This window comes from Pagrus major, chromosome 7 (assembly GCF_040436345.1).
Source record: "Pagrus major chromosome 7, Pma_NU_1.0".
Classification (NCBI taxonomy): domain Eukaryota; kingdom Metazoa; phylum Chordata; class Actinopteri; order Spariformes; family Sparidae; genus Pagrus; species Pagrus major.
Window position 1 is genome coordinate 21,662,176 of NC_133221.1, and position 144,179 is coordinate 21,806,354.

General features: G+C 40.1%; 5 protein-coding genes across 5 annotated transcripts; 1 reads left to right on the forward strand and 4 right to left on the reverse strand.

Annotated features, from left to right (window-relative positions):
* Nucleotides 1-6,731: 6,731 nt before the first annotated feature.
* On the forward strand, nucleotides 6,732-7,828 carry her3 (hairy-related 3). The gene is made up of 4 exons (XM_073469793.1): nucleotides 6,732-6,785; nucleotides 6,902-6,997; nucleotides 7,138-7,219; nucleotides 7,350-7,828. Exons 1-4 carry the CDS (start codon nucleotides 6,732-6,734, stop codon nucleotides 7,826-7,828), a joined length of 711 nt encoding a protein of 236 aa, XP_073325894.1.
* Nucleotides 7,829-14,250: 6,422 nt separating this feature from the next.
* gpr153 (G protein-coupled receptor 153) lies at nucleotides 14,251-31,903 on the reverse strand. Its single transcript, XM_073471075.1, has 5 exons — nucleotides 31,530-31,903; nucleotides 27,211-27,640; nucleotides 21,472-21,661; nucleotides 17,421-17,605; nucleotides 14,251-15,272 (listed from the first exon to the last, which is right to left on the reverse strand). The coding sequence occupies exons 1-5, from the start codon at nucleotides 31,901-31,903 to the stop codon at nucleotides 14,427-14,429; spliced, it is 2,025 nt and encodes a 674-aa protein (XP_073327176.1). The 3' UTR covers nucleotides 14,251-14,426.
* Nucleotides 31,904-57,949: 26,046 nt separating this feature from the next.
* acot7 (acyl-CoA thioesterase 7) lies at nucleotides 57,950-118,052 on the reverse strand. The gene is made up of 9 exons (XM_073470726.1): nucleotides 117,926-118,052; nucleotides 112,057-112,174; nucleotides 109,328-109,484; nucleotides 98,051-98,142; nucleotides 97,058-97,172; nucleotides 96,207-96,293; nucleotides 81,731-81,847; nucleotides 72,191-72,375; nucleotides 57,950-58,445 (listed from the first exon to the last, which is right to left on the reverse strand). The coding sequence occupies exons 1-9, from the start codon at nucleotides 117,973-117,975 to the stop codon at nucleotides 58,350-58,352; spliced, it is 1,017 nt and encodes a 338-aa protein (XP_073326827.1). The 5' UTR covers nucleotides 117,976-118,052; the 3' UTR covers nucleotides 57,950-58,349.
* Nucleotides 118,053-119,247: 1,195 nt separating this feature from the next.
* LOC141000446 (transcription factor HES-2-like) lies at nucleotides 119,248-120,172 on the reverse strand. The gene is made up of 4 exons (XM_073471192.1): nucleotides 120,083-120,172; nucleotides 119,884-119,979; nucleotides 119,685-119,772; nucleotides 119,248-119,576 (listed from the first exon to the last, which is right to left on the reverse strand). Exons 1-4 carry the CDS (start codon nucleotides 120,170-120,172, stop codon nucleotides 119,248-119,250), a joined length of 603 nt encoding a protein of 200 aa, XP_073327293.1.
* An 11,461-nt stretch (nucleotides 120,173-131,633) lies between these two features.
* LOC141000451 (transcription factor HES-2-like) lies at nucleotides 131,634-132,476 on the reverse strand. The gene is made up of 3 exons (XM_073471197.1): nucleotides 132,360-132,476; nucleotides 132,070-132,253; nucleotides 131,634-131,965 (listed from the first exon to the last, which is right to left on the reverse strand). The coding sequence occupies exons 1-3, from the start codon at nucleotides 132,447-132,449 to the stop codon at nucleotides 131,634-131,636; spliced, it is 606 nt and encodes a 201-aa protein (XP_073327298.1). The 5' UTR covers nucleotides 132,450-132,476.
* Between the last annotated feature and the right edge of the window lie 11,703 nt (nucleotides 132,477-144,179).

Below are 144,179 nucleotides of genomic sequence, written 5' to 3' on the forward strand. Positions count from 1 at the left end.
GTAACCGAAATAAAATTATTCATTCATTCAAATTATTAATATACATGTACAGCAGTTATACTATATGACAGTAAGAGTGATTCAATAAAGAAACATATAACGGAATGTGTGTTTTTATTTATTCATCCGTTTTTTTGAGGTTGCTGTAACACCAATGTCACCACATGATGGAACCACTTCACAGTGATGCTGTCTGCAGGCTACACTACAGTTCCATCACATACTTGTATGACTTAATCCTCCTCTGTCAGTATGTAGCTTTTATGTTCACCAACATAAAAGCCAGATAATAAACACACAGTTTTATTTACCCCTCCTTCTTCTTTAAGCCATATTCATTGCCTAAATAAATTAGACTGAAACGTATAGCCTAATTGAAACTGGATGATGTGAATTAAAGCTTAAATAAGGGGAAAATCAGCTCAAATGAAGTCTCTGTTTGAAGAAGTACGAAGTGATGTTTAACTAACTTTTCAAGGTTTTATGCAGTTATCTGTGGGTTTTTCTCATTCCAGTGTTCTTCTGATACTTCTCAGAAAAATGTTCTTGTAAATTAAAAAATGATCTCTCGGCCAGATGTTGTGGACATACACCTCTGTGGTGATGGGTACCATTTGCTGTCAGCAAACTTAATTAAAAAATAGTTTACAGTACAGTGAAAACAGACATCTCTAGAGCAGGTTGCCCCAGTGGGAATCAAACCACCAACCCTATCTGCCCACCTGAACTTAACAATGTCCCAACTCACTGGGAAAACACAACAGCAACTATAATCTTCTTGTTCAGTCTTGGAACTTCATTAATTCTGTAATCAATTACATCTTCATAGAGAAACACAACCCTAATGCCAGTACTGACAATGATATGACAACATGTTTCATTTGGAGACATTACTTTTTTTTTTGTTTGTTTTTAAAGATGAAGCCCAGCGTACCTTTTGGTTGCTTTGACAGGTTGACTTCGTACTGACAAAATGAGTGATGAGTCAACAACGCTGACCTGAGTACTGACGGTCGACCATTTTCTGTCTTCATTTGAAAGTCAAAGTTTCACGCCGTGACGCACAGCAAGGCCGGGGTGCCCCACAAAGTGAAACGGAAAGCGCCTTACCGCAGGGGGTATGTGACAATTCCAGAGGGTAAATTGCCATTTTGTTGTGGCTATTCAGTTTCCTGGCAAGGAGAAGGGGAGGATGGACCGTGAAACTAGGAACGAATTGGTAAATAGTGCCACTTAGCATGGCATATGGCGCGTTTGGAAAGCTGAACGCTGACACCAACAAATTGACGATTTCATACCAATTTCAGAGTTACATTCGCCACACACGTTGCCACACAGAATTTTAGCGTGATCATTCATATGTGAGAAGTTCGAGACTTCCGCAGCATGGGACGATTAAAATAACTCCAACTGTTTAGAGTTACAGGGTGATAAGCACTTTAATCTTGAATTAGTCTAAATATTTTTAAAAAGCAGTAGTTGCTCCTGCAATAGCAAGGGCTAACATGCCTTGATTAATTTTATTTTACAGATTTGTTTATTATTATTATTTTGTTCAAGTCGAGTAAAGCAGCATTTCTGCTGAGGGGACACATATTTCTGTTTCACAAAATATGGAGCGAGGAAAATTGGAGGAACGCCCCACGGCTTTTCACTTGTACCTTTCAATTTTCCACTTTGGTCAGATAAAGAGAAAACCCTGGGAAAACTTGGCCAGCATTTGGTCCTTCCTTTTGCGCCTGGAGCAAAAACAAAACGCACTTTAAGTAAAGGCCATTTGCGTTTGGTTGGCCATATGGGATTTGCCTTAAAATGTTCTTCTTTTGAATCAGAGTGCAGGTCCCTCGCCGGTCACTAAGACTGATGTTGACAGATCTGCTCTCATATTTCCCCGAACTTTAAAAAGTCTCCATTAGTCCGATGTCCGCATGTAATGATCAGTTATTAGATTAGAATCAAGCGCAATGTATTTGAAACACGTCTAAAACACTGCTGGTCCTGTCTTTGAGAATATAGATGTAATTATTAACAGAGAGAATAGTTAATGACTCAATGAATTCATGTTTAAGTGGACATCTACTCACTGTCAATACAGTTGGGTCTCTTTCAGCGATAACAATTAGTTGGAGTTAATTTTTAGTCCACGTGCTATTGTGTAACACTGTGGGTTTAATCTACAGAGGCTGACGTTGCGCGTAAAGACATGCATCTCACCAGTAGAACTTTATCTGCACTTCACATGTAAACAACAAGACATAGCAAATCATTTCCTCCAAGGTTTATTTTTATATGCTTTTAATCTCGAATCAAACGCTTCATTTCCACGTTGGTCATATGCCTGGTAACTGTTGTTTTACGCACGGCTAAATACTGTGCCTTAAAGGATGCTTGGTTATTCTCATTCAAATCTTGCTCAAGTGGTTCAGAGTAAATGGCAGATGTTTTGCAATTCAAGGCGCATCAATACCCATGCGCTTTAGTGTTTAACAATGGCTCTCCTCTTTTGTTAGGCACTTGTGTCTTTGAGCTCAGAGCTCGACAAAGGCTTCATCCTCCAGCGAGTTATAAAGTTACTTTCCAGTCAGTTCATTTCGGCCCTTGAGAAAACCTTAAGCGATGTTAATGTGCACCTCTCGTCTTTTCATGCGGTAACCCCGGCACACACAGGCATACAGCGGCCATTGTATCCCCAAACCAAAGTAAGAAGTCTTTAAATAACCCGAGGACCAGTCTATAGAAATTCATGATGCGATTTCTATTTGATGTTTGATCAGAGCTTCGTCAACAGGTCCGTCGCGTGGCTTTTCAGAAAATCCTGTTTATATTTCTAATATTTTTCCAGTGCACCTGTCCATGTACCTGCTCTTTTTACTGTGACCTTGTTACTCACAATGAGCGTTTTGGTCACACCATTGCTGCCTCAGGTCCATCTGAATAGAAGGCGGTTCATCGATTTGCTCCGCTCATGGTGCGCCAAATTATGGCCCTGTGTTTGCATATTTTAACAGCGCTCTGCTGTGGCATGCAGACATGCTATAATCTGATAATGCATGCATTTGGCTACAATATATACTGACGAAATTAATTAAAACATTGGTCATTTTTTTAAATATTGCTCTGCAAAATACAATGACCTGCATCCTATAATGCCTATTTAATTATTATTTAGTATTTAAGTGTAGGTGATAACATCGGAATGCATATGGTTATTTTTTTATATTCTAGCCAGTCATTGCAATAATGGAGTTTTTAATGTTGCTCAAACACAGTATTCTTTGTTATCTATTGTCATTCGTAAACATACTTGGTATTAACATATTGTATTCTTCAGAAGTAGCCTAAATGAAAGATGTAGATAACCTGCACTTCAGCTTCTATTATAGGCTACCCACCGTTTGGGTATAGGCCTAACCATTGGCTTGCAAATGTCTCAGTTTCCTTCTAAGAAGAAAATAGTTTATTGCAGTAATTGCATAATTGCTTCACTAATTGTTGTTAACAAGTTCCCCAATAGTCCAATTATTACAGCAGCATTGTCAGGTCCCCGCCGGCAGGCATCCATGACAAAGGTCCGCAAGGGTTAATGAATGACCTGGGGCTGAAAAGTGAAAGTGGAGCGAGAGCCCGAGCCCTTTTATAAACATACACTTAACTTGTCATTTAATGGCACTTGCATTATTATGTCCACTCGGGAAACAAGTTTCTCGTTGCGCTATTCTTATGGATAGATGATGACATAACGACTTTTGTGAGGAGTGAGGAGGTATTGGAAGGAAACAGTGTTTCAAACCTGGCTGCATTCCCTCACTGCAGACCAGTTGTTATTTAAAAAAAAACCCACATAAAAAACACCAACCCCTCCTTTCATTTTGCAAATCTGAGTTCCCGTTTTTGACCCCAGACAGGAAACACTAATTGAAATTATACCGAATAATCAGCGGTGAAATCTCTACACCGTGGCGCAGAATAACAAGACAGGCGACAGTTGTGATGCCACGGCTCCATGCTGAAATCAACGCTCCACGGTCTTGTGTTAAAACCAAGCGTGAAAAAGCAGATAATGTGGCGTCCAGGGAGGACAAAAGCTCACTTACATCGGAGCACCTCGGCCAAATTTCATACCAATTAAATGCTTCAGTATATAACACCACAATTGCGGTCGGCAAGTTTTCGGTACATTTTACGCAATTAGTGTCCTCTGACACAAACCTGACATGCCTATGCTTCTATTGTCTCTTTGAATTATCAGCTGCCACGTGAAACTGTGATTTAGTTGCGAAAGGCCAATTCATCTCGTTTTAACAGCGGGAAAATGCATCGATTGTAGACCTATGATATGCAGTTAATAAACGAAATTACCGTGCTCAGTAGGTTTCAGCATACAGATAGTGCAGTTTGAGCTACAGTATTTAAAAACAAAATCTGTTAGCGCCTTTGTGGCAATCAACATAGATTTGCTAATTTAAAAAATTTGATAAAAGTTCACATGAAGCAGCAGATTGTACAGAAAGTCTGGTTTATCTTGTCAAAACGGAATGAAGAGAAGAGTGGTTCACTTTAGAAGTGGAGGGACTCTTTTGATGCCCACACGTTTGTGGTCACAAAGCAGACGTAAAGAAAAGATCAATGGCGCACTATCCACTATAAACTGGCCTCTTTTGACGCGCGCTCTCCACAGACTGAATACAGATGCCCCTCCTTTACCCGGACCCTCAGTCGCTTTAACACACGCATTGTATACTGGATCAGGCAAGAAGACCTGGGCAGTTTAAGAAAGCTTTTCTCAGTGTTGTCGCGTGTCTTTCAAAACGCTCCATCTTTACCAACTTTCTTTAGTTCTGGATATTCTCAAGTAACCCCAAATATCTAAATAACTAAATACAATGGACACCTTCACCTTTATAACGACACTCCCAAGGCCTAGCATTCCAAATCTGAATATTATTTTATATTTATTTACTTTATTTTATTTTAACCTTTTTTTTAACCAGGATGGGTCCCACTGAGATTAAAAATCTCTTTTTCAAGGGAGCTCTGACCAAGACAGGCAGCAGCACAAAAAAATATAGACTTACTAAAGAACAGTTGTGGAAGAAGTACTCAGATCTTTCTATTTAGTAAAAGTAGCAGTACGATAGTGTATCTGTTACAAGTTAGAGTCCTGCATTCAAAAATTTACTTCAGTTAATGTATGTAAGTATTAGCATCAAAATATAGTTCAAGTATACCAAAAGTGCTAATATGGTGCATTTCTGAATAATATCTGTTTGAACACTATAATTTGTGACACGTCATTGTGTAAGCAGTGTTGCATTTGATAAAGTGGGGGTGAATTTCAACTACTATATATTCTGTCAAGTAGTTTAATCCATAACAATCCATCATAATTTATTGGTTGATTGGTATTTTGTATTGCCACATAACTAAATTTGTCAAATCAATGTAGTGGAGTAACAAATGCAATATTGGCGTCCAAAATATAGTGGAGTAAAAGTGTAAAGTAGCATAAAATAGAAAGTACAAGTACCTCAACATTTTAGTATATGTAGTATAATATTTGAGTAAATGCATTTAGTTACTTTCCACCACTGCTGCAAACCATACCTATAGCTTTAATTCCCCCCATTTAGTATTTTCAGATGGTCTGTGAGCACAAGATGCGCAGTGGACTGCAGTGCGCCTATAGTCAATACATTGTTTCAGCTGGTCTGACTTTCCCAAGCCTTCGCCCTTTTCAGGGAGCAGTGTGGAAAATCGGGAGGCGAGGGACCGAGGACAAGGGGCGGCCCGCGATTCTCCTCGGTGCCTCACCGCGCCTGGTATGAAGACAAAAACTGGTGACGCACAATAGCCAAAGAATCCTAAAGTGTTAACAGTTTTTTAAAATCTGGTATTCTTTTCGTGCGTTACATGTTTGTTTGTTGATGTGTATAAACATACGCGTAGCTGCACCTTATGCCTAAAAAAAGTAGGCTAGCTGTTGGTCTGACTATTTGCAGGTGTAACACTTTTACAACAAGTGGCCACCAGAAAATCGAAATGTTGTGGGGACACGCAGGGAATTACCACGGTGCTGCCTTCGAACTGGTGGCGTGAAACTCACATATAAAAGATTGAATACAGGAGTGAATAGTGCCCACACCATCCTCACTAAGCAGAACCATTATGATTAGCCATTATGTGTATCATTTTTACGCTTCTCTTTAGTTTTTTGCCCCACACGTTGTTTCTTGGGTATCTGTACTTAATACAACCATTACGCAGTAGGCCATGTATTGTACCTGATTTATGGCCTGTGTATGTCTTGTGCTGTAGATAGATTTTCATAACGTATTTAACAGATATACATATATAAACTCTGTCTGATTATTCCTCTGCATTCTGAAGGCCCTGCATATCTTAACAGTAAGTTGATGAAAACAGATTCAGACAAAACTTACAGTTGAGCGGATTTGTAATAAAAATCGAATATGGGTAGAAATGACAAAACATTCAACCATTTTAAATATATTTATAAACAGCATAACATTTTTCAGTGGCGCGTCTAAGCATTTGGCTGTTTTGGCTGTCAAACAACGCCAGTGTTGCTCACTTGAGCGCAAGAGACAGGCGGGACTGTCTGCATTGAGATGTTAAGTGGGTGTCTCTATATAAATCCACTCAGGGTGACCTCCTTCATTCGTGCGCCAGAGAGGGAAAGAGATTAACTTCAAGGAAACCAGACAAACAGAATGGTGGCATCGACAGACTGCGCAGAAAAGTCCAAACCCGTCGCTGGAAACAAGGTATATAGAGTAACTTATTAGGAGGAACTGGATGTAACCATAGGAGATTTAAAAACAACAAATAAATGACTCGTTTGTTTGATGCAGTGTTAATTTTACCCGCCTTTTCTTTACAGGTGTCTAAACCACTCATGGAAAAGAAACGAAGAGCTCGCATAAACAAATGTTTGGACCAGTTGAAATCACTTCTGGAGAGCTACTACAGCACTAGTGTAAGTATGCGGGCACCTTCTTTAAAACTTAAAACACGATTTATTTATTTTTTTACCTCAGGACAGATTTAATGCAATTGATGCTTAAGTGATAATCATTTGCTTGAGTAATAATTATTTGATGTTATTTCTTTCCTCAGATTCGAAAGCGCAAACTGGAAAAGGCCGATATCTTGGAGCTCACTGTGAAACATCTAAGGAACCTCCAAAAGATTCAGAGCTGTGAGTCATAATCTCACATCTTATAATAGACCAAGCCGTATATAAAAATACTCGGCTGATTAAACGTGAATTTATGGATGCTTCAAGTCTGCGTGTTTCTCACCTTATGATGTCTTTCCATTGCTTTCAGGCACTGCCACTGCTTCCGAGTTTCCTGATTACCAAACTGGCTTCCGCAGTTGCCTGGCAAACGTCAACCAATACCTCATGATGGCAGACAACTTGAACGGGAGCGACCGCTGGATGTTATCGCAACTTTCCAGTAAACTCTGCCGCTCCAGGGGACGGGAGGAAGTCTTCAGCACCATGGACAGCGGCCTGGGCCAAGCTGAGACACAGGAGGAGGTGCGGAGACTTCTTCCATCTGCAGCTGGCCCTGAGGAGAGAAAATCAGCTAAATCTAAATCTGTGAAACGCGACAGCGCAGTCACATCTCCTTCTTTACCGAGTGAAGACGCACGACAGCCATCTGGACACAAACAGGCTTCCCTTGTTGTGGCGCCCACACAAAACACTCATGAAAAAAGTCCAAGTCACAAGAAGTTTCACTCTGTCAGTCACAGGAATGAAGTTGCAAACACTCAGCAGCACATGTGGCGGCCTTGGTAGAGGCACAGTTGTCATAGCTTGATTAAATGTTTATAATTGCACTGTATAGATTTACACAATATGCTATAAATTGTATATGTTTTATTTTCTTAATAAAATTGGTGAAAGAACGAATACGTTGTCTCTTTTATTAAGCTGCATATACATCTTAACCTTCAACTTACGTGGAAAGGGTCGTTTCTTACAACATGTGATTTATAGCAATTGGTGGTTGATCTTAATGATTTTTCGACATAATTTCGGTAAAAAGAGGGAGATGGTGGGTGAAAACATGATTGATTGTTGGGTAGCTGCGATGTAGGCCTGAGAAGCTATCTTGATTTCGTGCTTATATCTGTCAAAGTGAAAGAAAATGACATGAGAAGACTTCTGAGTCTGGCATTTTGGTATTATGTACGCCCAGCAGGTGCGGGCATGGAAAGAAAATCTGTCTATATATCTATATAATTTTGTGTTAAAGATTTGGTTAGTTGATTACATAAACTCTATAATTTGTGGGGTTGACATAGGGAAAAGAAAAAGATCCAGGAGAGTGGGGGTTGACTATAGTTTCCTCCATTCTTCTCTGGTTTCACGCATAAGTACCGCAACAGTAGCGGGCAAATCAGATGCTTGTCGGACAGCACAACAATTTTCTGCTATAAGCTACTGATTACACGCCATGCTCTGTTCTCTGTCTTCTCTGGTAGGTATTGGAGACGGTGAGGCTATAATTTCAGAAAAGTTGTGAAAGTAAACATTTCTGCTCAAGGTTGAAATTGAATTTCTGTCAGTTTAATAGATACCAGCTTTTCTGAAACATCATTTAGATTTGCTCCACACCTACAGTGTCAGAAGTAACCCTTTTCATTATGTCCCCGAGGACTGTTTATTACTCCCTGGAGTGCAAGACCCAATTCTTAAAATAACTTTAATCTCCATTAATCCTTCCTCTGCTTTTTTAAATTAAACAAAATACATATATTCACCCACAGCAAACTAATCTCCAATGTCTCATCTGAAAATGGCTAACTTACTGAAAATGACATGACAAATTGGAGTAGGAGGGTCAGCTTTCTTGTACTTTTTAGTAAACAGAATACAGTATAACATGCAACTTGCATGCAACAAAAGTAATTGCAATTGTATAGGCCATATGCCCAAGACAGCAAACCTGTGTGTCATTCAGCTCCTTTACAGTGCCCCATAGTTTTCTTCCGCTGCTTTGGCAGGGATGTCATAAAGTGTCTCTAAGGAGCAGCGCAGGAAAGGATGGCACCTTACAGCGAGGAGAATCGCTGAAACGCCCACAGCTCTTTCAGGGTGGTACATGCTGAAAAGACACTGCTGCCCCATGGAAGAGGGGTGATCCTGCGCAACACAAAACAGTACACACTGCCTGGTTCAACGTTTTTTACCCTCAAAAATAACAACTAAACTCAGCTCCAGACACCCTTCTGGCAAGTATTTGTTATTCCAGCTTTTTGTTTCATTTGCCCAGCTCATAAATCCCGTCTATAAATCTTCTAAACACTCTCTCCCCACAAAGTCAGAGCTGCTCTTTGATGAGACCAACAGAAGCCCACGGCACAAGAAAAGTTTGTTTTATCCAAGAAAGGAAATGCCACGTGACTTCCACACTGAATGCCCTTAAACTTTTTCTGAGAATTTCTATGAACTCTTCTCGGCATTGTTTAAGTAACCTAGTTTGGTTTGGCACTATAATAGCGACGTATATTAGAGCTGAGAACCGAAGGGAGAGAGAGAATGCGTTATTAGCATTAGACTGGACCCAGTCAAGCGCTCTTAAGAGAGCAGACGTAGATGAAGTGCGCTGCAGAGCCCTCCGGTCCCTGCTCATTTTGCTGGTAAATATGTCCTTGCTAGGACAGGTTGAGCACAAGTGTCGAGTATTGCCTGCCGCATGCAGTGTTATCACTTGATGGCTTGTGCAATTGAAACATACAGTATGTGACTCACACAAATTAAGCGTGAAGCTTATACAATAGAGCTGGCTTTGGTTGCAGGCTGTGTACAGCTAGACCTACAGCACACCGTGGAATTACCTTTTGGCACGTCAAAAGAGCCGTGTCCATGCTCACTGTTGCGAGCAACTCAGGCATCGGACAGCTCCGACCTCTCCACAAAGCTGGGACCAGGGGCTGCAGAGCAGAATCAGCTGATTAGAAACCTGCATCAGATAAAAAAAAATAAAAATAAAAAAAGTGCTCTTAGTTTAAACGTGACCATTTCTTTTAGGCAGAACTGAATATGTTTTATTTAGTTTTGAGAGTAATTTGCCTCGCATAACTAAAAGAAGAATAGACCACCTAATTGCATTTGTTTATTTAAAGTATATGGTTTAATGAGCCTATTGTCATTCAAGGCTGCGCACACCTTTAAGTAGTTGTGTATGACAGTTAGCAGTATTCTCAGTTACACAGACAACAATGTTAGTTCAGGAGTGACAGTGAAAAGGCAATGCAGCTCCTGTCAGGATGAAAATGTTTCACTTTAGCAGAGGATGGTTTCGATCCATCGACCTCTGGGTTATGGGCCCAGCACGCTTCCGCTGCGCCACTCTGCTACGTATATGACTCACTTAAAATACAGAATTCACACTTGAACACGGCCCCGTAAAGTTAGACGTGTCATGTGTCCTATTTTCATCGAGTCACATCAGCATAAAAGACCATCTCTTCGGCAAGACACACATGGAGACGGGTCGAGCGTTGTTGCTTCGTGTTTTTTAAGCAATAAAAAAGGTACAATAATCCTTAGAGATGTTTGTTATGGGATGAAGACAAATTCATTCAAACGAAGTTAACCTAGGGCGAAGTAGACGCCGTTGTCTTAAGCACAAGCAGTTCTTACCGGTGTATCTCATATGCCAAAACTAGCGTATGTATGACATGTGGCTAACTGGCTAAACGCACACTTCTTTAGCATGTTAGCTAATACACCTGGGCGAGTTAACGTTACCAACATCACAGCGTCACCTGAATAAATGCACTGAATAATGACGCTGACCTTAATTGAACTTAATAAAGATAAACATAACATAATACAAAACAGTGTACCTCAGTGTAGAAGGGAAGTAGCGAAATTAAACTCAGTAACAAGCTAGCTACTTACTGTTTTTTTTTACTAGCTACGTACTTGTGAAAGGATGAAACAGGTGAGACATGTTTGTCACCATAGCAACCGCCTCGTTGACGGCTACTGACAGACTTTTCCTTTGTGAAATCATGATGGGAAACATTTCAGTCTAAAGTTTTACCATAAACTTTTAACATAATGTTTAAAGCTACCCTCCACACACGCATTAACACATCCTTAAAACTTGTTTAATATGCTTCTAACTTGTTTTTTGCAGAAAAGGTATAATTTCCACATTACCAAATTAAAATTGCACCTATTCCTTCTACCTCATTTAAATGTCTACAATATATGAATATGGAAATATTTTTAAGTTTACCTGCTGAACACAAGATGTCTCCTTTCTTCACTGCAAAGTCCATCCTCTTCCATTCATTCAAGTTTCCACGATACTTGTCGGCTATACATGTATGCTGAATATAGAATGGTGTAGTCTGTAGTCGTAAAAGCCAGAAATCAGTTAGCAGGAACACACAGACTCATCTACTCACTAGTCCCTCTTAACAGGTGGACTTAAATTACAAACTATTTTAACTCTAGCTTTACAACTTGCAGATGTATCAATTCATAAGTGTGTAGTAAGACGCTTAGTGGTAACAAAACCTGTAAGTCTAATCAATTTGTGTTTGTCACAGAGTGTATTATCGGCGATATTCAAAAATCCAATTCAAAAATCTCATAGGCTTTTTGTCGAGGGAACCAGGGAGATGCTAACTTCCGGGTTAGCCTACAAAAATACGGCATCCCTACACTACTATTGGTTGGCTCCAAGACTATTTGTGATGTCACAAATCGCGGCCATATGCCTATCTCTTAAATTCAGATTTTCAGGGAGCACAGAGAAAACTTTCAGCAATGAATGTGGAAACGGCCTTCTAGTCTTAAGCTCAAATAGTCAACTGTAGGAACAAGAAGAAAAACAGATATGTCAATCAATCATCAATATCATCAAAATTTTGTTTCGACCAATATTTAGATGTGTTTCTTGCCATATCCTACTGAAAGCTGGCATTAAACCTTGGTCTTCTTCTGGGGACCTGCCTGGGCGTCACTTTCATGTGGCCACAAGTAGAAGAAGAAACTTCACTGTGCCCATTATGGTGAGCTCAAACTCCTCAGAAAAAAAATCAGCATAAAGCAAAGAGAGACTTTAAAATGGATGCATACTGCTGCTCCACAACAAACATATAACGTAACAAATAAGGTGAATCTGCCCCAAAATTCCAAAAACACACTCTGAAGCATCATCTTGTGAATTTAATCAGTCATATCTTTTTAACAAAGTCATCATCTGAACAAGAAAATCAAAACATTTAACATCATTCATATTTGAGTCATAAATCTTTGAATATGTTACAAAATTATATTTTAATATTGTAAACACAACAAAATGCAAAACTCTATGACATAGCAAAGTTTGACAGGGGAATGTGATGTTCTGCCTCCAACTAAAGATACATTTCAGCTAATTTGTCCAATTGAATAGGCTGCACTTTTCAGAGGTACACTAATACATGAGAATTCAAACTAAACATTTAAATGACCGCAGATGAGTGAAAACATGTGCAACTTTATTACTTGGATGGTAACAGCAAAACGGTTCCACAACTAATAAGGCTGTCAAAGGGGATATTTCCATTTCATATTGTCCTTATAGTCTTAATAATGTCTTTTACAGGTTACACCTAATTAGTGCAAGTACATTCATGTTAGTAGTGACCATGAGAGGTCAAAGCCCAAAGTTGGTTCTGCTATTATTTGTGAGTAGAAGAGTTTTCACTTCTTTTAGTCAGATAATTGTCACATGAGAAGTTACTTGATAATTTAAGAGTGTACTTTGTAAAGTTAGCTCTATTGTTAATTCACTCTATCGTCCATTTTGAGTGAGTGTGCTGAATGACAATTATTGGACATTTATAGGGCATTTCACTGATAATTTAGTAACAATATTTGTGTTCTTGAACTTTTACACTTTGCTATAATGTGAAATAATCACATTCTCTCTCCAAATATATATTTATAAAAAAATTAATGCATCTAATTTAAACTTCCCACAGTATCCCTTACTGAGGCTCCGGAAATGCTAACAATTTAATTGACATTAGGCTACTTCATGGGACTTTGATACATCAGGTACAAAAAAGTCACTTCACACTTGAAGAACCTCACAGAATAGGACCATTAGCAGTCTAGGTGCATATTATGAGAAAATAAACAGGAGGAATTATATTACATTTTCATTCAAATCACAATGTTCCTAATTCATGCGATTGTTTTGTGGGTTTAGTTGTTACACCAGCATTTAAGTTATGCTACGTATAGTTAGTCTGTGATTATTCTACCTTTGGACCAGTTAACATCTTTTAGAAAAATCTTTTTAAAAAAACAAACGTTATTGGTGCTTCTAACACGTTACTGACACAGATTAAAGGATGAGGTCAGGCTGACGTGATCATTTGATGAGGATAAAGCACCATTACCTGCTGTACTGGTCTGATGTTCTGTTCGTAAATATCCAGTGTGGTAAGCAACTGTTGTGCCTGATGATGCCCAAGTTAACACAAACATTGGAATAATAAAAACTGGGAGAAAACGTTCTCAGCAAAGGTCTCATTAAACAGAAAAGTACACCAAACCCATAAATCCATTATCCTTCATATATACATGAGATGTCAATCTTTAAAACTGACTTCACATTTTCATTAAGAATTTAGGGGTCTTCACGTTATATCTCAATATCTCACACAGTAACTGTAAAACTAGGCATTAAAGAGTTTGGGATTACCACTCTCAGTTTACTTCAACATGGGGTGCTTGATAAAAGTGTTTCACGTGTTGTGAATAACAATGTTAATAGAAAAGTTGTACATCATGATCAAAATAAAATAAATATGTATAATGTGTCAATCTCAAGGTAAAAGGGGCAGTATTCAGGAAAGTTTGGTTTGAAAGCAAATGTGTCCATACAACAAAACACACAGTCATTACAGGCCAAATAATAACTTCAAGTTCTTAAGTGCAAAAGAAAGAAAGAAACACCACCCTAACAACTACCTCCTCCAATTCTTTGAGCATTTCATTAGAAACAACATCAAACAGCAAAAACAAGGTGTGGGAATGTTCACCCTATTTAAAAACAGGTTATCTGTGCCGGTGCTGGAAAAAAAAGTATCAGTGGATATTCTGTGATGTGAAAGCTGAATAACAGGACCACCCAACCCTTTCACCAGCCAACATATGAAATCAAAGTTAGGCCCATTCAGAAATTATGTCCAAAGCTCCCAAAGCCATTTAACATAGCAGGTATTGGTGGTATTTATATTAAAACAGAAAATTGGCACATGTAAAAAGGCCAAATAATCCAGTAGGTCACTTTCCCATAACCAAGAAAATTCCAGTGATTTTCATGTTCATAATAACTTCAGTCATAATGTTGATATTAACTAGGAAAAGCTTGCTTTTAGGTTGTGGAGCCGACAGAATCAGAGTGAAACGTGATGTATCCCGAGGACGATACCGAAGGCGTGCTTACAAAACTGTTTGTGCTTCCTTTACTCTCGCCTTTATTCAGGTGCTTCTGAGATCCCCAGTTAGCTCCAGCTCCAGCACCAGGCCCGGCTCCACCGCCTGTCCTTGGCCTAGAGTGCCCTGGAGTCTGCTGGCTGCGCCCAGGTGAGCCACCTTCACACTGATGTTTGCCATCTCGCGGGCGCTCCCGGCAGCCTTTACCAGAGCCACAAGCCCCGGGGCTCTTCTTTCCAACAGGTCTGTCTGGGTTGGGGGAACCCTCAGGCGAGTTGCCCCGACTACTGCTCCTTTTGTGTTCTGAGAGCCGCCTGAGCGCCTGAGGCTCACGCTCAAAGTCTGTGAGAGGGAAGTGAGGAAGGATGACTGTCTGCTGTTCATACACATTGGGGATAAGTGAGATGGTGGATGTGCGCCGCGGGCTCTTCCTGGGGCTCGGCAGCGGCGTCTCATCTATAAAGTTTATCACCTCATCGCGGCTGAAACACCGCAGTTCGTCCTCGTAGCGCTCCCCGCCACAGACCACACGTGGCAGGTGCTTGAGGGAGTGCATACTATCCTCAGAGCGTCGCCGCTTGCGGTGCGGGTGATGGTGATGGTGGCTCTCCTCGTGGTAGGAGACCAGGCTGCTCCTGCGCCTCTCGTGGCGCGGTAAGGTGGAGCTGTAGTGGGCACTCACTATCATGTCCTCGGTGGAGCCCCATCGGTGAAGGTACGAGGGGATCCGGTCGCTGGTCCACATGTCGGTTTCGTCGTGGGAGTATCTTCTTGTAGGGGGCACCTGGACGCAACACACAGACCAAACCCTTCAGTCTATCGGCCATTTTGACATTCATTCACCTAGAACTCTACAACAACAATCAGTAGGCATTGTGCCACTGCATATTATATAAATAACACGTAAGGCTATAACATTATAGATTTTAATACACCTACATTATCAATTAGAAAGGGTATTACATGTAGGATTCTCCAAGGTTATATAACACTGTTTTGAAGTGGTCCCAATCAACTGCTCTGCTTAAATATTTTGGCTGATGACATAAAGCTCAGTGAATACATTTTTCAGTGTTTGCAATACAGAAAACAGGCTAGTTTCAGAAGTCATTCTACTTTTGATACACTGATTTCAGCCATTATTTCTGTGTAAAATCCTACATGTCCCAAATATAAGTTGTTTGTCCAACAAGTTGAGTGCAATTTTAACTTATTTTTTAATATAATCCCTCAGACATGAAGGTTTTAACACTCTAACATGCATCAATAAGGTTGTGACTGATCTACTGTTCACCTCCGTTATTTGGAGATGAAAAATGCAAAGGTTAATAGTTCCCTACATGTTATACTCACATGCCATTCTGTTCTGACAACTATGCAAGAGAGAGAGGGTTTGTCACAGTGACGTCAAGAGCCACAAGATTGATATCAGCCTGCCCCCCTGTGGTGGGTTTTAGTAAATGCAGAGAAATGAGACAGCAGACGATACAGTAGCATTGAGTGGGTTAGGTGGGAGAGCTGAACAGCAGAGGGCAGCACAGGCATTAGAATGAGTTAGGATGCAGGACAGACTTGGCAGGATGTAGAGAGAGAGAGAGAGAGACCAACACACAACAGCCAATAAAGCCAAAGAGGCTTTATTCTGCAATCAAACCACTTGAGAAGTGCCGTAGCATTTCTCAAATGGAGGTGCTACTTGATAATGATTTGAAGGGTTTTGTTGATTCATGGTCTAACTGGGCCTTCACCCTTGGAGCAGCAACAAAAGTAGTGTGACCGTATCACAGTTCAGCCAGTCTTCCTGTAACTGAAATCAAAAATGCACCTTATTTGTTTTACCACCACACATATACAGCAAGGAGTAACACAGCTAACTATTACTAAATATATATCTACATATTACAATCAACTGAATCCACTGTCATGCGAAGAGGTGTGTCGGACACAAAAACAATGGGTGGAGTAATGGTTTGGTCTCATGAAGTGATAGCTACTGTATACATCTCTGTTTCAAGGCTTCTTAAAATGTCAAATTGAATAGAGATCCAATCCTGTAGGAGCACTGGTCTTCAGATGTCCATTATAATATCATACTTTTGGGTTATTTTTAATCAAGTAAAAGTAAACGTTTTGGGCTGCAGGCTGTCCTGAGAAAACTGAAGCCCTTGTTAGGTTGTTTCTGACAAAGATGACACAGTGTTAAGATGTTTTTTAAATGTTAATATTGTGTTGGTTGCATCAGTTGATTCTAAAGATACATATCCTCACCACAGTCTTCCAGGCCAAGACCAGTAAGATTTTTATCATCATCACTGATTTAATCAATGAATTTCATCAATATTGATTTGATATCTGATTCTAGGTCAGAATTTGTAGTTTACGGGGGTTTTTTGAATTGCCCTAGAAGGCTGCATGTTAGAACACATTTTGGTGTTAATGCAGGCTGAAAAGGAGCATTTCAGAGCTCTGCATCTGTCTGTGATGGATGCTGGATACAATGGACACAATGCTTTTGGGTAGAACATGAGCAGATGTTTATAGTGCTTTCCTGAAACCTTGAGGGATTCCTGAAAGGTAGAAGGTAAGTCAGTTACTTAACTCTTACCCTCTTACAAAATAAAAATGTAGTGAACTGCATGACTAGGACACAATAGATAATAATAAATGAAGCACATCTAATATGTTGATGGGACTGCCGATGGTCATATTTACCGAACATTAGTCAGCAGGAGTATATTTTTGATTCATGTCATGAGGACAGGATCTCTCGGAGAGATAGCTGCACAAAATGTCTGATGATTCCAGAAAATTCAAGCAAGATATTGTCAGGGCCCACAAGGCCATTTCACCATGCACATAAGCAATGAAGTGTCATTTGATAATAGTTCAATTGATCAAGTAAAAGAAATGAAGAAAATCAATGAAAATATACCTGCAAATACTGCATTTTATCTTCCTGTTGTTCCCTCAATGGATACCCTTGCGGAACCCCCCTTTCTAAGGTTGAGAACTCATACTTGGCATTACGGTCTATCGTCACGATTTCAGGCGCCGAGCTATAGTCATATGGTCTGTCATATATTAAGTCAGCATGAATTCCTCCATCTTGGCTGTTTTCTGCAAAGTGCAGAAAAGCACGAGCGTCAGGATTAGAGAGCAACGAACTCAATACACAAGACAGACAGACAGACAGACGAATAGATAAGAGAGACAAGTTCAATCGTTCTCTGATTTGTTGACTTTTCCTACGGGTCTGCTTAGGAATATGAGGTTTAGATCAAATAATGTTTTGCTTAAAAAATGTCCAATAATTCAATTTCTATTTTTAGTAAAGGCATCAAAAAGGCCCCAGATTGGTTCTGAATTCAAAAACCTTGCCAAATGGTTGCATAGAGAATCTTTGAAGGAACAGGGCTTACATTCTGAACAAAATCTAAAAAAAACCAATGTGTATGAGTGTGTAAATACCCATCTATCTATTTTTGCAGTTACTGCATTCATGTTCATTTAAGATCAATTGGAGATGGGTGCAAAATGCTGATCTTGAGGAAAATGTTGGCCAAAAAGATGAAAGATGAAAAGTAGCTATTTTGCACAGGCAGCTTGGCATGCAAGTCAGAGGCTTTGGAATAAACAGGAAACAATCCTTATACATACAACTGTGATGAGTTATACATGGCAAGCCCTCTGGAAAAAAGCAGAGAACTGGCAGTGTTAATTGTCACACAGAATATGGACTGCCCTGTGTTGTTTTATGGCTCCTGCTGGACAATGAGCAGTTATCAGGGAGGGTGTCAGGAGGGAGAGGATCAGAAGGTTTGGAGGGTTAGAAACAGGAGAGAAGGGGTTCAGATCGGGTGGAGTTTAAACAGTGCCAATAGAAGAAAAAGACAGATGGTTCATACTGTCATCAGTTTGCATGAATTGCATAAATTTGGTCATGGACTCAGTCCACAAGCCTTTCTGTGATTATCATGTGACCTAATTTTGGGACCAAATTTTGTTGAAGTGTCTGTGATTCTTTGGTGAAATGTTTCATTTTCAGCCCTCTTGGAGTACATTAACATTAGTGTGATGGAAGACGAAAGTCTTGGACCACTTTCTTTCATTTGTATCTATTAGTCAGATATTTACTGAATGCAGTTTGATTAAGAATCTGCCTTTAAATAATTTTTGCTTTAAGTCACTATAATCTGACCAGTAGGTGCGAGTCCACAAATAAAAATAAATTAAAACAAAAAAAAAAGAGAGAAAACAAAAATAAACAAATGTATAAAAATAACTCATTTTGTATCTATTTCAGTTGCATTTTCTCAGAAAAAAATTGTGTGTATCCCTTTGTGACTTGAGGGAAATATGACCATCATAATGACATGAAAGTGCTTTTCAGCTTTACTGCAATCGTTCCAGTTTCACTCTGGATCCAAACAAATAAATGGGGAACCATTTATTTTGCTGTTCTCTCATGCCAGGGAATTGTAGAGGAAGATTGCCCAGATTAAATGCATCGGAGTGAAAAAAGAAAACAGTGCTGCAAGGTAAATATGTCCTTTGTCCAGCAATATTTCTTCTTTTTTTTCCTTTTTTTTTTTTTTTTTACATCAATCTCATAGCAGGGTACAGTAAAGCATTTTATAAAGCATACACCACGAACAAAAACACAGAAAAATATATTTTAGTATAGAAAGTTATGTTACACAGACACTTGTCACTTCAGTTACATTTCCTGACAACAAAGGTCACATGATAGGTCACATGATAACATTTGACCACTGATTTCAGACCTCAAACTACAACAAAATATAATGTTAGAAATAATGGCCATTCAAAAGAAACCAACTAACATATCATTCTTTATTCAACCAACATGTACAAACACTATAATCTTGATTGCTATTATAAAAAGGTATTAACCCCTCTGTAACCATTTCATCATATGTAAAAAATGTTCCATAAAATACAAATTATGCTAGCTTTATGATTATTTATTTCGATTTTTATTTTGCTATTATAATTATACATTATTTTGAGCCAGAAAGGTGTCCATAGTCCCCCCAAAAGGGATAAATACAGTAAATAAATCACTTCATGTATCACTTTAATGTACAGATTCATAGCAATTTTGTAGTATATCAATATATTTTGGTTATCCTGTATCATACATTGAAGCCAGTTCAGATCAAAGATTGGGGACAAGCCAAGATTATTGACACTAACACAGAGTGTAGCATCACTATTTCTAGTGTCTTTACTTTGTAGCTCGACTGGTCTGACAGAAAATAGCAACGACAGACAGTAGCTGCACAGTTTAATATTTGGAACACCAAGCAAGGCAGCCACAGAGGTCGAGGGTGTGAAGCTGCAGTAATCATGGGTGCTCCAGAATCAAGGAGCAATTTAAACCTGCATCATGAGGTAGAAATCTTCCTTCAATTTCTCCTTTCTCTTGTAGGGGCGTCACGATTCTCCAAATCCATGATTCAGTTTGACTTTTGATTTAAAGGTCATTCCCGATTTTGATTCATTTTCAATTTAAACATATATTTCTGCACTGATGGCTCTGTTTTTTGTTAAACTATCGCATCTGGATTTGTAAAGCTCAACAAATCATTGCTTTTAACGCCCTGACAACTGACATTTACGTTTTCAAATTCTTCTTTAAAAAGATAGGGGTAGGCCCATGACTTTACCCTGGTGACATTTTGCGTATTAGGTTTCGGCAAGGTCACATAATATTCAACAACAATAAAGATTCCATGGATAAAAAAATGTAAAAAGAAAAAATTACCACCCTTCTGGGATTAACAATAAACAACAAAATATAAAACTTCAGTTTTTTACAAAGTTCGGTTTCTCAGATCTGTTCTGAGTAAACCCCCTTCCCAAACAAAACTATAAAGGATGTCTGAAAAAGAAAGTAAACCCCCATCTTCAAGGCGGTTGAAATTACCTTCAGTCAGTTGATCGTCTTCATGCACACACGACAATTGACTAGACGTGCATCTGCAGGCTACCAGAAAGCTAGCTGTGTCGTCTTTTTCGTTGGATGTGCACAAGAAGGCGGTGATGGAGAGAAAAAAATCCTGTGAGAATCGCTGATGCTGCTTTCGATCTCGAAATTGAAAGCTCATTTTTATCGATTTCCTAGATCGTGACACCCCTAATCTCTTATCTAATGATAAACCTGTGACTCTTGAGAACGCTAGCTGACAGTTACTTAGTCAACTGTCAGCTAGCGTTCTCAAGAATCACAAGCTTTTCTGTGATTTGACAGCATCAGTTATCTTCACACACACTAAGAAAAGCTATTTCAACAGTGCAGCACCATTTCTCTACAACATTAGGAAAAAAATGCTTTTCTTGTCACAAATCTTTGATGTTAACTGGCTCATATGGAGGTCTGATCATTTATTATCTTGTCCACTGGATTCTCAGTTATAATGTAATAAGAAAGTGGTATTGTGAATTGCACAAATGCAATGCAAATAAATGAATTGCTGAGGATTATAAATCACAGAGATGACACCATGCTATTACAAGGACAGAGGAGATCTCCATCAAACATCAGGTCATAAACTGAAGATTTTTTTAGCTAGATACTAACCTCTGTTCCCTTCCTGCAATATTGCTGCCCTCAATTTCCCCAGTACAACTACTCCCTAGGCCAAGAGACAAATCTATTTTGGTTGATAAATCACATTTGTCACTGTGATTCCTGTGGCCAAAGACAGTTCAGAACACTTCTCAACACAAACGAGTTTGTGTGTCCAAACCAGTCTTTAACTGTCATTTGGATTTTGTAAACTCAGGCAAATTATCTGCAATTTCACTTCAGAGTGTCTCTGCAAAAGTAAACCAAATTATCTTTGGAAGCACACTGAGCTGTCTTAGGACATAGGAATAATCATCCTTATTGTCATTATCAGGTGAAGAGGAGGGAAAAAAGAGGTAGGACAGGAGGGAGACGCATGACTGTTGCTTACCCTCGTCCACGTCGTCGTTGGACATGATGGCGACGCACTTCTCCCACACCATGCGGATGTCAGCCCGATAGCGGTCGCAAGCCCAGAGGAACATGGGCAGCAGGATGGACTGGGCGATGGAGCACCACAGCACACACAGCACCATCCAGTTGTAGGAGCGGTCAAACTTCAGACTGGCAAAGCTCACCACCTTGGCAGAGTCAGCAAAGGGTTGGAGAAGATATAATCAAATTTTGTACTGTGTGGCGACATAAATCTTGTCAATTTGCCAAAAGACAAAATTGAAATTGATATTTTTATTTAATTCTTTTTGTATTTCATGTAAATAGGTGTATTTATCCATAAAACCAAAATTTCAGACGTTCCAGACAATAAAGTACTATGATACAGTCATGACTTGAGAGGACTTATCCCACAGGATCACCAGAAAGTGTCATGGATTAGGTTAAAGGAGACATTGATTTAGCCCAGCTGCTCTGTTGTTGTTAGTGGTATTGGTTCAGATGTGTGTGTGAGCTGACCAATCAGAGGAGACTGGGTATTCAGGAGGGCGGGCCTTAAAGAGACAGGAGCTAAAACAGAGCATTTCAGGCTGAGTGGGAATACAGTGCTGCAGCAATAGACAGAATGAGAAAACCAAACCTTATATTTTTTTGAGCATTAGAGCATGTAAACAAATTCTAGCAGTAACCCAAAATAAAATTATGAACGTGAAAATGAGCGAAATATGTCATGCAACCGGTTGAAACAACAGTTCAGAGTCCAAACCACATTATAGAAAATTTCTGTAAATAAATGTAATATTATGGACAAAACATGGTGTAACTACCTACTCCTGCTACTTTTAGAATATGAAACATCAACTAACAGAATCAGAAAACATGCAAAACTACATACAAATACTGCTGTGGAAATGATTTTGGTTCAGATTAACATGACAGCACCTGCGTTACAGAACGTTTTCTGAAACTTGTGTAGTTTTTGGCCTCAATTCAGTGAAAGACCTGACATGAGACATGTCCCTGTTAAAACTTTTAACAGATATTTGCTGTATCTGTGTCCACTGAGAGTACAAAATACTGAAAGTCATCCCTCAGATCCAGTCCTATGCAGTATGTTAGTAATTAACCAAATCTACAAGAGGCTTAAAACATGTTGTGACATACAGCATACAGTACACATATGAAGTGGTGCTGTAACTAATGATCATTTTCTTCAAACTGGACTAGTAGTGAAAAAACAACAGATGAAAGTAGTTGCATTTAATTATCTTATTCATTCATTTCATCTCTGCATTCATCCACTGAACTGCTCCTCAGTGTAGGGAAAGGCGACCTTGTTTCGGGCACGACCCCTTTTAGCATCAGAGATAATGTGGGTTCTGTACCTCAGTGAAGTAACAGAGAGCATTATCTGATCATTAAAGTCGACAGGATCAGCGTCTAATCCTCATCTCTAATGCATCGGGGCCAAGACACTGATCAGATTGATTAACTCAAACTCATTATCACCTCCTCTGGTCACACCTTGAACTCGAGCAGCGGCCACACACAGCAGCATCACTTCGAGACTTAATGAAGTTATGAAGTCTCAACCTGATATTGATCTTAGTGTGTCTACTGTGCTGACCCGATCTGAAAAACTACCAGGAAAAAGACAGGACAGTGGAGACAACAAAAGACTCTTGTTTTGTCTTTCTATCAGAACACATGCACTTCTGATTTTAACACACTTTCATCCAGAGAGCTGAATAATTGAATGCAGACCCAGCATAACACTTAAAACACTCACTCTGACATCAGAAAATGTCATGATGTTCCCCAGTGTGGAAAAACTAGCTTATTTTTTTGTTATAGCTAATGTATTTTCCACTGGCGTGCACTTATTTTGTTTTCTGAAAAGCTCATAAGTGGTGAGTTCTTATCAGTGGACCGCAGTGTGTTTTAAACTCTAAATATGAGCTGAAAACAACCGATGAAAGTGATCAAATGACTTTCACAAACTTTACTACGAGACTATTTGCAGAGGTAATGATGCAACCACTAGTATTACTAGCAGTTATATAATAAGTGTTGGTGTTGCATAATTGTAATTTCTTAAGTAAACAGATATCCGATGATAACACTTTGGAGTTGTAACGTTGTGAGTAAGTAGTACATCAACTCACCGGCCAGCTCTTGAGAATGTGATCAAATAATTCTATTTTTGTTTTGTTTTTTTGCTTTCCCACAGTGGTGATTCTATTATGGTCTGTTCATATATCTTCACCTCAGTATTTCTCTGTGTAACACCATACGTGTCTGTGTGTGTTTCAACTTTCCATGCATTTAAATAGCTCATTACAAGAGGTAATAAAGACAGCAAGCAGACGTTTTGTTGTTTCTACCACAGCACTGGAAATATGAGCTTTCATTGGTGCTATGCTCCCTACTCTGTCATGCACACACATACAGAAACCTAATAGGAAGTTGTTGTAAAAGTGATACCTCACTCTCTTTTCTTATCCACTACAAGAGGGCAGTTTCACCTCCGATCCTGAACTCAAACATCTCTGTATGGAGGCGTGATGTTGACAAGTAAAAATGTGACACACACACTAATTAAGCAGCACACAGTTACGACAGAGGCATTATACAAAGACATGGTGGCATCTCTACTATTCATGTTTCTTTATACACTGATATTCACTATTCACTAATTCATAAAAAGCATTTTCCCGTGTGTTCTGTCTCTCTTTGAATAACAAACAGCAGCTGTGGTGCCTAAAGACCTGTGAGCTCATCAGTGTTGCGTAATTGCGCTTCCCAGCAAGGATCCATTCAGTCTCCATACCTTTATTCACATTCCCCTTTTGGTGCAAACTCTTATGTGCTACCATCTCCACAAACTTTCAGTAAGGACCTTACTTGATATAGGGCAAGAGCTGATTTGAGTAAAATCAGTATTTTATTGAGGAACATTGATAAGAGTATGAAGCATTGAGGTGTCTGGTGGAAGCAAATACGTCCAAATTAATCTATTTGTCAGCTTATTAAATTAAAAGAGAGACCATTTTTGAGAGAGCAGAGAGTAGATTTGTATAATTCTACAGAAACATGACTTTAAGGCGTAATTTAAGATCACTTTAAAAGCCAAGACCTGCAAGTTGTTATGAGGTCCCCACTGAGTTTGTTTCTTGGAGAGAATTCATGTATTAAGAGCATTGGAAAGATTACTCTAGCCTGAGGCTTTAAAGTAACCTGACGTACCAGATGGTTTGTTAAACAGAACCATCTGGGAAGGAGCCGCCACTTTCAAAAAGCACTTGGCAGGCGATTGGACGAACCATCAGTATATCACAGACAAACTTTAACCAGTCAGTCTGTTGGTAAATCAAACTCTCACCAAAGCTCGTTGAGAGAAGAGAGAAAACATCTTTCCAACTGAGAAAAGCCTTCAGATTTTAATTTCTCCTGCACTGCTATTCTCATCCTCACAATAAAACAGTAAAACATGTTATTAATAACTCAAACTAACACATTTCCATTGAGGTTTGTGATCTGTCCACACAATATTTCTTTTATTTGTTTAATGTTGATTTATTTATAATCTTTTATTCGTTTTACAGTTCTTACTTATCTGTTCTTAATTCCTCTGATGTGATGTCTTCTTATTATCCTTTATTGATCGTATTCTTCTTCTCTCTTTATTTTCATTGCTTTCTTATTTTTTGCCTGATTTTGCCTGTTTTATTACTTTTATTCCTTTTACTTGTAATTACTCATATTGACATTTTATGTTTTGCCCTCTTGTTTTAACTTCTCTTTAGACAAGGCCTCCCTGTTTGGCTTGACTGTTGGGTATTTATTCTGTAATATTGTCCTGAGTTTCCTGCTTTTGCTTGTCTATCAAAGCACTTTGTAACCTCTGCTATTATTATTGTTATATCAGGATGTGTGGTGATTTGGCTAAATCTTAGCTGGAGTTGAACCAAACAGTGAGAACACAGCATATTGATCCTTTGATAATGCGATATAGTTTCCTTGCTTAGTGTTTCATATTTCAGCATTAAAGGCTCGTGCAGATAGTGATGCTTTTGAGCCAAAAGTTTCTGTTTGGCTTGCCTCAGGTGCACAACACTTAATTAAAAAAGGTTTGTCTAATGTGACAATGACTCCTAACAGATGGCTTGTGCAGATGATAACAGAACTGAGACAATGTATTATATATGAACTGACACTGAGGCACTTTGAGACACATAATGTTCTTCCACTTACAACTCAAACCTCATTTCACAAAACTTCTACTATTAAAATATCCACTTTTAAAGCAATGAAATACAGTACCTCAGCCATGTGGGTTAAACGTGAGCAGAGGTTACTTGCTTTAGAAATAATAAAAACTACCAAAGGACATTTTGCCTATAGAGAAAACTCCATCCATGACTTGCTTTTAAGATGACAGGGGGGCTGCTTTGGCTGCATCAAAAGCAATAATCCTTGAGCTTTCTACAGGCTCTCAAGTCCTCATAGAAAACCAATGAATTGACTTGTTTAAAAATGTATGAGAACCTGAGGGTGGAATTTGCAAACCAAATGGCAACACATTGAAACAGAGCTCACTCATTGATAATGCACTTTAAGGATCAGGTTTCCTGGGAAGTAGAAGGAAGTTGCGCTCTGTTTTCGAAGTCTGGATTTCCTTAAAAGACAACAGAGGGAAGATGATTCCAGTACTTGAATGTAACCTGGAACTCCATCTAACCTGGAGCTTTTTCTAGTGTTGGCTAACATATTCATGTTGATATTATCTTAGACAGCATACAATCAGTACCCCTTACCCCTGCTCCAGTAGTCACACACTATAGACTGTATATATAGACACACACTGTCCATATTGTACACACTTAGCCTGACCTACTTAGAGGCCCAGATGAGCAGAAACATTTAGGTTGATGTAAATAATAAAACAGTATGGGATGGTTACAGGAGCTGCAGTGGATAAACTCCACCCTCCAAACCCTTATTTTCATCTTAATTTTTAATTTTTCCCCCGACCAACCCTGTCCACTGTTTCACTCTCCAGTGCTGTCTCAATTAACCTCCCTTACCCTTACAAGTATGAGTGATGACGAGGTCACAAAAAACCTCACCTCACTGTATGTTAGAGTGTCTTGTTTTCAAAGAGGGCGGCAGCATTTTGCTACCACATCATCTGAGAAACACAATTTTCATTTTAGTATTTTCAATCTACTCACAAGTTCTTACTGTGAGTAATATATAGACATAAATAGACTTTTTTTTTAAAAATGCTTCTTATTGTTCACGATTACCAACGCTGGGAGTTTTCTTATCTGGAACAATTATTTATTATAACTCTATTTCCATTATTTTATATTGGCATATATGATCATTCTTAATTTTGTTTTGTCAAATGAAACAAGCGAGGAGATATATTTTTGCAGCTGACATGCAGATCAGAAGATTCTTTGAGAGTTCTGGAAATACCTTCCAACCAGCAGGCAGTGTTGTTTAACGACCTTCTGGGTTTTTTAAAAGATCACAAGGGATTAGTGGTTTAGAAAGACAGATGCTTAGCTCTGTGAATCAAATGTCATGATAAGTAATGAGAGGCAAAATCTGTTAGCCCATGGTAATACACAAATTCAATTGGAATTTTTGCTTTAACAACCAGGTCTTTTAACTGGTTGGTTCTCCGACCAGATCCATCACAAACTGCAATCATGTTCAGGCAACTCACCAGTATGGGGAAGCCAGTCAGGAAGTCATAGATGAAGACGATCCCACTGATCAGGTAGGTGATCTGCAGTGACGTCTTGAGAGGCTCCGATCCATCAATGGACGATCTGCGCTTCCCCTGGGCGTCCTCCACCACTATGGTGGGGACGTTGAACTTGTTCTTGTCTGCATTGTGGCCTGCCTGAATGGAGAAGGTCTGGAAGAGAGCGATGCCGATGCAGATCACGCCCATGGCCACGCTGCCGCCGATCAGCAGCAGAAAGCACACGCCGAAGCCCAGACCGATCTCAGTCACAATGAATCGGCAGTCAGAGGTGTAGAAGCGGTCGATAGTGTCGTGCCAGCCCACTGCTGGAAGCGTGGACAGGATGAAGGAGACCATCCAGATACCCATCACTGTGTGCACCGCCTGCTTCTTGGTGTTACTCAACCTGGAAGCATAACCACAGATTTTAGCAAAAAGTTAAACTGCTGTCAGGTCTACAAGTGAAATGGGCTTTGGGTTTTTTTCTGCTGTGTATGTCCTGCAACTTAGTCTTGAACTGGGCGACTGGTTTTCTTTGTCCGTTAAAATAGTTGGCAATTAATTTTCTTTTTATCGACTAATTGATTTATCAACTAATCATTTCAGCTCTATTACAATGTACAGTTATATTTTGTACAGAGAACACTGATACTGAAGAAATATGTGTGACTGACAAAGTCAGTGTAAAGAACCTTTGTAAAACTACAGCTTTGGTAAAATACTGTAAAATGCCACAAAATGGCAGGTCTGCACCTGGGACATCTAAGCTGAAAAAAGGCACTATCTCACACCACCATCACCTAGATAAACTGGAGATGAATGGATGGAAATCAATGCTTTGCTGATGGCAAAAGATTGCTTTTCACGTCCCTCGGTCTATTTGTCATCTAGGTCTATTTCAAGGCGGAGGGATTTCTATTTCCTCTCACCTCCAAGTAATTGTTACAGTCGAGCAATTTGCTGAATGTGTTTGTGTCCTCTGGCGGTGTGGCACTTCTCAAGGTTTGCACACGTACGGCTAAAAATACGGCAGGCAGTTAGTGGTGTTCTCAAACTTGACGAAAGACTGTGCTATCCTGCCAAAACATTCGCACCTAAAGCACTGCTGAGCTGTTCATGGCATCAGCAACAAATCATACACAGAGGCCAATCCTTTTTAAGCTTGTAGAATACCTAGGTAGGGTTCATTATGTGGCTTTTAAAACTTTACTCTAAAACTCTACTGTCTCAGACAGTATTCGCAAAAATGTACCTCTCCTCCTTCATTTGTGTTGGAAAGGAATACAGTAAATTCTCAGGTAAGCGTCACTCGTCCTGGAGCAGTTTTGGCAGGAAAACCTGTCTCCCTCTAGAGAGCCAGAGCACATGTCGGCTATCCTCCTCTTCCTCTCATTAAAATCCCCTGGAAGAGCACTGAGAATGTAACCCCTCACATACAAAACATGTCAAAAATATAGTTAATGTAGTAATGTGTTAGCTTACATGCACTGACACAATATGAGTGGCACAGAGGGGGCAGCAGTAGCCTCTGTCTTTGCACTATGGCTTTGTGCAAAGACAAGTAGGTCTTGTTGTCACTGTGAGTAATTATGCTAGCCTTTCCTGAATGTGCCTGGGGTACATATGATGGGGAGGGTTACGTCACAAAGCTGCTTGAATCTATTACCAGAGAGAGAGCGTTGCGAGAGGCAGAGCAGCTAAGAGATAGCGAGCGCAGGGTGATGAGAACAGCTGCCGAAGTACAAGGTTGGAATTCATAATTCAGGCCTTCGGTGTGTGTTAATGTCAGAGACAAGGCAGTCGTGCTACCTCAGCAGGGCGAACGTGGAGCGATTTAAATGAAAGATGAACAGCAATTACACGGTGCATCGCCTGAGCTATCACTCTGCCATATCGTTGTTAAAAGTGACTTGGAAAAAAGAAGAAGGAGACGCTGAGTGGAAAGTCAATGTTTCCAGGCAGGAGAGAACATAGTCAGATGAGCGAGGGAGCAGACGAGGGAGATAAAAGTGTAAAGCCTGATATCTATGTGAGGACATCAGCCAATAATGACAGCTGCACGAGCAATATAGATAGCAAGATTGAGCATAGATTTAAAAGGAAGTTTGCATATCTTATTTGAACGTCTGCTTATCTGCAGAATTGGCCAAGCTGACTGCAGGCTGAGCATCTGCAGGCCTGATGCCACAGGAAGTACAATCTCTTTGTTTTTCAGCAGGGGAGGAAGAGCGATGCAACACAATACTGATCTTCACCACATGAACCACAGCACCAGTTTCTGCACCATTTCAATCACCCAAAAAGTAACTTGCATGTATTGTGCAAATTGTGCAGATTTCATATGTAGACATGCATTAAGCTTCAAATGATTGATCTGTACGTGATGACCAGAAAATATCTAGAAATCAGAAAGCCAAGACTGCAGAGGTGAGATTCGAGGTGAGGTCACCTTAAACTGCAAATTACAAACTAGCATATTAGCCGTTATATGTGATTTACATGCTTTTAGGCTTGTTACTGTCCAACCGTCATGGTGTTTTTCCATTGCAGATAAAATACCAAGCTTAAAGGGGCCCTATGTAATAATTTACGTGTATTATAATCACTTTTTTATTGGCAATAGGTGAGCTGTTTGTAACGTGACGTGAAAAATAAGACCTTCCCATCTCTCTCGGTTGCCTATACAAGGCTGTGGACGATTTGTTTAAGTTGTTAAATGCTGCTCTGCTGTGGATTTTTTCGTGAAGGACTTGGGTCAGATTTTCTGCGACAGTCCAAAGCATGAGAATTTTCACCTGTAATCAAGTGCCTCGTTTAAGTGCCTCTCTCTTCTTCACTGACAGAGAGCAACAGAAGCGAACATTGGGTTGGAGATGGAGTCTGCCAACAAAAACTAACAACCAGCTTCCAGCACAACACAGAGGTTCCACAGGGCCCCTTTAAATCAAAGACATCCTTCAACAAATCCCTGGTTTTGAAATGAGAAATGAGTTTAACATTGTAGAAATCATAGCAATCCAAACACGTTTCCTCCTTTCTGATAATGACGTGAGATAAATCCCAACATAACCGTATGTCTTCTTAAAAAGTGTAATTTTCAAATCAAACAGTAGCCAAAAGCCCTGGATCTCATGAGAACAAAAAGATGGTTGCTTGTTACCAATCATCACAACAGGTAATGTTAAAGCAGCAGTTGTACATCCCAGAATACAGACAGAAATAGCATCAAAATCTTGTTTCAAAAGGAAGCAGCAATGTTGCTCAGAACATCTGATTGCGTGTGAACAGCAGATGTCTAACAAGACCAAAATGGTGTTACTGCAGCAGGGCGCTAACTGGTAATGTGAGGTGAACCTGATCTTTATTATTCAGAGTTACTTCGTAATATCACTTGTTGTGAGAAGCCAAATGAAGCTGGAAGCTAGAGCTGGCAGATGCTCAGTCTAGAGGGTTTTACACGGTGTTACCCCAAATAACTGCAACCAGCAGATGTGTTGGCAGCAGAGGGAGATTTCACCTGATGCAGAGCATTCCCAAAAACTGATGTAAACAGGTTGTCAATTTACACCAATCTGAATACCGTCCCCATCCAATCTGAGGGATGTGCTCAGAGACGGAGCGAGGTGCCAGAAAATTTGCAGCTTGAATGCCAGAATGCTGTGTTTCGAGGTGGCTCTGGCGGATGTTGCGTTTATGGAATCTGCAGGATGGTAGAATTTAAAATGTCTTTTAATCAAATTCAATTCTGCTGCTTAGAATATTAGAAAAGTGGATGGTTGGATGTTAAAAAGGCAAAGTACTCAGTATCTACATTAGTAAAATACAGATTCATGTTCTGACATAATTACAGAAAATACTGTATGTTGAAATGACACATCTTTAACCATTCCCCTTTAATTATAAATAAACATATTTTCTCACTTGCCTCGGGTGGTATGTAGTCATGGACATAATCCAAGAACACACTGTCAATATTTTTTATGGGGACTATTTATTCTGTAGAAAGTACCTCCATAAAAACCGTTTTGCAGTGAGGTCCAGGACATTTTTTCTGGAAAATAAATTCACTTTACCTCTATTGAATGGGGAAGGCAGAAATCTCAGACACATATATCTCATGACCAGAGTATAAGCAAAGTTATCTGTAGTGGTATGATACCTTGCTGGGTACGACAAGTCATAAGTTTGTAATTTGACAAAAACTACTCTTTGGAAATGGTGCAGCCTGAATTGACAACATTATCTGAACAGGCATAAACAGAAACAGTTTTTGATAACTGAGTCGGGTGTCTTACCTGTAGTTTACAGGCCAGCGTACCATCCACATGCGGTGATAAGAGAGCGAGGTGACGGAGAAGCAGGTGACCAACGTGAGAGTGTAGAAGGTGGAGACGAACACCTTGCACAGACCCTCGTTCCACTCGTAGTTGGAGTGCTGCCGGCGAAGCGTTATCACACAGTACATGGTGATGGGGATGGCCATGTTGAGGATGTGCGTGCCCGCCAGCGTGCAGATGAGGAACTCCAGCGGCTTCCACTTTTTCTGCTTGGCGCTGACGCTAAGGATGCTCCAAGTGTTGGCCAGGATGGATACCCCCGAGCAGACCAGCCAAGCCAGCGTGTTGGCGTTGATGACGTCATCCTTCATGGTGGTCACCTCATCCACCATGTTGGAGCGGGGAAGGGCGGAGCCTGGGGGGCCGCAAGGAACTGTTGGCAAGAGCAGGTACACACGAGGAGAAGGAAGAGGTGGTGATGGGCAGGAGGGGATGCAGGGCATCAGGCGAGGCAGGCATCCTATCTGGGTGGGCGTGCACTCTCCATGGGATGGCCACAGCAGGGAAAGGACATGGAAGTGGTGCGACGCAGTGGGATGTTAGAGGGGAGGATGGAGGAGCCGAGCCGGTTCCTTTACAAGCCCGAGGCTGGAGAGGGGGTGAGAGAAAAGAGGGATTCAGAGACAGTTAAAGACAGTCCAATTCAAAATAATCCTTCATCATACATAATCCCTCATTCCAGTGAACTAATAGGGTTATGTTAATCACAACAGTTGAACTATTACCATTAATAATGAAAGCAATCCATTTCATGTGGTTAAGACACAACAGTAATCACTCAGCAGGGCTTATTTCAAAAATGCTGCAAGCGATAGGACAGAGAAAAGCATAAAGCCACAATATGCAGCTGTTGTTTTCAAGTCACATCAAAATGTTGTAGGAGATGGAGAAAATAACAGAATTAACTCAAATCGCATTAAGTAGAGTGCATACCTCCGCCCAAGGCACTTGGTGGAGGTAATAAAAATCCAATCCTATTTCATCATCCTGAAATATATGCCCTTTTGCAAAGCTTCCAGTTAATGCTGAATTATTCAGTTAATTAATCCTGCAGTCAATTAGAAACAAATAATGCTAATAGTTTAAACAATGAATTAGTTCAAGTCATTTATGCAAAAAAAAAAAATGCAAAACATCGACTGGTTCCAGCTTCTGAAATGTGAAGATTTGCTGCTTTTAAATCACTTTAAATTGAATATCTTCTGGGTTAGGTCAGAAAAAACAGCTATTTGAGGAAAATTGTGATGATCATTTGACAAATTGTAGACTAAATAATTAATCTTCATGATAAATAAGGTATTGATTCAAGTCTATGGCATTTCTTAAGGCAACAGTTTCTAGTGTTGGATGTTCAGGGCTTCATTATATTAGGGGTTGTTCTTGTTATTTTGTCCCACTCCTGTAACATCCTCAAAAACAGTGACATTACAAAACTGAATCTTTTGCAATCCTGTTACAAGGAGCAAGAAGACATAGCTGGCTACAGTTTTAGTCCGTGTTTAAGGGCCACTTCCAGCATATCACAGCTCCTGCTCGAGAATCATCAGAAGAGGATGACTTTGGTCTCCCCACTGTGGAGTGAAAAATGCTTGGCACAGCTGGAGCGTGTTGTCACATTTATTTCCTGTCTTTTGGCTTGTCCAAACACCGATGTGCTGCAGGCAAGACCCCTGAGAGGGGACACTGGAAATGACAAGAACCACGTCATCGTCACCCTGCTCTCTCTTCCACTGATCTAATCCTCCTCCCTCCATGTCTTTCCTCTGGTGGCACCCTAAACATCTGTCAGCCAATCAGATTCAGTCATGCTAATGCAGGATGTTAAGAAGCAGCATATATATGCCCCTTGGGACCTGTGTAGCCATATGGATAAGGAAATGTTCTCAGGGCTTAAGAAGCTGTGACAAGGCATTAGACTCCTGGCTTTACAACTGCAGCTGATCAGGGGAGAGCTGCGCCAATTAGGTTCAAAGTAGCAATTAAAATTTAAAGTCTGTGTGTGGCACAGTTCATTTGGAGTGAAGTAATGGAACTACATCACCACACTTACTACTGGAAACGAGGTCACAGTGACATCCGACAGCCAGCAGTGTCTCATTCTTGGAAATCAGAGAATAATAAATAGAATAGAGGGCAACTAAAGCCTGGAGTGAGTCTTATATTCAGCTTTATCTTAAATAACAATAACTTTTAACCCTATGAAAACGGACCTCACACGGGCAGCCCTAAACATAAATAGAGTTGGTTGTTTTGAGCAGCGTATTTAGCAGTTTTTATGATAGTGTATTTCTAAGTTGTGAGCATATTAAGCCAATGAAGATACTCCAAGATATATGACCACAATAAGCAAAAATACCAATGTAGTGTCATGGTTTGGGTTATTGATTTAATTATTTCCTGTTTTATTTTGGTAGATTCATTATTGTGCGTCATGTTTTGCTTTCCACTTCCTGTCATTGTCTGTTTTCCCGCCATTTTTGATAGCTCAGTTTCACCTGTCTCTTACCTTCTTTGTGTATTTAAGTCTTTCACTCTCTCTTTGTCACTCTTTGTCTGTTTTGTTCCCAGGGTCTCTGTGTTGCTCTGGTTTATACTTCTTTTGGTTTTTGTAACTGTTGTTATGGTTTATTGACCGACACAACCTTTTAGCTTAGGTTGTACAGATTTTAGGGATATAGTCGAAGTTAGAGAAAATAGACATGGATTTGTTATGATCACCCCTCTGCAACATCAGGTTACCAGCTCTGCCTTATACAAAAAATGACTCATGGTCCATGTGATTTTTGTTTACAGGTTGTTCAACTGTAATATTGTGGTGTGAATCTAAACACAGCAAACCAAATAACAAAGCAACGGTTTCACTAACATCGCACTATGAGACGATCAATGAAAACACACTGGGTTAAAAAGTGTCATCACACCTTCAAAAACCATAAAAACACAACACATTAAAACAGGCTGGGATATGAAAAGAATGATTCATAGCTTTGATCCAGGAATCCCCAGGTGGTTGGGATGGACTAAGCTGCAGTCTGTCTGTTTACTGTAGACCGAAACCTCGCCTGAGTCAAACAATAAACACAGAAACAGTGCCACCACAGCCTGAACCAAATCTCTCCAAAATACACCTCAACTGAGGAAAACACAACTAATCTGTTTTTGTAGTACCAAGAAGAATACATACACTACTTTTAAGTGTGGCCACAGTGAGAACCATTTTCAATTACAACTAAACAGAGGAGTCTCTCAGCCGGTCAGAATACCAGTTCAAGACTTTTTCAGGTCTTTGACCCGGAGTGGATAATGAGCTCCCTCAAAGCCTTCGGTATCATTTGATAAAACATGTTTTCACCTTCTCGTATATTGCTTAACCACACAGCTGCTGCCAATATCTCTGCACCTGTATTTTCTCTGTCAATTACAGTCCTGCTCACCATTATTGGCACCCCTTCATTTTTTGCATAACCTCTACAGTATCGTCAGAAATAAATGGAAATGTACCAAATTTATATCATCAGGATCTTTTAATTGGAGGTCCAAAGTAATTTAACAAAGAAAATTGTTTTTTTAACTTACATATTGTAATTTCAAAGAAGAAACAGAAAAAACAGCATGTGCAGCAATAATGGCACCCCTCTTTAATATCTGGTTGCACACCCTTTGGCAGTGATGACAGCCTCCAAATGTTTCTTATACGCTTCTATAAGCTTCTTGCACTTCTCAGCTGGTATTTTCTCCCACTCTGTCTTTGCAAATTGTTCAAGCTCTTGAACGTTTGCAGGTTTCTTTTCCCCAATGGCAGATTTCAGCTCATACCAAAGATTTTCGATCGGATTGAGATCAGGACTCATGGCTGGCCATTTTTAAAACAGTCCATTTTTTCCTTTTCAACCATTCCTGCGTGCTTTGGGATGTGTGCTTTGGGTCTTTGCCTTGCTGGAGGACCCATGATCTTCGACTCAAACCAAGTTTTCTTACACTGGGTAGGACATTTCGCTCTAAAATCTCTTGATAATTCTCTGATTTCATGATTCCTGTGATACGGTCAAGGCCTCCAGTACCAGATGCAGCAAAGCAGCCCCACAGCATTATGGATCCTCCACCATGCTTAACTGTTGGTAGGGTGTTCTTTTCCTTGTAGGCTTCATTGCGTCGTCTATAAAAAAAACTGTTGGTGTGCATTGCCAAAAAGCTCTATTTTTGTTTCATCTGTCCACAGAACATTTTCCCAGAAGGATTGTGGTTTGTCCAGGTACTCTTTGGCAAAGATTAGTTGTTCCTTTTTATGTCTTTTCCTCAGCAGTGATGTCTTCCTTGGCCTTCGCCCATGAAGCCCTGTTTGGTTTAGTGTGCGGCGTATGGTACTTGTTGAAACCATGACTCCAGACTGTTCCAGGTTGGCCTTCAGGTCTTTGGATGTTTGACGTGGTGTTTTTTCCACAATTCGCACCAACTTTCGAAGACTTCTCTCATCAATTTTTCTCTTCCCCCCACGCCCAGGGAGGTTCTTGACAGTTCCATGCTTGGCAAACTTCTTAATAACATTACGCACTGTTGAAACAGGGACACCAAGGTCTTTGGAGATGGCCTTATACCCTTTGGAGGTCTTGTGTTTGCCAATTATCGCACTCACTCAGACAGCTCCTTTGTCTTCACCATTGTGACAAAGGAACAGGGGATAACAGATGGCTTTTTAAAACAGGGAAGTCATCATTCATTGGCTAATTCATGTCACATGGGCACAGACAATTTATCACAGATGATTCTCATTTGTGATTTACCACAGGTGAGTCACAATGTGTTTCCATACTGATTTACAACAAAGGGTGCCAATACCAGTGACACAGCAAGCTTTAAGTTTTTCTATTTTTTCCTCCCATTGTTAATTGTTTTATATTGTTGTTTATCATTTGCTCTTTTGTATCAAACACGAGTTCTCTATAGAAAAAAAATGTTTCACTTGATTCATTTTTTTCAGAAAATATTCCACATTATGTACTTAAACTTCATGGGTGCCAATAATGGTGAGCAGGACTGTACATCCCCCCCTCCTCTCCATCTTCCCCACAGCAGGAATATGCTTTACTGTGTCACCTTGACCCTTTTCTTTTAATGCATGTACTATATATCTCTGTCCATGTGCGTGTTTGGCGAGGAGCATGAAATGAATTCACTCAGCATTGTTCACCAGTCTCTGAGCTGCTGATCAACAAAGTGAATGTAAGCACCCCTTTCAACACTTTTTCCATTAAACCTCTTTACATGTCGGCGTAACTATGAAGTGTAGACACCAGGGAAACATAATGGTTGCTGGTATATATAGTCATCACATTACTAGCTGTTTACTAACTAACTGTTTGGGCTTTGTAGAAACTTTCACCTTATTGTTTTAGTCTTCCAGGCCAGAAATGTAGGGTTAGGGTTAGAACAGCTGATTTAAGCCTAACCAAAGAGCAAAAGTTCATGACCATCTGACCATTTAGCAAGATCAAATCTTTTTAAAACAATTACATAGGGGTGGGGTTTCAAGGTTTGTCAAGCCACAGAGACAGCTAATTATTTGTTTTCTAAAATATGCTAAATTAAATTCTCAAGCAGACAGAAATTAAGAAATAAGAGAGCAGGCCTAAGCCCTATTCACCCCGCAGCCCCCGCATCTCTCCCTTTAACTCTTTTAACTATTGTTCCCAATATTAAATATTATCTGTTTTCTGCATGGCATATGTATGTTAGCAGCCAGAAACTATCTTTATTATATTGCATACTGCATATACAGTGTAGAGATCAATCCTTCAGATTTTTATGGATCACAAATGGTGGGGTTTAACATCAAACTTGGATTTTAGGCTGCCTTTCTTACAATCACAAAATGAACTAGAAAGAAGAAAACAACATTTTAGTCACAGTGAAGGAATTGGCCTCTCGGCTTATTTTGAGTCATGTTCAATAAAAAAAAGTTGCATTCGTTATTCTGGAATTGCTCAGAAAATGTCACATAATACCTCTTGCAGCCACTGAGACACTACAGAGAAGACCACTTAACGAACAGTGTGCTCCAAGTCATGTTTCAACTTAGACACAACATACAAAACAATTCCCCTTTCTATCTGTCCAGCTGTGTTTGTAATTTGCCGACGCAGCCAGAGAGCAGCAGAAAATACACTCTAAGCCCTTCTGCTTGGGTGACTCATGAGGCTCCAGAGGGACAATGGCAGCTTTCAATTAATACAAGAAATTGCAATAAAGTCTAACAAGGTTATTCCAGGATGTTTACGAGTAACTGCAGTTTTCCTACCTCTGGGAACAGCTAGGGGTACTGTGGAGATTTAAAACAATACATGGAAGGTATTTTTAGCTGGTGATGATGTCAACTTTAATCCAATTTTGGCCTCTTTTTTATTTTGATCATTTCAGCCTTTAACTCACTCTCTACCTCAGTTTGAGCTACTTAGCATTCACGGCTTGTTCACATATTCAGAAATAAGACGTGTTGAGGGGTATGATGTGTTACCTTATATGATGCAAAACTCCAGTGAGAATTCACAGATGACTTCGAGATGTCTGTGAGCCTATTAATACCAGTGTTGATGCAGAGCATGAGCACGACTTGCCAGCACCTTACCACTGCCACCTTACCAAATTTGTCATTCTGACTGAAATTCAATTTAGCCAGCCAAGTCTCCTCGAGCAGCACTGAACCAGACCAAAACCAAAAAGAAAAGTCGATTATCACTGTGCTGTGCTACACTGCCTTCAAGATGGCTCTTGCACAGAGCATATTCAGAGATCAGAAATGGAAAATGTAGACACAGTTAATTATGTCTACAATGTGGGTAAAGTCTGCAATACAACCTGAAGGACAACACCAGCTTGGACTACAAATTACACACAGAGGATCATATTTTATGGCGCAAACATCCAATTTTGTTTGAGTGTCAAATCTAAACTTCACCACGTTCCTCTCTTGTGCAAGTCGGATGAGAAAAAAAAGCAAGAAAAGCTGGTTAATGAAATAGAAACCTATGACACGTAATAATCAACACACTAATACCTATGAAACCCGCCCTATCACCAGACATTAAATGGGAATTCCAATATCTTTAAACCTGGGCCCCATATGTGTAAATGATTTAAACTTACCAAAAGTTTTGGAATTAGTCCAGTAGATCACCTCAGTTGGCAGCCATGACAAGGCTGCAATGGCAACAATGTAACAATGCAACTCTGATTGTCAGTTATGTCCACTTATGGCGCTCGTATTTGCCACCGACAGGCTGAGTGTGTTAATTTAAGTATCTGGCAACACGGAAACAATTCCTACAGAGAGAAACCTTTTTTGTTAAATATTAAGATCAATTTTGTAACCAGAAACACAAGTCTCATTCAAAGACAAGCCTCATTCTGAAATTTTGCGAGATGTGCGTTGTTGCAGAAAGATGACAGTCGAAACATGAGTCAGAGTCTATGTAGAGGAACTGCCAGCAAGAATTTGTTCCCAAAGTCATGGCTGATTACTTAACTGATTTTAACACTCCACAACTGTAACCGCCCATCTCAATCAATCTCATTGAGATTTCAGAGCAAGACTTTTCCTCGAACAAATCGTATTATTTACCAAAACAAGTCTATCTCTGTAGGAATTGTTTCCGTAATGTTGTCAGACACAGTCAGAGATGCCTCAGAGGATTACGTTGCAGCCATTGAGGCGATCTACTGGACCTACTCAGAAACATTTGGTAAGTTTGAATCATTTACACACCAAAACATGTAAATAAGGCCCAGGTTTAAAAATACCAGAATCCCCCTTTAAAGAAAACCCTAGATTACATTCAGTGACATTTTAAAAATCTTGCTTTCTACAAGATCTGGGCATGGAAACTAAGGTAATACTAAGTTTAGGAAAAGATCATGGATAACTCTAATAAAGCCAATAAAAAGGCAAATGTTAATTTTAAGTGGAACTCCTTACATAACCACCCACCACAATCCCCCTTACAACTTAAAGGGCACACTATTTCACACATCGGCACTGAACACTGGCAATGGACGTAAATCATGAGGTGCAGAATCATCCAGTATGAGGGTAATTCCTCGGAAATGAGCTGAATTAAACATGCATAATGGACTGAACCACTGAAAACTATTCTCCCTGTATAAGTGAGGATGAAAGTGTAAAGTCGGCGGAAGGCTCCATAAAATATTCAGAAAGACTCAGAAAATAAAAAAGGTCAAGAGGGAGATATATATCCGTTGGATTTGGCTGCACAAATATATCTTTGACAAATACAGCATGTATGAGTCCGGTTCATTCTAGTACCTCTCATCCAAATGTTAGATCTTACTCTTAGGATCTTCACATCACCTGTACTAACACTGGAAATGTCCTTTACTATCATAATGATGTGAAACCTGAAAACTGTCTTTAATACAAGCCACAACATCAGTTACAGCAGCTTTTAGTGTGAGAAAGTGCACAGACACTAGCAGCAACAACTCAGGAGACTTTGTTCAGACTCTGACATTATCAAACCACACGCACTAAAATCTTTGCAATTTGCTCATTCCTAACTCATTATAGAAAAATGTTCTGCTGTTTAACCATTTACTGAAGGATTCTGGATCACAATCATCTGCTCATTTGCATTTTCTCTCCATATTTCTCTTCACTTTCTCTTAACGTGAGCATACCATGAGCCGACTTTAAAGGGAAATAAATTGTGTACTGTTACCTGCCATGAACAGGAAATGCAACAACTTGTTAGACACAAAATCTGTGTGGAAATCCAGTTAAATTAACTACTTTTCATGAAAACAATGATGCTTAATTATAGAAATCACATACTATACTGCAAATTGTCTGGACACTATTATATACTTTTACATTTAGTAAGTAAAACACTGTTTTAAGAAAGTACTATCGGCTGTGATAGTAGTGATGGATGAGTAGTACAAAGAGTATACTCGTAGTATTGGTCAAAGTAGTGGCTGTCGTAGGAGTATTAGTGGTAGTAACAAGAATAGCAGTGGTAGTAGTTGTAGCACTGGTTTTATTTAAACACTTGACTGACGGGCTTGCTAACCATAGTGGAACTAACAGCTCGATCACACACAATCCCCTGGGCCTTCGAGCCAAATCTGTCCTCTACACAGGGGAAATCAGCGCTGACAATAACACACCCGCTGTAAAGACTTTCTCTCTCTAACATCGAGATACTGAATATTAACAGGGTGGCATTGATTTATTGAGGTGGTTCGTACAAGGAAGATCTGGAGACAGAAACATGTCACGGTAGCTTCAAATGTGTTTTTAGAATTACATATTTTTCACTTTGCCTAGCTTACATTAACTGTTTACAACCAGACGTGAAGAATCACTTTAGAGCAAGAGAACGGTAAATAACTGATATTTTGACTGGATAAAATATGGTGGATTTCTTATACTTTTGCCATCAAACAATGACACCAACAGAGCTAAAGACTTTGCTCCAAATAATCTGGTTACAGGCTCATAAAATCAACTTAGCTTAAAATACTAAATTATAGAAATACTGCCTTTGGGTGTAACAAGCTGTCGTGGCAAAGGTCGAGCACAGTCTTCCAAGTTGCTTGAGTAGTGTACTGCCAATGTTTTAGCACATTTTAGTGAGATAGTTGTAAAATAGAATTAGCAACAGTTTTCCTCAGAAAGCTGCAGAAAATATTAGAAATCACCAAAAGGATTCCTGATAGGCTTCCTGTATGTACTAGAATCAGAAACGTTATAAGAGAGGAGACAAACAACTTAAAGCATTTTGAATACATGACGGTTGTCTGACACATATCCCGCCACTTCCCAAGTGTCAATTGTCTGCTTTATCACAGCCGAACCGGGAAACATCCGCCAATTGTGTTGTTGCACTCAGCTGAGATTCATAACAGTCACAAATGATTGGTGCTCCTGAAGAAGGAGCTCTAATAAGCATTGAAAAGAAGAATAATGTACAGAATGTAGCGTGTAGGATGGGGATATTCAAACATTAGACATTAAAGTCTTTGACTGAGCTGTAAAAGAAGTTGGTACAAGCATAGTTGAAGAATAACCTGTGTGAAAAAAGCCATTTAGGGCAAAGTCACCAAACTTTTTTTTTTCTTTTTTTTTAATCAGATTTGACTACAGTTGTAGTCCCATTGACCACTGAAAGGGAAGTTATGGTTCTCATTCTCTCCCTGTTCATTAAGTCTGGAGCCCGGTCTTGTTAGCTCAGAATAACTTCCCAGCGGCGTTGCCAAGATGGTTGTTTATTTGATTTTTGATGTGCTTTTCAATACAGATTACTCTGCATTTCTTTTTTCATCTCTAAACACAGTTTAAGCCATTCACTACCATAATGTATCCGTCTGTGTAAAGGCTGACAGTCTCTACAGAAGCATTTAGAGAAATGCCATTAGCATTGTGGTGCTGCAAAGGGAACTGTGCTTTTCATCTCCTGGATGACAAACATATCACTTTGCACATTAGTCACATTTTGGACTGCTAGAAAAATGGGACCAAACACTTTTTTTATTCTTCATCTCAAACTATAAATCAGCTGAGATACAGAGAGGAAGAGACAAGTGTGCCTACACAGAATCTGGCAGGCATAAAGACGGATTTATCTGTTAAAACAAAGGCCAAAATGGATGACTGTGTGTCTGCATGAGATCAGACCAGTAATTAATAAGAAACCTGTTCCAAGGAACATGATCATTTATTAAGGCTCTATCTAACCACGCTCATCAGCACAATGTCGGTCAGTGTGTTGGGCGTGGTACAGAGTGAAAGCTTGGCGTACATGTGTGGCACTGACCCACATCTCTCAGCTTCAAATCGGCAGGAGCTGGAGTAGACAGAGGGAGTGGACCTCTCTTATAAGCCCCTGCTGACAGGTGTGATGTATGGGGTCTTATTGCCCGACGAGCCACTCGCTCCTGGAGCTGTCAGAGCGGAAAATACTCTGCCCCTGGAGGCTGCACAGCTTTCCCCCCGAGCACAGCCCCGGTGTTTAATATTACATCTCTCATGCTTACGTATGACAGGTGCTTTACTTTGAAAGTCAAGTCAGCAGGTATGCTTTTTGCAGCAGCACTTCACATTAACACAGTTACAAACACTCATGCAAGTAAGCTGCCCAGTACAAGTACAGTCCTCCGCAGCTTTGAGGGTTAAGTGCCTTGTACAGGAAATGTCAGAGGCAGTCATTCATTTCCCTGTCCTGCTTAAAAGCACTTATACTATAATACATCTAAAATGTCTAAAAGGTACTGCACTGCTGTCTGACTTATAGTTATATAAATTCTGTTTCTTGTCTGTGAACATCCTGTTACATTTTGTTTAGTTATGCTGGATGAGATCTAATATCATTGTCTGTTTATGTCTCTTATTCATGATATTCAGCAACTACAGGGGATTTAAAAACCTGATCCATAGATTATAAAAGGTAATTTTGTAGTTGCAAGCACACATGCCTATGATACTCTTACGCCAAATTATTGATCAGGTGATCATCATTGACCCCTACAATCAAAAGATCCTGATTGCCTCAGTCCTGCCTGTGTCCCTCTCTTCAGCCACATCCCCCCTTCATCAGGTCCCTGCATTTCTATGATGCTTTGTAGTCATAGCCTTTCCCCCTCCATCCACCAGATGACTGCAGATGTTCCCACCTGACCTGCTACTTCAGTTTGGACATTTGCTATACAAGTCCATTTATCATTATTTTACTAATAAATCCACTGAGCTGTTCCTGCCTGCCTGCTTGTCTGCATTTGGGTCTTTGCCCTTGCTGCCTCGTACAAACCCTGTGACATTAACAACATGACTGGGCGAAAACTGCAGCTGAATGAACCTCAGCCACCCGTTACAAAGTGCCACTTTTGTCAAATGTCCCACCAGAAAAATCTTTTAGTAGCAGGGAGGCTACATTCATGCTTAATACTTATTGAGTATCATCAGTTCTCTTATAGGGTAATGTATTGGTTTAATTAAATATTCACAGTGATGCCTTTGGTATTTAACAGAGATGCATCGATTGCAGTTTTCTTGCCCGATTCTGATTTCTGATTTCTGAAAAGTCTGACCTGTCGCTTCCAATTCTATATAACCCTATAACTATAATCGACAGCATTCACAAACATTTGTATGTTCAGAATAAAACACTGTCTATTAAATAGGCCTAACTCTCACATTTTCTCCAAAACTGCACCAGGTTACAGGACCTCCTCTCACTCTCACTCAAACAAGTTTCAAAATAAAGCGTTCTGTTACTGGACAGAGCATTTTCGTACAAATAACATCCAACTGAAAAATAATCGCAGTATATCCCACTTTATCTTACATGTTGTAAGCTATTTTATTTAGTGGCCTGTTACTGAAATGGTTTAAAGTGAATTTAAGTTCCCCCTGAAAAAAATGTGTGCAGTGTATACTGGTATCAAGGACTCTTATTGTGAAAGGTAAACACGGAGGGAGTCTGCCTAATGTGCTGCAGTCAAAAGTTTCTTGCTCTGGTTCAGAAAATGGGGCCTCTGTGTTGTTTTTTTATTTCCATAACCTTCGACTACAGTGTTTTACTTCCCAAAAGAAACCCAGTGCAACAGATCACAACACAACATGTCATCAAGTCGAGTAATGTCCCTGTCTCTGGGTTTTAAAAAAAATTCACAGGCCTGGTGGACTGGTGAAATGCCATTAACAAATATCCTGACCATCTAAGTTATACTTCTTTTATGTAAAGATAAAAACAATTAGTTTGCGGGCTTTCCATTTGCCCTCTGTGTGGACCAAAGGATCATTCAGCCAGGGAGATGATTTGCCAGAAGCACTTTAAGAGGGGGTCGTTGAAGGTTATTAAAATGTTTGGAGACATGGCCTCCTAGTGAGAGGAAATGGGGATTATGTAAAGAATAAATAAGAGAATGTTGCAGTAGTTAAAGCAAGAGTAGGAAATGTACTTTAGACTAAAATAAAAATAAAAATGGTCTTTGATGGCAAAGGAAATAATAATTTAGACGACTAGATTCAGATAATTAGAATTATAACACATATTCATATTCTACCAATTGATACATTCTTACAGGACAATGACTATTTCACATTTTTATACTTTTACACACAACAATATAGTAGTAGAAACCCTTGAAACCTTTTTTTCATCTTTTTTTTAATATATTATCTTTGATGCTGCCAGTTTACACGTGGTGCAAGTGGTGAGCTCTCCTTCACCCTATGAGGGATTACAATGGCCCACTGAGGCCAAAACACTATCAATCTTACTCATCTCCCGTGAGTGCTCATTATCTAGTTATCAATGAGACTCCAGGAGATGCTCCTCCTTGCATGACAAATGATAAGCAGGACCGGCTTTAACCTACTGTCCTGCAGAGAGAGGCTCCGCTGACAACAGAGGTGATTAACCTCTTTAAGACCCAGGAGGTTAATATTTGTGAGCTCCCTGGTTTATATGTTTTAACAAGAAATGTTCCTGAAAGGATGGAAAACTAGATGACAGCTCCGTATGGCTTTTACTGGGTGGGGTTACTTTGTCACAAACACAGATAATGGAGCCATGGAAGGAAAAAATAAAAATAAACTAAGTACTTCTTTCCTCCTATTGCCTGTTTTTCGTTCCCATTTGTGATTGGCTGAGAGTAATTTCCAGGATCGCCTACCTACTGTATTACCTCACTCACTTAACTGTCTGCCTGTTTTATCATATGTGCTTCCATTCAAAATGCAAATACAAAGCCCGAAATGGGCCAATGCTTAATTAAGATATATCAAGATTCCTGTTACCTCTGTCGTTCCTCCCTCTGTGTGTTCACGCTGGGCTCTATACCCAAAGGAGGAAGCACAGCAGAGTATCACAAACCTTATAAAGCAGCCAGCACTGCAACCTGCTCAACTTTTTAACCAAAACTAGAATGGCACTCAGTTGAGTGCATACCTCCACCAAGGCCCAATAGTCTCCATTAATTCAATCAAGCCTAATCAACAGATTTAAATTCACTAGATTCAGATATTTATTTGGATCTGCATCAGATTGTACTAACGATCAAAGATACCAGCAAATTAAACATGGCTGATTTATTTTTCCGTCAAGATCCATGCATTATTACAAATGAACAAAAATGTCAAAAAACACCCTATCACGATATTCAGGGCCGAGACCCATCATCCACCTAAGTTTCGTGGAAATATGCTCAGTAGTTTTTGTGTGATCCTGCTGACAAACCAACCAACCAACATACAGACACGTTGGCGGGGGTAATAAAACCTTCCCACCACAGTCAAAATCAGTTAGTTTAGGACTGTTTTTCATTTACATGACAGCCAGAGGGCTTATTGCGTCACCAATAACTGACATGTTATTATCACCCTTTCATAAGACGAGCCATTGGTAAACCACTATCACAGAAGGCGCTCTGCTCCACTGTACTGGAACCAGACTGGATCTCTTATTGTGTATGTTGCATAGCAACTGCCTCAGTCTTAGAAGGAAACATTCAGCAAAGAAAGGACATCACATTTGGATCATATTAACTACGTGTTTCCTCAAGAATTATCCAAATAAAAGTTAGAGTTAATGTAATCAGTTGAAGTTAATTAAACTTATAGTGAAATAGTGGTCAAATCATGCTAAACCATTAACCTGGCCCTGCTGTGCTGTTCTACTAGCAATCCTCCATGTGGTATCTTAAATCAAGTCCATGTATCTCCAAACGTATCCCAATGTGGTGATTACAGGATAATGGCACATTAAATTTCCCTACATTTCCCCAGCTTCTCTTGAGTCAGCTGCTTCACAGTAATGGCATGATCATTAGGTGACCTCGCTGAGCAGAGTTGACACAGCCCGAATCAAACAAAATCGAAAACGGGAAACAACACATTTCCCTCCAACTGAGGTACAGTGTGATTACTTCACTTTGCACTCTTATTATAAATGTGTGAATGGACAAGTGAGGACTTCAGAGTTCAGTCTGTAAGGTCCTCAGTCCCAAAAATATGTTCAGCACCAATTTACATTCATATCTTAGGCTGTTTCTGAAGTTGGTCAATTCCCTATCATCTGCATTCAATATAATATGTTGTATATATAATTAACAACTTCAACCTCATTATTTTGCTAGTCTTTGTAGTTATCTACAGTTGGCATTGAATCAAATAACTACAATAGCTTTTTTCAACAATTAGGTTAATGCTGAGATGCAGTGTAGGAGGTTAATTTGCCCAACTACCGCCCAAACCAGCCTCATTAAAAGAGGAATACTTCAGCTACAGCTTATTAACGGCCTGTCTGGTCTTTCAAGCTTTAGTGAATGAGTAAAAACATTAATCTGTTGCTTGCTGGAAAAATAAAAGCTGCTTGAATCCATTTTCTCAGAGTTTTATGTCCTAATTGCCATTTTACTCAGAGCCAAAGTTCAGTTTGCAAAAACTGTTATAATTTCAGCTATGAATTAAACATTGTCTTGGACGCAGTTTTATTTGAGTAGGATGACATTCCTGACTGTTTATTAGAGACGACAACTTACATTTCATATTCTGTGTAATGATCATCCAGTATCCACTTACAGAATATGACACCAGACAGCAAATGTGCACAGGCACTCGTACTCAAGGACTGCAACAACAACAAAAACATGTTGTGAGCAAATGCCCCTTCCGTTTAATCACAGCATTTCACTAATGCACAGCAGGAAGGCAGAGTGAGCTGGCAGCTCCAAACAGAGGGCCGAGATTCAAGCCCGTGTCAGCTCTGCTCCCCTGAAGTCGCTAAACCAAGCCAGTGTAACACTATCAGCTCCAGTCATCAGAAAATAATAAGCTCCAAAGGTGCTCATGTGACCTTGACCTCTGACCTTCCTGTAGAGAGAGGTAAGCTGAGACATTTTCTCTCCTGAATCTGTTTCCTCCTTCCGCAGATTCTACATCAAACCAGTAAATTATTGAATGCCAGGCAACCTCCCTGATCAATACACCAAAAAGGTCACCAATGAAACTCAATACGGTTTGAGTATTGTGTGAACAGTCTCCCTAGTACCAGAGAAAGTACTAAAAGTACTCCTACCACACTGTAAACATACTGTTACGAGTGAAAGTTCTGCTGGTTAAATGTGCAATAAGCGATTCTGGAGAAAGTTAAATGATTGTTGCGTCCCATTCCAAGGTCATCAAATACTAACTTTTGTGACGAGCTGGTAATGAGGCTTAACAATCAACTAACTTTCTCCAGAATCACTAACATGCGCACATGAGCCGTCCAGCTGTCAAAATAAAGAACAGAGAAACTCAGATTACACACACACACGGAGGTAGTGTGACTTGATTCTCTCTTTGCTCAGGACACCGTTACTTCACTCTATCTTTACACAGCAAATAGCTGTAGCAGCTGTAATGTTCAAAATCTCATACATGTCACCTTTAATTATTTCATACTGGGCTGCATTATTTTTGTTATGGAATAATCTGATAGTTATTTTCTTGATCAGCTCATTTATTCTTTATTAGTCCCAATTAAACAAAGTGACACCTTCAAATGTATTGTTTTGTCCAACAAAGAGTCCAAACCTCAAAACAAACAACGAGAAAAGCAGCAAATTGTCACATTTGAGAAGTTGGAACCATAAAATGTTCAGCATGAAATTACGTAAACAACTAAGCAGTTCATTTTTTATAATTCATATATTGTTGGGTAGTTTGAGCTTTCTTTTATTCATCACGTTTTTAAAAGTTCTTAATTAGTATGTAAAATAGCTGGTGTAAATATAGCTGTCAAGTAATTGCGGGGGAGAAAAAGTACAATATCTGAACTCTGATTTGTAGTGGAGTAGAAGTAGTGTCATGAAATGGAAATACTCAAATACCTCAAAACACAAAACCTGTGCAGTCCTTGAGTAAACTTAGTTATTTTCCACCAGTGGAACCAGCAAAAACAGAAAAAGCAAAGAATATTAGTCAGTTAAGTCTTTTTTTTATTACTCATTTTTGAATCACAGACTTTTGAAAAAGATAAATGGGCTGTAAATTAAGGTATCAAGAAAAGTATTGTTTTCAAGTATCCATTTTGAAACTCATGTAGCATATTGGCACCAGTATGAACACATTTTCAAACATTTGCCCATTATTTTACATTAGAAAGGTCACAGAAGCGTTAATCAGTCATTAATAAATCAGGTTGGATTAGACTATGATGTCAGAGAGCCTCTTATGAGCAGAGCTGCCATAAGGCTGCAATCGCTGATTCAATCACTCTGGTGCAGCATTTAATATATATTACAGCATTGGATTTCGTACCACTGATTAAATACCCATCAAATGATATCAATCGTATTATGCACTGAGGTGCTTTAATCATTGAAGGAGCCATAACCACAAAAAGGAATTCAAATACTGCAGCTCTAATTGGCTTTCACAGGGCAGTAAAATGGAGTCTGTCGTTATCGAGACATCCTCAATGTTTATTTGCTTCAAGAGGTAAAACATCGAAAACCCACAACTAATTAGAGCAACTTCCAAACGGGTTGTAATTCACTAGACTATTGAAAAGCTAAGTAAGTTTAGACTACTTCACTTGCATTTGACACAGAGAGTGCCTATTATTTTGCTGAACCTGTGAAGATGCATTTACAAAATACTACTGCAGCCAAGTTTCACATAATTTCTTAAATACTGTGTGCAGTCATTAGAAAATAAGTGAGCTCCCAGAACTGATCGTCACTTCTACTGTCATTTCTATAATTCCCTTCCTGCATTTGAGCTGCAGCAAATACTTCAGATTACCAGCCACACGGGTGAAATCAGTGTCAATAGGATGCCACAAATCCACTAATAAGGTACAACAAGGTATTAAAAGGTCACAAGCCAGAATCCAGCATGCTATTTGATGTTCCCCAGGCACACTGTGAGCACTTCTCTTAGCTGTGCGACATGTCACATGAGTAAGGAGTTGAATTTTCCATCACAAATGTAACCCTAGAGGCTCTCTTCCTGTTTATGTTAAGCTACCTCCAGCTATGACTGTAGCTGGATCACTGGGCACCATATGGCAGAAGGTTTGTCTCAGAAACAAGCAGGAAATGTAGGTGAGTTCAGGTGGTACAAATAATACTATCAAAAAAAAAATATCATTAAATCCAAACTGGCTGACTTAAAGCATCCTTAAATGATTACAATCTTAATTAATATTCATCTCATTGTCATAAATGCAACATTACCAATCAATGCTGTCTGAGGGATGGCAGAAGCCGGTCAATGTGCTGTGTGTGAGCAAAAAATAGAATAGTGTGAAGACGGGCTAACGCGGTCACAAAATGACAGAGCAAAACGTGTGACAAACAAAATGTCACATATGCCCTGCGAAACACTGAGATCTGTGCTGAGTCTTTGTGGTGTAGCAGCAACTGTCACATGCAGGCTACAGCATTTTCTCTGAGCAGTAAATGTGATCATTGGTTTGCACGGCCACTCTCTGACCTGTGACTGCTTGATCCACTCTATCATCTATTTATACTGTGACTTCTCTAATGGGAAATGTGATAAATGGTCTTGAAAGAATGCCAAGATCAACTGCCTGCTCATCCTCTGAGTTTTGTCATTAACATGAGCTGCTGTTGTTACTGGTGCACAAGTAAGACACGCACTATGGAACAATTACGCAAGGAATTTGCATATCTCTACTTCACACTTGTGAAGTGACATGTTCGATATTAATACGTTTTGAATGAACACTAAACACTCTGGTTTCATGGCTCTGTAGCGGGGCTCATGCATGGTTCCTATCACATGATCTCATGGGGAAGTAGACGTAAACAAAATTGAGATTAGCTTTCCAACAACTTGCTGTTGTAACGCACTGCAGAGAGAAAAAACAAAACAAAAAGGTCAAACAAGTCTGGATCAGTGGGGAGAGGTGGTCAACACAGGTTTTCTATTAAAAAACTGGTGTTTCCTATGTTGCTTCATTGTGAGTATATGACGAAGCAACATACGAAATGCGTAATTTGCTCACTGTTGTTTTTAATGTATTAGTAGTATGTAACAATAGTGTCAATCGCATCCTTGTGTGTGCTGGAATATTGATTTTTTTTTTTTAGGTCCACACAAGTTTTCTATTCAAGGGCTACAAAACAAAATGGAGATTAGTGTGGTGCAACAACTTTACTCTAGTAACGTGTTGCAGTGAGGTAAAAAAAAAAAAAAAGCAGAGCGTTTAAGTCCAAGTGGAGAAATGCTTACATTTTAACAGTTGTATACTAGATAATGTTAGCCTCAGAGTGTTTTGGACTGTCAGCTGCTGCAGGATGCCTCTCTCATTGGTTGTTGTGGTGAGGCTCGGGACAGTATTGATGTAAATGAATATCAAACATGTTTGGGGCGGCCCGATGAGTCCGTACGCAGTTCAGGAGGTTTCAGACTGGATCTGTACACCTCTTACAGTACCAGATAATACATGCAGAACAGCATGTTTTGAACAAGCACTGCTTGTATTTAACTGTATAAATTAACTAAAATGATGACTTCACCCTCTCTCTGAGCCAATCAGCTGATTGACTGGAAGTGAATAATATCAGTTATGGCTGGTCATGTGCACCAACACTGTATTGTAATGGCTGGTGTCCCAAACTTATATTTCTTTTCTTTTAAGCATCCTGATATTACAAATAATAAGCTTAGATTATCTCTTGCATCTTGATATAAAGGAACACAAAAAGTTGCATTGACTTTAAACAAAAGTGGAGGTGTGAAGCTTTGCTGAAACTGTGCTCAGCACGTTGCAGAAATTGGCTGCAATCAGCGTGCATGTGCCTCTTGTGTGTGTGTGTGTGCCTATAATCAACATAAGTAACTACACTATCATGGGTGATGTGTTCCAATTACTGGTGCGTTTTTCTATCTATCACAAACAGAGTATTAGGTCAGTGTCTGATCTTGGTTATTTCTAGTAATCCCACACCTAGCAGCTCTGTGTGATTACCATTCTTTATCCTGCACACAGATGTTATGTAGGAGACGCTCCTCGCTCAGTTAAATCGATGTATAACAGAGCCTACAGTGTGTAACATCTGTAATTCAATCTTTCAATTAGGCCACTTCCTCTTCCGCGTTTGTCTTGCACGCATTTTGATTATACTCCTCAAAATAGGTCACATTTGCACGGTGGCTCCACAGGAATGTCTCATTTTAATTCAAATACCTGCCTTTTCTCTTCCATCAGCTGAGCTGCTCGTGCCACAGGACACCACCTGTTTGGACGAAGACTAGTCGTCGTTGTTGTTGTTGTTGTTTGTTTGTTTTGTTGTTATCAAAATGAGCTAATCATCGGCGAGAGTGAGATCATTACATGCGGTTGGTGTGAGGCTCAATCTTACCTTTCACGGCACGTTTTAGGCTCCTAGCGGGCTCATTGTTCCGGGGGAGGGGATGAAAACACTCTCATTGAGTCACATCAGCTCAGGTCCGTGAACGTGTCTTCCCAGCGTTTACATCCCCAAACTGAGCAAGTTAAAGGAATGACCTGCGAGATGAAGGATGAGCCCCTGAACACCACATCACCACAGCTGTACTCCCGTGTCTTCTTGTCCTCTTTGACTCATTGACGAGAGGGATTTGAAAAAAAAGACAAATCATCGAGTTTGAATTTTTTTTAAAGAAAATCTGAGCTTGTTCACCACGAAGGAAGCGGTCGCACGACAGCAGGAGCGCTGAAAGAGCGCGTATTTCTATCGAAAGGATGGATTTCTTCTTCTCTCCTCCGACACTGGCGACGCGAGCGACGGATGAGGCATGATTGGCGCGCGCTCCCGATAGCACAGGCGCGCTCGCGGGTCAGACGCTCCGTGGCCGTGGGAGTGAACCGCAATAAGAAATAATTCATGGAGAAGAGGTCGGCTTTTTTTCTTTCTTTTTTTTTTTTGTTCACAGCGAGAACTGCTCCTGCATGTTGCACATTTATCACTGAATAAAAAAACATGTTATCCCTGCAGCTCCTGAATGAACACGAAGCATAATCTTTCATTAAAGGTCTAATTTAAATGATTACAACCTGACTTCATTAAGGTGGCTCTAACAGCCTATTGCAGCTGGCTGTAAGTGTCCAAATTGCGCAAAATCTTTATAATCCAAACATTTTTTTATTAATAGGACTTCTGCATAAGTATCAATCGCATTAAGGCACGTTATTTTCTCATGTTATTCATGCTCCTTTAAATGGGCCCTTTTTCATTGACATTATACGACTTGTTATGTAAGGCTCCTTCCCTGGATGATTCTGTAAGAGCGGCTTTCCTCCCTCAGGGCTTAGATTGTACCCAGTGAGAAAACTAATAGGGCCTACATGAGAGGAGAGAAACACAGAGGTCCCTTGTGCCTTGTTTTTTTTTTTTTTTTTTGGGGGGGGGGGGTTGCCACTATTATAAGGATTATTTTAATCTTATTCTGTGGACGGTCTTATGAGCAGCGCATGCTCTGCTTTCCATTCATTAATACACACACCTGGGAGCTGCCCCTGCAGTACACAGCCAGGCTGTTAGAGCTGAAGTGCCTTACAAAGAAAAGCTGCTCCAGGTGCTGAGGCAAGGTAAGAAATGTTCCCTGAGCCTCACAGCTGATACAGTTAATACTTAACCTAAAGCTACACTGCTGCAGCCTCAAGGTTTGCATTCCTCTCATTATTCACATCACATAATGGGACAGCAAAAGGAGCAACACATTCTGTCTAAATATATGCTGGAGATTTGTCTTGTTTGCACATTTAAAGGTAAGATTTGCTGGATTTGCAAAAAGATTCTTGCCTCCTCAGAGGAAAAACATAAACACCAGATGACAAGGTCTCGGTGGCTTTATATGTCCATCAAAAGTGGAATTATATCATTCAACCTTTCAAAGGTTATAAGATCTTCAGAAGTGTTGCATCTCTTGCTACCTAATTCTCTTTTGTTAATTTTATTGATGAGATTTACCACAAACACAGAAACACTGAGACTGGTTTTCAATAAGTCCAAAGTTTGATCATGTGTTCTAAACTAATCATTTCTGTGAGAAAAATGTAAGTTAGTGTTGCTGGAAAGCTAAAACTGAGTGAAAGAAATGTCATACTGTGAAAACAAAGGAGAACATTAAAGGATGAGTTCAACCTAAAATGAAAATTTAGTCATTATCTGCACATCCCTCATGCTGACGGAAAGTTGGGAAAAGTTTTGCAGTCCACAAAACATTTCTGGAGCTTCACAGCAAAACAGTGTTGCAGCATTCTCCTGCAGCTGAACAAAACAGCTGAAGTAGATGGGGACTTGTTTCAAAACATTAAAAACAACTGGGAAAAAAAAACATAATTCAAGTCTCTGGAAGCCACAAGATTCCTAATTGATTGGAAAAGATGCAATTTCCATCCTGAAAGCTTCAGCACCCACTTCAGATAGTAGCTTAGCAGCTACAGTGAAGATTTCAGCTTTAAAAAGGATGTAAACAACATCTTTTTAAATCAATTTTGGACTCAGGGCTTCCAGAGACTCGGAAGAGCTGTATGGAGCAATGTTGTGTTTTTTTCAGTTGTTTGTTTTTTACATATTTAAAAAAGTCCCCATCTAGTCTCCATCCAGCTGTTCCAGAAATGTTTTGTGGACTACGAAACTTCCCCTAACTTTACATCAACTTGAGGGTGAGTAGATAATGACTGAATTTTCATTGTTAGGTGAACTTATTCTTTTAAGTTTCCTGCAAATGCTGTTATATTTTCCGTAACACTTCCTGGTTCAACTTGGAGCACCTGCCCTTACCTTCAATACTGCAGTGTTGTGAGCGATGGACAGTTTCATCACACTGCTGCTTTAACTTTAAAATAAGTGGTTTAAATAAGTTGGATAAACTGGAGTTTTTTAAAACTCCACTTTGTCTGAGCAGTCATGTTGCTTGATTTGTTGGACTTTATTTTAAAGCTGTGATGACTAATGATGTCACTGCGCCCGCTGTAATTGGAAATGGTGGATGTGCAAACATGACCCAGGTTATAAAACGACACAATGACAGAAATTAGGGGGCTCTAGATGCCACTAAATCCTACAAACAACCATTTTCAGAGATAAATCATGTAGATAACTAATTTTCAGCTGATTCAATGAATTACAACAGTTATGAACACTGCTGCAATGCATGGCCTTAATGTTTTATTTCAGAAGGGCTCAGTTTGATACTTTGAGAGACAACCCTCATTTTTTTTAAGGATTTTTTTAAAAATTCAAAGCTGAGGAGACGACCCTTTTGATGCCACACAAACTGAGAGGATGAAAACAAGATGAAAGAACGGACGCTGATTGTGTGTGCAGCCACAAGGTGTGTGTCAGAGAGAGAGAACAAAGGACAGAAAAGGTTGAGAGGGTGAGGAATACCAAGTTTCCCTCCGTGATGTCAGATTCACATTTTTTTAAGCAACTCTGAAGCGAATGACGCAATTTGATTTACGAACGTGTCCGAGTCATTATCCCAGTGAACAGCGGTGTTGCATTTGAGTGCACGTGACCCTGCAGGAGCCCTGCTCGACGTACCTTTATCTCTGAGACTCTCAGATCTTCATTATTAAGTCGTCAGGGTGAGTCAGGACCGAGGTGGACCGAGGGTGCATGAATTAGCAATCCATTTACATGCTATGCTTAATGAATGGCTTGCAGCGAACAAATCCAATATATTTCTGCTAATAGCTGAAATAATTTTTGATGACGCTTGTGTAACAAAATGAGGAGAGGTTCTTTCTTGGCTGTGATAGTGTATGGATGAAGACAGGTGATGGGGGGGGGCTTTATTTTTGTACTTTAGACTCAAATAAGTCCATCATTAGAACCGGACATGGCAGGAGAGTTTGTTAAAAGAATCAGACTGTCCATGCCTAGCCTCTCCTGTTTGATGCTAGGTGACCTGGAAGTAAAAAGCAACAGAAGGCATTCCCGCCCACTGGCTCCGCTGGCACCGGGCTGCCCCCACTCTCACCGTCAGCTCCACAATCACACACCACATCACACACACACAGCAGCCCTTTAAAGCTTAACACTGTATTGAAAGTCCTGCTCATGTCTGCTCTCTTACAATCTACTTTTCCCAAGTCCCCTCAGCATCGCCGCCGAGTTTGTGTGCCTTGCAGACAGAGGTAGCCCAATTTAGTAGTACTCCCAGTGAGGTCCCCTGTGGCTGAAAGAAAGGGAGGTTCCAGGCCAGACAAAGTACGGCCCATCACCTACTCCGCAAGGAAAGCCCTGCTGGCTCCCAGCCCAGATAACAGAGGAGGGCCGAATGTAGGACTTGTATCTCCGCTCTGTGAAGGTGTTCCAGGAAGCACAAATAAAACGTTTACAAAAAAAGAAAACATTGAAACGCACTGTTTTCTGTGCACGGACGATGTCTTTGAGCATCTGCAACTTCTGCCAACACACATAACAGAAGCCTCCTACAAATATTGGCAGACATATTTTCACGGGTGACCTTGAAGTATGATGTGGAACACGGTTCAGGTTTCTGTGTCTCGTCTCATGTGTGGAAGAGAAGCCCCCGCTGTCAGCAAATGACTGACGATGGAGATGAGGAGGAAATGCAAAGCGGGTCATTTGGTAATGAGAGCCGAGATTTTTCTCAACACCGCCTCTCTTTATCATTTATCCTTCCTTCAGAATCCTTAACGGTTTTTCTCCTGCACGAGAGGATCATTCATCATAAGTAGCCTTGTCAGTCTCTCAACACTGGGATATAGCAGTGAGAAGGAGGATAGTCTCCTAATTTAGATGCGGAGACATGAGAGGAAATTTGTGATCAGCTTTTTTGCCTTCATTTCATTATTCTCTGATGGGAAAAAGCAGTTTGACGTGCAGCTTCCTCTGGTGCCATTGTCTTAAGTGTATTGAATGCACACTGCAGTTCATGGGAGGTACAAAGATTATTTACACGTGAGACATGAATAATACGATTTACAGCAGACTTTTGTTGCTACCTGGAAGAGAAACATCTATTTCTGATAATGGCATCTCTTCCATTTCAAATCTGTTCTTCCACATAAGTAACCATGGTTACCATATTGTGTCTCTACATATTGAGCCAGCTGCTACCAGCTGAAATGGCCATGGACAGTAATGAACATTGTCGTGAATGATGAGGAATGACATTGTTCTTGAATGTTTTCAGAGCAGGGACAGTTGTACATTGTACATTAGACAGACGTTTTTCAATAAGCTCATTTTCCCCAGAAGTCTTGTCTCAGCATCTAAGATGGATCTTGTCTCCCTGTATTGTGTTTTCCCTCCTCCCCGTGCTCTCCTTCTCCCACAAGATGCCTTGACTTCACTGGGGTTAAAAATAGATATATCCCCCCGGTGCAGCTTGAGCCTAACTTTATTTTCATGGGAGAAATGAAAAGCACACGTACTAGAGGGACAGACGGGAAAAAAAAAACAGTAACCTTCAAGATCCAATGACAAATCAGTTTCTGTCTGGGCAAGAAAGCAGCACGATGAGGAGCAAAGGTCCAAACAAAAATCCATTTTGCAGAGGTTTAGACCCGTGTGGCTCTCTGTTCTTCACAAAGCTCGCTTACTGGGCTTTAATCTTTTCATTTCACTTTGGTTTTGATCTCAAATTATTCCTTGCCATCTGTTGCACAGGATTGAAGCCTACCTACTCCTCCTGACAAATCAGACGTGAGCCTTAGAGTGCTCTCAATACTCAAATGAAAAACCGATCCTGCTAAATATTTGAACAGGAGTTTTTATGGGCGGTTAATAATCACAGCCTTTTCAGTCCTAGCATGGCCATATGGATATTGATTTCTCACTGGCTGCTGCTGACCTCAATTCATCTTTCTGATCTTCCTTTGTGCACACATGCAAAAACCCAGGCGATATGTAAAGAGAAAGATGCCCATACAGAGGCATTTCTTTCCAGTTCTGGTTCCTGTGAGTCCTAAAATCTCATCTGGGGACAAAGGGAGTGAGACGGAGAGAAGGCTGGGGGAGACAGGGGGACAAATGGAGTGAATGAGAGGAGGAAGAAAGTGACATTGCGAGAGAATGGAGACGGATGAAGACATGACGGTAAGAGGGAAGAGGGAAAGGAGATCGTGGTGAGGCAGAGCCAACGCTAGAGTCAAAGTGTGACAGACAGGCAGAGAAGGAGGAGAGAGAGAGAGAGGGAGAGAGGGAGAAGGGGGAGGGCGGGCGTGGGAGAGATGCGAGCTGAGTCAAAGCCCCCGAGCTCCCCTGATTTCTCTGTGAAAGACACAGTGCTGAAAAGATAGATAGCGTGTGCCCTCTCTGCCAAGGCATGCCCAAGACAATGACATCATCATCATCAAAACTAGCAAGGACACGAGGCGAGAGCGCCAGACTCACACTTGGATCTTTAATTAATTATTATTCACTCTCTTATTCATCATTTTCCCTGCGCTCAGACTATCACTTTGCACCGATCATGAGGTCTTCATACTTAAAAATCTTCTTCAGATAAAATATTACTCTGTCTTCTACGTACAGTCAGACCGTCACTTTGCACAGTGATCATGAATAGTCTTCATACATCAATAAAAATATACTTTTACATACATATACAGCTATATGTGGACACTTTGGTGCATAGTACAGGAAAGAAAATATAACCACAGATTAAGGTTTAACAGGATGCTACAGTTACAGAACGGGAGAGAGGGTTTTTATTCCCTTCATACTGTATGTGTGTTGTGGGGTTGATATACTGCTGTTGCAGGCGTTTAACTCCAGTGAGCAGCGGCATCACTGCTGCTGCTTTTCTGCCAGTCTCTTTGCTTTATTGTGCAGGTAACGTGCGTTACCCTCCTCGAAACGTCTCTGCTCCTCCTCTCCGTCGATCTGAAGAAAGCAGAAAAAAGACAAAAGATTTGTTTTCAGACACATTCATCATTTACACGCACTGTGCAGCGGGATGTTTCCCCCGCTGTTATTATATGAACCGTGGGCTTGAAGCTCTGATCTAATTTACCAGTCTGTGCCATTGTAATTGCCATTCATCTTCTTGATGAATGGTTGAAACTTGGAAAGACACAGTATGTGCATAGTATAAGGATACAGCACAACAAAGTTGAGAAGCTGTGTAGAACTTAAATAAAAACAGAACCCAATCATTTTCAAATAATCTGGGTTTACCGACAGCCGTTTTACAAAGTGCTCTCAAGCCCATGTGTAATATCTTCTATAAAATCAAGTGTTTCACATAGTGAACCCCACCCCATCCTTGCTTGTAAACACCTGAGCCTTTCGAGGATGCCCCTTTCATACCCAATCATAGTACTATCACCTGTTACCAACTGTCCCAACTTGTTTGAAACATGTTGATGGCATCAAACTTAAAATGAGCATATATTTACAAAAATCAATTATGTTAATGAGGTAAAACATTGAAAATATTGTCTTTATGCCGTTTTCAATTCAAAAAGGAGACGCAATTTATCACATTCTGTTTCAGTAATGTTTTACACAGGGTCACAACTTTTTTGAAATGGCGATGCAAAATGTATCTTGGTGGGTTAAATGTTCAGTTGTAAGCACTTTTATTTAAACAGACTGATAAAAAAAAAAATGTAGATAAAGACAGGCTTTTCTTTCCTGTTTGAAAATATACAGCTACAAAACACCAAAATGCAGGACTCTGAGGCAGGTGGGTCAAAACTAAAAGCAAGCTTTGATAATAGCTTATGTCCAGGTCCCAAATCCAATAATCCAAAACAAAAGGCAGGCAAAAAAACAAAAGTAAAGAGTAACAAGAGTAATCCACAAGCAAAAAACTAAACTAATGCAAACCAAAAACCAACAAAGAGTGAGGGGAGGCTTAAATACGCAGGAATGATTAACTAGTGGAACACAGGCGTATACAGAGAAAGGGTGAGAAAACAGACAAAGACAGGAAGTGCAAAGTAAAACATGACACATGAGGATAAACTTTCAACATAAAACAGGAAATCACAAAATAAAACCCCAAACCATGACAGACACTAGAGACCATCTTACGATGGGATCAAACCAGCCATGACGCCCCTTCAACACCTTATGACCAATGACTGCTTAGTAGTCATCACTACACTGCTACATGAGATTATTTCAACTACAAGTTGTCATGGTGAAGTTTCGAGTAAGGGGTGCATGGAGAATGTGAGAGAGGAGAGATGCAAACTGGCATGCCTTTACTGAAGAAACTAGTTACGTAGCGAGACATCAAACTTTATCTCTCTCATTTGAAAATATATGGATACATTTTAAGAAGTCATTGTACCACTCAACCCTAAGTTGGGAGTTGTAAAAGTTGAAGGAAACCACATGAGGTGATTTGTAAGACATTTGCAGGACATTAAAGCATCATTATGTAGAAATAGGCATTTGGTGCGATTTGTGCCCCACACAGTGTCTGAGTGCGACACCACTGTCATAAAAAATCCCAGGTCTGTAACCGTCTGTCAGACGTAATGTAGGTGCTAACTACAAACAAAACCGGTTACATAATTACAATGTTACAGTATGTCTTTAAAACTTTCAAAGCAGTCATTGTAAGGTAAAAAAAAAAAAAAAGTTACATAATGTTGCATTGACGACATGTGGATGCTTAGAAGATGATTTTAGGCTGGACTTTCATCTAATTCAAATTGTCTCTTAAACAACAACTGAGTCATCACTCACTAATTTGCAGCACATGCAAATGGATATTCACAGCCCCCCTGTTGAACTTTTTCAGCTGTACCATTGTACTGTGCTGGAGCACCCTCATCTATTTCCATAACAGGGTGTTATAGTCTCAATTGGTTTTAGCATGTAAAAAAAATATTGGTATCACACCCAGGAGTTCTGGTAAGCCCTGGATTTGCAGCTGCTATGTATCACTTTACCACGTCTGTTTTTATTTGGAGCAGCACGTTCAAGCCTGTGAAGAACACATCTTCTCTTTTTTCCTTCACTTAGCTCAGTTTGGCTGCTGATTCGTGGGAGGAAGCACTTGCTAGCCTGCACAGTTTAATTAGACTGCCTGGCAACCTCGTGACTTAAACAACAATACCACCACCAGTGACAGTGTCAACACTTGTTTTATTGTGCTGCTCTGCTCTCCCACTCCCTCATCTGCATGCTGCTTTAAGGGAGCAGGGGAGGGTGTTGTATGTGAGCATGCATGCATGCTGTATATGTTTGGTGTATAAAATACAGTGTTCGTGACATGTTCAGATGGTGAATATTTGTTGTCCAAACAGCAGGTGGTTGGCAGATTCAGGAGCACCTGCCACTCAGCAGCACTGTGAGAGCAAAGCTGACAGATGGCGTCTTAAGTTTATGGAGTGAGCAGGGTGGTAAGAGATATGACAAAACATCATGCCAGGGACAAGCCCAGGGGTCATGACTCAAACGTGATGAGAAAATTAAAATAGTGACACTAAGCTACAAAGCGAACACCGGTGGGAGTACATTCTCTGTAGAGCAGGTCCAAGAGCATACAGCTGTAATATTGGTGTGTTTGTTGCATGCCTGTTATATAACAGTCAACATACTGCTCAGTCAATTTTGCTTTTGCCATTCAACTGAAAGTAATCGATAATTCCAGTTCATTGACTTTTAAAAAAAAAATAAAGAAGAAAAAGAGACCAAGTTGCACCACTGTATTTCCAAACATTTTAAGCTGAATCGCTGCTCATACAATCTACTTTTCAAAAAGTGAATTCACTCAGTAAACTCTAAACGTGTACATGACCAGGAGATCTGAAATCTTGATTTGGTGTAAGAAAGTTACAAACCGACAAATTCATGAATATAAAAGCAAATAACAAACAGTATAATGTCTGTAGAGGCCTTTTAAATAGCATGAGGAATATCAGTTTTTAACTTTGTGTTGCTGGTTGCCAATCATTTATACATACAAAACAAGTGTTGCTCTGTCAAATATACTAACATCACATATTTAAGTGAAATACTTAAAGGGCAACTCCACCAATTTTACAAATTAAAGTGTGTTTACAGGTCTTTTGCATATGTGGAAAAAGAAGTATAAAGAAGTATAAAGTATAAAGAAGTATAAAGCCTTTTGTGGCTCCAGAAGAAGCAGCATGTTATCTGATAAACTGCCTCACTCAGTGGCCAAGATTCATTGTGGGTAATGTGGAATCCCCCTTTAAGTGAAGTTGCTGTATATTGTAACAAGCCATCATGATTGTACTACTTTATCATTGCAAAGAAAGCAAGTATTATCTTTTGAAGTGGTCACCAACCTGTGGCCAGACAGAAACAAGGCCTTGATTATTCTCTATTACAATAAACAGCCTCCATCTATTCATGCAGTGTAGTAGAAAGGTATAGTTACCATTTCCAGCTGGACTGCAAATAGCACAATGCACAGTGAGCTCACCATTACCGTGTTATTAAAACAAGACCTGACAAGGCGATTCTGGATCCTGACACCAAACGGAGGTTTATTAATCACCCTACTTTAATACAGCTACTGGGCGTACCAATCATCCATCATTTAACAAAACACTGGTCTGAAATGACTTCATTACAAGCACAAAAATAGTTCAGACAAACTGCAGCCGTGCGACGACAGCAAAATAAACCAGGAATGTGTGTAAATGTAAACGGGAGAAACAGTGAAAGGGAAAAATGTCTGTCTCTCTACAGTTGACAAAGACGAACGGCTTTTTGATACGAGGTGTCACTGTATAACATCATAAGAAGTCAACATAATGTTCTGGAGACAGCTGTTATTAGCTATAGGTTGGTACAAACTGTACTGTGCTTAGTCCAGGGGCCATGATGTGTATTCACATTAACCATGCGTACAGCTTTTACTGTACACAAAATGCCGTTTTATAACCACAACACATCCACACAATTTCCACACAAAAAGTATTTAAGCTCACCTAATCAATTTCTTTCCCCTTTGAGTCAGTTTTCAGTTTTCAGTCTATTCAGTCTAATGAGTGGTGAATCAATCATGTAAAGTGATGTTTAAGGTTCTTTCTACTTCTGTTTATAGATAATTGTGGGAGTGGAAATGAAGCTTGTGATCAGTGTTTATAAAACAGAATCAAGCGTAAGCACAGCTTCATAGAAACAAAAAGAATGCGTAAGCATATTTCTCTCATTATGTGCACAGAGTTTTGTGCATCTGGCCCCAGATGGTAGTCAAATGCAGCCATTTGGACCTTTTTGGTATGTTTATTAACAATGTCTTCAGGCTGGTTGCACCTTTTTGTTGTCATTATTTCTAACACTCAAACCCCTCATATTCCTCTGGTTCTCCCTCCCTCCCCCCTCTCTCTCCCACTCAGGCCCCTGAGGTACTAACCATTATTTAATTACACTTTTAAAACCATGGTGAGCCTCAGCTTGAAATGGTTTAATGAACGTGCCAATTAAAAGGAACTGTACACCTGACTACTGCTAATGAAGAATGACTTTTAATAACAATATGAGATAGGGGTCTCTAAAGTTTCAAAGCAAAGGAAAGATTATTTGGGCCGGAGAAGGATGTGAGACTGTTAGTGTAATCATTGACGATCGGTATGCTGGAGTTAGTACTAGTTAGTAGCAGTTGATTGATGTGCCATTTGTCTTACATTCTGTGGTTTTGGCGTTGCTTTTTCAGTCCAATGAACTGGTTTCCAAGTATATAGTTAATATGATATCAGTCTTATATCACCTGGCCACATAAAACCAATGAAAATGCTCACTATCTGATTTGACTTGCATCATAAAGTGATTCAGACCCTCTGTACAACGTCTTAAGCTTAAGAAAAATATAAGTAAATTAAATACATTTAAGAATGGCTTTTTTTTTACTCTTTTTACAGTAATAGTAGGACATGATGGTCCAAGTGAAGCTATCACATCTACAAAGTCCTGCTTCTACTTCTTTGTCCATAAGTAAGTCAATGTGTGCACGTTACTTTCCTGCTTAGACTTTGTATGCATTCCTGCCAGGCTACACGTGTGCACGCATTATGTGTGGGGGCTCATATGCAGATCACATTTGCATAACTCAATGAGACGATTCAACGCTAGGCTCAAAATGTCCTTTTGGTGTCCCCATGTAATTAGTATTCCCACAGTGGTTCTGGTATAATAACTATGATTATGCAGGATCATCAACTACAACGGGTGACTCTCCAATGCAGAATCAACCTCGCAAAAAGAAGTCATGCTTGTTTAATAGTGTCTTCAATTGTCTCCAATCCCACCACTTTCTACATTTCAGGCGACAAGAACATTCTGCATTAACTTCTGAAAATGACATGTCAAAATGTTTTGGTTCATAAATCTTACCTGAAGCATACTGTACTATGAGGGCAGTTTGCAGTGTGGTTCAATGGTCCCTTAGCAACTTCAAACTCATAATGACTTAGATTATTGTGTTAATGTTTCTCTAGTATTTTGTAATTTAGTAATAGTTTACATCTAGTTAATCCTGGCATTGGACGCAGTAGTGGATAATGAATTACATTGAATCTGCACTGTGTATGTACAATATTTTGCATGACTGTAGTGATTGTATGTGCAAAAGTTAATACAGGCCCCTCATTGTGTAAAACACAATGGCTTCTCTTTGAACAAGACTACAGTCTACAGTCATGATAACAGCTTTGTGAGGCTGTACTCAGGTACAACTGTGCTTTAAACTAAATGCTGTAACCATCATTAATACATTTATAGTTAATTAAACTTTAGTTAATAGTTATTTCGCTGTTACCAAACAATGAAATGCTTTATAAACCCTATCTATAAACATTATTTGGATTGCCATTATAAAGTTGCAACTACTGTTAGCTGCCCAACAAAGGCCAACCGCAGTAACTACGCTCACTATGAAACGGAGATAAAAAGCATTAAATTTTTTTGACAACCTAGCAAAACGCGTTAAAGGTAGAACAGCGGTTATGTTGTCATTAGTACAGTATGTGTTTTTCAGGTGATATTCATAACTTAAAAATCATTGCCAATTATCTGACCTATGACCCTAAAAATGTAGATGCTGCACTCTGTCTTTGCATTACCTGAAAAAGATAAACAGGTTGTGCAACAGCAACGTGTTGTAAATTCAATCTGCTTCTTGTCTTCTTCCTGAGAAATTCTAAATCTAACTGTATTTCTAATTTCATTATATCTGTATTTAATTGTTTTAATGTTTGCATGTTTAAAAGGTTGAAACAGATGAGTAATTAAGATCAAGCAATCCTCAAGCAATACATGGCACTGGAAAGTATGAAATTATCAATTTGAATTTCGTCAACTGGGAACCAAAACAAAGTCAGACCTAAGAGCGTTGGCTGATGGGTTCGGATAGCCAAGAAAAACAGCTGTTTCACCTGGTAAGCTGGTCTTCCATTAGGGCCACAGTTGAATGGAGTGTGACAAACCAAATGGTGCAAACCTGGAACAGGGACAGGGCTTGTAAAAGGGACTGCTCGGATGATGCCAGCAAAATGCCAGAGGGGTTCCTTTGTGTTGGCACAAGCTGTTACAACAGAGTGCAAGGGGCTTCAGTGGCGCTGCCAAACGCCAGTGTCTCAAAAGTAGCACTAAGACAAACGTAACTGGCTCAAGACAAATAATAGCCATCTGGACTGGTATGAGCCTGGACACTAACCTACATGTTAGTGTGTAACAAAGAGAGAGAGAGACTCGCACACAAAGGACGACATTTTAGACAATCCTGAGAATCCTTTGTAGACATAAAAAATTCTCTGTGCTGGCTTTTGCTGAATGATGAAAGGATCCATGCTGCCCATGAACCTGTATGTTAAGTCACGATTAATATTTAATGCTGCCGGTGTTCTCTTTTTGTTGTTTCAGCCTGTAAAGCAATTTTCCCAAATTCTTTAATAATCTGGCCTTCCTCACAGTTTCAGAACCTGCAGAGTTGCATATGTGACAACCTGATATATACAGCTTCAAGGTAGTTATTATGTATTCTGGGTTTGTTTTTTTTTTGTTTTTTCTGAGAACATTATGTAGGTATAAAGGAATACAAAGCATTAAATCAAAGCAAAATATTCCTGCTGTGAATGTTTCAAATTATTCTGACACCATCCACGACCAGGTGACTTTGAGCACAGTGAAATAATTTTAAATGGACTACTTTGCATCCTTCAAGCAATTATCAAAAATAAATGGACCACAGTCCTCACCTGAAAAATCTCAGTGGACAATATACACATTACCTTTGCATACTTTCAGAAATGTTTGACAGTAATTTAGAGCATTAAATAATGTGAAGGGCTGAAACACAACTTTTAAGACAGGCGAGACAGAAATGGCTTTCAGTGAGCTATAGCTATGTTTTGCTTCAAGGCTTCAAAGCAATAAAGAAGAAAATCAGTAGCACTCCTACTTGTATGAACTTTGTGTTATAAATGAGCAGCAGTGCTAGCCGGCTCTGTTTGCGTGCCTGTCGGCCCACTTTTAATTAAAAGTGACACTTTCCTGCTCCTTCTCTGGCACTGCTGAGGGTCACTGTAGGAGATGTAGAAAATTAAAAACCGGAACTGGAAGAGACAGAATACACCAAAAATGTTTACAACATTTCTCCTGTTTCGTCAGTCGTACGTATGAATGTGTTTTATTGACACTCACAAATGTATTACGATGTTGTGTTTCTTCACAAAACAGACAGAGACCTGGCTGTAATTTAGTTTGGGCTGTGTGTTTAGAAAATCGTACAGGCTTCTATGCATATTTATGAGTGAGATATAGTGAAAAACATTCATAAAATGTCACAAAATTCATAATAAGCCATCATTTACAGGTGCACGGACTGAGACGCGATGAGAACAAACATCGGTATGATGTGCTCTGTGCTGTGCCTCGGATAACCACCGCATCAGAAATATCTGCAACTCTGGCACCAGTGTACCCGTTAACCCGTTGCTGATTGTCTTGAATGGGAGGCATCTAAAAATAAACGTGCATCACTTCATGTGGACTACGGGAGGTTGCCATGACAACCGGGCTTGTTTTTGTGTCACGGGAGGCCAGCTGAGTCTCTGCCAGCGAGGAGGGAGGCAGAAGGAAGGAGGGAAAGATGAAGAGAAGGGGATGAAGGAGGAGAGATGCCATGAAACAAAGAACTAAACATGATGAGGAATAAAGAGAAAGCGAGATGTGAGAAGGACCAAACCTAACGTATGTTTGAATGATTGCTGAATGTGAACACAGTTGTAAGCAACAACCACCTTTTCATTCATATTGTAACACACATCCACCACTCGGTCTCTGCCAAGTGTACAACCGAATCCTTCTACCACCAGCTGGTATTCAGCACAGACTGGGCACTGGCCGAGGATTCAAAGTGCTGACCTTCTGGTAACAAGCCAGTTTTTCTAACCTTCGGGCGACTGCTAACCCATCAAAACCATCAGAAACACAACAGAGACATACGCTGCTCAACGGTGCTTCCAGGCCTTTTCGATTATTCCCATGCCATCCCAGTGTGCACATACATTATTTCAGTACTTTTCAAGGGTACTGCTGCAGAGAGGCGAGGCATCCCCCCGATATCCTCCCCTCTGCTCCTGCTGTCCTCTTTCCCTACTTCAGCATTACCCACAGTACACTAACGCTAGTGACAGCCCATCTACAACCCCCAACGCAGAGTCCCTAACCCCCTGCTGAGCTAAAACAGGAAGATCTAAAAATAGTAAAACACAGCGGGCTCGCACAAGAGAAAGCGAGGATGAGAGAATGAGGGGGAAAGCACCTGCAGTCGAAAATAGCAGAAGCTGTCCCTTCGATCAGGCTATTTATAGAACACAAGTGGAGCAAAATCTGCCACAATGTCATGTAAATTTCATTCGGGAGCTTTGACATGGGGGTGTTTTATCTTTCAGTTGAACAGATGGTTCGTGTGAGCTTTATGTATATAAAGGAGCATATACATACATGACGCGTGTGCTGCAGATTTTGGAGAAATGCCAAACCAAAGAACACTTTCAGCCTCAGAGTGAGAAAATGAGTCCACATCTGAGCTTCCATTAAGTTGGTTACCAAGGAGAAGCTTCACTCAAGGTAGATATGAAGACGTGGAGCTGGGTGTCACTGAACATGTTAGCCACTTACAGTGGCAAATCCTGTTCACCAAAGTGACTTACTGAGTCATTTTTAATGTGATTTCCAAAATTACAGATGGTCTTTATGAAGAACTCAAAGTCACAGTGCACTATGAGGCACATGTTGAATAAGCTCCTCACTGGAACCATGGCTAGGCAAAGAATAAAGTCCTACAGAATATAATAATAGAAAAACAGGGAAATCTTTTGGCTAAGGAGGACGAGGGAGCAGGAAGGGGCAGATTTGTTTTTAGAAAACCATACCACATAAGTTGTATGAAACAAGTTTTACTTTTTTGCTGACAGTAAGATGAGGAGATACGATACCGCTCTATGTCTGTATGGTAAATATGAAGCTAAAGCAAGCAGCCAGCTAGCCTAGCTTAGCGAAAAGACTTGAAAGAGCCGTATTAAAACATAATAAAGGTCGACTCTAAAGCTTGCTAATTTGCTGGCTGTTTCTCCATTTTCAGTCTTTTTGCCAAGCTAATCAGCTACTGGCTGCAGCAAGAAGCATGAAGTCGTTGTTGAGGATAAATGCACTACATTTCCATGTCCCATTTATTATTTTCTTTTTGAAGCTGCCCAGTTTCACAAACCCAGGACTTCGCCTAACCCTATTTAGCATACACACGCCAGAGTGATATCAATCTTCTCATCTAACTCTTGGCAAGAAGCAAATAAGCCTATTTCCCAAATGTCAAACTTTTTTTTTTCAAAAGGGCAAAGCATCAAAAGCAGGGACATGACTAAACAGGTACATTACAGAAACCAAAACCTAAAAAGTTGGTGCATTCCTTTAAAAGTCCTGTGTGAAGGATTTAGGGTTAGAAATAGAACATATATTCACAATTGTGTTTTCATTAGTGTATAATCATCTGAAACTAAGAACGGTTGTGTTTGCGTTATCTTTTATAACTGCGGAGGGAGCAGGTCCTCTTCCACAGAGGACGCCATGATTCTACAGAAGCCCAGAACAGACTAGCCAATCTCTAGAAAATCCCACCATAGGGGAGAGTGACGAGAGGGGTGTTCAGCTGGTCACAGTCCACAGCCACACCACCAGATTGTACTAAATCGTACCAATAAATAGCTATTTGACGAGTAAAGATATACAACTTGAGCCTTGATTTGCAGCTTCAAAAAGCCGTACAAGGTGGTAAATTAATCTAGACATAAGAAACATCAGGAACAGGACAGGAATCTTTTGTTCTCTGGTTGTCAAAGAAACAGTAAAATGAATATTTTATTGTACTTGTTCCTATTTATTGTATTTTTGACAGAATGTCAGCCTTGCTACATCGATCAATCATGCCCACAACTAATTACAATGAATTTTTTTAAATGTTTTGTCTTTTCAACTTTTCAAATTTGGAACAATATCACAACAAGCACATGTATTAAATACAGTTCGATAGGACTGTTTAGAACAATAAATGGTGGCAGCTGCCCAAGGTAAGATAAAGATAGAAGGATAGGGAGGTCAAATGTTTGTCACGCTTGGCTCAACTCTGTACTGTCTGGCTTACTAGGCTAATTAACGTCATCGTTCCATTTCCATCCCTCACAGTCCCGTCTCCATTGTTAGGGGAAATTCAGGTGTTAATTGGATTGACGTGTTAAATCTTATTTCCTGGATGTGATGCATCTCCTTCATACACACCAAGGGACTGACATCTATGAATAGGTTTACTGCCATCCATATGAGTCTGAATGGGCACCACCTCGCTCATCCCACGTTTAAGACCTCAGTAAATAGTTATAAAGCCAGAAATAGCCCTGATTGAGCCTCGTCCTCCTTCTCTCGCTCATATAAATAAACACATTTGTGCTCAGTGATCTGTTCAAGCACGTGCACATTGACACACGCAAGGCCAACTCTCACTCACAGACCTCCACATGCATTAGAGCTTTATTTGTCTTTCTTTTACACACAAACAAATAAAGTCTGTCTACGTCGCCTCTCTGTCCAACATTTTCTCTCTAACACATGCGCACACATAAATTTCCCCTATTTCTGTCCTTGTTTATCTGACGTGCTACATCAGAGCCCTGGCAGCCCAAGCTCCATTTAGATTTCCATTTATAGTGTTGAGGATGAATTATTAAAATCACCAGGCGATTTTTTTTTAGCCCCTCTCTTCATAAAATTGAGGTGAACGGAGAAATTACAATGACTCTAATCATCGCTGCAATTCCCTGCCACTAAAACAAAAGCCATGAGCGGCCTGCACGGGACAGAGAACCAGGTAATGAATGCACGGAGCGAGGGAGACAATGGGTGAACCAAATGGACGGTTTTGTGAAATGGAAATTGGAGGATTGACGGGCGCTTTTGTAAAAGGTTGGTGGAGATGCACGTTCAATGCACATTTCTGTCTGACGCTGCACCTTTAAGTGTGTGCGAATGTTTATGGTATGAGAGGTCAACACACTTATTACAACCCGTTTCCACGCTTCACTCACAACCACGCTGCCAAACTTCTACCTGTAAATTTCTTATTACACGCTTGTGATACTTGAAAAATGGCAGGACATGTTGTTATGCACCACATTTTATTTTTAGGGTGAGTGAGACAGCTATGTGTTGTATACACACAACATCAGACCAGAAAACAGAGAAAAGAGCTTTGTGCTCGACTGTTAATATTGCTGTATGGTCTTTTAATGCATTTTCCTGCCTTACTCAGTACTGAGTGATTAGCTCAGGCGCAAACTCTCTGAATTTTGTACAAGTTTACACTTGAGAGAATAATGACCTGCTCACTGAAGCTGCCCACTCAGCCCATGCAACTGTTAAGGACTTTGCTTGAGCAAAAAGCTTTCATTACCACATCTATCAAACGCTGCTTCATACTTTGTTTTCTACTTTGGAACTGATTTAGCACAGCTTCTCTGTTGTTGTTAGCAGTGTTGGGTCAGGCTTATGTGAGCTGACCAATCAGAGCAGAGTGGGACAGGAGCTGGAACAGAGCGTTTCCGACAGAGGGGGAAGACAGTGCTGCTGCACTGGACAGTATGAGAAAACTGATGTGCTTTTTGAGAACTTAAGCATGTAAACCTATTATTATGTAACCTGTTAGTAGTAAAATATAATTATGAACCTGAAAATGAGCATAATATGTCTCCTTTTATTGCCCGTCACTGGGTTGGATTCTGACTTACACGAGTCATAAAATTATAACTACTTTTTAAGGCAGAGTACTGAGGATAAATTGAGGATTCTCTAAGTCTGAGGAAAGTGCTACTCTGAAGCCTGGTGGTACAGCACTAAAACAAAGTTTACTTTGTTTCACCATCGTCATCTTTTGTCCAAAGCGGCCGCTAGAATCAACATAAAATGTAAGTTCCTTTGTTTTAGCTTTAAATAAATTTTCATTTCAATCCACTGAATGCTTTGCTTTGTGCTTTAAATGTGATTTAAATGGCTCCTCTATTGTCTAAATCCCGTTCCCACACTGAAGTTGGACGAGCTTTAAAGCGATCATGACAGAGACAATCAGGGCATGCGGATGGCGCCAGGAAATAATTTCAATGTGCTGACTAAAACAGATGGCCCGAGCGTTCAGTGTTTGCATATAAACAAGGTTTGTATCCTGCCGAGCCAGAACAAACAGGAGGCATCCCTGTCCAGGTAAACATGCACACTTTACATCCAGGCCATAGGTGCTGAGTCAGCCAGACTTTGTTACCCAGGGATGTTGCAGAGATATTAACATTCGGCCCTTGGTGCTTAAGGATAACGCAGACACAGCAAAGATTTTAATGCACAGAAAAGACACTGACAAGAAAAAATTGCGAATAACCGATAGTGTGTCCCTCTTTTTCTGAGCATTCAAAAGGTCACTGGTGTCGCTGACTGAAGTAATGTTATCACGGTAAAAATGTGAGAAACTGAGAAGATTACATTTCCTGAATAAGAAGCGAAGAGTCTGTGATTATTAAATTGGGATGTGATGAAGAATCCACTTCTTTTATTGAAACAAAGTTTCCCTGCAAACTAACTAGAGAATAACTCAAATTCACAAGCGAAATCAATTAATTTGTAATGTATCTGAGTTGAATATAAAGCAGTTGTCATAACAACATCGTGTTTTCAATACAGCTGGTCGCGCAAGGATTAGTTTCCAATTTCCAATTGAATCTTTGTCAGCACTCATCCTAAACAAAACTGAAAAGGGGTGTACAGACTTTAAAGGTGATGCCTCAGCAGAATGGAATGATAACAAAAACAGTAGCCTGATTCTTTTTTATGCAATAAAACTTTGGGATAAGTCAAATAATTGATGTCAATCGGGTTAAAGCTCCAGGAGGAGTTCAAAAAAGTACAAGAGTTGCAAATTGGCAAAAATGAGCACTAAATTCAAAATGGCCGACATCCTTTTGGGTTCAGGTCATGGCACATTGACACATTTTTGTAGGTCTGAATTTCATGCATGTAGGTGAAAGTAGTAGAAAGAAAGAAAGAAAGAAAGAAAGAAAGAAAGAAAGAAAGAAAGAAAGCAGACACATGATGGTACCAACCTTTAGAGGAGGGACAGGCAGAGGCCTGTTGTCCTTGTCCAGGGAGATGAAGGTGAAGAAGGCAGAGACGGCGCGATATTTCCCCTTCTCTGCCTCCACCAATGAGGTAGCATCTACCAACACTTCAATCTCCATAGACTTGTTACTGACGAACGTGAGCCTCCCCGTCACCGTCACCACACAGCCTAAGGGAGATGAGGAAAAAGAGGAGAAAAACATGTTAGACGTTCACGGAGCACGCTGGTTTGTACGTAAGTATGACGCCAGAAAAGACATTTACATTGCAGCAAGGAAGGAAGAGCGTCTGAAACTGCTTTCATCTTGGTTTATTATCATTTCCCAAGAGCGCTTCAACTTTTAAAAAATCTTTATGTTTGATTCAAGCGCCTCTGTCCTACAGCCATTCATGGAAAATTAATGTTGTTTTTATTCAAAGTTTCAGAAGAAGAAGTTGCCTCTCTCTCACACCACAACGACTGAAGCTTAAAATCATCTGAAACCTTTAACTAAACACAACGATATCCACTTTAAAGAATGTATGTTTCAATCAAACTGGGGACCTTCATTTATAGTAACACTAAACACGAGCTGAACATGAAACTGGCTGGTATATTGACATCGTCAACCGAGGAAAACTTCAGATCTGCCCTTGCAATCTGCTTCACGTTGTTGCATCATGAACTTCTTGAAGGGTGCTCCACTGAGAGTCAGCAAAGATTTTTATGTGGCTAAAAGTATGAGCGAAAAGTGAGACAATATGTGCAAATAAAGCCGTGTTGAGGCTTTTTAAGGTGTTAATGTTTACAGTATAACTATACATTATGTCCACTGTTGCAGAGCATATGCTGACCTGTACATGAGCCCAATCTAATGCAGCTAATGCGTTTGGCTCATCAAAAGTTTATGCTCTTCTACCTCTGCAGGGAGGTGAACAAAAAACAGTCAACTAATAGTACGGGGCATCGCTGATGTGTTTCTTTATTCTCTTTGATGTGCCAGTACTGTATTATTACTGCTGTTGCCATAGAGACGAGGAGACAAGGTGTTATCCCCGCAGTCTAGGACAGATCTGGAGTATGTGACTGAGATCTTATAAAACCGTCAAAGTCATAAATAATAAAAGACGTACATGGGAAATGAAAAAAGGGCTCTTATCAAAGTACGGCCTGCAAACAATTTCGACAGGAGTTGAAATTTCAGTGGTATGCTGTTCAGTGATGGAGCTCTTGTACTCGTGCAGGAAACTCTTAATAAAACTCTCTCCAAACTCAAGAATATCCTCAGACTGAAACCTGACAACACTGATTGTCTGATTGATCACTGAAATAATGACAGAAGTACACAGAGTGTTGACACCAGTGACCATTGTTTGTTTTCACTCTTGCTAGGAAGTTTCTTTTTGATCATGACCACAATCCCTCTTTAACCTTGACCTAGTAGTTTTATGTTGTCTAGGCTTGAATAGGCTTTAACCATCAGGAAATAATTGGTTGGAATAGTAAGCACTGATAAACAACAGACTTTGCTGTTCAGGTCTGAGGACTCTCGCCTGGAGGAAGAAATGCAGAAAACAATCTGCAAACTACTTGTTTCTCTGGTTGTGTCCTGAGGCAAAAATCTAATGGACTGAAGTCTTTCTTTATATGCATAGTATTTTAGAGTGTTCCTAAAAATGAAACCTAAGACTGCAGTACTAGGAGGAATCCCTAAAGGCTGCAGACATCCATAGTAAGACTAATACATTAAGATTTACTGGTCTTTTGGTAAATGTATGAATGTCTGTACACCCTAAATTTACTTTTGTTTGTTTTTTAATATCAATCTTGCAAAATGTTGTGTCGTAAATCAAATAAAATAAAGCTGAGAAAAATATGTCTATGTCATTAATTAAAATCCTCATATATTAACACATACTCAGTCATATTAACACATTCTTCATAAAGTGTGAGGTGGTAATCACTGCATGTTAGCACATGTAACATTGACTCTTAGTAAATTTGTTTGTGCTCATAAATTTGTGTTGCCACCCTCGGTTACTGCTCTTAAAATTTATTGTCAACAGACTTCCTGTGGCACCTTTTCAAAACCAAGGTGTGAGAATAATTCTGTCCATTTGCTTCAACAAGTCAAAAGTCAAGTCAAAAGTCCATATTAACACGGCGGCCATTTTCCACAGTCAAGTATTGTAGAGCTGTTTTCAGGGTTGTAATTCGTACAATGTCTGGAATCTGACAAATTGTTATCATTTCACTGCTCCCTGATTGATCAACAACTGAAAAGACAATGGATAGTGAAAATCCTGGGGGACATTGGGCCATATTTCAAGGTAAAACAACATATTTAATAGCCCATTAGTTTCCGTTAGTAACTAGCCATGGTTAGCATTCAACCACTTCCTACCTAACATTACCATCTGATAGTGTTACACAAAACAAAAGTAAAGGCATAAATTAATTTCTAAAATATATATGCACATCTCGCACACATTTATTTCAGCCTGGAGGTAAAAGGATGTACTGTAATCAATCGGTAATGTTAGCTAGGCAGTGGTAGAATGCTAACGTTAGCTGAGGGGTTACCAAATATGTAGTTTTACCTTGAAATATGGCCTATGTTCCTCCAGATTTTCACTCTCCACCAACTTTACAGCACAGCAGCATAACAATATCCCAGCAAATGAGCATACCACCCTGAGCAAGACGTCAGAAGAAAAAGGCCGCCGTGCAAATATGGTCTATGATTGATGACTGAGTGACCAACCTCTATTGAAATGAACAGGCACCATCCTGGAGTCGAGTGTCCTGTTATTATCATACGTCCTTGGCTCTACAAAACCTTTTTTTTCGCCACCTTTAATGATGACTACTGTATTTTCCCAAATGCCAGTCAGCTGCATGTAGAAACAGGCATTCCTGAGGTTTGTATTTTTATTTATTTAAGGTAGTTTTCTGTACAATGGGGACCATATGAGAGCGATGAGAGATTTTTTTTGGTGAGTGATGAAAAAAGATAAAACTACAAACCTTAATTCAAGCCCTCTTTCAGATAGTTGCTATTACAAGAGATGTGAGAGATGACGTCAAGGTGATAATGTATTCCCACTGAGTGAAGAAGTGTGAAAAGGTGATTAAGTGCAATAATTATATGAGCAATAAGGATGATCTTCAGTGACGTAACCATCCATCATTTTCCATGTGGCTTGCTAACCCAGCACATACACTGAATTTATCTATTCTGTTCCTTGTCGTCGGCCCATTGAGTGTTTTTACATGTTACTGCCAGGAGCGAGTCCAGTCTCATCCAAGTAAACTACCTCTGGCACAGATGTATAGGCTCAGTGAAGCGTGCTCTGCTCAATGACATTACACAAAAAATGAGCCCTTGATGAGACTGGGTGATTTTTTTTAAAGACCTTCATGATTAATAATTGATTCACGCAGAAAGTAGATCTTGGACTCGTGCAGCGCTGAAGGTCAGCCAACGAGTCTCTGAGGAGCTGTCTAATGCAGCTAATCTGCAACAGTCCATGCTGGGCCTTTATGTTGTATGCACATACTCAGCTGGGATTGTAATACCTATGAGGTAGTTTTGTTATTTTAGCTGCAGCCTGCGTGAGTACAGTTAAGGTTTTCCTATTTCTCTTTTCTATTCCTGGAAATTGCATTTTTGAATCAGTAAGTGGTCGGAGAAGGACACAAAAGAAAGGAACAAGGCAATATGCAGGTGAAATAACGGCTGTCACTTCAGACAATTTCTCCAGAAACACATTTGGCAGAATAGATTGTTTCTTTTATTGTTGGGATTCAAAGAAAGTGTCTCCTATTCAGTCACACACTGTACTGTAAATTTACTCCACAGCAAAGAACTCTTTGATTTATGCAAAACCAAGAAATCCTCCAAGATACACTTAAAATCTCAACTTAATGTATTTCTGAGGCTCATTTGTAACACTTTGTATTGAGGTCCATGTAGTGGGCATTGGAGATGGTACATGATAAGACCCTTTTAAGTCCTTATAGATGCTCATTAACATTAATAACTATATCAGTGTAAATAATAGCATCATAAACACATTTATTGCTGGCTTAGAAGACATTTATAAGCCCTTATAAAAACATGTAAACAGTTAATACAGTAGATGCTTTAGAACGTTAATAAAAGCCTTATTAGATTCTTGTAAATGTTTATAATGGCATTATTGGCATGGTATTACCTATTATGTCATTTTTAAACCTGCAGTAAGCTTTTTCGTCACCTGATTAAGGTTTATAAGTAGCTTGTTAAGCATTTATTAACAGTTAACTATGCCCTCATTAAGAGTTAACTAGGTTTTTTGCAGCTACCGACAATGCCTTATTAAGTTCAATAAATGCTTTATTATGTACTTGTTAACAGATTTTTGGCTCATGTCTTAAATTATATATATATATATATATATATATATATATATATATATATATATATATATATATATATATATATATATATATACATATATATATTAAGCAGGTAACACTTTACATTCAGGTCTGTTTTAAGTGTTAGTTAATAGGTAATAAGGCCCTTTTAATCCCTTATAGACAATATTATACAGTATATATATATATATATATATATATATATATATATATATATATATATATATATATATATATATACTGTATAATATTGTCTAATATCTGTTAGGATGGCGAGAACTGGTGCTCATTTACTCAGCATAGATACCATAAAGGCACTTAAAGGGCAAGTTCACCCCAAAATCAAAAATACATATTTTTCCTCTTACCTCTAGTGCTATTTATCCATCTAGATTGTTTTGGTGTGACGTGCAGAGTTTTAGAGATATCAGCCTTAGAGAATTTCAGGCTTGTGCAAATCATGCTAGATCAATTTAATTACATTTAAAATCAATGAACAAGAACATTATTGTTGAGTATTTCTTATGCAATGCTGTTCCCTTTATTTCTCTAGCACACTTTCTGTCTCACCTCTAGCACCCCCTTCTCTCAATTCTCTTTTTATCCAGCATTCCCCTTTTGAAGTCATCTGCCTTTCTTCTCATTCTTTGTACCTCTGGGCATTTTGCTGTATAACGGAGGAGCGCAGTGCCTGAACACTGCTGAGGTACATCAGTGTCCAGCACCTTGCAGACTTATATTCTCAGTGCCAAATAATACACATTATTGTTCAGTACGTCTGAAGTCTGTGGTTGGGGGGGGCAGTGTAGGCGAAGAACAAGAAAAGACATGAACAAACAAGTGACTCACAAGTTGTGACATGAGTGCAGCCATTTTCTGATGTTTAAAAGACAAAGTGTCTCAGCTCCACTCAGGTTAACTATTTATATGTCTTTGCAAAGACAAATCAATCCACTCAACGTAGATGTCATCTCAGTGAAACACTGACACTTCAGCCCTCAAACAGCCTTCAATGATTTGGTTATGTAAAGTTTTACACCAGGCATTGTTATAGAATTTATTAATATTTAAACTATGCACAACCTTGCATTTCATTTCAAAAATGCAAAAGAAAAGTATTTCAGATTTATAATTGTGTTTCTGCATATCGGACCTCAAAAGTGTTGATAAAACAGAAACTGTAAACAGTAAATTAGGTGACAAATGAGGTGTAAGATGGAATTTGATGGGAAGGCACATTAGTATGTAAAATAAGAAAAAGTAAAATTCCAACAATCACTTACAACCATCAATCATAATTGCTTAATTAAATGCTAATTGTCTTATTTCTATTAATGTTTTCATTGCATACATTAATTGCAAATGCAATTACTTTTGAAATTGTGTTTTAAATATGTCAGTTAATAAATCAATTAATTGACAACTTCTGTAAGCATAGTGCGATGCTTCACATTAACCCCTTAGTCACACCGTGAACAGCTCCATGATCATTTGTTTGCTTGTTCGGTTCAGATGCACAGTATCTTCCTGAATCAATAAACTTGAATTTGTTCTGCTTTTACATTGCTCATGCATGAGAACAAATATTTTAAACAACGGTACATTTCACGGGATCAAGTTTATAAAAATGAATATTTTATTATTATCAATAACTATACCTAATCATTTCTAGAAAATACATTTAATCAACAGGATCCTTGTAGTTTTACATAAAATGTCACTGTTGAGCAAGTTAACATCTGGGATCTTCATGAAGACATGTTAAGTGTTAAGTTCATTCTGAAACTGTGCTTTATTTTTCTGTGTTTTAATTCAGTTCTCATGTGTTTTTTTCCTCTGATGGTTTTATCATATAATAAACCTGCCCTGCTCTACAGTGATGGAAAATCTGTGCAATTAGTTAAGTGGACTGTTTAGGCTAGACACAGCTGGACCTCCAAAAATTCATAAACAAATCATCTGAACATCCTCCACATGAGCCATGTACAGGCACAGACCTCCGTCTGTTTTATGTCCTGGGTGTTAACTTCTCATCTCGCTGTAATAAATGTTAATTTGTCTTTGTGTATGCTGCTGTGCGGTCCTCTAGTTTCACACAGGTTGGCATATGGATTAATTCTCATACTCCTCACTGTTTATGACTCAGTATTGATGTATTGCTGTTTTGTTTTATGTTTGTACTCCACACACTGACGTTGTCAAGAGTAAGTAAAACCTGAAAATCTGAAAATCTAATGTACCACCTTGTGATATTTTCCCATCGACAGGTGTCAACATGATATCTCTTTCTCAGGAGTTATCTGAATAATTACCTGAAGTGTAATAATTATACTATATAAACAAATCTGCCTTTGCCTTTTAGTGATTTCCTATTTTTTCCAGAATGCCTTCCACAAGTTTACCTGGTCTCCTTGCATCCAGCTGGCTCATGAGGAAGTAGCAATTACCATGTTTTTGGGGCTTTTTGCCCTGTGTTTAGCTTTCCAAGCTTGTCCTGCTATTTTAGCTGGTAACTGCAAAGCCCCCCCAAAAAAAACCACATAATCTCAACTTTGACATCTATGGTCTCATGGTGGAAGATGGAACTACTCTCCTGTGAGGACATTATGCCTGAGAGGCTCAGGCGAGGACACAATAATTAACTGCAGGGGAACATGGATGACCAGGGGTAAAATATGTAGTGAAAGTTGAATGCATATAATTTACGTGTTGAACAGTGACAGTATGGATAGTATGGATCCTTTAAAAAGTTTGACTTCAACCTCTACAGTATCTGTGCTGGAAATACTCGTGTCATATTATCCACATTTAGCTGATTACAGATCCGTGAAATAGATCTACAGTAGAGGTGCATCCTGGATGATTTCTTCTTTTTTTTTTAGTTTTTGTTTTTAATCCTTAACTATAATTTTCCTAAGCACACCTCTTGAGCTTTTTGTCTGACCACCTAAAGCAAAATGGGAAATCTACTGGTGACATAACACCAAAGTCACAGTGGAAGCCAGGGGAAATCATGTCAGCACCACCTAAACTCAGAAGACAGACGGAGGCAGCAACTGGAGCAGCTCAAAGCAGCTGAAAGAGGTGGACATGGATCTGAACCAATCTGTACTGTTTTTTCAGGTCTTGAACCTCCAAGAAAGGTGTATTTAAGATGTCCCTCTTAGCTACTACCTTTTTTAAAAAAATGCTTTTAATTTGAGTGAATTCTCCTGTGAAAAATACATGTACAGTGAATGCAGCAGACTTATAGCTGACCTGGCACAGTTACAGCTGAGCTGTAAAAATGTTGTTACCACTTCATAATTCAACAATGGGGACAGATGTAGCTGGTCCATTGTTAACATCATATCCTGCAGTAATCATAACATCTGATGTTAGCACTGGGTGTCTGTATCACATCATCTCAAGCACATGAACAGATAGAACAGACACTGAGCCGAGAAAAACTGTAACTCATAAATGTAATACACTGCTTTTACAGCACTTTGAGGAGACTGCTTTCAGTCACTCTTGAAATATTTCGATTCCATAAAAATACTAATGAGCAAAACTCAAATCTCCAAACTGTAGCAACAATTTTCATTAGTAATCAACTACCAGTGTTTTGGGTCAAAATGCAGTTCATCCTTGTACATTTTTTCTCATTAGCAGTACTTAGGCATTCAGACATTCAGTCAGATATATCATTATGGATTTGATTTACAAGTCTCTACAAGACGCTGCAGTTCCAGACTAGATAACAAAGTTTCTAAAAGGGATATGATCGCACTGAGGTCCGAGTTTGAATGGCACAACAGTTAGCTTCTGGGCAAAGGTACGTTTCTCGCATGTGGCAGTCCGGACATATTTAACAATAGTAACATTATGTTGTCCACTACATTCTCAACCCCAGTTAGAGTTAACTTCTATAGCGTCCAGTATGTCCGTTTTTTCTCATCAGTACTGTTTGACGCTTGGTGGGGAGGCTGACCGCACACACAGCTCAGCTGGCAAAACTCCGCACAGTTTATTTACAGAAAGCATTACGATCAGCATCACATTTCTAGGCATTTAACTTGCCCCCCAAAAAAAGTTAACTTGCTCCTGGGCAAGCATTAATGTCAAGCCCTGAGTATTTAATAACAGCTACTTCAAAAGTGTTTCAACCTCACGACTGTCGTGTGCAAAAATATTATCAAGAGTTTCACCGTTATTGGCCAGTTTACAGGGAAGACGCATGGAGAAAACACAATGAGAGATAGGGGGATGAAGCACAACATATAGTACATTAACAAGGTCAGCAATATTTAAATATCTATTACACCACATATCAGCAAAGAAACAAGTACAGTATGTCTAACACTCCTCTTGCTTTGATCCAGTTGGTCTGTGGGTGTGTATTTGTCGGAGTACATGTTTGTTCCTTCTTGGATTTGTGTACTTTTTCTTTGTCCTTACAAGCACTGCTGATTTGTCCAAACTGCACTTCCAGTAAAACCTTTAACCCAGTGTTCACCTTTTCAGAATGGGAGAGCAGTGTCAAAGGTATCACCGTTGTGAATGGACACTTCTCCCCATTAAGACGGCAAAGGCTAAGTGGATAATGGTGTTGGTGATCCTTGAATGAACTTTCAAAAAAGAGGTTCAGAATCTGTCCACAATGAAAAAGTCAGACTGAGATGGGTTGTGGCAAACGCAGTATCAATGATTTTATCACTTTAAGAGCGAGGTAACAGCTCAGAAGACGAAGCTTGGTAATGGAAAATAGTTCAATCATAACAATGAAGTGTTTTTCCAGACGTAGCAGCAGCCCCACAAAACACAACTGGTCATGATTAGCAACAGTGTGACGACTGTAAACGCTGGCTCACCCAATTTAAAACGACGCTGCCTGAAGCTCAATTTATAGACTAGTGAGTTTTTTCCACATTATCATGTAATTGGGTTTTTAGAGAGAGCAGTTCATTATTGGGGGCAAAAGTACAAGAGAAGCAAAGTCATGACGGGTGATGACGCAGCTCCTGAACACTGCAGTACATGTTCCATAGAGATACTGTATACACATATATCCTTCAACCTGTGGATATCTGTATTAATCAGTGACTTAAAGCTCTGAGTGTATTTATAACATCATCCTCACCTTTCATGATCTTGCGATGGAAGTTGATGGCATCCACAGAGGCAGTGACAATGTTGGTGTTGCAGTGCCGAGCTGCCACAATGCCGGCGACCTCATCCATCAGCTTCATGGTCACACCTGTTCCAGACACACACACACGCAGTTTGACTTTTGTAAGATATACAGAGAAACCATACCAGATATTTCTACTAGTGTTGCTCATCTTAAGAGCAGCTGGCATTACTGTGACTGCTTTTGAAAACATCACCTTCACACAAAGTCTTTCCTGTTCGTCAACAACATGTCACATAATAAACTGCAGTGTTTTGTTTATAGACTTCTTAGTTCATAGTTATCAGTTATTAAATTATTATTGTTATAAAGTCTGATCATACAGTACAGGTCCATGACTATTGAGCGTACATTATCTGGTGGAGATGCCTAATGCAACACATACATTGTTTCGTTCCTGATACATAATCAATTAAATAAAATAAGGCAATTTAAAAACTCCAGAAGAAGTCAGTAAGTTGCCCTTGAGATGAGGTTGTGTTGTCAACTGTTGTTTCAAAGGACCTTAAGCTAAAATTGTGCAAAACCTCTTATAATGAAGCAGGAACTGCACACCTGTCATCTCCAGTGAAACTTCACATTTCTCTTTGAATCAAAACAAGCCTTTCCGGGTACATGAAGTCATTATGTTGGCGGGTTTCTCTGTCGTGTTTCAGACACTTTTTCACTGAGATGAGATTGTCTGAAGTTAAAGTTAATGGGTTTCCTAATGCAATTAGAAAACTATTCACCTGGTGCTAAATTATCAATGAGTCTCCTTGCCATTTCCTTAACTTTAGCTTCTCATTCAGACTCATTAGTGTATCAGCTGACAGCGAGAAGCATTTCAACAGACTTTCAACTAACTCACTTTCAGCTGACAGCATATAGCAAACACTAGGCTGTCCTCACCACAACATCAACAGCATTAGTCATTTGTTTTAATGTGTAAAATGACCTCATTAACGTTTTCCTTAGAAGTGACCTCTCGCAGTCATGTGATTAATGACTGTCCTCTGCAGCAAAGACTGAGGAGGTGTAAGTTGCTACATTTGCCCCATAAAGTCCAAGGAGGCAGTTCATTTTTTTGTGCATACAAAGTATGTGACTTTTGAACAGGAGACATTATGTTCTTTGACGATTAATCGATAAGTTGCTTGGTTCTGTAAAATGTAAAAATGTCAGTGTTAGGCCAAAGATGACATCATCAAATGTCTTGTTTTGTCCACAACCCAGTTTACTGTCATAGAGGAAATAAACCAGAAAATATTCACAAATATTCGCTCATAATTTAATGATCGATTCATCGTTGCAGCTCTACTTCCTGATAGACTGTTAGCGCTAGTTGCTTGTGTTTGTTGGGTGTGACCAATATGTTAAGCCTTATTCTTGACAAAGAAAGGATGGTTCAAGGTATATTGAACACAAACATATAGATGGACAGTAGAATCATTATGCTGCAGGAGAAGTCTGAAAACGATCCTCAACAGATGAGATCTGGAGCACAGTGCCTTTATCTGAAGAAGACATGCTAATTTGTTATTAAAAGCTTTATTTATGACTGTGTGCTCTAGATATTATGGTTGTTATTGTGGTTAATAATTTGTACTCTGCCATGAAAACTTGATAATATGAATCTGTTGTCAGTGAAATGAAGCCATTCGGTTTGAGATTTTAAACTACAAACACTAAACCGCCACCTTTCAACCCTACAGGAGGTGAGTATTTGATAATAAAAAGATACATTTTGGGTGAAGCAACACTTTTAAGATGTGTGAGCACATCAAAAATTCCATCATCACAAGGTTTACGTCGCACTTTGCCAACACTTTCAACAGGAAATCATCTTCACAGATTACAGTCAGGATTGAAGCCCATTATTTATAAAGCAGGCGAGCTCACAGAGTCGACGCAGAGGAATTCACAAATCCACACCAGCATTTGTCTGCGTGTGCCACACACACAGCCTTTACAGCTTTCCTCATGTGTGACGGAAACAGTTGTTTTTGGGTTTCTCGCAGAAAGTGGGACATCTTGTATGGAGTGGGTGGGTTTAAGATGAGAGAAGCGAGGACGAGGGTGGCATCTGTGTCTCACGTAGGAGAAACGGTTAGGTAGTATGCTCATTTAAAGATATTCAAACCTTCACTAGACACTCCAGTTGCACCAATCACTCCCTCTGAGCTGCTTTTTGTATCTCTCCTGCAACAGAAAATCAATAAGTCTGCTCGCTGATGGCTGGTTTGGCTCCCAAAGGCTCCTACCATCTGCACTGTGTGGCTCTATTTATGACAGCCAAATGTGTGGGAGTACAAACAGAATGTGCTGCTTGCCCCCGAATGCAGCATTCACTGTAAAAGTGGGCCCGCTGAGTTGATTAAATATTAAACATGCCATTACTCTGACATCATTTATCCCAAATGGCCAGTGCATCACTTGCATTTCATTTGGCTGATTATACTGATACGTGCACAGGTTCGGTTTGGAAAGTAAACTTATTTTTCTGTCAAAGCTGAATCTTTCTCAGAGGTAAAAGAAGACTCACTTAAATTTCCAACAGGATGTATCAAAATAGAAAATAACTTGATGGTGGAGAAATTGAATCAAGCTCTGGCTTTGATGTGTGATTATTTGGTTAAACTCAGGCCAGGTAGTGTGAAAGTGACAGATCTTTTTCTCCATCACATGAAAGGCTCCATCACCTTTAACTCAAACCAAAACCCTGTTGATAGGAGAAGTACATCTATCAAAAAACGCTCTTTGATTAAGGCTGATGATGTGACCAATGTTCAAAAAGGCGACAACAGCATGTCAGGCTTAAAGTGTGTGTGGGCAAGGAAATATATCACTTCCTTCCTTAAGCCTGTTGTGAGACATTTTCCAAGACCCATCTTGTTTATCTTTTCCCATCTCCGCTGTGTTGTGAAAATTGATGGGATCTCACCTAAGATTGAAAATTTCCCCTGGGTACAAGACACAGCAGGCTTCTGCTAGTCAAAGCCTGGAGTGGTCATGTCTGAGCATGCAAGAGTTAATGGAAATGGATCATGACCTGGCAGGATGATGAAATTGGACATAAATGTTGAATTATGCTAAACTGAGTGTATGACATACTACCTTGATTTGTTAAAGTGGCCCCCGCTTAAATTTTCTCACTACTCACTGCTGATGATTTACAACTCATCTTTAAATCACTTTAAGAGCATTGCGATAAGGTAAGTAACACTGACAGCAGCTATAATCAATATTTTTATATCAACAAAGGATCACGTGACTATTTGTGCATGTAAGGGGTTGCTCATAGTGATGAACCCACAGAGAATTATCAACCAGCTCCGCAGTTCTGCTGAACTCTAGGGACCTTTATAACAACTTCTAGCTAATTGTTTTGGTTTTCGGGTCTGTAATTATGCTGTTTTGGTTCTATCTCACTGCTATCATCAGCACTGTTTTAAGCAGAAGCATGCAGCTTCAGAGAAAAATCTCTCAAACCCAACACCTGTTCAGCACCAAACAACAGGAAGAAAAAGTTAGCTGGTGAAGACAGTGCACCATTTAGTGTTTCAGAGCCACATATTTCTCTCAAGAGATGGTGGAGACCAAAACAGAGCTAGAAGAGAGTTAATATTGGACTTAGATTTGCCTGATGGACAGAAAATACGACTCCACATTAATGCTAATGTTGCTCCATAACTGTTGTGTATGTAATAAGCAATATAAAGCATAAAAAACTGTTCTTCACATCAACTTTTTGTACATTTTGTGTTTTAAAAAAATCAGTTATTGTATGTTTAAAGAGGGAGAAAGTACATTTTAAGACCATCAATTTAGTCTAGAGCATCAACATTAATATGTTGTAGGGTTATAGGTTATCTATTTCTTTAACTTTAAAAGTAAATGTCAACTGACAGACAGTCAGACGGCCTTGCACTCCGTAATATTGAAGCCTGGTTTCCTATTGCTGCTACTGAATCGCACTGTCTCCTTCTCAAGGACTAACATGGTCCAGTACCTTCCCTGAGAAGCCTCAAACTGTGGGAAACTGCGCCCCCAAGGACCCACAAACCATGAACATTTTTCCACGTCACGAACATCTCTTGGCCTTAAGCAACGTTTGCTGTAATATCCATATTATAAGCATTCTGAAAAGACTGCTGGATTGGCTTAATCAGATACAGTATAGTACAATAAAGTCGTATTTACAATACAGGAATGATTGCAAATGAAATCTATGGTTAGCATTCAATAACATGATCTAACTGAGCCAGATAAGCTGCAATTTTTTACATTCTACATTTTTTTCTTTTTCTTGTAATTGAATGAGGACTCTTATCAGAATTAAATGATCTATAGATAATTCCGGGGTAAATAAAGAATGGAGAGAAAGCCACACTCAGCATGCTGCTGTATGAAGTAAATGGCTAGACTGGAACAGTCAGGAATATCATTTAATGACATGACATGAACTCTGTAACTTGTACAGAGCACTTTGTTATTTGTGGACCTTGTATTTCTGAGGGATTTTGAGACTCAGTGGAGCAGTGAGAGTGGGTTCCCGTGGTCTGGTCCTCTTGCTCCCCAGTGTTAGCAGCTCTTCAGATGCCTTGAAAAAATTAGGCTGGTGTGTGTGTGTGGGGTGTGTGTGTGTGTGTCTCGGGGGGGGGGGGGGGGGGTAATTACCCAACTTTCCTCATGTTCTTTACTTTACCACACTCCCTGAGAGACTTTGCACAGCCTAAGAATAGCTATCAGTAGTATGTGGTAGTAGATGTTTGAAAACACTGTTGTCTTGCTTGAATTAGTTCTGATAGCAGTGCTGGGAGGCAATTATGAACGCTAACTGATAAAATTCTTCATTATTTAAATTGTTGGAATTTTTGTTGCTTATTTTTCCTCACCACACACTTGTCACATTGTGGGAGAAAGCTCGAGCAATTCCCCAAAATGGTTCATTACCATTCCTCAGCAGCAGCAGCACAACGGCCGTAGATGTGAATGCGAATGTCTCTTCGTTTCAGAGAGGAAGAGCAACATTTCATTAAGCTGTTGAGGGGAAAAGAAGGACAAATGTGGATGTGATCCACATCCTCCTGTTGAGTTTTTAAGTGCAATATTCACCTTTATTAAAACCTTATGATAATCTTCAGGCAGCTCTACTTTCTGTTGCCTTAACTTTAAACTCCCCTAATCAATATTTCATAGATTAATAATGAATCAAGTCTACATGTAACGTAAAAGGGTTCACTCACAGTTACAATCTCACAGAGAATTGTCACCCAACTCTGCAGCATTTCAAACCCTCTTAGCTCAATGTTTTCATTTTGCACATATTACAGTGGGGTTCAGTCTCAATGTTCCTATCATTCCTAAAAGCAGGAAGCCATTTTCAGCAAAAGTTCTCTGAAACGTTTCATGCACTATATTGCATCTAGTGGACACATAGCATTTTATCTTACTAGACCTCCAAAGGGAGCACTGGCTCGTCTTCATTCCACAAACGAATTATAAGATTGTGTTGGCTATTTAGTTGTTCTGGTGCACTAGAATAAAAATGTCGAGTCAAATCAAGTGGACAACTGCACTGTCCTTGAGTACCAAAGATGCTTGTCTTTATTAATCACTACCATCATACAACTGTTAATGCAACTCCTGCAAAAAGAAAAACCTTCTCCTTGTACAGTCGATGTAAAAGGTTGAAGTGAGGCTCAATGTGAGACTGCAAATGAGGACAAGCGAGGCCAAGACAGCCCTGGGCCTGGCATTACACATTCACAGGGTGACATGGCACACTATGACTCTCCCTTTGCCGTAGGGTGGGAACTCAAAAGGCAGGGGGAGATGGGGGTTGGAGTTGGTGTGTATGAAGAGGAAAGACAGCTCACTCCAAATGGGGAAAAAAGGGCAATTAGTAACCAAGTCCCTAGTGCAGCCCAGTTGGCCACGGGGCAGAATACCTCTGTGATTAGATTCCTTCTGACGATTTCCCCAAATCTCTGCGGACAATGCCTTCAATCGGCAACAGGCATGAAGGGAGTCTCCCGGGCAGCTCTTGTCGCCCATCAACTCTGTCTCCTAACTTCAAGCCCTTTTGATTAGAACCAGCTCAGACACAGCACACTGTGCAAAGCACCCTCTGATGTAAGGAGGAGAGAGTGTGAGACCAACAGATATCGACAGCAAAGCACGCATGACCTCTGCCTCTCATCACTTCCTGATCTTACCCCTTCCATCTTTGGTCTCTATTTCTTCCCTGTTCTTGCCCTCCGCCCACCTTTATCCACCGCTGACAATTCCCTATCTTTTTCTGTCCTTCTCATCCTCTCCCCAACAAGAGCTTTAATCATGGACAGTATCAAACGGCTCAAACTGCCTCCTAATGAGCTGTTACTATAGAAACAGCTCCTGTTAACATTACTGCCACGCAGCCATCCACCCACATCCTCCTAGAAGGTCCTATAAGCTGCATATTTGTATATATTTTACCATTACAGCTGTGGTGTGCTTTACTAGACTCTTTAACAAATTAGTGTGTGGCCTTAAGTTCTGCAAATTGCAAGCAAGCACCGTTGTGGTTAAACTGATAAAGTGTAACCTTCATGCACCCCACAGGCCCGGGAAAATCACTGAGATACGACTCCTGTAATGGAAAATCTGTCAGATAAAGGGCTTTCAGATGAAATGCACCTCTGGCTGTGATGGTAAAGGTCATGGACTCCTGCCGATTTCTCGTCTAAATGTAGAACTTGTTCTTTGAAATAGTAATTTTCATGGTTGATTTCTGTTCTGTTCTGAACTGGGTGATGTTCATTACACAGCTGAAATGTCTGCTCCATATTATGTTTGGATAATATCAGCTTGTTACCTAGATAAAATTGGTAGAAGGTAAAGGCCTTGTCACCTTTTTAAAAATCTTCTCGTTAAAAGTGCCCTCTGAGCTTCTTTACCAGGGTGGAGATATGTGACCACCATGACAGGATCTCTACTTCACCTCCACTGGTGTAGACATGGGTATTTCTTTGCCTCCTCATTTTAAAACCAACAATCAGCTTCTTGGTTTGGTTGATGTTGAGCATTAGATTGTTCTCTGTGCACTACTGTGCAAGACTGTTGATTTCCTCCCGATAATTAACTCTCATTGTTGTTTGAAAAACAGCATGGAGCTGAGCACACAGCCCTGGGGGGCTCCAGTGTTGAGTTTCATTGGGCAGATTGCATTGAATTCTGAGCTGAATTCAACAAACAGCATTAGACACCACTGATGTCACTAAGACTAGACACTGCAGACTTTTCGGGTAGAGGGTGATGATGGCTGTTTGAGGCAAGAGGGAACAATCTCCTATGAGAATAATTTCTTAAAAATGTCAATAACAACATAAGCTAGCTGATTGGCACATGTTTTAAGTACAGGGCCAGGGATGTTGTCAGGCCCAGCGGCTTTACTCATATTCATTCTGCTCTGGATACTGACTTTGGCCGGTCCACTGGAGGCAGAGTAGACATTACAGCTGAGTCTTTGTTGAGGAGATCAAAGTGAGCATAAAATGTGTTTAGCTCAACCGGCATAGTGGCCTCTGGATCACTTGCCACATGTCTTTAGCGTTGTTGGTGTTGTGGTCCCTCTCTAGTCTCTGCTGACTTGTCAGCTTTTTCTTCTTTATACCAGCTTTCATTCAGGCTCTGGTGGTGTTACAGTATATGTCTCCTTGTCACCTGACCAAGAGGCAGTTTTTTGGCTCTGGATGGAGACCTCAACCCTCCATTCATCCAGGCTTGGGGAAAGATACAAGTTGCCTGTGATCGGTGGAAGTTGTTGAGGCTGTACACAGCCTGATGGAAAGAGCTTTAGCAATCTTCCAAGGCTGTAAAAATCACCTCCTCTGCATGTTTCATGAGTTAAAAAATTTAATGAATAAGTTGATAGCCCATTATACAGTTCTTTCAGCCCTTAATCATTCAGTCAGAGTGACTGGTTTCCCATTTACAAACAATAGAAGATGTGTGTGAACCAATTGCTGATGGTCATTTTTTGCATTTACAAAAAATGCAACTTCCTGGAAAACTGACTGTAAATGAAGGGAAACACACACTGCCTCACATTGACAGACAAGACTAGACAAACTAACAGTGTGTTGTTGTCACTCAACTTATATATTGTACAGTATGTCTGTTTCTCCATGTCTAGGTTGAATACTGCACACACACACACACACACACACACACACACACAAACGCTCAGGCTTTGTTACACAGTTCTTTGAGTTGTTGTGTTGAATCAATTTGGTGCAGGTCATTAAAGTTGGTGCCTTTACTCTTTTACATCGATTCTGCGTCAGCGTTTAGCACAAATAAACAAACTCTTCACTCAAGTAATGACTGCTCTGAGCATGGTGAGGTTGCTCTGTGCTCTGTTGTGTTTGTGTTTCCACATTTCCTCAGTGATTTCACTTGCACATAATAGAAACAGCTTTACCACCCTGCAGATTGGACTCTCATCAGGAAGCAGGAAAATTTTAATTTAATGTTATTTTCTAACATTTATGCAGATAGATATAGATTCATTTCTATATATAGTCTAGACAAAACCTGGTATTAAAACCAGTTTTAATGATTGTGATGGCTATTGTTTCCCTTGTCTGTCATCCCAGTGGAAGCAAGGGAGTTGGTACGTTTCAAGCTCTGAGGTCATCCAGGCCTGTATGACATATGCCAAAACAATATACAGAGTATACTAGACTTGCACTACCATGTACCGAGTATTACCAGGTAGTACTATTAGAGTATGGGTCCTAATTTTACTTGTAGTTCAGTTTCTAGTTAATACCTTAATTGCTCATATTTTTAATGATTTACTTCCTCTTACCCTCTTTGAGGTAAATATTTGTTTTGTGATTCCTTGGAATTACTGAAGTTCTCCATCAATTGATATTCAATCGACCAGGGTAGGAAGACATTTAATCTACAAGGAGCCTGGTTTTCGCCTGGAAGTCCTGACATTCAAAGATTCTTCTCCTGAGTCTGTGGAAGGCTCCACCACTGCAGCAGAATCAGTATTTTATTTCTGAATCAATGTTAGTTTTGGAGGAGAGAAGGCTAAAGGTAGAGGTAGTTGAAGCAATCCACACACACAAACACACGCTCTTCACAAAGGTCGATCACGCAAGCTCCAGTGGACATATCCCTGTCTCTCTGAATTCCTCTGTCTCAGGCAGTGACATGTTTATATACCCACTGAGCATAGATCAGAGCAGAAGACAGATAATATAGAGCCACAGTGATGGATGTGTTCCTGCGCTCAGGCAATCTCTGGCTGAACTCTATCAGACACACAAGACATCCTGCACTAAATTTATGCATGTCCTGACCCTCTCTCCCGCTAACTTGCGTGCACGCGCGCACACACACACACACACACACACACACACACACACACACACACACACACACACACACACATACAGTAGATACATGCAAGGATTTCACTTTACACACACATTCACAACCACTGTCCAGTGATTATTTCGATGAAAAAATTTATCAAATCTTCAACAGATACAAACATCTAACGACGTGTCTCTATTGATGATTTATTTTTGTCATTTTTGCCATATTTGTTTTAATCAGACTACAGTTGTGTCCACCTGTGGCAATCAACCGCTGTTTCCATGGAAACAGGTGGTACGCTTCCTCAGAACATGGAGGAAGGAGGAGAGCAAGCAGGGAGTGAAGGAAGAGAGAGCTTGAGATAATGAGGAGAACTGGGCAGACTGAAAGGTAAAGAACAAGCAACAAAGATAGGGAAGAATGATAAGTTAAAAGTAATCGAGTCATAGCTCCTGATCCTCTGATCTATTCCAGCATTTAGAAAATTTCCAGGCTTCTGTTCCGTATGTTGGAGACTTTCATGACATACCCAGATGTCTGTTATTTGAGGGGCGTACAGTCGCAGGCCTTGACCCTCCAACATCTGGCGCCGGAAACATTTATCGGAAATGTTTCCAACACAGTGTGCAGGATAATTGTCTTTACTGCCAAGCAGCACATGCATGTTTAATGAACTGATCAATGTTGGCTCCACAAATGTGATCCATTAAACCTGGTGGTATGTCATCGTGCATATACTTTTGACTGACCAGTTTATGAGGTAAGTATATGGGGATTAAAGGAATTGATTGTGCTGCTCAAGCCATTGAAAAATGACATTTAATAACAGCAGCTGATCATGAATCCGACAGATATCTTAGAACCTTGGCAAAGTTTCTCCATGGCTTAACACCACGAGAGGTAAGTGAGAAAATATGTTGAAATAAATCCTTGAAAAACGGCTCTGTGATGCTCACAGAACAGCATGTGATCTTGTATCACTGCCACATCATTCCTGACCAAATAGATGGTATTACATTGATAATGAACTGTATTAGCCCGCATTAGCGTCAGTGACATAATTGTCAAATCCCTGGCTGGATGGATGTGGTGTCACATTCTCTGTCTGCTATTACCATCTGCTGTCAGTCAGTCAGGACACGTCAATGGAATATTAATAAGATCTAAAGAGATGATGTTCTACAGAGAAAATAAGGGAGAATTGTTTGCAAGGTGCATAATGTATGCATCCACAGGGTCCGTTCACAATATGAACACGAATGCATGTGTGTTCTTGAATGTTCATGTGTTTGTGCATGTGCTGCATGCCTCCTTAGGCTCCGGCTAAGTAGGCCATTTTTCCACACCACAAAAGAAGGAGACATACAGTAAGTGAATAGTCTGTCATTGTCATGCAGAAGTCAGTTTGGTTTTCTACAACAAAAGTATAGAGAGAAGAGGGGAGTGAGAGAGAGACAGAGAGAGAGAGTAAGACACAGTGAGAGAGAACGAGCACCCTGGCTGCCTGACCTGACTCGGTTATGTAAACAAAATAAGTGTAGTGAAAGCAGCCGCAGCGAACAACAGGGAACATTGCCTAATGAGCAATGGCATGTAAAGAGAGAGAGCGAGCAGCAGCGGTGAGTGTGTGTGTGTATTCTAAATGACCCGCATGCTTGTTCCACATTTGATTTTTAATTGGACAGAATTCTCAGGGAGCTCGCCAAATTAAAAAGGCAACCACGACACGTGCAACACTTATTTGTCCCGCCCTGCTCCCTCCTCCTCCTCCCTGCCATCCTGGCGTCCTGTCCTGACTCTTTCTCATTGCCTCTATTCCTCAGTCAACATCTCTCTTCTGTTTCTCTTCCTCACTATCTGGTGTCTCTCTGATGGCCTCTTTACATAGCTGACCTCAATAGAAATGGCAGTATGAGGCAGGAATATCCTGCCAGAAACAATATACCTCAACTGATAAAAAAGCATCTGTTCCGTGCTGATAAAATGTCAGATTTGTTACAGATGCAGCCAGGAAGGTTTTCACTGAGGGTTTGCTTTTTATGTTGTTTGGGACATCAGATAACCAGGTCTTTGGTTACGTGTGGCTTAACCATCAAATCTGGATATACAGCCATCGAATTAATAGTTTATCTCGCTTTTAACCTTAGTTTGCTGTTTTGTGTACTTTGTCATTTTTTCCAAAGTACTTTGAAAACCTTTTTGGGAACCTGGCTCAAATCCAGCTGGGAAAACGGCCCAGGGAGAAACAATAAAAACATAACAGGGAAAAAAAGCCAACAGAAGTAATGAAGGATTCAGACGCACAGATCAGTTAAAAGGCTTTTGTGGATATGTCCTAGCAAGGTGCGTCCAAATGCCTTTTCTGAAAGCACCATCCAAATAGTAAAGAGTTTTTCTATTTAAAGATGATTAAATGTTACTCTCTGGTGTGGATATGTGTCAGTCATTTCTCTAAAATGGTGATATATTTTCTAGCTTTGACTCTTCTTGTCTTAAATCTAGTGTGACATGATCAAGTACGTCACTTTATACAGACAAAGTTTCATTCCTTTCCCAGGCCCCCTAAACACCATGTCGTTGAACACTGGCACAGGGTGTTCATTGTTTGTTTATGCATTTCACCAATAAAAACTATTTCAAAAAAAGATGATTGGATAGGCGCGGTAATAAATTCTAATGAGGTCAGAAGATGAGTCATAGAGGAACAATTGAAGCCTCTGAGTCGTCTAGCTCGTCAGCGGAGCACAGAACAGGAAACGGCATCAGCACCATAAATTTCCTGCTGCAAACACTTTCTTTTTCCCATTTATTGTTCTAGACGTCTATTTCCTGGTTCATACTTGTCATTCCGTTCTTCACCATTACAGCTCATAACAGCAAAGAGGGCTGTCAATGCAAGTAACACACAACTACAACAACAGTGCACACACACATACCAATACAGAACAATCACTCACTACAAAGTACAAAAAGCCATAAAATTCTCTCTCAAGGACATTTCATTTTGGATTACATTCAGTAGTATTTCTTCTTCTGTGCCTCGGCAGAGCTGCCACAGGACACGCTGTACCAGAGTACAGTCTGGAGGATGATGCCAAAGGCTATAAAACTGGGAAAAACCTTGTCTGCAATTTATAAGCAAACTGCTGAAGATGGAGTATCAAACTGTAAACACATATGAAAGTGTACTGTATTTGTATATGCAAGAGTGAAATGTTTGATCACTGGTTACAGATGTTTCTTTGTTCCTCGCACCTCTTTCCATGCTTTGACTACTTCTTCTTCTTCTTCCTCTCCTCTCATCCCTTCACCAAGCTCTCTGTGCCTTTTAACTCCTTTCTATATGTTCCCTGCTGCAGGGGTCTCTGTTTTCTCCGCTCACCTACAGGATTTTCATACTGTACCGAGGCTGTGGATGGTCACGACTGTCGCTGCCTTGAATACCAAACAGCCTGATGCTGCTCATGAGGTCTTTTTGTTTCACATGTGTGAGAATGACAAACAAATCAGACAGATAGTGGAGACTGGAAACACTGGGCTCGGATGCTTGTCAGCATGCTCTATCGATCACAGCGTGGTTGTACATTTGAACTTTGAATTAAACTACATAAAGCAGTAAAACTTGCATTAAGCTGAATACTGTAAGAGTACCAAATAAATTACGATCATCACTCTGTACTTAACTAAAGTCGCTGTATTGGACATTTGTTATTTGGCATATGTCCCTGTGAGTTACACATATGGGTGTGTAACACAAATATTTACATTTTCTGGAGATTAAAGCAGCATCAGCCTCTATGGTGTGTAGTGAACACACACATATATGTAGCCACTATAAGAGATGTACTGTATGTTCCTTGCACAGACAAATATATACAGTACATTTCACAATGAAAGTCTGTATCCTTTTCTCCCTGCTGACAAAGAGTACAAAGAGACTCAGTGAGTCTGAATAGAGGTCTCTACAATACAAAGATAAATGCAGACACACGCTGGTCAGATTACTCGGACAAGGAATATCATCCTCATCTGTTAGTATATAGGGTTTAATGCACTGGTCGCTGCAATTTAGAAAATATTTTTGTTAAAAAAACATCAACCTCTCTTTGATGTTTTTGAACACTTTCGTTACCGGAGAAAGGCGAGTTATTATTAACAGCCAGGAGGCAGAAAAACTCCACAACAAGCTAGATGCACCACACGTTTGCAACCTGTTGGTAAAGAAATGTCTACTTTCACATCCAGCAGGCACAGACAAAAAAACAAAACACTCATTTCAGCTGCTAGATAAATGACTTTCTTGATCCATCCCTGTTTTATCTCAGCTCTCTTTTTTTCGCACTGGGCAGGAAGTGCACGCTCAGCTTGTCTGAGCTTGTTTTCTGGTATTGGCTGTGACAGTGTTTACATGGAGGTGGTGAGAGCTTGAAGACTCAACCACACAGTGCTCAGCAGGAGAACCAAAACAATAAGCTAAAAGGGGATAAAAGCTTCTTAGAGCTGCAGAGAGTTGGTTGCGATTTCTTTGACTTCTGTATAATAACCTGTCTCATATTCCAGGTAGTCATTTTATTCATTGCTAATATCAATATGCTTTGTGCGAGGGCTGCACAACATGGTAAAGAAGTCCATGTGAATATTTTGACAGATTAAGATTGTGATATGATTCCCGATGAGTGGGAATAATAATTTTCACATAACATAAAATCATAGTGATGTGACATTTGTTGGACTCTGTACCACCAAACACATGTTTTCTTACATCTGGAGAACAAGATTTGCATGTCTGCGGCACAATAGCACTTCATTATAATGCTATTGTATCACAGATTTAACCTTCAGCCTCAAAAAACAGATTTCGCATTTGGATATCGTACCTGGCCATATTGAAATTTTGATCATTTTTGGGGTCAATTGTTGAGCCTTACATAGGCCTATTGAAGTTTCCCACTTTTTCTCAGCAAAATGTTATAGGCAGTTGACTCCATTACTTTCTGAAATTAAGACACAAGCTTAGCTATTCAACATATAATCAAGAAATTAAAAAAAGAATGGTTAAACTCACCTCCATGAACATAGCTGTGTAGTGTGCAGTCAGAGGGGCCCACCAAATGGATCAGACTGGACTGGCTGAAGCCAACTGAGTGTTTTTCTGCCATGCAAACAAACACACACAATGAAAGAAATGTGAAGAAATGTTCAAATTTTGCATTGATAAACTTTCTAGTGCGTATTTTGCCCATGCAAGCCAACACAAGCAGAAACTACATGCTGCCCTGCAAAAACCTCACTGTATTGACATGCACCCTGCCAATCAAGCTAACATACCTTTTGGTAGATCCTCTGTGGTTGAGTACGCATGACAAAATAGAGAATCAGTTATTAATTTCACTGTCATGATGACTGACTACATTAAAAGGGCAAAAGTGTCAACATAAATAATTGTTTCAGTGTAACAACAGAAAAACCCTCTTCATATGAATGTCCACAACAACAATTCAAAGATATCTAACAGTTATCAGAGGCAGCTATGAAAATGCCATTGCACTTAAGAGAATATTTACTTAAAACACCACACTACAGTTCCTTATCGAGTCATAAAAGGTACATCAATGCAAATACATACAATGAAAGAGCACATGGTGTCCTGTACCGTAATGTTCTGTTATTACACTCAAAAACATCAAAACTGGACATTGATTCAGGCGTGCACAGTGCTTCTGTGGTAAGTGGCGGTGTTCAATTATTTGCAGGCATCATGATGACACTTTCACTTAGTCAAGAAATCATTTCAGCTTATATTTCGATCGTCTTTCAATCCATATGGGAGCAGGAACATCATCTATACCTCAGATTTCTGTTGTATGTTAACTGCATGTTAGGATCTGATTTGAGAACTTTAGGAGAGGATGTTACCTGGGTTGGGTGGAGGTGGCACCACCTCTTCAGTCTTCGCTTTGGTCTCCAGTCTCTCACTCTTCTGAGTCTCGTAGCGCTTTCTGCCTTCCTCCTCTTGCTCTGCACTGGCATACTGCAGACAGACCGAATACAGTGTGAACTTATGCACAGGTGTACACATTTACCCGAATATGGAGGATGTCTGTAATCTTAATCCTCTGGAAAACTGCCATGTCCGTAATTTGTAAAGTAAAAATTCCCCCGCAAGTTACCAAACACAGAGGTCAAGGGAAAATAGTATCATTTAAATTGTCTGTGAAGGTTGCATTGCCTTTCAAACATCTGTTTTCTCTTGTCAGACAACTGAACAAGTAGTAAATTTGACTGCGGCTCATAATCTGTTTAACAGCAGTCAACAGCTGTGCTATGACGTCAGCTGTATTGACATTTAGAAGTGGTGACAGAGAAGGTTAGGAGCAACAAAAAGCTGCCATATTCAAGTACAGCCACAAAGCATCTTTTACTTGATCTAAAAATGAGCTTAAAATGTATATTTACAGTATACTTCTAACACATGCTGAAAGTGGGCAAATTAACTCTGAGCTGTGAATAACGTGGCTGCTGAAGAACGGAAGGTCTGTGTTACACACAGCCTCGACATCACATCCAGGAGATACAGACATCACTTATCCCATGTGAATGCGCCACATGACACACAAATTTGGGGTGGTAATTTCTAAATCTCATGAGGTCCCCTGGTAATACCAGTCCCGTATGAATTGGGCTTAAGACATAAAAGACGTGTGACAGTGAGACAGACTTTTCACACTGTTGAATGTGAATATTTTTATCTTTTACCAGATGGTTTCTCTCATGGAGTCCCTTATCTTGACCTCTCATCGGGTCATTTCTGATACATATAGAGGGACAGAATCAGATAGAGACAGAGAAGCTGACAGGTGAAATGCCAAACTTTGGTCCAAGAAGGTCAGAGCAAGAGTTTGCATGTACCTTGATGGGCGGCACCTCCATGATCTTGTCGACATTCTTCAGAGAGCAGGGGACGTACCACAGCGCCGCCTTGTTGGCCAGCTTTTTGGCACCTGCAGTTAGAGAGAGAGAGAGATGGTTGAATTCTTGTAGAAAGAAACATGTCAGTCAATAATTTTAAAGCTTTCTTCCACTAAATAAACTGATGTAATTTTCTCAGAGTTTTGTGACTGTACACCAACAAGCAAGAAGTTTTGACACGTCCTTTAAAATAAAACAAACAATGGGGTAAACAATTTTGAAGCAGCTGTTGTCAAAACAGACACTTTTATTAATACCCCAATAAAAGCCAATCCAGTTTTTAACAAATCCAGAGGCGCTGCCTGAAGATTAGTCTTTCTTCTGCAAACAAAGGAGCAGAAAACAAATGAGGTCTTTGTTCAAAGACAATCATTCACGTCTATTCAGAAGAACGCACTCTCACATTCGCTAAACTCGGTCCCTTGGTTAGTGCAAGGTTTAGCATAATCCCTAAATCCTGAACATCCTGCGTTTTCATGTTGTGATTAAGAAATGGAGGGATGGCAACTCACTCATTAGGTTCTCAGTACAAATATTTACATCACATTATAAGTCAGTGAGGTGTCGTCTCTGGTGTGTTAAAATATAAGATGTCTGAATTGTTCCATTATGTCCGAGTTTTCAATTCAGCGCAACAATCTTTTTAGTCCTGCAAAAAAATAAAAACAGAATATATGTGGGTGTTAATACATGTGCATAAATTATTACTTTGTATTCACAGGAGTTGAATAAAACTGCTGAAATCTTGAGAATTTATTCAGGTTTTTACATTTTTGGGGCAAAGTTACCTTTTAGCAATAAGAAAGTACCTAAAGTAAGTAAATATGCTCGTTATTGGAGCATTTAGAAATCCTTTCAAAGTTGTGGACAATTTCGGTGTTTCTTTGGTTTATCTGTGGATATTTAAACTCTTTCTGGATGTTATTCATTATTTGTCTTGTGTGTGAATATCTTGAAAGTGCTGTCACTTAAACATTTTATCCCTTAGATTCTCCTCTCTTGTGAATATAAATAAATATAAAACCATCTTCATCATCAATGAGTGAAGTACGCATATCGCTTCCTGTGAATAAATATAGGCTCTGACATTTCCATAAACCTCCATGTACAGTAGCGCGTGAAACGTTTCGGTGGTTCGGGGGCTGGAGCATTAGCTCTGCCTTCCTACAGAAAGTTAAGAACCAGAAGACCAGAAGACAAAACTCGTGGAAATCACATCCCATAGCAATCAGGCAGAGAGGTTGCCATAGCGATATCTGCCTACACTTTTTCTCTTAATTCGCTAACAGAGAGAGGGGGGTGTGGGGGGGAGGGGGGGCTATTTTGAGGTTGTGTTGTTATAGCACGCAAGGGAGGCTCACAGATTAAAGACAGCAGGTTCAAATGAAATCACTGTCGTAAAGTGTTAAAGGGCTTTTACATGTTTCTGCAACATCTGATAGACTGAATGTTTCTTATTAGGACTGCTGGCACTTAGATTTATTTTTATTTGATGCTATGGAATTAAAGTAATGTTTCCTTTAATCTCCTTTATTGTTGCTTTATTAACCCATATTTTCACCCAGACTTACTTGTTTATAATACAAAGAAACTTATAGCTGTATACATGTGCAGTGCATCTACGTGGACATAAAAATAGGACATCTCATAAATTAAAAAAATACCTTGTTGAAAATGAAGATTTGTGACGTTACTGTGTGTACTGTGAGTCCAGATCAAGGAATTGTAAAGTTAAAAGAAGAGCGTTAGAGCAGCCGCTTTGGGCACTCTCGGGGAATAACATTTGCATTTTACACCCAAGTTAAAACCGTGCAGACAGCCGGGCCGCGTTGCCATGCCGACCACGCTTCTCCTCTCCTCCTCTCATTGGCTCCTGCCCTTGCCAGCAACCAGGAAGTTGCCCACAGCAGAAAGGCATATTTACATATCCTTGACTCTACCAAGACTGAGTGACTCCAGTCTATTATTAGCTCCTGCTGGACCTTTTAAGTGAACTGTGTTCAGGATGGAGGGAGGAGGAGAACGAGGAGGACGAGGAGGACAAGGAGGAGGAGGAGGAGGAGAAGGAGGAGGACGAGGAGCAAGAGAGAAAGAGGGACTGAGGGGAACCATTCCCAGTCCGACTGGTGACCTTTCTAACCAGAGTGTAACCAGGGAACTGGCTTTGAATTTCAAATCCCTCTGCATCAAATGAAGACAATGTCAACGTTTGACCATGTCATTGCCTGGACTGCAGCCTTCTTCATGCCTTTACAGCATGTCTACAAAAACAGCACATATCACTTCTCATGCTTGAGACAGTCATAACATGCAGCTCACCACTACATGCATACTAGGGCTGCTTAATATAATAAAAAATCATATTGCCTTTTTTTTGACAGATATTATGTTGCGATATGATCCACGGTGATGGGAATGATTAATTTTTGCATCACAATTTTGATTTTCACTGAAATGACTATTAAAATCATGATGATTTGACATTTGTGATCTCTGCAACACTATAGTACTTCACTATACTGCTGTCTTGTCAAACATTTTCCCTTTATCAAAAAATCTAAGTTTGTGTCTTCATCTTTAATGCTCAAAAAACACGTCAGTTTTCTCATACTGTCCAGTGCTGCAGTACTGTATTCCCCCTCTGTCTGAAACGCTCTGTTTTAGCTCCTATCTCTTTAAGGCCTCTTCTCCCAAATACCCAGTCGGCTCTGATTGGTCAGCTCACACACGCCTGAGTCTGCACTGCTGACTACAACAGAGAACATGTGCTAAATAAATTTTTACGTGCCAAACTAGCCACTAGGCATAAATTATATGTGACTCTATGACATAGTGTGATGTCACAAAGTCACAGGATTAAAGGCGGGACAACTGACGAGGCATTTCAGGAGCAGTGTTTTCTGTGGGAGAGAGGAGCTTCTCTTGGGGCGGACCTTGACCTTTCAAGGTCTTGTACAGGCACAGAAAGCTATATGAAAACACTGAAGGAAAGGAAAAAAATGAAAAGGCATAAAAGGTCTCCATTAAGGGACAGATATCTTTATTGCATCACATGTCTTCCTGCATAAATAAAGGATAAATAAATGGTGGACACCTCATCTCCCTGTTGTTCTTTAGCTTGGTATCCATAGTATCTACACACATCAAATTTAACGTTTTTTGATGAGTACACAATGGGAATGACAAGCCTCCAGCCATGATGACAGGCTGAGGATTTTGAAATGATCAGAAGGATGCAGGCTCCCCCAGCAATTCAAGATAAATCAGTATATCAATATAAGACTGTATATTATTGAGGTAGACATTTTTCAAGTCACTCCTGTGAGAATATTTTTTTTTTAGATCTTCGATAAAATCTTATATCCTCATCCTCATCCTTAATTTATCAATCGTGACGAATGGGTTTCTTGTATGTGTTGGTTTCTATGTGATGACAGAAAACTGGATTCAGTCTCGAGGGAGCAGTATGAAGTAGCTGGTGGGACAGCTGGCTTGCTTAGTAAGTATTAATGAATTAGTGAATAGGAAGGTTTTTGGCTGCATCCACCCCGAACACAAGCTCCACAAATCTGCTCAATCAAATTTCCTCACTCGATGGCACAATGCTCAATAAACTGGCTAAGAGCTCAGTGACTCTGTGCATGGTTTTTCAAGTTCATCCGGCGGCAGCTTTAGAACAAAGAGCTCCATGAATGTTAAAGGACACTGTGGCGGCTGTGATGACAGCTGAGACAAATGGCACCTGGCGGTGGCAGGTCCTTTTTTTTAATTGATGGTATGTTGGTGCAGCAGTCCTTTGAGTGCATGAACGTGCAAGAACAGCATGTGAGAGGAAGGATACTTCACAGCGGACAATCAAACTAGAAACACTTGGCTGATTATACAGGAAACAGAAAGTACAAAACAAGTCAAACTGATCATCTGGTGTGTCTACTCCAAAATTCTCAACTTTCAGCAGATTGCAGGACAAAAATCCAGCAAATTAGGCATGAACTACAAAACAAATAGGATCAGTGGCTGTTGTGGAGCAGACTTAGACACACAGGCTTTTTTTAACTATATGATAGGCAGCAGAATTCCCAAACACTACGCTCCATCATATTTAATTATAAATTAGAGCCTTTTTGGGGACTGATTTGAGTATTCACAAGGGTGCTTAAGTGGGGAAAAGTCCCTCCAGCACTACTTATGCATCATCCAATCCCCTTTAATCTAAGTTTAAGGCATCAATCATTACTTGATATCATTCTTGAAATTTCCTAAATGCACAACAGTCCCGAATCCCAATCCTCACTCCCCTAAGATCTTAAATCTCTCATCTAGCTGTTCCTTTCCTCCTTTTTTTCTACTCTCTTTCCCAACAATCTCTTCCTTTTTCCGTTCACCTTGAGCAGTTTCACATGATTTATCGCTGTATTTTACTTGTTCACCTCGCTGCTCTCCCCTTTGGCTTGTACCCACTACCCTTCATTCTTACTCTGAGCAGAAAAACTCCCTTGTTTTCTTTTCCCCTTCCTGAAAAGCCCTTTCCAGGCTCAGAGACAGTGCAGCGAGGAACGTTCTTAGTGCTTGATCACAATGATCAAAACCACAGATTTTCCATTGTGCTGAGCCAAGGCTCCATTACGTTTAACTACAATGCAGCCCCACTGTGGGCTGGTACAGCCTGATAGGAACAGATGAAGTAGAGCATCGGGATGGAGCATTTTGACTGAAAGGGGATATCCAATACTCCATTCAAGCATTAAGGTATATTTCAACTGTACAAGACTTCATCTCTTTTCTCAAGAAGAAACAAAAAGAAACAAATGCTACTCCTCACTCGATGGATTGCGCAGTGATTTGCACAAATCTACTTTTCTGTTGTACCCAGACGACCTTTAATGTGCCGTAGTGTTGTCTGTGCTGTTACAGACCTCGGCTTTGCCCTCAGGAAATTCTTCCGTGCTCCAAAAGTCAAGCTGGCCTCATACTTAATAGTTAAAGGTCTTACAGTATTTTTTTTTTTGTTTGTTTTTACATATTTTATTCATTGCTTACATTTAGACTTAACACATTTTACATCATGTCACAAGCTTTTTCCTCCTGCTGTGGGCATTAACGACTTATTTGACTAAAATAACTAATTGCGAGCAATGATCGTAATATAAGCCTCAAACAATACTCTGTTGATTGTTTGTGTATGTGTGTGTGTGTTCATGTCGCACTCATTGAGTTCGTGCAGTTGTGTGACCCACCAGGATCATGGAAGGAACTGTCATGCTTATTTTAAGCCTCAACCCACAATGCATTGCTCTCAGCTCTGTCTATGCGTGTGTGTGTGTGTGTGTGTGTGTGTGTGTGTGTGTGTGTGTGTGTGTGTGTGTGTGTGTGTGTGTGTGTGCGTGCGTGTGTGTGTGTGTGTTGAGGTGGCACGATGTGTGTGTGCCTTGTTTATGCAAATATGTGCCTGAGTGTGCATGCAACACAAGCATTATTACCTCTGTGGGACTTTTGGGTGCATGTGTGTTTGTCCCAAGTGTGGTAGCAGACCTTTGTGCCTGTGTGCACAAATGCCTTATTGTGTGTGTGTGTGTGTGTGTGTCTGTGTACATGTTTTATACATCACCTAGGGTGCGTGTGTGTGATTGTGACTGTGTGCAGTTTTCTAGGTATGTACGTTTATCTTCATGTATGTTTCTTCATACATGGGTACATGCAAATCTGTGTGTGCCGATGTGTGTGGGTATGTGTATGATTGCGCATGTGTGTAAGTTAGTGCGCATGTGCAATCCCCCCAGCGGGGACAATCATCACGGCTCGTGCCCACAGTAGGCAGCCTTCCCCTGGGGGGCCGTGACTGAGGCCTGCCTGACGAGATGCTGCCTGACTGAGTGTGGAACCTGGATGCCTGCCTCCTCCCCCAACACGCACACACATGTGGCATAAACATGAATGCATGAATACAAAGATGCATGCACACAGACCATAATATACATACTGATGCACAGCATAAGGTGCATGCACGTAAACAGACGAAGCTGCAAAAACATGCATTGCTGCGCAAATGCAGATCCTCCTAACGTGCAAAAAGGTGCATAAAAATAAAAACAGAAACAACATCTGGAAGTCTGCAACCAACAGGAACATTCAGTGTTCTTGTTCAAGCCATCCTTCAATAATTTGCCTGAGAAAAGATCTATGTGTACAAGCCTGCCAGTCCTGCCTCAGTGTGAGACTTCTTTTAGAGAGAAGGGAAGTGTGTGTGCTCAGTGTGCATCTGCGTGGGTGTGAGAATGTAGGTGTGTGACTTCTTCTATGCAGAATGTGTCAGGATGCGCATATCAGGCTCTGTATGCACGCAGGTTGTCCCTCCACAACCGCATGTGTGTGTCAGTATGTGTTGGGTACGTGAGCGCGTCGTGTTGGAGCATGTGTGCAGGTACATCCACTTGGCGTCCGTGTCTGACTGGGCCACAGTGTGTGAGGTCTGATGCTAAGCCGACATGACAGAAGCAAATAATGTCTGCTCCCGTTATCTTCTCTTCCCCCTCGGCCCCGCAGGAACCTTTTAAAGGGCCAAACACTGATGAAATCACACACACAAACCCATGCACACACATGCATGTATACAGTATGGACGTGCACACCCACCATGCAAAGCAAACACACATCCGCAAAATTATGCATCTAACTGCAAAGTGCAAAGAGAAACACACATTTATCATAAACCTTTCTCACAGTTATTGACATTGGATGAGCTCCTGCACAAATCCACCATCTAAAACCGAAACATGCACACAAAACATGCACTCACAATCATTTATTTACACAGCTCCACATACTGTGAATATGAATGAACAATTCTTCTGAGGTTTGGATAAAAATAAATCCACAGAAGCACACAGGCATCCATACATTCATACAGATAACAGCTGTGTCAACTCAAATACACACACCCATACATTTACACAAATGTGACCTACTTCCTGTAGCTACAGTATGACCTAATAGACCACCAAGGTGCTGCCTCTCCTCTGGCTCTCCTTGTGCCGAGGCGGCCTGTTTTTCTGATTTCAGGACACAAACTAATCTGCTCACTCAGGACAAATAGTACTGCAAAAATAATCTCAACTGTAATTCATTTTCCTAAATCTGGATTAATAGTTAATATATGTTGTATTTTTTTTCTTTTTGTTAGACTGACACAAGGTGATGTCACATACTTTATGAATCAGGGTGACAGATATCGTGTATATGTAAATTGGGACAGAAAAATGAGCAAATCCCATCACAGATGTTGTGTTTGTACCCACATAACCTCCAGAGAGCTCAACAGCAAAGTACAAAGCTACACCCACACTGCCCTGACAGTGAACCTACCCTTAGACTTCAGACTGTTAACTCTATTTTTTTTTTTGTTTCATATATGCACAGCTGTGCACTTCTTAACTACGAACAGCACTGAAAATGTTGGCTGTTGGTTATTTTCTGATTCTAAAACATATTCATTGTAAGGCTGAGAAATGGCTGATCAAGTGACCTGCATCTGTTTTTATTTTATTTTATTCTATTACAGAATAATGCACAACCCTTGTTAACATAAACTGTTAATATGGTGAAATGTGTGCTAATTTAACAGAAAAAAGGTTAAATATGCTTTAACTTTAACTTCTTACTTTGTTTTTGCACAAATATATGTTGCCCATGTTATGTTGTAGAGCTGCACAGATTAATTGATTCATCGATTAGTTGACAACTATTAAATTAATCGCCAACTATTTTGAACTGATTCATTGTTTAACAAAGAAAAGTTAAAATCCTCTGATTTCAGCTTCTTAACTTTGACTATTTTCTTGTTTCTTTACTCCTCTGTGATAGTGAACTGAGTATTTTTGAGTTGTGGACAAAATAAGACACTCAAGGGCGCCATCTTGGGCTTTGGATCAACATTTTTCATCATTTTCTGACATTTTATAGAACAAACAACAAATTGATTAATCGATAAAATGATCAACAGATTAATAAACAGTAAAAAATAATCATTAGTGCAGCCCTATTATTTTATTTTCACAGCCCTGAATCTCTATGATGTGCAGCAAACAAAACGGTGCGTTCAATGCCTTGTTTCCATTGGCTCTTTTCCTGATCGTCCTTCTTCGGGGTCCTTCCCGACAGGCCGTGTGCTGTAGCGGGCTGTCCATGCCGATGCCTGCATGTAACGTACGCTGCTCTCCACCTGTCATCTCATATCTCTGCCTCCGCCTCCATCAACCTGCTTCCAGCCCAGCAACCAGCCAACCAACCAGTACAAGCCTGTTGCTAGGGCAACGGCTGTCTAGGGGATATTTCTTTTGTTTCTCACACCTCCTTTCCTTCTTTCTATCTCTACCCTTCTCTCACTCTTTCTTGCTCTTTCTGCTGTCTCTCTGCCCATCGATGTGCCTGTCTGCCTCTCGCCTCACATCTGTCTCACTCCCCTGCTCTCCCTCAGTCTGTCTCGTCTCCTGCCTCTCTCACTCTGTTGAAGACGGCCAGGTTGTTCTGATGTTACAGTACCTTCTAACTACAGATCCATCAAAAAATATACACAAAGTAAGGTTTCCTTTGAAACATGTCAAGAAACTGCCCCTATGCTACAGAACTCATTCACAACCAGCTCTACCATTATATATTGTGTGGCTATACTTCTTTAAAGGTGTAATATCATCTCTCCCAGTTTGCCATGAATTGAAGCAGTAACAGTACATTCAGAAGATTACATTTGGTTAATTACAGACAGTCGGTGCATCGCTGTTGCCACTGACATTTAAAGGTCCAGAGATAATGCTGGGTCAGCCCAATGTGATCCTCCCTCCGTCTTTACTCAAGGGACTCAGGGCAGTGTGTGTATGTAAGCCTGCTGATATAGATCTGTGTGTTTTAATGTGTACATCAAATGTGCACATATCTTCATAATAAACGAGAAATACAGACTGCATCAGTTGGCAAACTAGAAACCAACATGGCTCTTAGATTCTATTCCCCTGTCACAGCTTGTAATGCACCGCCTCATGAAAGCTGTGTTTCATCTGCCATGCTTGTCAGCAGAGAGTTACTGAATGTGTGCTGCCCTCTACTGTTCAAACAGCGGAACATCACAGGGAGGGGATTTTTAAAAACATAAGAAATGTCCAGAAATACAAACGAATGACAATGGAATAGTGGGTAATGTGAATACTTGACTTGCATATAATGAGAGTAAGTATCAGAATTACACTAATGATTCCACACTAGCTTCAACATAAGTTTTCCAGCCCAAATTTAGCCAAATTCATGGCACTAACTGCTATGAATTTTGTGCTTTACAGTCAGATGAAACATGGCAACCTGCAGCAAAAATGACTCTGCCTGACAAATGTAATAAAATCAAATGAGAAACTGTAGATGCATGCGGCATTCTGCAGGGTCAGAGCTGTCTCTGTACACACACCGTAGGTGACAAAGAACCAGCGCAAATCATGAGGGTATGAAGTTTGGTGCAGCAGGGTGTAAAAACTGATGGAGCAGATGTTTTTTAATTTCCTGTCTTCTCTACAGTCGACACACCGATAAAAGGGATAAAACAGGGAGACATTACGACTTCAGTGTATGAAAAGCACTGGTCCAAATAATACAATTAATCATGGCTGAACTCCATTTAGCTGCTTCAGTTTCAGGGTCCTTGTATTGTTCATGCGGGCTCACTGTCACACCGTCATGACTTTCTGAGACACTTGAGTCATCGTTACTGTTATTAGGACCACCTGTGCTTGTCAAACTGCACTTGTAAAGTGGAAAGGAAGGGAAATGGTTTCAGCTGTGTGATTTAGAAACACCACGGAGCAATATACTGTAAGTGTGTGTTTTATGATCTTGTCACAATTTTTTCTATCAGTTTTTAATAGTCAAACATGTCATGTAATGAACACTTACTAGACTGATGTGTGGGGAAAATCATCAATTATAAGACAAATGTAAATTATACTGTAGAATATTACACCCTGATAATAATAACTCAGTTTAATCAGAATCTACTACAGCAGTGTTTTTGAGTGTGATGACGAGCTGATCGTTTTAATCAGGTGTGTTAGAGCAGGGAAACATCTAAAACTTTCTGGGCAGGGGGCCCCCAGGAACAGGATTGAAAAACAGTATGAAGAATCTGTCAAATAAATTAGCTTACATTAAAACTGCAGTAAGTTGATTCTGTGACTGCAGGTGACTGAACATTTCTCATGTTACACTCTCCGACAACACTGACAGAATGACTGCATATCTGCTGGTAGTGGACTTATGGAATAATGCATGGTTGCTATTAACTGAACTCTTGAGCTTGTCTGACAATCAAGGGAACAAGCAGACTCTTAGATTAAAGTACGTGATATTACACTGATTTGACCTGACACAGTGAAAGATTTGGACAAAAATTATTGAAACTATAAGAAAGCGCCCCTTTTACTAGATTCTACTTAGCCTCCCTTCCTTGTCACACTTTTAGCAAAGAGAGACTTCAAGAGAAATGCAAACCAATCTGAGCAAAAAGACAACAGAACTGAAATCAAAAGTTGATTAATCAATTTGTGGATTGTTAGAAAACAAATCAGCAGCTAATGCGAGATCTGCTTACCAGATTAAGATGTCTGTCAAGCAAAACCTTCATATATTCACTGTTTCCAGCTTCTGTAATGTGAGGATTTGCTCCAAATCTCTGTTTTCTATTTTATTGTCAATTAAATCTGATTGGGCTTCAGACTGCTTATTGGACTTTAAGGAAATTATGATTCATTATGTCATTTTATAAAACAAATAATACATGTATTAAATAGACAAAATAACCAACAGAGTAACCAGTAATGAAAAGCCTGAGTTATTACAGCATGTACTGGAGGTGACAAATATTGTCTACAAAATGTGTGTTAGTGGGTGTGTATCACTGAGTGTGTGTTATCACCTGAATGTCTGTCATTCTTTCACCTACTCTGCAGTGATGTGGGTGAGAATGAGGCTAAAGGTGAACGCTGCTGCACAGGTGAGGCAGCAGGTTCATTGTGTAAACTCATCATATTCCAACCAGATGTTTAACAGCATTATGGATATTTAATATTGTTTTAATATCCCCCCTAGAATAAAATGTCAGCTTATTACCAATTTAAACGTATTATCGAACAGTTAAAGTGATGCCTGAACTTTACTTTACTTTGAATCAAAATGAGTCACCTGTGAGGATGTTCTCAGCCATGACTTTGACCTGGACCTCCAGTGAGTGCTTGGAGGTGTAAGTGATCTCAGCGGTGACGTGGGCGACCTCGCCAATGAACACAGGGGACAGGAACTCCGTCTTCTCCACCCGAACCAGAGCGGCCAAACAGCGGTCCTTGTGAGGAGAAACAGCAAACTTTAAACCTCACAACATTAGAGAAAAAGTGACTCTATACAAAAATCACTTTCATCACTACCCACTGGTTATTTTGATCCACAACAAAATGTTATTATATATTTATCCTGTAAATCCACTTCTTCTCTAATGGGGTCATTTTGTGCTGTAGAGTAAAAAAGCAACTGTAAAATGAAAACTTACCGCCCTTAAGAAATGTATCTCACCTGAAACTAATGATATCTACAACTGTGTTAAGAGGCAAGAAAAGGAACAAAGTCTGTGCCAGACAACACAAGGCAAAGAGTGAGGGGCTGATGGAAGAAATCAACAGCTTGCATCATTAAAATCTTTCCCTTTCTTCATCTGAACTGCATTTAATTCATTAAGAGTGAGCAAGTGCAAAGCCAGGTGAAGATTCAGGAGTGGAGATGGTATAAATCTACAGACCACAGTATCTCCAGTGCCACACCATAGAGACACTAATCAGACAGGTTTAAAGGTACCATGATGTCTTTTAAAGATAAATACATAATACACACAAAATATGCGCAACTTTTCTATCAGCGTAAAAAGACAGGCAGGGTCAGAGACACTCAGATCGTAAACATAGACATGATAGACAATACTTTATAACTGATTATGATGACCTGGCTCACACGGGCTGTTTTTATGTGAAGCAGCTGTTCAAAGTGTAAACGTGAAATAGTTCTTTGTGCTTTAAATGCTTCAAAATCAGTTAATCACAGATGTCTGTCAAGCAAAACCTTCATATATTCACTGTTTCCAGCTTCTGTAATGTGAGGATTTGCTCCAAATCTCTGTTTTCTATTTTATTGTCACTTAAATCTGATTGGGCTTCAGACTGCTTATTGGACTTTAAGGAAATTATGATTCATTATGTCATTTTATAAAACAAATAATACATGTATTAAATAGACAAAATAACCAACAGAGTAACCAGTAATGAAAAGCCTGAGTTATTACAGCATGTACTGGCGGTGACAAATATTTGTCTACAAAATGTGTGTTAGTGGGTGTGTAACATTGAGTGTGTGTTATCACCTGAATGTCTGTCATTCTTTCACCTACTCTGCAGTGATGTGGGTGAGAATGAGGCTAAAGGTGAACGCTGCTGCACAGGTGAGGCAGCAGGTTCATTGTGTAAACTCATCATATTCCAACCAGATGTTTAACAGCATTATGAATATTTAATATTGTTTTAATATCCCCCCTAGAATAAAATGTCAGCTTATTACCAATTTAAACGTGCTTGTGCTTTAAATGCTTCAAAATCAGTTAATCACAGACGTCAGAACAAAATATGACTGCCCCAAATTCTGAACTTGCCTGTCTTAAATGATGTAGTTTAAAGGAAGGTTGTCACAAAGTGTGATTTTTTTTTACTGTTGACATGTGTGTGCTCTTATTACTTACTCTACTCTACTCATCTGTAAAGCACTTTGATTATGTACTAACCTGTGTGTATGAGAGGTGTGATAGAAATAAAGTTTGATTGATTAATTGTTTGTGATGGTACCACTGACTTGAAAATGCATATAAACCTCAGAGACTGAATTTGAGGTGAAAACATTCATAAATATTGTACAGCATAATAAAAATACAAAGGAATTGAAAGTAATTTTAGGATTTAATTTGACTTCAGTGTTTTAGAAGACTATTTCAGAAGCACTCTGTAACCTTGGTAAGATGCCAAAAAATGTGTTTGCCTTAGTCTTATCTGAACAGTGACATCTGAACAGCACAACATGACAACATTCTTGTTGCATGTGAGATGACAATCGAATGATGCAAGTCAAAAGTCGGTTAAAGTTCACCAGGTGAAAATGAAAACCGAGTCAGCGAGAAGGTAAACAACACTAGGTGAGGCAATACTGAATAACAACTATATTAATGCACGACTAATGAGACTATCGTACACTATCAACTATTTTTACTGCTGGAGAATGTGTTAATAAACATTTTATGTTCTCTATAGCAGTGGTTCTAAAAGCTTTTTAGCTCTAAATACTAAAGTAAAGCAATGACCCATTACACACAACTCTACCAAAACTTTATTTTTCCCTTTGAAGGTTATTAGTTTACTGAATTTTAATTTCTTTTCTTCTTATCATCTTTTCCAAATTGATTGAAAAAATGGTTAATGAAAGTAATGATAATAATCCTTTTTTTGGTAACACTCATTATTACCATCATTAATAAATGGTAAATTTGGCAAGTGTTTACTGTAAAGTTGCAACTGATGTTTAGAAGCATTATTTGGACGGCCATAATAAAGTTGGAACTGATGCTTTTAAACCTTCACAACTGCTTAATAAAATGGTTTAAAAAGCATTTCATTGTTTGTTAACAGTCAAATAACTATTAACTAAAGTTTAACTAACCAAATATGCCGAATATATCGATGATGGTTATTATAAAGCGTTACCTGTTTTAGTTTATATGTCTTGAAAAGGAACATCATTACAGGACAGCTGCTTATAATGAACCTTATAACAACATTTCCTATTTTAATTTAGAGTAGGGTCTGAATATAGTCAGGGTTTCTTACCCCATTCTGTGTGTTGCAGTGCCGCGTGCCGATGATGCATCCAGCTTCCTCAATCATCCTGAGGATGATGCCGCCGTGGACGTTCCCCACAATGTTGGCGTCATCTGGACGCATGATCCTGCATGAAGTAAAGAGATTAGTTTCCATGACTGTGGATCTGATGGTCAGATTACATGCGTTATTAGCATCTCATGTTTTAGACGTTCTTGATAACCTGTGGGACAATAAAATCCTGTTGATTAATAAACGTGAAAACCTGACCAGCCGTGCAAACTGATAATTTCACCTTTCTGACCTCGTGGTTTCAACTTTTGAAGAGTGGGAAGCTGGAACATTTTGAACCATCATTTCTCTTCTCACTCTTACAAAATCAGGCACCTTAATACTAATTTTTAAAATAAATAAGAATGAGCCCACAACTTGGGCTGTGGAGGGCTGAAGATGTGTTCATCGGCACTAACACAGGTTAACAAAATGTGCATAGGTGTGTGATTTAGTGTGTACATAGTGGAAGTAGGCTTTAATGTATGACAGGTAGTTTGTTGAAACATTATCTATAAAAAAAAAAAAGATAAGAATCTGACATGTTTGTTGATGAAAGGCTGGGATATCTGCTGTGATGTTCTTATAGATAGTCACACGAGTTGAACTTGTTGTATGGTCTGCACATGTACGGAGCGCAAGACTAATTTTGCTCAACATTGTTGAAATATTCTCTGCACAGTTGATGGTATCATGTGTTTTTGACTCCAGCCTCACCTGTCACCAGTACCATTATCACTGACAGTGCGACAAGCTGTCATTTACATCAGCTGTTCAGCCAGTTCTTCTGTGTGTGGATTGAACTTGTCTTACCAGTTATGATCTAATCTGCTCACAGACACACAAGGAATTCACAAGAGTGTCCCCAGTGACACCATTAGACAGGAAGGTGGTAAGGAAGGAGTAATTACCAACTGTCATAAAAGTATGTGACCTCTTCTCTCTTGTTTTTAAGTCGGAAACATTTGGAAGACTACAGAGAACACTTCGGGTCTTCTCTCCATGCAGCATGTATTAAAGAGATCTGATTCATGATACTGATTCTGAAATTCTTCAGAGAATTAGCAACAAGGAGAATTTCCCTTACACCCACCAGTCTCCTTTAATTCCATTAAGCCTAATTCAATATCATATAAAACACATTTCAATCTGCTAGATGCATACATTTATTTTAACGGGGTCTATTCTGGGCCGAGACCCATCCTCCATCCACGTTTAGGGAAAATCCGTTCAGTAGATTTTTAATCCTGCTGGCAAACCAACCAACCAATCAATAGACACAGGTACCTCCTGGGCGAAGGTCATGACCCAGGACACATAGGCACATTATCCTACAAGACTTTACAACAACTCACTAAAGAAAAGCTTAAAAGTGACATTTGTTGAGAACAATATTCATTGTACCAAATAAACATTAACAGAATTCACCTGATTACTACCATGGCATTTTCACTGGGTGAACTTAATCACATAGAAAATACGGTTTCTGGTGGGAGGGTAGCAACATTTATCAACAAAATCGTCTGCATCCCTACTTCTAATACAACTGATTGCACAATATTGTTAAAATAATGAATTTTATCATTTCAACGCTGAGTAACAGTTCATCAAGAGCAGATCAGGATCCCCACACATGACATTGCTGTATTACACATAGTGACCAGAAAGTCAATTAGAAACTCCAGCATATTGAAATTAAGTCTAACATGGCAGCACTGTGATAAATACTACTGTTGTGAAACGTATAGTGTCAGACCTTTATGTTCATCATATAGTATATGATGTGAGGCTGTACTATATACTGTATTAGGGGTAGAGCGATTATCAGCCTGACCGATTATCAGGGCCAGTATTCAGCAGTTATCCAATTATCAGTATTGGTGATTTTTCTGTCAAATTGCAGATAAAATAAACTATTTTTTTTTCTAATGTGCCACTTCTCTGATGCAGCATCCTCTTACGCAATGTCCCACCCACGACTGATTAGTAACACTTCACAATAATAGCCTATAAACAATAAAATAATACGAATCTGCAAAGTAACTAGAACTAAATTTAAGTGTAGAGGAAGTATAAAGCAGCAGAAAATGGAAATACTCAAGTTAAGTACCTCAATATTGCACTTAAAAACAGTACTTGAGTAAACTGTAGTCAGGTTCATTCCATCACTGGCTGTTCTGAAGATTTTCATTGTTACTGCAAATGAATATCAGTTCCAAATATCGGTTATCTGTCTCTTTGACATGAAGCAAAACATTTCCAATCCATCAACAGCATCACAAACTACAGCCTCAACAACGCCCCTCTGACACAGCAGCTGTAGTTAAAGTTGTATTTAGTATTAGAAGTATTTTTAGTATTCTTGTAACGACTTCAATTTCCCAAAAAGCACATTTTTTATGTGTCAAGGGAAAGAGAGAGAGTGAAGCAGACAGTCGCCTCTATATTCAGCATCACAGTGTGTGTGTGTGTGTGTGTGTGTGTGTGTGTGTGTGTGTGTCAGAGATGAATTACCTGCTGAGTTGATGTTTAGAGCCCTGCTGAGCTCCAGCCTCCCCAACATCCCTGACATCTCTGCTGACTTGTTGACTTTGACTCGCTTGTCTTTTATACACTTCATCTGCTGCCCTGCTGCTCTGAGGCCTAAAACAACGCATCCCTGCACTCTCGCTGACTACGCCTCTGATTCTCTAACACACTTCCCTTCTGAATGATCTCTTCATTCACATCTCCTGAGATTTGGGGCCCTGACGCTGCTGTGGTGAGTGATGTCATGCAGTTGAACCCGCCTTAACCGTCAGGACTGGTCAAACTGGATTTCAACACAATGACTGACGCACAAACAAACAACAGTTGACCAATAAAATTTGTCATCATCACACCTATGGTTTGTGTGTCGCTGCTGAGAGGTAAGAAATACCTTAGCACACAAGCATAACCTACAGTCACTGATAAAGCATTTAAGGAGGAGGAACTGAAACTTAACAAAAATGTTACAGTGGTATTCCCAGAAATTACTTAGAGGTGAATGCCAACTAGTCTGAAAGTCCCTCTCTTTAATCCTGTCCCCTGTACATTCCAAAATGAGGATCACATACTGGGGGAATCACTCCTGTTACGAGCGGTGTAGCGCCACAATCATTTACGAAGATACAAAAATGATAAGTGTGAACATTTTATCCTGGCAACTAGTCATGTCTTGTTAGATACAAACACGTGTAGTTAGAAGTAGTCGATAATTTTTGAAGATCTGAAAGGGCTTAATTACTCTTTTTCTGCTGTATCAATACACTGATACCAGCTGTGCTTTCTCGTTCCCCTCTGCTCTCCAACAGTGAGTTGACACACAAACTGCTGTGATGTTGACCTATTATGTTTTGTTATTTACATTAATTTTCACTGGTTAGCTATTTGTTACACCATTAACATATAGCTTACAAGCTTCTTGACTGAAACAAAGTAGAGCTGTCATGAACAAATTCATAAATCACAATCACAATCTTATGCTGCCTGCTGAAACAAACACCTAACTTTTACCTGTGTCGTGAAGAAGAGTGGCAAAAACCTTGAATCAGCTTCAGAAAAGCAAATCTTGGAATCATTTCCGTCCCGAGTCCCGACAGTAAAAACACAGCAAGACACAAAGGACTGACTGAGGTGGAGAGAAATCTGCATCAACTGTAGTTTACCCAAGCAATCCTACATTACCAAGCAAGACAGGTATTTGTCAAACACTCACAACTGTGTTTGAACAAAATTACCCAAACCGGCAACTCATTCAGACATTTCACTAATGCTCTCATTCAAAGCATCTTGCAAGTGAGCAGAGTACTAAGCCTAAATTACCACATTTGTAGCTAAGCAGTAGTAAGAAACCAAACACACATAATCCGTGAAAGTGTGCATAGTCCTGAAAAAGCACATACGAAATTACATGGACAAAGATGTATCTCTGGAATGGAAAAGGTCTGTTGATAAGGACTTAATAACAAAGTCAAAAAAGAGGACAAGAGAGACAACACTTAAGTTTGCAGCCCAGGGGCAGGTGATATGTTCAAATCCTCAGGTGTGTAGGACTTAGTGACATCTAGTGGTGGGGTGTCAGATGAACCGATTAGTGTCAGTATCATTCATCAACCATATTAACGAGACAAGACAAAACTAGAAATTTGTTAACATAATAAGTCATTAAACTACTTTTTGTGCTGTTTTGGGAGAATAAAAATTCCAACATAATGTTTAGTTCAGACATGCTGTAGACCAGAGGTGCAATAAGTATTCAGATCTTGCCTTTAAAGCAAAATTTTGTAATGTTTTACCTTAAACAGCTTCAAAATCATGTTGATGGTACATTGTCTTGTAATAGGATGAATGGTGTCTCCGTCTCAGCCACCCCGCACCTCTATCACTTGTTTCTGCACTATGTAACTTCAATGAGAAGGTAGGATCACAGCGTTACATACATGTTTACTGCAACATACAAGTTTTCAACACATAACATTGTTATGACATAATGAGTTTTGTTTGTAGTTAGCACCTACATTACGTCTGACAAATTGTTACAGACCTGGGATTTGTATTTACGACAGTGGTGTTGCACTCAGAAACTGTGGGGGGCGCCAATACGAAATGCCAATTTATACATAATGTTGCTTTAAGTAAAAGTAGTAATACTACCATGCAGAAATACTTTGTCACATGTAAAAGTCATGCATTTAAATCTTTACTTCACTAAAAGTCCAAGTAAGCATTAGCATCAAAATATACTTAAAGTAGCAAAAATAAAAGTGCACATCATCACTATAGTTTATCTGCTGGAACGCCTGTGAATCTCCCATCAATAAAGATCATAATCTATAACGACAACATAATGTATTTGTTGATTGCATGTTGTGTTACTAGACAGTAACAAGTGACTTTAGTTGTCAAATACAATATTTGCCTCTGAGTTGTAGTGAAGTAGCAGAAAATTAAAAACACTCAAGCAGAGTGCAAGTACAGGAAAACTGTACAGTAGTTGAGTAAATGTATTTAGTTACTTTTAACCACTGCTATGGATGAGACTACACACATCTCTCTGTGAGGGGTAGCTCTCACCTGGACTGATGGGGACTTCCTGCAGACAGAGCTGTACTGTGGCTGAGCTGCTCAGCCCCACCCACGGGTGAGCACGAGTACAACAAACCGAGCATGCGGCTGGGAAATGAAACCAATTCATTGCGAAGGTATTTTAATAGGCAGCAGTCGAAACCACAGTACACACAGCTGGCTGTTTGCTCTCAGTGCCCTCCCTCTGTCTTTATCTTCAGGGGGAGATAAACATGGGATCAGATACACGCGATTCACCGACACAGTCCAGAGTCGGTCCAGAGTCTGGACTCCAGACTACTTAACAGGAGCCAAATGATTCAAGCTTCCGCTTTAAAATACAACTTTTATTGGAGTTTCTTTGTAATGACGGCGACCTTAACGTGTCCTTGGTATTGTGATCGTGTCCTCCCGGTGCTAACCGTGCTGAGGTCATCACAGACGACATGCGGCACAGACTGTCTGCACCTCCGCCGGGAGCCCACAGGCTGAATGCCCTGAAAACACGTCGTTTGTTTTGTCATAAACCAGCCTAAATGAAACATTATGGGCCACCGGCAGGACGCAGCAGCCCCCTGTGTCTTATAAGAGGACAGGAGGCGGATTATCTGGGTTATCATCCTGGGAGCGGCGGCGCCGGTAGCCGCGCTCGCTTCCCGTCATGTGTCCATCAACCGCAGGTGATTAGCACGAGAAGGCTGCTCACACATGTGCTAATGTGTCCCGACAGACGTCCTACCTGCATAACTGGAGGGAGGATGCTGCCTCGCGGGCCTGCGGTGCCGACATGGTGATGGTGGTGATGAAGGTGATGAGGTCTCGGGGATTGTCGGTCTCGTGTTGCAGCGAGATTTCTGTGTGATGTGAGCGGGAAGCAGGCTCCTCCAGTGTCCGCCGGCTGCTCCGGTCTCAGTCTCCCTGACAAATGACTCATGTGGAGGGAAAGTACTTAACGGAAATGCGTAACAGCTGTTTGATGCTGCAGTGAAGCTTGATTATTCATAATTTAAACAAAATAAAAACAGATATTTTGAGTTGAATCTTGAATTATTCATTCAAAGTGATTTTAAACCGGCTCGACTTGTGTTAGGAGATGAGATGTAGTGGTCGGTGTCAGTACCTACACCCGCCAAAGGGGGGCAGCAGAGACCGCATTTACTCCAACGTGATGCACAGGGGTGCAGTACTTCTTGTGTCCTGATGTGGGCGCGTGTGACCACAACATCCATCCCGGTGGCCCAATAACTAACGGCTTTTTGTGGACAGATGTGTCACACAGGCCTGTGCTCATTAAACAGAGAGGTGTCTCCTTATAAGGAAATATTGCATCAGATTGTCCAGGTTCAGTTCACTCTGCTGAAGCTCCCTTTGGTTTTATGCTCCTATTGTTGGAAAGACTCATCCTCAAATCATCTTTTGTTGCCTCTCAGTGATGAGCACACAATATATTTCTTGTGAGCTTCTTTCTGTCTCTGTCACCTGAATGCAACACACATTCAGTTTATCCTTGTTTAGACCAATGTTCTTACAAAAGAAGAAGAAAAGACAATATTTCACCACTATATCGCAGTTTTATTTGTTTTTTTATATATAACATATATACAACATTTGCTGTAAATAGCAAAAATGAAACACATCCCAACAGAGATACTCACAGTGACATTCAATATGTCTACAAAGATCATCTGCACAGACTCACACATTGAAGTCTATAGTGCAAATTTATACGAACTGACCCTTTGGGTCTTACAGGGCTGTTTCAATAGCCCTTAATCATTTAATCCGCAAAGAGGATTAAATATTAAACGTATACATACATGCAGATTTAAAAGAAACAGGCTACGACCGTCTAAACTTGTCAACTTATACAGGACAACAGACTCGCGCGCGAAACGGAAGTATATAATACTCAACCAATACGATTTATCGATGAATTCTGGCTGTTCATCAACGGAGACGAGGCGGTGGATCACTGTGCATATTTACAAGTGATGCTATCTCAACATGTTTTCTACATATGAAACACTTTACAGTCTTTTCACAGAGTTGAACTGAAGAAATCTACCAAGGTCTCCACATGGCCGCGCTGACAGCCTGTGGGCCTGGCTGCGCTCTGATGGGAGCCACTGCGCTGCTGCTGCGGGACTGGCTCTCCAGTCTGGAGCTGAAGCTGGATTTGAGGCTCAGGAGTCTCTGTTGGATCTGAGGGAAAGTCCTGGAGCTCTGAGCGCAGCAGTTCAGGCAGGTCGGGGGGACGTTGGCGGACATGGACTGCTGGACGAAGTCGTTGACCCGCTGGCACGCGTCTTGATCCAGGCTCGTTTTGGGAAGCAGAGCGGAGACGCGCTGGAGGCAGGCTTTGTAGCCTTCCTTGTAACTGTCTGCGGAATCTGAGAAGAGAATAAAATGTAAGTTTCGTTGTTTTAAAAGTTACAAGAATCAGCTACATATATTTATATTTCAATAAAGGCTTTTAAACCAGCAGAACCAGAACTCACTTTTAGTGTTAACAGGGGGGATGTCGCCGAGGAACCTCACAGTCATTTCCAGGATGTCGGCTTTCTCAAGCTTGGAGTAGCGAGTTTTCTGGAGAAAATGATAAAAAGAAAATGTTAAACATACAAGCCTAAACATTGCCTTGACTTAATAGATCTACAATCTTAGATTGTGTGTATTTAAATGTATAAAATAACTTACATCTCTGCCTGTGAGGGGAAGGATGAGGTTTTTCAAATGGTTCAGGCTGTCGTTGATACGAGCGCGCCTTCTTTTTTCCATCAGTGGTTTCATAGTCTGAAAAGAACACAAAACATTTAGTATTCATTCATCACATTCAATGTAAAACATCAGAGATTTTTTTTAAGATACTGAAGTAAAATTCAGAGGCTTCGCTTACCTTTCTGAGCTCAAGAGCCTCTTTTCTTTTGGCCACAGTCAGCCGGGGAGAAAAGGACGGGAGAGCTTCATAGGTCATGTTTGGAGACATTTTCAGCTTCGTCTTTGTGCCAGAGGAGTGTTCAGAGCAGGAGCTGGTGAAGATGTGTCTCTAACGGCCCAGGGCTGCGGTATTTATCCAGGTCCGTGGCGTCGGTTCCAGTGCGTCACGGGTACGCCCCCAAGCCATCGCTATACGATTTGGAGTGGCCACGTATACGATGAAAACAACACAAAACCATCAAATATAGCAAGATAACCATCTGTCTTCTTCTCTAATCCATGCGTGACAACTGCGGTGCGTGTCTGCGTAATGATCCATCGACCAAATCAAACAAAACCTGCGTCAAGAAGCTGAGGAAGTATGTGCGTAAAGATGCTTAAAGTTTGGACGCACCGAATGCCGATTAACCAAACACTGATTCTCCAAACTCTTCAAATTACAAAATATTAAATAGTACACAACTAGGTTAATTATTTAATATACAGTAAACGGAATGAGTTGTTTGTAAAACATATATACACTCAGTTATGGTGCGTAATTACGCAACGCAGTATTTTGTTATTTTATCAAATGTGTGCTGTACAAAAACCTACAGTAGAGCGTTTAGGCTTTAAAGCATTCATATATTTTGTGTTCTAACTATGAAACAAAGCAGACAACAGAAAAAATACTATTTTCTCCGCAACATCAATTTCTCAGTTTGCATTATTAAGATGTGTTTGCCTGCTGAATTTCCAGTTGCTGCTCGACACTGAGGTTTAACTGTATTTTATTTTGTGTTTTTAAGTTTGATTATATGTCTTTTAAATTACATTTATAAGTAAATATATGTGCACTTAGAACAACAGGGTGCAGTACATACAATACTGGCATAGGGGTCAGGCTTGCGTGTATGGAAAAGTGTCCACAGAGATGCAGACTCTCAAATCTCATACCCAAGCCACGCTACTTTCAAATAACATCTGCTCTTAGATTTTGACAACAATAGTTTTGCATATGACGTTTTTATGCTCTGTCTGCCCGGGGGAGTCTCTATACCTGCAGGGTGTTGCCCGGTGCTGCCAACGCCTCACGCAGTGCGGTGGGGGCTGAAGAACAGAGGGTGGGTAGTGAGGGAGCGTGTACTTCAATCACAATAGCCTCCGTGAAATATGAAATGAGCCTGCGTTTGCATCAGCTGTTTTAAATGTTTAGACAATTTATTGTGGACTTGGACTTGCTGTGTGTTATAACCAACTATCGTGCCCTGCGAGGAATGAATCAAACTTTGAATTGCAGCTTCGAGATGGTCAGATTTTAAATAAAAACTGGAGAGACATGACAACCCATCAAATACCACTGCACTCAGGGGAACCACGCGCGCAGCACGCGCCACGGGGACCAGATGGCTGTCTGTTACCGAGCCTTCAACCCCACCAGCCTACACCCATCGACCCCACCCCCCACACTCTCCTCCTGCACCACAGCAGCATCCTGACGAGCCAGTCTCCCTGCATCCATCTCTCATCCATGCGCGCGCGCACACATACACTCAAACAGCGCTGCATGTGCTCACGCTCTTTTTTCTATAAACTTCACACGCACGACACATGATCTCCACGCAGTTTTGGCGTGGGTGCCCCATCTGCATGCTTCTTATGTCAGTGTCCAACCGAAACGAACCATCCTCGCCCCCCCTGTTTGGAAACTCCGTCCTGCAATTGTCTCCTTCAGCTTGACTCTTGGATATTTTAGCGTCCAAGCTATCATGAGATGCTTGTTTATCAATACTATAAAGTGATGACGAAACACAAAGCTCAATCTGTTGGTGGAGATGAAGGATGTTTGTCTGGAAGAGCAGACTGCATGACTCAGTCGAAAGGTTGTTTTTGGAGGAGTATTGCGTAAAATGGAAAATGGAAAACGCACACTGGAAACCTTGGAAAGCCTGCTGGTGGTTTTATTCGGACTTCCCAACATAGAAGCACAAAACCAACACAGAATTACGAATACAAAGTTGCATATTATACAAAGGCAGTCATGCAGACGCCTTGCAAAGGGATCTTGGACTCATATTTTTTATCCTCTATTGGCTTTAAATGTGTTCCATCTCGCACTGCTCAACACCACCCAGGCAGTTGATTTGTCGCTTTTTATGGCAAAATATGATGTTAAAGTTTACAACAATTTATATGGAGTTCGGGGCGATTCAGCTTCGAGTATTAAACAGAAAATAAAGTCTGCGAAGGTCACCATCATGTAGACACAGTCCTGTTGTGCCGCTTGAACAAAGCCAAGCGCTCCTGTCCTGAAACTGAGAGGCACACTTGCTGCACGCGCCCCTCACCGCCCCGCTGGGACGGAGGGGTGATGGGGGGGGATGAGGGAGATGGGTGGGGTTGGGGGAAGGTACACTTCTCCTCCGTTTTTGCTCTTACGGTTAGAGTCCTCTTTTGTCTTTTCAAGCAAATTCGGCGTCGGTAACCCATCTGTGCCGGCCGGATAACAGGGAGCCTTTGTCTGAAAATGTTCCAACACTTCATGGGAATTAAGAGTCACACGCGGGCTGTGGGAGGGATGGAGGGAGAAACAGCGAACGGGACTCCACCTGACTTTTGTGCAGCATGATGTGAGCTGGGAGAAAACAGCAGCTTCTGTGTTTTTCCTGAGTCTCAGACAAAAGAAAGCGCCACAGTACTGTATGTTACACCATCAACAGATCTTAACTTTTTCACTGACCGAAATGAAAGAGCATGTGTTGCGTTTTTTCTAATTCTTCTCAGGATATGTAAGCAGGAGATCAACACTTCAGTCTGATCTGCTCTTGTGGGAGTAAAGAAGGTCCCATTAAGAAAATGTCCTAATTACAGTAGACGGTTTATGTGTGTTTATCCTCTACAGTCCTTTCTCTGACTGACTAGTTGTGCGGAGGACCATGTCAAAGCTGTCTTGATACTTGCATTTGTGGACAGTCAGTCATTTGTATTTATATAGATGGAATATTGTGTCTCCCTGATGTTACAAGTATCTGTTCTGCTAAAAAAAAAAAAATACATCATTCACAGATTTTAGTGTTTATGACACTTTTGGTTTTCACACAATGAATTTTTTTAAGTTTATCAGATAAGAAATGAGTGTGCAAACACATGCACACCAAAGAGATCAACAACTACCCAACAACATCCATTGAACAAAGCTTTCAGTGCGCCAGAAGCAACCTGTGGCTTGTAGCTGACTGCAGAACATCAAACTGAGGGTCACTCATCCAGTCTTTCAACAAATAAGGTTTAAAATGGAGTGAAAGCACACACAAATGGAGTCATAGGTTATCTCCATTATAAGAGCAGCAAAGACTTTTCATCCATTCAAATGAGAATACATTTTCTCCAGTATGCTGTAACTGAAGTTGCTCTTTGTGTCTTTCTATACCAGCTGGACATGGAGGTGTCCCACCTGTTATGCAATCTGTTACCACTCATCAGAACAGAAAAGATTCCGCCTTGTAGTGCCCTATAGACCACCTGGCCACAATGCAGTTTTTAGACAAAGTTTAAGATTGTATTTCAGTCCTTGTTACTCATTCTGATGAGATCCCCAACCTGTGAACAAGGCCTTCGACCCTCTAAGTACTTAAGTCCAAGTTAAGTCTTTCCTGTGCTTCTCGATACTTTTGGTTTCACTCAGTTTTTAGATGAACCTCGTCACTCAGCCCGTTCTCACTTCCACGTGTCTGATTCACTGCAACTGTCCAACCCAGTCGTCAGAATACATGTTGGCAATGTACTTTTCTGCAAACCACAGATATGTTGAAACGATTTTATGTTGTGGCAGTGCTATGCTTACAGCAAAACCACAAACACGGCTGCATTTTGTCCTGACATTTCATCAAAAATATCTGCTTTTGTTGCCACTAAGACAGCTGAAAATATCCCAGTGTCTCATTAAAAACACCCATCCAGTTTCGCGCCAAGCATTCACCCCATCTCCATTGTAGAAATGTTGTTATGAGATGTATTGAGGTCCTTCAACATCTGCCGGACTATGCTCAGGATGTTTTATGAGTCTGTGGTGGCCAGTGCTATCCTCTATGCTGTTGTGTGCTGGGGCAGCAGGCTGAGGGTAGCGGACGCCAAAAGACTGAACAGACTGATTCGCAAGGCCAGTGATGTTGTGGGAGTGGAGCTGGACTCTCTGACGGCGTCAGAGAGGAGGACGCTGTCCAAGTTGCATGTCATCTTAGACAATGGCTCCCATCCACTCCATGACGTGGTGGTCAGCCACAGGAGTACATTCAGTACTAGACTGATCCCACCAAGATGCACCACAGAGCGCCACAGGAAATTATTCCTACCTGTGGCCATCAAACTGTTCAACTCCTCACTCTGAGTGTCAGACACTCTGAGTCAATAGGAGGACACTTTGTTTCTCTCTAATGTGCAATAACCATATTTCAACTGTAGAATTATTTATTACACTGCATATTATTATTATTATTATTATTATTGTTATTGTTATTGTTATTGTTATTATTGTTATTATTATTACACTGTATATATGGATATGTTCTAGTAGAATATACATTTCTTGTATTTTTGTTCTGTTTTTGTTGTTCTTGTTTATATATCGTTTTTATTCTTCTGCATATTTCTGGGACTTTGAATGGGAGCAGCTGTAAGGCATGCAATTTCCCCTCGGGGATCAATAAAGTATTTCTGATTCTGATTCTGATTCTGATGAAACGTACAAATGTATGTATCAGTGGTTTGCAGAAACTTACAATGCCAACATTGTATTGTTTGTGACAGAGCTGAGTGGTAACACCCTTGACTTGATTTTATCACATGATTGAGATTTCTTCTCTGCCTGTCTCTCCTATTACATCCATGGTGTCAGTTCACTGTTGTATTCAATCTAAACCCTCAGTAGCTGATGTGTTTACTACTTGCCACATTGGTCCATCAATTAGCCGCCTTTCACTGCATTTACAGGTTCTGGTGAAAACTGCCAGTGAGTTAAACAACGTCATTCAAGTCTCCAGTCTGCACTCATCGGGGTCTTCACCCTGCTTTACTGATGAAACACACGCTCTGAAAGGCTCAATTTATAAGATGGCTGATTGTTGAGTCTCATTCCCAATCCCTCATATCTGATACTTTGTGTCGGTGTCCAGCCCGACCTACCAACCCAAAGCATCAGTATTTGAAGAGTTGGGAATTAGGCTCGATAAATCAGCTATCTTACAGATTGGACCTTTAAGCAGGCCTGAGAAAAATGGAACACAAATGGTGTGAATCAAAACTGAAAGTTTTCTACCTCTCATGTCAAGAGTTAGTATCAAATTACAAGCACGCTCTGTCCACAGCCAAAGCACCCTACTTATCTTGCTTTATCAGTAACAGTTAACACAATCCTAGTTGACTCTGTATTCAAACTTACTCTAAACAGTCGTCTGCGAGCAAGACTTTTTCTGTAGGAAAATAGATGAGATTAGATACTTGATGAGTTCCTCATCTCCAGCTACCTGTAAAAATCTACACTGTTATATTAAAATGTTGAATCCCAGTGAGTCCTCACAACATTTGAGACTATGTCTCTTTAAAAAACCTGCCACCTCAACCCCAGACCAGTTAAGCTGTTCAAAGATCTTTAGCCATTTCTGGGACCCACAATGCATATTTCTTTTTTATTTGTTATTTATTTTACTTAAGAAACCACTTTCAGATTTTTCATACATATCAAATCGTTTTTAACCTTTTCAGTCTGCTTTCAGGGCCTGTCACTCCTCTAAAACAGTGGTCATCTTTTGCTCACTATGTACCTCAATGCTTCTTGAGTGGATCTCAGTATTCCATTCATGCAGCGTGGGGGTGGGGTGGGGAGTAGCAGAAGATGGATCAACACCAAACTCGACAACTATCAGGACAAAGACAAGACAATATAATGAGGCATATCTTGCCCTCGGCTGGGTGGGAGGGCTTGAAAGGATTGTTATCTACAAAAGAGGGGCCCTGCTGAAAAAGTTGGGGAGCCACTGTCTATGTATCTATTAAGACTAATACTTATCATCTGTTTGTTTGTTTTCCCAAAACCAAGCTGTGTGCCCCTCTGTCTCTTTTCGTCTCTCTCTGGATCTTCATCCTCCAGTAGATTCAGCCTCCCCTTTTGTGTCTCTCTCTCTTCCTCTCTGTGTTTGTTTCCTTTCTCCTCTCAGTGTCTCTGGGTTGCTTTAGTCTTGCCTCCTCTGTGTTTGTGTGGTCCCCTTTCTAGGTCTCCGTAGTGGAGAGGAGGTTATGTAGCTCAGGTTCTATCTGTTTGGTGACACCTGAAGTTGCTCAACATCCTCTTGGATCCATATTCTTCATATATGTTCTTTTATATATCTACAGTTCAGTCATTCTGATTGTTGATACTGTAATTTTACTATGTTGGTCATTTTATTTATACACGACATCTAATACATGTCTGTTCTTTCAGGAAGAGGGATCCCTCCAATGTTGCTCTTCCTGTGAAATCTTCCATTGTTTCCCTGTTAGAGGGGCTTTATTGGGAGTTTATTTTTCTTTCAGTCCAGGGTCTGAGCATACATAGTGTTGTATATTATGCAGATGTAAAGCTCCTTTAGACAAATTTTGATATGTGATATTGGGCAATATAAATACAATTGATTTGACCTGACACTGTATAAAGTAATGGTCAAAACTGAAGCATCAGTGCAGGATATTCTTTCTCTATAGTATGAATCAAGCTCCAACATCACTGGATCCTACAATTTCCATTATGCAACTCAATAGCATCTTTCATTAGACCCTCCCCCCAAGCCCATGTTTACCAGCTGCAAAAGCGTGGCTGGCATTGTTTTCACCTTTTAAGCCTGTGGGTGTGTTTGTGTGTGTGTGCGTGTGGTCCTGAATACACCTATATAGAAGAACTACCACAGAAGTGGTATTTGGCAGGTAGGCACTGGCAGGTGTTTTTATGTCTGTCTGTCATGATAACGTCACAGTCGTGCAAGATGCAATCTTTGCAATGCAAAACTTTACAGTGTAGTTGAGATCAAACAAAGGCTGAGTTTGCAGAGGGCTGTGGTCCAAGCAAGGATGGCTGAAAGTAGGGAGGAAGGAAGTTGGCCCACATTTGTTTTCATGCAGTCACCACCCTGACCTCGTTTGGACCTCCACACCCTCATCTGCTACTTAAAGGACACACTGTTTGCTGCATTGCCATTGGATGAAATTGGGTGGAAAATCTAAATGTAATAAGGAGGGGCTCCTTGAAGACATAATGTGCATAGATAATAATAATTAGTATAATGACCTGATGAAGCCAGAAGTGGGTCATCCAAGAACAAGCAGAACAATGTGGAATGTCGAATGCATCTTTTCATGCACATGAACCCAGTCTAATACAACAGTCCTGCAACAAATCCCATTTTCAGGAAGGTGAAATTATTCAGGTTTTGTTGAAGCTGTTTTAAAGAAGTGTTGATTCACTTTTATGGTAATTTTGGTAGTTGTAGTTTTTGCATTACACTGGGATGTGCTTCTTCTTTGTCCACCATGTTAATATCAATGACATTAAGCGCCTCACATTATTACCAAACATGATTAAACAGCACTACAAACTGCAGCCTCCAAAATAATCATTAAGTTGAATCAACACCTCTGTAAAACAGTTTTTGATTAAGAAAATTATAGCCTTCATGAAGGTAGGATTTAATGTGCTGCTTTTGTAATAGGTGACGTTCGTTTTAGCATGGTGTACCTAACAAACTGGAAGCTGAGTGTATAAGATATTGCCGTTGATGCTTTTGTCTAAAGCGACTCAAAACAGGTCCATTTAGTCTCTATAGGAACAAGGAACCTTAACAACTTCAAAGATATGTTCATATTTTCTTAAAAGACCTTTGTGTTAAGTAACTTTCCACTGCAGCTCAGCAAGGAAACACTGCCTGAAACCACAAAGAGGGACTTAAATACATAACTTTAGTTGATACCAGCTTAGACTGATGAAGCCTCACCTGAAAAATAGGATGCATTTTTGAATATTTGAATTGTATCACTTCCACTTAAGTCGCACTAAGAATAGATTTCACTGCATCTTTAATGCACATAGAGACATTTTATTATCATTTTAAGATAGACTTAAAATATGTGCTTCAACAAACCATTGTGTGGTTTTGGATCTCTGCCTGTCCCTTTGCTTTATTACTAACCTCTTTCCTTAGAAAATCTTCTGGAGCCACTGGTTTCAGCTCATCCAGGAGAGACATAATAACTCTCCAACATCCAAGATGTTCAAAGTTACTCATACAGTGATTAATACAGAGCATAAGCAACTATAGTGCCTAAACTGAATTTGTTAGTAAAATTCAAAAAGTTGTAGTTCAAATCCAGGATGTTGGACCATCCTTAAATGCACCAACATGGACTTTCAAGAGTCCCTGCTCTCAGCTTCATAACCACAGGAGAAGGACATCATGTTGAATAAAAAGATTTGGGTATCTGTCTCAAACATGTTTCAGGCCTACAAGTTGATTTCATATCAAAAGTATTAACATGTATACAAGTAATGACTGCCTGTGAACAAAATGAATGAGGATTACCATATGCAGTGCATTCAGAGTATTCAGACCCCTTCACTTCTTTCCCATTTTGTTATGCCTGTTATGCCTTATGCTAAAAACGTAAAATTTATCTTTTCCCCTCATCAATCCACACTCAATACACCATAATGACAAAGCTGAAACAGAATTTTAGAAATGTTTGCAAGTTTATTAAAAAGGAAAAACTGAAATATCACATTGACATAAATATCCAGACCCTTTATTAAGTATTTAGTTGAAGCACCTTTGGCAGTGATTACAGCATCAAGTCTTCTTTGATATGACGCGACAAGCTTTGCACACCTTGATTTGGGGGATTTTCTGCCATTCCTTTCTGCACATCCTCCCAAGCTCTGTCAGGTTGGATGTGGACTGTCGGTGGACAGCCATTTTCAGGTCTCTCCAGAGATCTTTGATTGGGTTCAGGTCAGGGCTCTGGCTGGGCCACTCAAGGATATCCACAGAGCCACTCCTGCCTTGGCTTTGTGTTTAGGGTCATTGTCCTGTTGGAAGGTAAACCTTCGGCCCAGTCTGAGGTCATGAGCACTCCGGACCAGGTTTTCATTAAGGATATCTCTGTACTTTGCTCCTTTCAGCTCTCCCTCAACCCTGACCAGTCGCCAAGTCCCTGCCACTGAAAAATACTCCCAAAGCATGATGCTGTCACCACCATGCTTGACCGCCGGGATGGTACTGGGCAGGTGATGAGTGTTGCCTAGTTTCCTCCAGACATGAGACTTAGAATTGAGGCCAAACAGTTCAATCTTGGTTTCATTAGACCAGAGAATCTTGTTTCTCACAGTCTGATTGTGCTTTAGGTGCTTTTTTGCAAACTCCAAGCTGGCTTTCATGTGTCTTTCACTGAGGAGAGGCATCCATCTGGCCACTCTGCCATAAAGCCCAGATCAGTGGGGTGTTGCAGCGATGGTTTTGTGTCTCCCATCTCCACACAGGATCTCTGCAGCTCAGACAGAGTGACCATCAGGTTCTTGGTTACCTCTCTTACCAAGGCCCTTCTCCCCCGATTGCTCAGTTTGGCCAGGCAGCCAGCTCTAGGAACAGTCCCGGTTGTTCCAAATGTTTTCCATTTAAGAATTATGGAGGCCACTGTGCTCTTGGGGACCTTTAATGCAGCAGAAATTTTTTGTAGCCTTCTCCAGATCTGTGCCTCGACACGATCCTGTCTCTGACCTCTGCAGGCAGTTCATTTGACCTCATGGCTTGGTTTTTGCTCTAATATGCATTGTCAGCTGTGAGACCTTATATAGACAGGTGTGTGCCTTTCCAAATCACGTCCAATCAACTGACTTTACCACAGGTGGACTCCAGTCAAGGTGGAGAAACATCTCAAAGATGATCAAGACAAATGGGAGGCACCTGAGCTAAATTTCAAGTGTCATAGCAAAGTGTCTGAATATTTATGTCAACGTAATATTTCAGTTTTTCCCTTTTAATAAACTTGCAAAAAATTCTAAAATTCTGTTTCCACTTTGTCATTATGGTGTATTGAGTGTAGATTGATGGGGGGGGGAAATTATTTAAACGATTTTAGCATCAGGCTGCAACATGACAAAATGTGAAAATCGTGGAGGGGTCTGAATACTTTCTGAATGCACTAGATACCTGTGCAATGCATATAGGGCAGGAGTTGTAAGCCTCCATAGTTCTTCATGATGTCTTACAACAAAGCCATGTAGTGTTGCATGTTAATAAATGATACTACAATAATTGTTCAGTTATTCAATTATTGGAATGGATCATTATTGTTCTGCACCCGTTTAATAAAATGTTGATATATTCATAATAATTGTGTAATTCGTGCACAACTCATTTCTGCTTCATGGAGAACAATCTTGTTGTTTCGTTGTTGTTAAACAGACGGTAAACCCTCTACTATTCATAGGCTAAATGCATGTATAAACTGTATCCTAGAGGCTTTTGAATGTGACTTATATCCAGTAAAGTCTAGAGGGAGAAGGAGTTTGTGCAAAAGAAGCTTAAATAAGAAACATGATCCTGTGCTAGGATAAAGAATAAACCTGGAAACAGAGTACTAATATCTAATATATACTAATTTTATGATACTAGAAAAACACCCAAGCCTTAAACTGATGGGGTTAATAATGGGAGGTAGTCTGACAAAATGACTGAGAAACAAGCCTGTGTTTTTGGTTTGTGTCTAATTTGTCATTGTAGTTCACAGCTGCAGTCATCTCAGTGTGTTTCCCATCACACAACCAGTCCACAACTTCTTCCCACCACTTTGGCGGCAACTGGAGAGGCGCCTCACATCAGCAACAATGGAGCAGCTGCTCATCAGCATCAATGGGCTCAGGCTGACCCGTGGCTTTATGCGTTTGCGCGCCTTTTTTTATTCCTTTCATGTCACTGAGATTCCTCTCAGGAAGACGTCTGGGTTTAATCATAGACTCGAGACCACCATAAAAAAAAATCAAAGATCAAACAACAAAGCCATATTCGTTGAGAATATTTATTGAAAAGCTTTTGTCGATGACAAACATTTGAAGTGTCACAAAACATGTTTTTCTTACATAATGTCAATGAATAGTAACAATCCTACTTAACACATAGTGTTTACAGACTATTCTTTTGCACAGACCAAAATACTTTTAAGTCCATCGTGCAAACCTCAAACAAAATAACCCTTGGGGTTTTACAAAAGTGTTGTCTACAACCCATATCTCTGAAACCCCAAAGAGGATTGCATTTAAAAACGTCCATAGACTTCAGTTTCTTTGAGATCTGTGCTCGTGTGCTCTCTGGCATTAAACGCAAAATGAGCTCAATTAAATCATCATACAGCAACTCCAACAATTCTTAATAGCAATGACTACGGTTATTGGAATACAAACAGCATTAATATCATCACAAAATAAATAACACGCATGAGATAAATGTCCATCTAATCTACCAAGGTCTCCACATGGCCGCGCTGACAGCCTGTGGGCCTGGCTGCGCTCTGATGGGAGCCACTGCGCTGCTGCTGCTGCGGGACTGGCTCTCCAGTCTGGAGCTGAAGCTGGATTTGAGGCTCAGGAGTCTCTGTTGGATCTGAGGGAACGTCCTGGAGCTCTGAGCGCAGCAGTTCAGGCAGGTCGGGGTGACGGTGGCGGACATGGACTGCTGGACGAAGTCGTTGACCCGCTGGCACGCGTCTTGATCCAGGCTCGTTTTGGGAAGCAGAGCGGAGACGCGCTGGAGGCAGGCTTTGTAGCCTTCCTTGTAACTGTCTGCGGAATCTGGAGGGAGAAGAGGTTTGATCAGTGGATTGCATTTTATAGCCTACAACCTCAAATAAGATAGTTTGTGAAATGCATGTCGTAGTTGTAGAGACGATGCTCACCTTTGACAGGAGTGGATGGGAGATCTCTGAGGAAGCGGACGGTCATTTCCAGAATATCAGCTTTCTCCAGTTTGGAGTAGCGTGCGTTGTCTTTGCCAACCAGAGGAAGAATCAGGCTTTTCAAGTGACTGAGACTGTCGTTGATACGAGCACGTCTTCTCTTCTCCAACAAGGGTTTGAGAGTCTGGAAAAAAGTGACGAAAAACGTTATTCAGCTGTACTTTAAAAGAGTCAAATCAGAAAACATTTTAAAGAGGAATAAACAGCTGCAGTTTCTGTCTTTCCCTTACCTTTCTCAGTTCGTTGGCTTGTTTTCTCTGGGCCACGGTGGACCTGGCAGTGAGAGGCTGGCTGGCCTCGGTAGTGATGCTGGGACTCATTTCGTTTGCTGCTTGTTGTTGTGCTTTTTGAGGGGAGGTACTTGCTCTTGGAGCGGCTGAGCTCGAGTGTGCCGCAGATCTGGAGAGCCTCCTATTTATGTGGGTCCGGCGCGTCAGAGGGGAGGGGACACAAGCCATCGTGCTGGGGGGTTGACACAGGGGGGCGATGCCTTTGGGACCTGAGCGGAGCTCTTGTCTGGACCATCTGGTCCCTTTGGGCCCCTGCGTCTACCGCTGGTATGTGGAGTTTCGTGTTGATGCTGATGCTTTATTGCGTTTAAAATTTTACACTTTAACGTTCATCCGAGATCGAATTACGCATACAAGACATACAACGATGTTGTTCTCCTTCACATAGGCTATATCAGACAGCTGCTCCTTTGTAATTTTCTATGAAAAGGAATCCTTCCTTTTCACCTTTTGTTTATCAAATTGATAAACTGACTGTTTATTGTCCTGTTTATTTTTGCATCAGAAATCCCCCACATATGAGCAGCCAAATCCCCAAAAGATCATTTAGTTCGTTGAGATAGCTGAAAGTTGCACTGCTACAGCTGAACAATGACAACGTTGGATCAAAACGATTAAAATAATAATAATAAATTCGTTCCCCTTATTGATGCTTATGGAGTGGACTTGGCTTCCCGCCACAACAACAGCAACACAGAGCCAGATGAGTGATTCTGAGGTGACAGGACTAATCTATTCCTACAATTAATAAACCAGATACCCAAGCCACGCTATGTATGGATTAACATCTGCTTGTGGAGCCTCAGCTTGTTTCCAATATCAACAACACGGTGTTTACCTGGAGCAGAGGGGGAGGAGACTGGGTGACAACCTGCAGCACAAGCAGAGATGCGTGCGTCTGTGGAGTACCAACATATATGAGTGTTTTTGTATAGAGAGGAGAAACGAGTCTGCTTTAACACTGCACAGCACAAGATGAGGAACAGGCCCGTAATTCAGTAAAAGACTGGAGCTCTTTTGATGTGATACCGCCTTAAAATTCAAAAGGCTAAACACAGTTTTACATATAACCTCGTAGATATCTTAAGTTATTTATTATAAAATCAACACCTTTCATTTTAACATCACAGCAGAGTTTCAATCTCTGCTGCAGACCACCAAACAGTGCAGTGAGCTGCCAGTGGGATTCACGCGTTCGGCACGCGCCACAACCGCGCAACAGATGGACCCCCCCTCCCTCCATCTCTTCTTCAGTCTCTGTCCCCCTCCCCCTCCTCCTCCCCCTCCTCCTCTGTTTCCCACTGTCGCAGCGCTCCGCTGCTGCTCCCATCATCAGCATCCCGGCTCCTGCTCCACTTCTCGTGGCCCCTCACCATCAACGTTTTTGTCGTTTTTTGGGCGGAGGCTCGGGTCACAGCGCATAAACACAATAGTTACGTTGTATAGAAATATTTTGTTAATTCGAGGCAAACGACGCAAAAACGAAACTACACAGCAAGATCTAATGGAGAGCGAAAGCAGAAAACACATCAAATACAGCTAAATCTACTTAAAAGTCTTGCTTAAATTAAAAATAATTATGCAGTCTTATGTTTAACAGATATTTTAAACCACAGTCAGTTGTAGTTTTTTGCAGAAAACCCTTTGCAGATATAGCAAACGCAGGTTTTACGCACGGTGCTGTGCGTAAAGCTGGTGTTTGAAGCACTAAGGGAATAATAAAGAGCGGGAACATGTTCAACACAATAACATATCATTTTTTTAGTTTATTTATTTACATTTGGAAACATATGTACTTCAACAGGCTCATATCATTTCGCTAAAGATAACGCCGCAGGTTGTCTAGCTGTAGCTTGAGGGTGCTTCAGGGGTTTTATCCATCTTTTTTGTTTCAAGCATCAAAGATGCGCCGTTTTGCACGCGTCCTGCCCCATGGGGCCCTAAATAACTGCCATCAGGTCCAGTCTGGGAACGGGCCCTTCGAGATAAGACCAAAAAAAAAAAAAAAGTCCTAGAGAGGCTTCGGTTGGGAGCCTTTTTGTCCTGGTTTCAGCGTGGGTATCCATCTGTGCAAGCTGAGAGCACAGTGATCCTTTGTTGAAGGACGTACAGAAACGTGGACTGACAAAGACATTTCCAGCAACTCTGTGGGAAAGGGATATGATTAGCTTCTTTGTTTCTTCCAGTAAAACTTTAGGCTACTGATGACTATGTCAGAATTGAGACAGATAAAGGAAAAACTCTAGAAAGTTGCATTACATGTTTTTTTAATATGGATTATTAAGAATCATTAGAACAACTTCAGAGACAGTTTTGGGGGAAAAGTACATCTAGACCATACGATGAAAAGGTATTTATGTAGTCCCAGAAAACATCTTCAATAACAATCGTTGAGTTTGAGAATAAACTCACACTGATCAGTATTAAATTGGTCGTATAAACGGCATGAGACTGACACGAGCCACAGCGTCCGGACAGATGGAGACTGCGCTCGTTAATTGATGCGTGAAACCAAACGCGTCGACGGACTCTCTGTCCTCCTGCTGAGGGTGATCGTCTCCATCACGATGGAGGCTTCCAGAATTCTAGGTCTTCCTTCCAAACTACAGCTGAAAGGATGTCTGGCATCCCAAGCCAAAATCTACGCCAACAGTGTCCGCATCATACTGAAGCATCTGTAGGACTGCTGGCTGGTGTTTGAGCCCAGCAGCGACACAAACATGTGAAACAAACATTTGATTGAACTTCTTGTTGTTCATTATTTGTGATCAAATCCTTTTTTTCCCCATAAGACACTTAATTAAGACCTGATTTTGTATCCTATAATATAAATGATTAATGTTATGGTTATTATTGTGAAAAGGTAGTTAGAAAATGTGTGATTTCCAAATTGGTTCCATGTTTGTAGGGTTTGTTTTAGCTTCAGCTCCCCAGCTGTCACGTCTGTTATCTTGTAAATAACGAGGAAGACATATAAAGACATTTCAAACTACCTATTCCACAGAGTATGTCTGTTCACTCTGTGGTACCTGAAGCAAAACAAATTTAATGAAACCAGTGAAACACTTGATTTCACTGTCACTTTATTAAAATGTGTGTAATTGAAAAAAAATATTTCTATTTAAACCTTACTCTGAGCCCAACCGTTACTTTATTTGCTTAAGAATTATTTATATAGGTACGAGAAGGTGAACTGTATGCACACAGGTAGTGTAAAATATTATGATGGCATTGCAAGAGCACAAATTACACTAAATGGGTCAGTTTGTAAAGTTTGTTGTGATTTTGATGGTTACTAACTGATGATTCAGAAATACATTGAGGAGCAGAATGGAATTTAAACAGTTAAATCATTATGAATAATGAAGAGTTTAACTGTCAGACTTCCCCAAATAATCGAGTCTAAAGTCTGCAGACACTCTGCAGTACCATTTTGCTATGTCCAAGTCTTAAGTCATACATGCAGCAGATTGATGGGCAGAACAAGCAGTCAGAGAGAAGTTCACGAGCTGCATCATAGCCTGGTTTTGTTCTATAAAAAGTTAGATACAGTATAAGAGGAAGATGAGTCTTTATTCATCACTTATTCTCAGTACAAATTATTAGATCTTGTTCTCTGTATTTCAATCGTCACTGAGAAGCAGCCATACAGCGCCCAGGGACCAACTCCAATTTTAAGCCAGTGCCTCTGTCAAGGGCACCAGCACAATAATCAACCAAATATACATGTCTTGAAGGTGGGGAAAATACACAAACACGGGGAGAAAGTTCAAACTCCACAAAGAACTCCGCAGTGCTAACCACTGAGCCACCGTGCTAAAATGTTCCTCAGAAAAGAGGACAATCAGGCAGCAAATACAACACTGACAACAGATATCAGTTATACAAACACGTTCAGGGTCGTGGCTGCTTTCATCTGGATCTGTGAAAATGATCAAGAAGAAGAAAAAAAAACTATTTTTTGACTTTCCCACATACTGACACACTGAATTGACCCAAGCCAGAGCTTTTCTTGTCTTGACTCTGATTATTAAACCTATGTGGTACAGTGTGATGTACCCACACAGTAGTAGAGTCACTGATTTCAGACAGAAAAGGGACTGGGGTATGCTCGTTTACAGCTTTTAATACTGCAACATGTTTCAATAGTAATGTACCAACATTTTAACACCTTATTCCCCCTCTGAAGTTTGCTGTCCCTGTTCTGAAAAGCACCTGATGCAACTGCACATTGGAGGAAATTATGTGTGACACTGAGCTGATCCCTGGAATGGTTATCCAATAAGTTCACCACTAATTCACTTGTTCAGTTATTGATATTTTTCCACACATAAAAACAAAACACTTCAATTCAGACTGCTAATATAATGTTTTTCTCACATACAATCCATTAACGCTACAGTTTTCTTTTAGTATGAATCCATCTCCACTCTCAGTTCGTTGAACCAGCAGCATGCAGCTGTGTTGTTATCCAAGCTGCTTGGAGAGAAAATATCTAAGTAGGTGGATTGTATTTCAACCAGAAGAGTGAGCTCAACTGACCACTGCAGCTCCATTATCAACAGCTTACCCTGCTACACTAACTCATCGGCAACATGCAGCTGGGCACATATCTCTACTTGTGTGCAGCCAGGACAGAGAACACAGTAAAGCTAATTTAAAACCATTTCCAGTGTGATTTTGTCGCAGTTATGTTGGATTTTGACAAAAGCATCAGCACAGACAATGGAGATAATTCAACTAAATAACAATTTATTTCCTTTCACCTTAGAATCTCATGAAACCACAATATTCTGGATGTGGATTCAGCCCAGGTTCTTTGTTGTGTGCTGCTCCACTCTGCTTAAATGGCGGTCACTCTCCACTTAATCTATTTTTAAAGAGGCAAGTCTGTGGCTGGAGGCTTTGACAAAGTTGAGGTTCAAGCTGCACTAACTAGCTCCTTCCATAGCTAAAACACATCTCACAGTCATTTTTGTTAGTATGATGCAGGACATGAGATTAGGTTGAAATGCCTGAAAAAATCTGGTTGGCACACCATGGGTTAATATTGTGTTTGGAAGACTGTTTTTAGGTTCAGGACCAACATTTTACATTCAGGCTGTTGATCTCACAAACTTGATCACTGAACTATGTTCATACCAACCAATAACATTACATATCAGAAATAACACTCACTGTAATGTTACCAAGCTGATTTTTGTGATCTTAAAATGAAGAGGAGGTCTCAGAACTAAAATGGCTTCCTGGGAGGACAATGAGCGAAGAGAACTTCTTTCCTCACTCGGCATTTAAGATATAGTGCATACACTCCTTTGTCTGGCAGCTTCTTAAGGACCTCTTCTGTGGCTTTGATCAAGAGCAGGCAGGTGTGGGTGACTGGTTGACACTGTTGCTCCATGTGGTGGTGCTTTATCAGGTGACCCCTGTCCATGGTGCTGAAGAGGGAGAGGGTGTTTTAAAGGAAGAAAGCCGTCTGTGATGCTGGATTCTGGCTCTGAAGTTACCCATTCACACCTGACAGTACATGTTACATTGGTTCTCGTTCTCATTGTTTGTCTGCTTTTGAAAGTGGCTCCAGACAACAGAGACTGCGAGGAACTGGTGCCAAATTGTCTTTTCTTTAGTTTAGATGTTCAATTTGACACTTAACCTACCCAAAAGGCTGTAGGATGTGTGTTAATGAAACAGAGAAGCAATATCTATGTGTGGACTTGAGTGAGCCCTCCAACACAGACACACCAGCTCTATCAGCCTACATTATGAAAGGGACTGTGGTCAAACTGGGTTTCAAAAGAAAACAATCAAATTAAAAGATCCATCTTGCTTCTTTCTTATCATGTTTCTTATCATGAGTAACAGGCAACAAGTGCAACAATGGAAAGATGATAACTGTCCTCTGTGTTTATCATTGAGGTCTTAGTGGGAGATTACATGAGACTGCAGTGCCTTAAATTGAAGGAAATTTTTGATATTTTGCCCCACATCATACTCAAACTGAAAATGTATAAGCTTCATAAAAGTAGATTTCATGGCAGGACTGTTATATTGGATTGCATTCAATTGTATAGTACAAAGTGGCAGTGAGTGTACAGTGTATTCCTCTCTGCCTTTGATCACTTTTACACACTGTTGCTGCTTTTATGATGGCTCTAGGTCGGCTATGATTCAATATTTAAGGTTTTTTTTTAAATACCCTTTTATCTTCAGCTGAAAACAATTAAATAGACATGATAGTGTGCTGAAGGTAGAGATGCTCTTTGTGTGACTTCAGAGGTGGTGCAGGGGAGGGGGGAGGCAATAAATGAAGTAAAATCTTTTAGATATATATAATCTAGATATGTAAAAATGTTTAATGTTACGTTAAAAATTAGTGAATTATTCGTCTGCAAATGTTTTTAGCGTTGTTTTGTTCTGTCAGAGCACTGATGTGACATTGTCACGTCTCTCTCTCTGGGGATGCAAAAAGGAGACCTATCATCATTTGCCAAGAAGCTTCCCACGCCTAAAACAACGCTGTTTTCATAAAGCATCTGCCACCAGTGACGGAAATACAAACTTTTTTTTTTTCTCCTGCACGATGTACATTTGACGTCACTGATTCTGTCGCGAGGTCTGCCTCAGCATCCATACAGGTCACGTGCTAAAGGAGACGCTAACAAAAGATATAGATGATTTGTAGTAATTTTAAAATAAAACATCGATTATAAAGCAGCCAAAATAGTGCAGAAAAATTGTCTTTATCAAGTTGGTGGACTATATATGTCTTTGGATTCAAGTCCAAATCAGTCAAATCAAAATTTCAAGATCTTATACATATGTCAAATTATTGACACTGCCTCATATCTAAGGATAATTTAAGGATGTGAGGATATAAAACTAATGTCTATTTGTTGCTATTAAACATACACAAGCACTATTGAAGCCAGAGCTGAAACACATTGTAGAAATAAAAAATCAAACTGCTATAAAACACAGACCGTGATACATAAATGTTGAATGAAAGATCACAGATTATAGTTGAATTATTCTCTGTGAAAATGGTGGATAAAGGACACCATAACTGGAGGTTTTCATACACTTTAAATTAACATTATAGATCGTTTGCCATTTATTGCGCTCATAGTCATTGTTCCCCCTTGAAAATACAATCCAAATTGCAAAGCATCGAGCCTGGCGTCGCTTTCAGAGGCGGAGAAACCTTTTTTTTTGCCTAATTGTACATTGCATAAATCAGAAGTATGGCTCAGACAGGATTTGAATATCTAACCAAGCCTAACCAAGCCAAAAGCCAAGCTGCAAGACAGAGCTCACATCTGGTGGTGCAAATTTGTTTTGCTCCTCAAAGTTGACAAAGGTAAAACTTGTGGCGTCGCATTGGCTTCTCCACCAATAGCTGTCGTCCTCGGCTCTGACTGACTCCACAGTCATGCGTCTCAATGTGCTGCTCCAAGACCCGCAACCAATCCAACAGCAGTGTCTCTACACTGAATTCATGTTTAGGGATCGTGCATGAATGATAAAATAGAGACACCACTAAAAACTTTGTAAGGTTGCTGTTTATTTCTTCATCTTTTAGTGAATAAGGTATGATTTGGGAGGATTGGAGCTGCCCCAGCGCCAGGCGAGGTATTGGACAGGCAGGACAGGCGGCTTGTTGGCGGGGTTTTTTGAATATTGGATTTGTGATTGAGGGGAATCCATTGTGCTGCCATATCAGGGGCACGAGAACAGCACGAGCCAGGCGAACAAAGGCAGCAGATGGCTTTCCTGCTCCGATGAATTATTTTGAAGTTACAGAGACACGGGGGCCATTAAGAGTTGTCCGGAGGGAAATTAAAGAGTGGGGACAGGGTTAATCACGAAAACACATTTAGGCTGCATAGAGACATTCTATATTGCTGCAAAGTCCAGAAGAAAAGTCAGATTTATTTTATATCTCAGAAAGTATGACTCATTTCATTGTTGTAGCTGCTAATGAGGATGTAGTAAAATAAGAATACAGGGCTCACATTCGGGCAAAAAAGTGGTGCTTGAGATTCTGGAGAAATTGACACCTTTTATTACATTTTTTATTTAAAAAGGAACCTGGAAACAACAAATAAGCAGTTAAATTGCTCTTCTTCTGGTCTTGTAAAGTCACTCCAGCTTCCAAATGGTCTTAAATCAGGCTATGAAAAAAAAAGAATCAAATCTATCCTTACATTTTTTTTTAAAAAACCTAACAAATATTATATATTTTATATAATATATTTTTGCACGCTCCTGCACAGTCCTCCATCAGTGAAGCTGAACCAGGCCACAGGGGGCGTGGCCTGCCCGAGAGCCCCGCCCACCGCGAGAACGCGTCTCTTTCATTGAGCCTCAAACCTCGTGTTGGAAAAGGGCGCTCAATACAAGCGCAGCCTTCAACCAGCGACGACCTGCGAGCACTGCTGCATGGGCTTTAAATGACGGGCAGAGGGAGAACCAAGTCACACCCTGGTATGTAAGCTTTTCCTTCTAAAAATACAGTGTTATAGACATGTTATATACCTGTTTGTGTTTTGAACAAGTCAATTATGTGCAGTATTTAATCTCAAAACCTCAGCTACTTCTCCTCAAGGTGCTGTTTTAGTGTGCTAAATGTTTAAGGTCTTATATGTAAAATATCTGTGTCACTATTTGATGTAATGCTATCTGAGCTTGAGTGATGAGATTTGTCCAACAAGCTGAAAATGAAACCTATAACCAGGCTGTTTAACTGTAACACGTGACTGTGCATATTTCGTTTTATTGCCTAATATTAAGACGTGCATTTCATAATAATGTGTGTCTTTACATCTCTTATATGGTGTGCAGCTATTCTGCCTCCATTTAATGGATGCACAGTTATTTGGTGTGGCTACAGTCAAATAACTGAAGACCCTAGCCTAAACCTATAAATAAGATAATGAGATAAATCATTTGAAGCAGATAGAAACCATCAGACCACGTTAGCACGTTTTTCAGTGATGAAAGTGATAAAACTTCCTTGACTTTTCACTGTGGACGCTGCATTGTTCAAACGCCTGTCTTGTCAAATTAGTTGTCCTGTTTCTGTCAGTCGCTAATGAGTCTGAGTGTGAGAAAGTCTGACCCAAGAAATTCTCACTGCAGCTCACGGATGACTGGCTCGCTGTAGGAGAGACACCACGCCTGCACGGTGAGTTCAAGGGGACAGAAGACATCTAAACTTGTGTCTCAAGGCTCTGAGAAGGAAAGAAGATTTGAGAATAAGATGCTTGAACTTAGACTCAATGATGACCTGCTACTTCATTAAACCAGCACGTCTAAGTCCTGCTTTTGTTATAATGCTGTTGTGTAGTCTATTTCTAGAAATGTGACTGCAAGTACAGAGATCATCAAGGGAAACAAAAACTATAGGTTACCCTAAACAATAGGCTATACAGAACATGTGTCTGTCTTTTGATATATTTACATCTGTCTGGAACCTGTGTATTTTACAGGATGGTATCTAATAGAAAAGTTAGACTGAGGGAAACAATGATGTCTGTCTAGAAACAAGATAAAACGTTTTATTGTAAAAAGTTAAAAGGTTTTTATTAAATATTTCAGTCAGGAAAATTACATTGACAATATTAAAGCTGTTTATGGTCTGAAATAACCTCTGAACTGTAAAATGGAGGCTTGTAGACTTTTAACGATTGTTGAGATGATTATATTTAGGGTTTGGAGTGAAAGAGGGGAATCAAATAATAAGCCTTTGAGTAAAATAATTGTACATCAAATTGTAAATAAAACAAGCTTAATATCAGCATTTCAGAGAGCATCTCACAGTAGTGGCTAGCACAAGACAGATTTTTGAAGGAATACATATGTACTGTCTATAACCATTAATGAAGTGAAGGTTAACTTAAAATTAGACTTTTTTTAATGTCCTCAAGTCAAATGTAAAAATGATCAAATTTATTACAAATTTAGATATCAATTGTCAATATCAATTATACATTCATAATAAGATTTAAATACACAGAGTATAATTTAACTTTTTCACGCCCTCTTGCTTCTCAAGAGACTGCTTTAAGGTGATTTCCTGATCTTTTAAATGTGCTTATAGATTAATTTCAGCTCCTGCCAAGTAGTATATTTCTACATATCCAAAGGACAATGAAAGAAAGAAAGAAAGAAAGAAAGAAAGAAAGAAAGAAAGAAAGAAAGAAAGAAAGAAAGAAAGAAAGAAAAGATGGGGATGGAGGGGGATAAATAAAGTCATTTTTTGCTCTTTGTGTGCGTTTGTCTTCTTTCATCTGTTTAATAAAGTTTGCATTGTGTGGTCTCTTTTTTATAAACAGTATCTGAGCCTCTTATTATCCATTAAGGTCAACAATATGTGTGTGTTTATTTTTAATGTCATATCATCCTTCGTAAATGTGTTGATCCATCATTATTATTAGCAGCAGTGGACTAAATCGCATTCTGGCTGATACATTAAAAGGTGAAGACACGTTTCTGTCTGTGGTTCAACATCGACTGAAGGCATCCTCCCTGCACGCGCCCAGGCTCACTCGAGCGAAAGCAATTAGGTTATGGCACGCGCCAGCCAGCTGGGCCGTTGCAGACGGGCGCGAGGAGCTGCTGACTACAGGCCTACAGCCTAACGTCATTCTGTCATAACCTCGTTTTAAAGGTGGACAATGACGCCTGACATGGCAAATGGAGATTGGTAGAATAACATTTACTTGTATCATTATTATTATTATTATTATTATTATTATTATTATTATTATTATTATCATTATCATTATTATTATTATTATTGAAATATATGGAATATAATCTTATTATATAGAAAACTATAGAGTCATTATAGAGACTTCTCATAAAGGTGGTTCTTGGTCAGCTGTGAAAGTGTAAAATGAAATATCTGTGGCTGTGAAGGGTTGTAACGCTCCAAATTAGGAGCACACTGGTCATTTGTTCACTTTTTTCAGCGAACGTGTTGCTTTTCTCTTGGTTGCACTGTGTGAATATGTTCCTGGGCCATATTTACTGCTGCAGACTGTGGGTCAGGTTGTAAACAGCCTGAACTTGAGAAGAAAACGTCCTCATTTGAATGTTCCCGCGCAGCAGCAGATGTGACCACACAATAGATGGGGCCCACGCCCGCATAATTGAGCCCAATTTGAATAACTGTCGTACGTCCGACGCGTGCAAGAAATATCCCAGCTTTCCCAGGCTGTGCAGGAAAACCGTTGGCAGACCCTTTTTCCAGTTCAATAGGGATTTAGCTTCTCACTGCTTGAAGTAGCGGCAGCGTCTTTAATGAAGCCTGGGAACAGAGTCCGGATCACCTACACATGGTTAAATCCTGTGTTACACCCTTTATTATGGTGCTGTAAGGATGCAGCTGCACCGGGGGCCTACTCTGTGTTTTATGTCAGGGGCCACATTTACCAAACTGGTCGATAGTAGGGGCTACATAAATGAATAATAAACACATACATGATAAATAAATATGCTTAATAAATAAGCATACTTTCAAAAAGATAGTCTTGTGAAACAATCAATAACCTATTTCATTAAAATAACTAGGCTATCCAAATATCCTATTCTGTGCAACTTGAGCCATTACAGGTTTAAACTGGGTCGGTATTCGTTAAACAAACTGTGGTCAATTTTTCCTACATGCAAAATCAGTATGATAATTCAAATCTCATTTTATTGACAATAAATTATGTTGTATCACTGCTTTCCAGGAAGTCAGATCTGGGTACACAT

What these genes read in the sequence shown, in the direction of transcription:
- acot7 (XM_073470726.1), bottom strand. Translation starts at nt 117,975, where the DNA reads ATGTCGGCACCGCAGGCCCGCGAGGCAGCATCCTCCCTCCAGTTATGC. An exon ending in TGGAGGTGCCGCCCATCAAG is followed by an intron (nt 97,173 to 98,050) that starts GTACATGCAAAC and finishes GTCTGTCTGCAG; the next exon opens with TATGCCAGTGCAGAGCAAGA. An exon ending in TGCCTGTCCCTCCTCTAAAG is followed by an intron (nt 58,446 to 72,190) that starts GTTGGTACCATC and finishes TGCTTTCTTCAG; the next exon opens with ATCGACGGAGAGGAGGAGCA.
- LOC141000446 (XM_073471192.1), bottom strand. Translation starts at nt 120,172, where the DNA reads ATGTCTCCAAACATGACCTATGAAGCTCTCCCGTCCTTTTCTCCCCGG. An exon ending in TTCCCCTCACAGGCAGAGAT is followed by an intron (nt 119,773 to 119,883) that starts GTAAGTTATTTT and finishes CATTTTCTCCAG; the next exon opens with AAAACTCGCTACTCCAAGCT. An exon ending in CCCCCCTGTTAACACTAAAA is followed by an intron (nt 119,577 to 119,684) that starts GTGAGTTCTGGT and finishes TTCTCTTCTCAG; the next exon opens with ATTCCGCAGACAGTTACAAG.
- LOC141000451 (XM_073471197.1), bottom strand. Translation starts at nt 132,449, where the DNA reads ATGAGTCCCAGCATCACTACCGAGGCCAGCCAGCCTCTCACTGCCAGG. An exon ending in AAGCCAACGAACTGAGAAAG is followed by an intron (nt 132,254 to 132,359) that starts GTAAGGGAAAGA and finishes ACTTTTTTCCAG; the next exon opens with ACTCTCAAACCCTTGTTGGA. An exon ending in CCCATCCACTCCTGTCAAAG is followed by an intron (nt 131,966 to 132,069) that starts GTGAGCATCGTC and finishes TTCTCCCTCCAG; the next exon opens with ATTCCGCAGACAGTTACAAG.
- her3 (XM_073469793.1), top strand. Translation starts at nt 6,732, where the DNA reads ATGGTGGCATCGACAGACTGCGCAGAAAAGTCCAAACCCGTCGCTGGA. An exon ending in AGAGCTACTACAGCACTAGT is followed by an intron (nt 6,998 to 7,137) that starts GTAAGTATGCGG and finishes TTCTTTCCTCAG; the next exon opens with ATTCGAAAGCGCAAACTGGA. An exon ending in CCTCCAAAAGATTCAGAGCT is followed by an intron (nt 7,220 to 7,349) that starts GTGAGTCATAAT and finishes CATTGCTTTCAG; the next exon opens with GCACTGCCACTGCTTCCGAG.
- gpr153 (XM_073471075.1), bottom strand. Translation starts at nt 31,903, where the DNA reads ATGGTGGATGAGGTGACCACCATGAAGGATGACGTCATCAACGCCAAC. An exon ending in CGCTGGCCTGTAAACTACAG is followed by an intron (nt 27,641 to 31,529) that starts GTAAGACACCCG and finishes TTATGCTTCCAG; the next exon opens with GTTGAGTAACACCAAGAAGC. An exon ending in CAACGACGACGTGGACGAGG is followed by an intron (nt 17,606 to 21,471) that starts GTAAGCAACAGT and finishes TGCACTTTGCAG; the next exon opens with AAAACAGCCAAGATGGAGGA.